This window comes from Myotis yumanensis, unplaced genomic scaffold (genome assembly GCF_028538775.1).
Source record: "Myotis yumanensis isolate MYYU_CA2020_CCGP unplaced genomic scaffold, mMyoYum1.0.hap1 SCAF_2, whole genome shotgun sequence".
NCBI classification, from domain to species: Eukaryota; Metazoa; Chordata; class Mammalia; order Chiroptera; family Vespertilionidae; genus Myotis; species Myotis yumanensis.
Window position 1 is genome coordinate 16,637,427 of NW_027223753.1, and position 124,786 is coordinate 16,762,212.

The 124,786-nt window shown below is 44.5% G+C and overlaps 2 protein-coding genes and 1 non-coding gene across 9 annotated transcripts; 2 read left to right on the plus strand and 1 right to left on the minus strand.

The window, feature by feature from the left end:
- Positions 1 to 15,911: 15,911 nt before the first annotated feature.
- On the plus strand, positions 15,912 to 92,988 carry ARID1A (AT-rich interaction domain 1A). 4 transcript variants are annotated; one of them, XM_070404445.1, is made up of 20 exons: positions 15,912 to 17,102; positions 45,326 to 45,538; positions 47,760 to 48,197; positions 49,203 to 49,319; positions 74,167 to 74,407; positions 74,691 to 74,783; positions 75,813 to 75,980; positions 76,626 to 76,938; positions 78,572 to 78,717; positions 78,808 to 78,917; positions 80,761 to 80,970; positions 83,854 to 84,061; positions 85,187 to 85,319; positions 85,484 to 85,659; positions 86,023 to 86,173; positions 86,255 to 86,392; positions 86,475 to 86,571; positions 87,010 to 87,901; positions 88,254 to 88,384; positions 89,932 to 92,988. In XM_070404445.1, the coding sequence occupies exons 1-20, from the start codon at positions 15,978 to 15,980 to the stop codon at positions 91,660 to 91,662; spliced, it is 6,831 nt and encodes a 2,276-aa protein (XP_070260546.1). In that variant the 5' UTR covers positions 15,912 to 15,977; the 3' UTR covers positions 91,663 to 92,988. The 4 variants fall into 4 exon arrangements, with proteins under 4 accessions (XP_070260546.1, XP_070260547.1, XP_070260548.1 ...); XM_070404446.1 differs by having other exon boundaries at positions 85,487 to 85,659; XM_070404447.1 differs by having other exon boundaries at positions 74,694 to 74,783.
- Positions 63,081 to 63,154, minus strand: TRNAK-CUU (transfer RNA lysine (anticodon CUU)). The gene has a single exon. It is a non-coding gene; the product is annotated as a tRNA-Lys (tRNA).
- A 7,357-nt stretch (positions 92,989 to 100,345) lies between the features above and the next one.
- On the plus strand, positions 100,346 to 114,495 carry PIGV (phosphatidylinositol glycan anchor biosynthesis class V). 4 transcript variants are annotated; one of them, XM_070404452.1, is made up of 6 exons: positions 100,375 to 100,401; positions 101,035 to 101,095; positions 101,342 to 101,426; positions 104,141 to 104,274; positions 109,945 to 111,066; positions 112,616 to 114,495. In XM_070404452.1, the coding sequence occupies exons 4-6, from the start codon at positions 104,197 to 104,199 to the stop codon at positions 112,895 to 112,897; spliced, it is 1,482 nt and encodes a 493-aa protein (XP_070260553.1). In that variant the 5' UTR covers positions 100,375 to 100,401; positions 101,035 to 101,095; positions 101,342 to 101,426; positions 104,141 to 104,196; the 3' UTR covers positions 112,898 to 114,495. The 4 variants fall into 4 exon arrangements, with proteins under 4 accessions (XP_070260551.1, XP_070260553.1, XP_070260554.1 ...); XM_070404453.1 differs by lacking the exon at positions 100,375 to 100,401 and having other exon boundaries at positions 100,416 to 101,095; positions 109,945 to 110,038; positions 110,666 to 111,066; XM_070404451.1 differs by lacking the exon at positions 100,375 to 100,401 and having other exon boundaries at positions 100,416 to 101,095.
- The last annotated feature ends 10,291 nt before the right edge of the window (positions 114,496 to 124,786 follow it).

Here is a 124,786-nt window from a genome sequence, read left to right on the forward strand (position 1 = left end):
CCATCAATGTTATGATTCTCAGCCTTTGTGATACCTCTGCAGCTCTCAGGGCGTCATTCAAGGGCCAAAGGTCAGAGGCAGGAGCATCTGCAATGCTACCAGCCAGGACTGCATGAGTCCATCTGCCTTTTCTTCCTTGCTGTCCAAGACAGCAAAGTCTTTCTTGCCTGCCTCACTCAAGAAGAGCAAGATTCATCAGGACACACTAAGAGAATTAGCCAAGCACAAGACAGGTCTATTAGGGTGGCAGTCTACCCATATATCCTCCCCCACCCTCCGGAACAAAACCTCATGAGAGCTGGAACCTTGTCTGCTTTGTGTACAGCACAGGGCTGGCATGTAATACTATCCAAACATTGCTTGGATGAATATGGCGGAGTAGCAGTGAGAGCTTGAGGTACCTGAAACCTTAATTTGGAAAGCCTTTCCCCAGAATAAGGTCATAACCTTGGGATAAGGGGATATATGGGCTACTCAGGGAGTACAAGGTAGTTTATAATAGTCTGTAATGGAAATATAGGCTCCACAATGAACTCAGACAAGGCCCCAAATCCAGGCATGACCATCTAGGGAAAGTGCTTTTGTTACTATGCTAGTTTTTTTGTTTTAGTTTGTTTTGTTTTTTTAAATTTATGTTTCATAAGAAAAATTTGGCTTTGTATAGCTTCATTTATTGAAGAAGACATCTTTATTTTGGGAGAATGTTTCCTTATTTTGCTGTTCAGTAGCAGAATGTTTAGACCGATTCTCTTTTTCATAGAAGTGACAGCATACTCAAATGTCTAAGTACACAACTGTTGTGCTACTGGAAGTGGCAAGAGCAAACAATCCAGGTAGAAATGAACAGGGAGAGAGATGCTTAGGTTCCCTGTTCTGTGAAGAATAACATAGGGAAATGAAAGTGAACTGAGGAAAGGAAGAGAAATGGGAGCTGAAAAAACAGCCAAGAGACTCAGGGAGAGAGATTACAAAATCATGTCCCCCCCCTTAGCTCCTAGTGCATTTGCACTTGCTTCTTTCTCTGCTTCTTGGTGGTTTAAAAGTGCCAGGCATGCATCCCCACATAGCACACCCCGGACCTCTCCTGGTCACACTTGCATGAGTCACAACCTTGATTCCTGTGGAAACAGCAAAGAGCAGGGCTTTTAGGGAGGAAGACGGAGCCTGACCCAGTGTCCACTACTTCAAGAAATGGGCATAAGGTGGCAGCACTGGTAGTGCCTGCAGGTGTTGTGGAGAGAAACTTGGCCAAGGGCCAGCTGTACTTAAGCTGCTAAATCCCAGGGAGAAGGTGGGAAAAAAAGAACTCTGTTAAAGAAGTCCTTATTAGGGTAGTTAGTAATGAGAGGAGAAAGTCTTCTAGGGGAGTGGTGGTACTCAGGAGCTCTACAGAGAGGAGCGGGTGATGAGGTCACATTGCCTGGCACTCACACATCTGTTGAAAGAATAGCCACTTATAAGGAAGGATCAGGATGAATTGATGAACAATATAGATGAACCTTGAAACATAGTAAGTGAAAGAAGCCAATCACAAAAGACGTTGTACAGTTTCATTTATATGAAATGCTCAGAATAGGCATATCTTTAGAGACAGAAACTAGATTAGTGGTTGCCTAGGGCTTGGGGCAGGGGAGAATGGGGGGTGACTGCTAAAGGGTATGGGGTTTCTTTTGCAGGTGATGAAATGTTCTAAAATTGATTGTGGTGATAGTCTCACAACTCCGAATAAGCTAAAAACCATTGAATGGTGCGCTTTAATGGTGAATTGTAATTATATCTCATTAAAGCTGTTACTAAAAATGGCTGAGATTGTGCATTTCTAAGAAGCTCCTAGGTTATCCTGAAGCGTCCAGTCCTGAAATCACAATTTGACTAGAGAGGCTTTAAGAGGTCCAATGAAATTATATTTTTCTTTGGGATCAGTATTGTGTCAGCTCTATACTGAAGCTAAAATACCAATTACATATAATTACTTATACCTGTCATACTTGCTATATAATGCTTCTAATAATAGTTAATACTGGTATCTTGAAAAAACACATTGCTAACATTGTGGGATTTATTATACATTTTATGGAAAAGCTCAAAATTTGTAAGAGAGCTGAGTTTGAATCCTGGCTCTACCATTTACCAGTGTCATGGCCTTGAATTACTTAATCTATCTGAGCTTCAGTTTCTTTACTTATAGAACGAGCATAATAATACTCAGTGGATTTTTGTGAGTTCTAGCGACTATATGGCACACACATAATAGTTACTCATGAGATAACTACTATTAATGTTGTCAAATTTGTGTGAGATGAAAGAATTTAGCCCACTCCCCTTTTCTTGCATGCATCACTCCATATTTTCTTTTAAATCTCCTAAATCGTGAAATGTTGGTTGTGAAGGAGATGTTTCTCTAAGATCATTTTTCTTCATCCATTTGAAGAAGGCATTGTTGTTGTTTTAAGAAGATCCTTTTAAAAAAATTTATTTGATTTTGAGAGAGAGAAACATTAATTTGTTGTTCCGTTTATTTATGCATTCATTGGTTGGTTCTTGAATGTGCCCTGACTGGGGACCAAACCCAAAACCTTGGCATATCGGATGACGCTCTAACCAACTGAGCTACCTGGTCATTGCCAATGAAGAAGGCATTGTTTAGAGATCTAGTAAAATCCACATGAAACACAACTTTGAATACATAGGTGTGTGCTTGGGCCGGGGGGGGGGGGGGGGGGGGGGCACGGGCGTGTATTCTGGTATTAAGGGATTCAAAGAAAAAGTTCAGGATATTCAATAAGGAATTTTGGTCTCCTTGATTCTTAAGTGCAAATCTGAAATGATTTTCATTTTGTTAAGAATTTTTTTTTAAAACTGAGTTGCTTAATTTTGGTTTAGGGCCTCTGCTGTTTTCCTTTTCCTTTAAAGGTATAGCAGGCAAGTTCTCTTAATGCCTGGCCCTCTGGGAAGCCTACAGAGTAAGGCAATTTGGAACACCCTGTTTTGGAACGGAGCTGCTCCTCAATAGCTCCCCATGGAAGAGGGATTCCTGCTGCAAATTACATGACATCACAGGCACACAGCTTGGGCTGGAGTAAGGACTGCGGCTTCTTCCTTCTGGAGGCGCTTTGACCTGGGGAGGGTCCATGGATTGCAGCAATAGGTGAGTACTGGGTGTCTAGTTCCCTTGTTATACTTATACTTTATACTTGGGCTATTCTCTTAATGTTACAGATATGCAAGAGGCTGCCCAAAGTGTTTGTTTCCTTTTTAAATTTTTAATATGTTTTTATTGATCTTAGAGGGAGAGAGAGAGAAACATCAATTGGCTGCCTCCTTCTCACACCCCGACCAGGGATTGAACCTGCAACCTGGGCATGTGCCCTGACGGGGAATCGAACCAGTGATCTTTAGGTGCACAAGATGATGCTCAACTAAGTAAGCTAGACCACCAGAGCTCCTTTTTAAAATATATTCTTCCCACTTTTAGGCTGACTTTATCTCATTGGTTTTCCTGGTTTCCGGAAGAATATGCAGCAAATACTAATTGTCACTGGAAGCTCCTGGCATGCAGCATTAGTGAAATTTGTTTCTTCCTTTTTGTTAAATCATTCTTTTCTTTTCTTTTGACACTTTTATAAATTTAACCCCTAGCCAACACCTTTCTATCATTGTGTACTCAGCATTACCTATATGAAGGCCTAAGCAGTATAGAGACTTCAACAATTTTTCTTTTTTATTTGGTTTTTAAATTATAGAAGAATTAAATGCTGTCAACTGATACATGTTTAGAGTTTAGGGTAAACATCACTCCAACTTTTATAAGTACTTTAAAAGAAAACTGGTTTTGGAGATGCCATTTTAAAAAAACCTGTTTAATAGAGAATTCTGTTGAACACAAATTTTCAAATTTGAAAAAGAAAATAGGATTCTGCCTATTTACTGCAGCTTTGAATATTTAGGATTTCTTCTATAAACAATTCTGCTTTGTGTCATTGCTGCATGAGTTGCTCAAAAAGACTGAACTGGAGGTACCAGCCCCCTAGAAAGGATAGCCACAGGTTCATGGAGTGAGGAAGTGCTAGTGGCTAATCGGGGACTTCCAAGGTCACTAATTTTGAAACCCCTTAAGCACTGATCTAAAGATCAAATTCTCACCCTGGCTGGGTAGCTCAGTTGGTTAGAACATACACCAAGGTTTTGGGGTTCGATCCCCCATCAGGGCACATACAAGAATCAATGAATGCATAAATAAGTGGAGCTTAGATCTTTCTCGATCTCTGTCTCTCAACTCAATTTTTTAAAAAGATCAAATTTTCATCTTCAATAGCAAGGATCAAAAGGTTGGAAGGCTGTATTCTGTTTCCTCATCTAGTACCATGTTTCTTTGGGAGAGTTGCAATTAAATGGACTCTAAGTCAGGCTTGTTCTTTCCTTTCTCATCTGTCCAATTAAGGACATTATTTGATTCCGTGCATCTTAGCCATTCATTTCGGTGGACATTTGTTTCTCTTGTTACAAAGACTAAAGACCATGCAAACCCCAGAGTCAGACAAATAGGTTGAATAAATATCATAATTCCATGTAGCTGCCTTAGGAGCACTGGGTTCCAATCTATGCAGAAACCTCAGGCATGAGCGCTGTTATGCCTAAGAGCATGAGCTCTGAGAGCAGCTCATACAAATTGAGCAGCTCAATTTCTGTGGCATAAATTATACCTTGTGGACATTTTGTGCCATTTAATCCAAGTACATATTACCCAACGTGAGAGCCTATGTGACACGGACAAAAAAAAGAGGAGCAGGAGGAGAGAAGTTAGCTTGATTCTCTTCTCCTCTAGGGAAAAAATACAACTACAATACAACCTGAATGTAAGAGCATCAGTAATATTAATACTTGGGCCAGTGAAAAAACAAAAATAAAATTTTTAAAAAAAGAGATAATTGGGCCAGTGATCTCAAAGTACTTTTAACATCCATTATTTTCTTTGTACTCACCAAAATCTCTGTAAGGTCCCATAGACTGGGAATTGCCATGTCTTACATTTTTCCTCGTTTTTCTTTTCTCTTTGTTTATCAGCTTTCTTGGAAAATGAGGGATCTTGACCTGAGTGCTAGGAACTTAGAAATTTTGAATGAAAAAGGCCTACACTATTTGGGAGGTACATCTTTCCTCTTAGGTAGACATCAGCCTACAATGTATTTTATGGAAGGTATCAAGGTAGTGTATATACAGTGTTGTACATCACAGAAGGGTAATTGTCAGAGGACCTCCCATTCATGGTAAACTGGATGAGAGGATTAACATCCAAAATTTAAAAAATGGAAACTTCTAGACTGGTTCAAAGTATCATGGTGAAGAGATAATTATTTGACTCATGGAGAACCTCTGCTGTCATGCTTCTGAGGATATGTAGTCCATATAACCAGATTTTGTGAGTCTATTTGAAATCTTGAGTACTACAGTTTATAAATGAATACAGCTATTCAGAAGTTTAACTTAGGATGGAAGTCTGGACATTTGCCTCAAATGTTGAGATAACTTTCAAAGTGTAGGCTCTTATGTATAGCCATATCATCCTGAATACCCCCATCCCCATCTCTGCAAAGTGTAGGATCTTTGCCCGGCCCGTGTTGCTCAGTGGTTGAGTGTCGACCTATGAACCAGGAGGTCACGGTTGGATTCCCAGTTGGGACATATGCCCGGGTTGCAGTTGAGAGCTTGATCCCCAGTGTGGAGCATGCAGGAGGCAGCTGATCAATGATTCTCTGTCATCATTGATGTTTCTATCTCTCCCTCTTCCTTCCTCTCTGAAATCAATAAAAAAATATATATTTTAAAAGTGTAGGATCTTTGCCTTGAATATCAGGTAGGTCATCGTCCTTTAACTCTTTTCTTCTCTTTGGTCATTCCCCTCCCCCACTCACCAGCAAGAACACCTCTAACAGTTTTCATTTTTGTAGTACTCCATTCCTATAAATTCCTCCTCCATGTCTTCATTCTGTTTCATTAATTTGGAAAATGGCAGTGAATAATATGTTTGTATATATGTGTGTGTGTGTGTGTATGTGTATGTGTGTGTGTTGTTCTGGGGTTGAAAGTATAGAAATAAAAATCTCGCCCTTGCTGGTGTGGCTTAGTTGGTTGGGTGGCATCCCATGCACCAAAAGGTTGCTGGTTCCACTCTTGGTCAGGGCACATACCCAGGTTGTGGACTCGATCCCTGATGGGGGCGTGCAGAAGGCAGCCGGTTGACGTTCTGCTCTCACATCGATGTTTCTCCTTCTCCCTCTCCCTAACTCTCTCCCTCTAAAACAAACAAACAAAATAAAAAAAGAAAGTATAGAAGTAAAAATCTTTCTTTTTTTTTTAAAGGATTACTTTTTATTTATTTTTTATATTTTATTGATTTTTTACAGAGAGGAAGGGAGAGGGATAGAGAGTTAGAAACATCGATGAGAGAGAAACATCGAGCAGCTGCCTCCTGCACATCTCCTACTGGGGATGTGCCCGCAACCCAGGTACATGCCCTTGACCGGAATCGAACCCGGGACCTTTCAGTCCGCAGGCCAACGCTCTATCCACTGAGCCAAACCGGTTCTGGCAATCTTTAATAAAATAGAAAACACAGAGGGAAAGAGGGTGGGGGAGGTAGGAGAGGGTAAAGGGGTATGAGTAGAAACCTAACTTGGGGTGGTGAATACACAATACAATGTACAGGTGATGTGTTACAGAATTGTACCCCTGAAGCCTATACGCATAACTTTATTAACCAATGCCACCCTAATAAATTCAATAAAAGTACATAAAAAGACAACAAATGTCCCTTGTTATCCAGGTCCCCTTCGTAATTTCAGTTGTTTAAAAAATGTTTCTCCCACATCTTGGCCAAGTTGCAAGGTGAGGCCCCTTCTGAAACCCTTGTTGAGACAGCCAAGGAAGCCAAGGGGAAGGCCAAGGAGACGGCACTGGCAGCTACAGAGAAGGCCAAGGCCTTGCCAGCAAGGTAGCCACCAGGAAGCAGCAGCAGCAATTTGTGTAGCCAGCCCAGACCCAGGTGCGGCAGCACACCACACCACCTGCTGCACTCCCTCTACCTTCCCCCCTGTAATTTAATATTAAAAGTCAACTTTCAGCCTTATCTACTCTCTGGGTAGTGGGTTGGAGGTGGTATCTGTTTGGCATCTACAGGGCATCAGACATGTTACCCATGTCTGGGCCAGGCCTGCTTCTTCCTGCATTTGATAGCTGAGGAGAGATTTGCCTACGGCAGTGGTCGGCAAACTCATTAGTCAGCAGAGCCAAATATCAACAGTACAACGATTGAAATTTCTTTTGAGAGCCAAATTTTTTAAACTTAAACTATATAGGTAGGTACATTGTTATTAACTTAATTAGGGTACTCCTAAGCTGGCCTTTGCTAAAAACGTCCTCAATCTGATTGAGGTACGTTCGCTGAGGTCCACCCCTTCCAACTCTCCCATCCACACTTGTCTTGTATACTTGTTTCGTCTATCTCCTTTCGTTCATCCTCTCTATATGTCCAAACCATCTCAACATACCTAAAAAAAATGTTTCATTTTATAATAATAAAGCCACCATTACAAAGTAATTACAATTCTATAATTGATGACAAAAACACCTGTAGGATTTGCCGCTAGTTGGAAAAATACAGGTAACTTTATGCTTCGAGTAGGTACTTTTGTCACCCGCGCACGATTTGCGGATGCGACTAGCACTAACCACTGCACATGAGACTGCTGACTGACTGGCTCACTCAACTTGTGCATAAATCGCGAGTGCCTCTCCCCCGCTGCGTATCCCGTGGCCCGCCCGACACCCCCCATTTCTTCTAACACCACTTCTTCAAAATAGACTCGCCCAGGACGGAAAAACGACTTCTGCGCATGGGCCACGAAGTTTCAATCGCACTGTACGTGCGCGCCTGCACATGGTTTTTTGTGGAAGAGCCACACTCAAGGGGCCAAAGAGCTGCATGTGGCTCGCGAGCCGCGGTTTGCCGACCACTGGCCTAGGGTAACGGACAGCATTCAGGCAAAATGGTCATAAACACTAGACTGTAAACTCCATGAGGGCAGTGACCTTCGTTTTGTTCTCTGCTCTGTCCCAAGTATCTGGAACAACATCTAGCTCATCATAGACAATAAATATTTGTTGAATTAAAAAAAATGTTTCTCCTGTTATTCTTGTTAAATGTTTCTCATTTTTGGCATCACACACCAAAGCATGATGTCAGAGGCATATGTATATGCATGTTCGAGTTTGTGGTAGAGGAAAAGGAGAGACTAGGTCAGATAACATAGTGTGTACAACGGTGAAGAATTCACTAAATTAATTAATCTTCAATTAGCAGATCATTGAGGATATGAATCACTCACAGGCAGTCAAAAGGTGATACCAGTGAATGGTTATGGCTCAGTGTGACAGCTCCTGTTTTCCTGTTGCACTTAGTACTAGTACTATCGCTGTTGCAGGGCTCTCCTGTGAGTTTTATTGTTCTGGGACTTCAGAAATATCTACTGCCAAGGATAGCATTAATAACTATTCTGGGAGATAGTTAAAGGAAGGAACAAGGTACTTCATGAAGTTTATAAATATGGCTTGGGAATGATCTTACTATTAGTAATAGTCATACTAGTTGAGAGAATAACATGCTCGTAAGATTTCTGAACCTCAGTAGAAGATCCATTTCAGTGAAAATTGAGTCAGAGCAATGCATGCAACTCAAGGATTGCTGAAGAAGGGCAGGTGCATAGGTATTTTCAGGTAGAGACTGTGTGCCCTTGGTCTGCAGTATTTGGTTAAGTTTATAAAATGGTTTCCATCTAACCTCTCCGTAATCAGTTACAAATTGTGCTAATGATGGATTACTAAAGATCTTCGATGGTCAATCAGGTTGCAACCTTCTTACCTCTAAGGTTCTTCCTAGAGAATACTTTCATTTTTCCGGGCTGGGGTGGTTAAGTGTTGGCTCATGAACTAAGACAGTACCTTCATTTTGAAGGCGGTGTAGTACCTAAATTCTCCTATGATTCCATCTTGAAAACACTGACTGCTAGGTCATACAAAAACAGTAAATATATGGGAATCAACTAGAATCCTTTTCTAGAACAGTCTGGACTTTCAACTATAGCTGGGCTTAAGGGGAAACACATCAGCCCTAAACTTCAGTTTTTGAAGAACAGAGTGTCCATATTTTTAGGTAGCTGTGATTGATTGGAGAAAACATATTTAGATCACCTCTTGGAATTTATTCTGAGCTCAAAAGGAACTTCACATTAAAAAATATATAATCTATGCCCAGGCCGGTGTGCTCAGTGGTTAGAGCACCAGCCCATCATCAGTAGGCAACCAGTCGAAGTGTCTCTCTTACATCGGTTTCTCTTTCTCTCTCCCCTCTCCCTACCTCCCTTCTGCTCTCTTTGAAAAGCAATGGAAAAAAATATCTTCAGGTGAGGATTAACAACAACAACAAAATGTAACCTAGCCCTTGCCCAGTGTGGCTCGCTCAGTTGGTTGCATGGCGTTCCGTGCATCAAAAGGTCACTGGTGTGATTCCCAGTCAGGGCACATGCCCAGGTTTCAAGTTCAGTCCCTGGTACCATGTTCCTCTCTCTCCCTCTCCCTTTCCCTTTCTCTCTAAAAAATCAATTAAAAAACATTTAAAAAAATGTAATCTATATCCTGGTTTTGGTGTTTGGAGCAAAAATAGAGCCTAATGTTTATGGCGCTATGTACTCTTTGGTTTGAGTGTAGTTTGTGGATGGGGTCTATTAATGAAAACACACTATGGAGGAGAGGAATGTATGTGTGTGTTTCAGTGCTGTTTTTAAAAGGCCTGTTGGGCCCTACCCTGTTTGGCTGAATGGTTAGAGCCTCAACTCTTGGACTGAAAAGTCTCAGGTTCAATTCTGATCAAGGGCTTGTACTGGTACTTCGGTTGCAGTGAGTGTCTCTTCCCCTCCCTTCCACTCTCTCTAAAAATTAATGGAAAAAATATCCTCAGGTAAGGATTAACAAAAGAAAAAAAAAGGCCTGTTGGGTAGGCTTGATGAAGTGTGTTGGGTTATTTCTCCTTTGTCTCCTGGTCTTTCATCCACAGCAAGACTGGAAAAAACAACACACTTGTTGATAGGCCTGTAGTAGTCTCTTTGGAGGAGTAGGCCAATGAGAACCCATCTGCTAGTTCCCACCCAACAGCCCCTCTGCTGGCTTCTGAATTCAGTTTCAATGTTGTTAAATTTCAGGGCAGAAAGTGGTAATTTGGAAAAGTGCCAAAACCCACTGTAATTTTTCCTGGCAGTTTTCCCTTGGTGTCATTGGTAAGTTCTACATTTCACTGGAATGCCACATCACTATTACTACAGTATCCCACACTTCACTTATGTTTGGTCCAATTTTCTTTTATCTTGGGAAGAAGTTATTTTCTGTAGGGATAGATAGGTTTAAACTCTATTAAAGCCAGTCAGAATGCTTTCCCTTAAGGGCCATTCACTTCCTGTCCTATGCCTAATAGGTTTCTTTGGATTTTCTTTCTCTTTTTAAAAATATGTTTTTACTGGTTTTTTTAGAGAGGAAGGGAGAGGGAAAGAGAGATAAAAACATCAAAAACATCAATGAATCTGGCTGCCTTCTGCACGCCCCCCACAGGGGATTGAGCAGAAACCCCAGCCTCTTGGTTCCTGGTCCACACTCAACCGCTGAGCAACACAGGCCAGGCTGGGTTTTCTTTGACTCATAAAAAGCCTGGGATGCTGCTGCTGGAGTAACCTCTTGAGTTGGTTGTGTTTGCAGAGAACAGGCAGTACATTTGCTGTTTTAGCCTCCTGTCCGGCTTCACAGGATTGTATGCCTGCCTCCTTCCATTCTGTCAGTGCTCACACAAATTTTCCTTCTCTTTCCAAATCTCTTCTACAGAACTTTGTTGGAGCAAAAGACTCCATTCCAGATCCATTCCAGAGTTGCTATGAGAAACTCACCCCCTCTGATTCTTTTTCCTATCTCAGTAAAATGGCAGTCAAAGCGCTTTATGCAATCAGGGTTAAAATAAATACCCAGTTAGAATATTTGATTTTCCTCTGATTTTCTTCTTTACCCTCAACGTTCAAAAATTTTCCCTACAATGATTTTACATGTGGGAAAATTTTTCTAGATTGGTTAGCCTTCAGTATTAAGATTGATGGCTTTATTTTTCCATAGTAATATTGTTGGCGCTTAGCTCTCCAAATCCAAAAACAGTTTAGTGTGATAAGTACCCAATATAAAATTGTTCTCTTCTGATGGACTACAGAGTGACTTTCAATTAGTTTTATTTACATATTATGTTTGTATCAGTTGGTGAATATAAATAAGCCTTCAATGAGGCTCAGTAGAAATGTTCAAATTTCTGATCTACTCAGTGGTTTTACAAAACTCCAGTCCAGGTTTGTTTGGCTTTAAATTATTATTAGCAGTTTTACGCTGTCAGCAAGCTCACCAACGAGATTGGTAGATAAGGAAAATATACAAATTAGAGTATAAGAGAGTTGGTACTTTTCCCTTCATGTTAAATTGACCCTGTGTGTTATCTTATATTTGAAACTCACCACAAACCAGACCAGACTGAACCTTTATTTATTTTATTTTTGATTTTTAGCTTTTTGGGGAGGTGATGGTGAGGGTAATTCTTATCTTATATTGGTCCAAAAAAGTAAGTTGACTTAAATGTCTAAGGATATTTAGAGCAGAGCTACTCTTATTGTGAAAAAAAAAAAAAAAAAGTATCATTCAGAAATTAACATTTCTCAAAATGTATTCCTCATTATTCTGAAATGTAAATTCCCTCAAATTGTTTAAAACTTTGAGATGAGTGGAAGAAGCATCGAGACAAGCGGTTGTTGAGCGCCCACTAAGCTTGACTCCTCTGGAGTTGCTCCGCTGGGATTCTAGGTGCTGGCCAGGCACACTTTTATCGCGAGGAGCTGCGGAGCTCCATTCAGACTCCGATCCATTTTTCTCCGTGGTAATCCAGTTCGTATTTTACAGCTTCCGTCTGGGAGCCAGTAATATAATGAATTGCCGAGACTCTCGCTTCAATCCACTTTCCTCGCTTAATATGCAGCCCAAAGTTTTGCAGCTCGCTGTCAGATGGCAGTGCTAGACTTTCGCACTGCTCCCAAGCCTCCGCTGGAGCTGTTTCTGAACACGGAGTTGCAAACTTTAAGAAACAGACAGCTCCAGACGGAAATCCACGCCAGGCTTTGAACTCGGCTTCTGGCTTCCGTCAACTGACACAGTTGCCCTTTTGCTCAAACTCGCAGCACCAGTTCGCACTGGAGAAAGCTCCGCTGGGTGTCTGTTGCTTTTGCCGCGGCGGGGACACGTGTGGGGGCCCCAACCCGAAGCTCCACTGATTTCCCGCGCCCTAGTTCAGAATCGAGGCAAATCCTTAGTGGTTCCCTTGGGCTTAAAACTTGTTCCCCCCAGAGGAGTGAGGAAAGGAAGGAGCCAAACCCGATCTTTTGTTTGTTGAGTTTTGTATTTCTAACACTTAGGGGAAACACTGCGAGAGAGGAAGGGTTTGCCTCCCTGTAAATGTTTCCCTCTCTTGGTAAACTCTCCAGGCCTCGGTTCCACATTTTGCAGTTGACTGCGTGGATTTTAATAGGTTGTTCCCTTGCTCTCGGACCCAATCCATGCACACGGTGCAGCCGGATACAATGAGAGCACACCCTCTGCCATTTTCAGTCGGTTTGTCCTGGCAGCCCTGCCCCCCATCTTGGCTGCCGCAGCCGCGGGAGTTAATGCTGCGAGTAGGAAATCCTCCTGATCCTCTAGGTTGGAAATCCAGTCCACGTTTGCCAAGTGCCGTGCGGCCGGGGATGGTGATAAGAACTCTCCTGTGAGGGAGCGAGCGAGACTTTAGTCCGGTTTCCATGTCAACGATTCAGTCCATATTTGCCATCAGGCTGTTGGTGGCAGAGGCGCTTTCGCGAGGGTACGCACTGTCCTAGTCCTAGTTCTCTAATCTGCGCCGGGATTCTGGAGCCGCCTGGTGAGGGGTTAAAAGGCAGCGGCCGCGGGGAGAAAACTCCACCAGGGAAGACCCACGGCCCCAAACGCGGAGCTCGCAGCCCGGCCAGCCACGTGCCCAGCTCCGCCCCTCCCCCTTCCCCGCTGCCATCGCCCCGAGGGAAAGCTGGTGGGCCAGTTTCTAAGAAAGTTCCTTTCAACTCGGCAGCCCCTGGGATGGTGGTGTGGGGCTCTAAAGATAGGGGTGGAAGAGGGCCCTAAAGGTTTTGAGATTAAAAAAAAAAAAAGCGGAAAAGGAGAAATCCCACATGACCTCCTCCAACCTGGGTGGATAGATTTTTGTGCACTTTATCTTATTGCTAGATAAAAAAAAATGGTGGTTGTTTTCTAAACAACTTGACCACTAGTAGAAAAGGGATTTCGGCGTTTACTGAATTTTACAGCCACTGAAGAAAGGGGATGAGGGCTTCCTCTGGAGACAAATCCATTCTGGCTTTCAGATTTCAACTGGGCTCCAGGTTTCCCATGACACTCCAGCTCTGAGGAAAATGGCAGGGTAATTGCATGTAAAAAATTCCTCATTTGTGTGCAGGACTCAGGACTGTTTGCCAGCTCAGAGGCAGTTGATTAAATAGCCAAGCACCATGTATGAGGCAGCTTGTAATTTGGTTTCTAGGACCGAATGCACCAGGAGAATTGTTGTCCCAGAGGACTGTGCGTGGAAAGAGGCCACGGGCCCATTCCCGTCCGTCGGTCAGGTCCTGGAAGGCTGGTTTGGTTCTTGGATTGGGGGGCAGGGGAGGGGGAACACACCACTTCCAGATGAACAGTAAGGTTTGCCTTTTTAGTGTAAGATGCTTTTAAGATTTCTTGAGGGGGTAGGGATGAGTTCAGGGTTTGGGCATTATTCACAGTGACCAGTAAGTGGCACAGCCAGAACTCCAGGGGCTTGCAGAACCTGGAAGTTCTAAGATAATGCTTCTGTGGCCTAGAAGTCTCCATTTATAAAATCCGAGGGGAGAAGAGACTCTGGTGTTTAGTGACTACCAAGGCCTGGGCTTCTTTCTCCCAAGGCAGCCTTGGGCCTGGTGAGGAACTGGAAACCCCTCTGGCTTTTGTAGACTGTCATGTCCGAGCATTCCAAATCCGCCTGCGGAGGAAGAGGCTGCCTATAGATCTGGAGTTTTCTATGTAAGTCTCCAGCTCAGTATACATCTCTTGGGATGTAATAGTAAAACTTTGAATAATCTTTTCAATGGAGGCTAGAAAACAAATTTGAGTGGCATCATTTTCTAAGCGACCTGTTAGACTGTCCCTTTTCTCTTTTTAAGGAGAAAATGGTTTCCTTCTGGCCATCCCTCTTCTGCAGTGGTTCCTCCACCCCAGGAGCTTCTGTGGCCCGTTTATAGTCTTACAGGCACTGTCTTTGGAGACTGGGGCTATTGGTCATTCTGGGCTCAGTCCTTTTAAGCGGCAAAGATGGGGCTTGGGTTATCCTGCTAGAAGGCTATCATATGCCCCTAGAGTAGCTTCAGTGACCATTTTAAGTCAACGTTGAGATGACCAGCTTTGATCTCAAACCTATTCTGGTATATTCTGATCCCATTGTTACATGACACGACTTCTGCCCTCTAACTTTAATGGGACAGTCCCCTCGCCTCTCTTTCAATTCTGTAAAGTGGGGATAACATGATCTCATGCCCCCAAAGCCTTGTGAGGACCAGCTACTGAGGTCAGGGGAGAGGGAGCTCGGGAAGTCCTAACGCTGATCTGCCATTCCATTCGGCTTGAAAAGGGGGTAAAAAGTAAGGCACCCCTTCCCCCCTCCCCAAGCTGGGTCTTTAGAGTGAGTTTGTAAAGGCTTTAAAGGAAAAAAGTGCCGTAGAGGTGCTAAGTAGCAGCCCAGAGACCAGGCCCGCTGCCAGGGGCTCAGGCCGGGGCCGAGGCGGCCGCGGTCTCGGGCTCAGGCCAGTTCTGCAGCCGCGAGTAAGTTCCTGCTGCCCGCTCCTCTCGGCGCGGCCAGGAGGGGACCGGCCCGGATCCGAGCGCCCGAGGGAGGCGGCGTGGGCTCCGGGGAGGCGCCAGCTCCGGGCCGGGTTTTCCCCGAAGCCTTCGGCGCTGGGGCTGCCGAGCGAAAGCGGCAGAGCGCCTGCCGCCGCGGCCGGTTCCCTCCCCTCCTCCTTTGTGAGGGGAAGGGAGCGAGTCCGTTCCACGGCCTGCGCCCGCTCCGCGCTCCGTTCCGGGTTTGCCAGGCGGCCGCGACGGCGCTGGGTAAAATGGCAGTGCTGAGCCTCGTGTCGGAGTGAGGGGGACTCGGAGGAGAGTGGGGCGCTCCAGCCGCTCAGCCCGGCCGCCCGCCCGCCCGCCCGCTCGCCCGCTGCCGCGCAGCAGCCTCGGCCCGCACCGCGGCCGGGGAGGGGAGGCAGGGCGCCGGCTCGCACTCCGACTCTGCCTCCCGGCGCCCGGGCGGCCGCCGCGCGCCCTCCAGCCCGCCCGTCCCGGGTCCCCCTCCCCCCGCTCCCTCCCCGCCCCCTCCCCCTCGCTTCCCTCCTCCCTCCCTCCCTCCTCCTTTCTCCGGCAGCAGAAAGCGGAGAGTCACAGCGGGGCCAGGCCCTGGGGAGCGGAGCCTCCACCGCCCCCCTCATTCCCAGGCAAGGGCTTGGGGGGAATGAGCCGGGAGAGCCGGGTCCCGAGCCGACAGAGCCGGGAGCAGCTGAGCCGCCGGCGCCTCAGCCGCCGCCGCCTCCTCCTCCTCCGCCGCCGCCGCCAGCCCGGAGCCTGAGCCGGCGGGGCGGGGGGGAGAGGAGCGAGCGAGCGAGAGCAGCTCAGCCGCGGAGCCCCGCGAGGCCCGCCCGGCGGGTGGGGAGGGCAGCCCGGGGGACTCGGCCCCGGGGCGGGGTGGGTGGGGGGGAGACGACGAAGACAGGGCCGGTTTCTCCGCGGACGAGACAGCGGGGATCATGGCCGCGCAGGTCGCCCCCGCCGCCGCCAGCAGCCTGGGCAACCCGCCGCCGCCGCCCTCGGAGCTGAAGAAAGCGGAGCAGCAGCAGCGGGAGGAGGCGGGGGGCGAGGCGGCGGCGGCAGCGGCCGAGCGCGGGGAAATGAAGGCAGCCGCCGGCCCGGAGAGCGAAGGCCCCGCCGTGGGGCCGCCGCCGCCGCTGGGAAAGGAGCTGCAGGACGGGGCCGAGAGCAACGGGGGCAGCGGCGGAGCCGGCGGCGGAGGGCCCGGCGCGGAGCCGGACCTGAAGAACTCGAACGGGAACGCGGGCCCGAGGCCCGCCCTGAACAATAACCTCCCGGAGCCGCCCGGCGGCGGCGGCGGCGGCAGCAGCAGCGACGGGGTGGGGGCGCCTCCTCACTCAGCCGCGGCCGCCCTGCCGCCCCCCGCCTACGGCTTCGGGCAGCCCTACGGCCGGAGCCCGTCTGCCGTCGCCGCCGCGGCGGCCGCCGTCTTCCACCAACAACATGGCGGACAACAAAGCCCTGCCCTGGCAGCGCTGCAGAGCGGCGGCGGCGGGGGCCTGGAGCCCTACGCGGGGCCCCAGCAGAACTCGCACGACCACGGCTTCCCCAACCACCAGTACAACTCCTACTACCCCAACCGCAGCTCCTACCCCCCGCCCCCCCAGGCCTACACGCTGAGCTCCCCGAGAGGTGGCACTCCGGGCTCCGGCGCGGCGGCGGCCGCCGGCTCCAAGCCGCCTCCCTCCTCCAGCGCCTCCGCCTCCTCGTCGTCTTCGTCCTTCGCTCAGCAGCGCTTCGGGGCCATGGGGGGAGGCGGCTCCTCCGCGGCCGGCGGGGGAACCCCCCAGCCCACCGCCACCCCCACCCTCAACCAACTGCTCACGTCGCCCAGCTCGGCCCGGGGCTACCAGGGCTACCCCGGGGGCGACTACGGCGGCGGGCCCCCGGACGGCGGCGCCGGCAAGGGCCCGGCGGACATGGCCTCGCAGTGCTGGGGGGCTGCGGCGGCGGCGGCGGCGGCGGCGGCCGCCTCGGGAGGGGCCCAACAAAGGAGCCACCACGCGCCCATGAGCCCTGGCAGCAGCGGCGGCGGGGGTCAGCCCCTCGCCCGGACCCCGCAGGTACACAGCTGAATGGGGAGGGGGCTGGGCGAGGGGGGTCCGGGGGTGGGTGGGTGGGTGGCGGCCGCGGGACCAGGCCTCCGCCGTCGGCTACCCCCAGCCCGGGGCCCCCACTGCTGGGGAGCTGCCATTGTCTGGCTCTTCTCTCTTAAAATGGCTGCCTGTCTGCCTTCCTTTCCTTCCCTCCTTTAGCCTTTGTGTGGGGCTCTCCCTGAGGTGTCTGCTCCCCTTCTCCCCCTCCCCTGGTCCCTTCGAATTCCGGGGGCCTCCAGGGGGGTGCGGGGCAGAATGTGCGGGGAAGGGCCCGGTCAGGGTGAGAGGGTGCTGGGGGCTCAGGTTAGGGTGCAGGCAGTGTTAGGAGCTCTGGAGTTGAGTGAATAGCTCTTTGCTCACCTGCCGCTCCTCTCCGCCACCCCCTGCCTTCCTCCAGGCCGGCCCCGGTCTGTGCTTTCAAGGAGGGGCCCCTCGGGCTGGGGGGACCTCGAGGGAGGGCAGGGGCCTGCTTGGGGGCAGCTAGAGGCCGGCTGCGGCTCCCCCAGAGCAGCCCGGGCCATGTCCTGTCTGAGTCTCTGTCGGCCCAGCGGCCTGGGCTTCTCCCTGGAAGTGCTGGTAAACAGCTGAGTGATTGGAGTAGTAAGTGCAGATTGCTTTGGTTTGGGATTTGAATTATGGAGGTAAAATCCTTCTGTCAAAGCCAGGAGACAGTTGGTCTTAGGTTGACATCCTATCTGTGATCTGATTGGCTCCCCATCTCCTGCTCTTGGCCATTTATAATTGCCTCTGATGTAATGGTACAACAATCCTGATGAGCTCATAAACTTTTACACTCTGCTTTTCTGCCAGTGATAACCCAAACCATCGCTGCCACTATCTGCCTTTTATTCCACAGCTGAAATTGGCTGTGACCTTGAGGAGGGAGGTTTAAGCGGCAATACTGTATCAGCAGGAGCAGAGCCCCAGACAGGCTGCCCTTGTTACATTGTGCCCGAAACAAAAGAGGAGCCAGTGGCATTTTGCTTGTACCTTGGATTTATTTTGCTTGTTATGTTTTATGCAGCCTGAAATAGATTCTGTGTTGTTAGAACAGTAGCTGGGTTTTTTCTCTACAATGGGTTTGCTGTTTGTTTTGGTTTTGTGACTTTCCTGATGTTGCATAAATGACTTCTTTGATAGCTCTGAAGATGCATTTGTCTTGAGTAATTTTGACCCCGTTCACTTCAGAATTGAAATTATTTTATTGGCTTTTTATTACGTGACAAATGTGGGGTCTTATGGGAGGGGGTAAGAGAAAACATTTTTTTATTTTTTGAGAACGACGCTTTCTGAGAGAGAATTTCATATTCAAATGTTTTGCTTTAAGACAGGCTGGCCTCATTCTTTGTTTACATGTTGAATTTTGTTAACATTTTTCTTTTGTTGAACTTTAGGAAAGCAGCTCAATTTAAAGGGAAGCTGACATCTTTTCATCATCTCGAGAGGGACTTTTTCTAAAGGCCTAGCTTGGTGAAATTTATCATTTGTTCTTGGAATATCAAAAAAGCCAGTTTTTATTTTGCCATCAATCATTTTAGAGCTTTAAGTAGAGATTGACCAGTTTTTTTCTTTGCATTATAAGATATGTTCCACTTTTTGTCTGCCTTCTAAGGTAATAAATGTAGCAACCTATAATGATACTTAAGATTTGCTTAGAAATGACAACTACTAGGTACTTTTTAAAGCATTTTATTTTGCCCTTCTCTCTTCATCATGTTCTGTTTTCAATACTTTGGTCAGAAATATTAGGTATTTTATGGAATCAAGTATCTTTTCAAAGAGGAATAAAAGCTCCTTCATATCTCCCCCTCTCCCAGCAGTACCCAGTTATACTTTTGTGGTATGAGATTTTGTTCACTTAAGCGACCTTATTAGCCGTATTCCCCTCCCCATCTAGAACTGCTTTTCTACTCTTCCATTGAGCTGGGAATTTTGAAAATAGTTGTGTTCCACGGCCAGTTTAGAGCTTTGACTCCCTGTCTTCCATGATGTTGTACATCTGGGCAAGAAATAGGGGAATTTTCAATTGGAATTCTAGTGTATGGAGGATAAGTTGTTTTTTGTCTTAGAAAAAAGAACATCCTGTTGTTTCTGGGTCATTCTATAGTCTACACTTCTTCCCCCTCATTCTTTTCTTTTTTTTTTTTGGTAGGGGGTGGTGAGAAATTTACCTTTCTTAAACTATTAGAGGAAGTAATTTGGGGTAAGTCAGGGTCATTTAAAAGCAAAAATTAATTTGAATTCTCTTGGTTTGGCAAACACATGTTTGTTTTTGGATAAAATCAGGTTTTGTGATTTCTGTTTTTCAGTCAAACAGATATTTGGACATTTTCTATGTACTAGGTGCTATACTCTGTGCTGGGTAAAAAGGTAGGAAAATAGATATAGTCTTTGGTTGGAAGCTTGTCTGTGCTGTCTTTACATGAATTTTCTGATTCCCCTTTAATATCACCAGACCTGGCACTTCATACAACACAGATTCCTGTTCGATTTTAGTTCAAGTGTCTACTACACTGAGACCTAAAGAGTGGGCTGGTGACATTCACTTAGTGGGAGATAGTGAAACTTCCAGTTTTGTGGGCTGCTTCAGTTCAGGTGTGTAGTCTAGATGAGGGTTGTAGGTGGATTTTGTTCAGAATTCCTCTTTGATGCTTAAGGATAAACCTCTTGGAGGATCACGATAGGGTCTTGCTCTCTCTTTCTTTCCCTAACTCAGTCTTGGGTTATAAGTATTTTGCAGAGACTTGATTAATACAGCTAAGGTGGTACTGTTCTCATTTGACTCTGCCTTTTTGAAGTAAAGATTAGGTAAGTGTATGTTGTGGCTATGTCTTTTTTAAATATATTTTTATTGATTTCAGAGAAGAAGGTAGGAGAGAGAGGTAGAAACATCAATGATGAAAAACAATCATTGATTGGCCGCCTCCTGCATGCCCCCCACTGGGGATCCAGCCCGCAACCCAGGCATATACCCTTGACCAGAATGGAACCCTGGACCCTTTGGTCTGCAGGCCGATGTTCTATCCACTGAGCCAAACCAGCTAGGGCTGTGGCTATATCTTTTTCACAGGAGCTGGGGAGATCCCAGCAAACTTTTTCTTTATGCCTTTTTGTAAGTACTGTGTCTCAACCTGTTGAGATACTTTTTAGTCATCCATGTGATTGAACCTGATATAAAGCTTTTATTTTTATTCTTTATTGATTTCAGAGAGGAAAGGAGAGGGAGAGAGAGAGAGATAGAAACATCAAAGATGAGAGAGAACCATTGATCAGCTGCCTTCTGCATGGTCCCTATTGGTGATTGAGCCCACAACACTGGGCATGTGCCCTGACTGGGAATGGAACCGTGACCTCCTGATTCATAGGTTGAAGCTCAACCATTGAGCCACACCAGCTGGGCTAAAGCTTTTTACTTGGGATGCTCTTAGCTGTAGTACCTTGAGAATAGTACCAGCTTATCAAACTAAAAAGTGATATAGAATATGTAGTCCAGAATCAAGCTGGATTTGATTGTAGGAGTTTGGCTGTTAGTTCCTGCTACAGAAATACCAAATGATATTTCCGACTACTGGGAAACAAATACAGGAATTCTGGACTTACTATGGGAATGCCTACTGGCAGAAACTCTGGGCTGGCTGAAATACAGGACTCTTGGCCTCTCTCAAGTAGGAGGGACCAGGATAACCACACTGAGATGGCACTTAGTTATGGAGGCTTCATGTTTCTGTACTGTCCACGAGAGAACTGGGGGTGGTGGAGGTTGGAATGGTGGTGAGAGAAAAGAGAAAGCAGCTAGGACCAAGGTTGGTGGCTTTGTATTGGGCCCTGCAAGGACTTTTCTTAGGTTCCTTCATGTATGACACAGAGTAACCATAATAAGTGACATCTGCTGTAACAAGATGTCTTGGATTGCATTAAATATTCATATGTTGGATTGACTCCTGTAAGGTGTGATGCCTACAGTAGGCCTCTAGCAAAGAGGTTAATGAAATTTTTTTAAAATATGAAAATAGGAACAAATAATGTTCAGGGCCCCTTCTCATTCCCACCTCCCAAAAGGTTATATTGGTTGGCTTCACATCCCCAATTCTAGAAGCAACTGAAGCATGCAGATATGGTTAAAATATGGTATTCAAAATAAATTGGCAACTAATATTTTTTTCCTGCCAGTGAGCTGAGATACCTTAGTCTTTGATATGGAATCCTGATTTCCATGGCTTTATCTCTGGGTTTTACCTTGTTTAGATTGGTTATTATCATTGCTGATACACATTGAGTTGTGTGGCACAGCAGTGAGGGATAAAGAGCACAGGACTCAGGAGGAAGAGGAGGCTTTGGTTCCACATACAGTTCTGGCTTAAGCTGTGTGACTTTGGGCAAGTCATTTGCCTTTTCTATTTCATTTTTTCTTTATCAGTAAGGTGAAGTTGGAGAACTGCACGACCTTCTCTCTACACATCTGTCTGTGCCTCTGTATTTGACTCGTTATAAGGTTGTGGCATCTTCCTGTACATTTAGAAGTAGGGGGTCTTGAGACCATCTTTTTTACTCTGGGCTTAAGGAACTCATGGCTGTTTTCTCCTGAGAATTTATAGAAACAAGCTCTGAACAGCTAGCTTGGTGCAATCAATGGTGGTCTGTGGTCCTTTACAGAAAAAACCCTACCAGACTTTGCCTTGACACTTAACCTAATTGTCATTAGTACCTGACTGTTGGTTTTTAAATAGTAATTGAAAAATTAGGCAGACTTCATTAAAGGAAGACTTGAAAAATAGTTGCTTCAAAATCTCCCAAGAGGGGATTTTGGGGGAATGTTAGGGGTGGGGAATGGATATTCATAAATTCAACATTAACACTGCCTACTTTAGGGGGATAGGAAGGTGGGGATAGGTGGTAATTAAGCTCCAGACTTTCTGGTGTTTGGGCAGGTCTAGGTCTGGTTTGGGCAGTTGGTTGTAATCTGAGTGCCTGAACTTGCCCTGTAAATTTTGCTGAGAGAGGAGCAAAAGTTCCTTAGACTGGAACAGGAAAAGCTAAGAGACTCAGGGTCAATTTCATAGGTGTATTGCCTTTTTTCATGCCCCTGGTTTTTGAAATTATGTTGGTAATATTTGCAAGTGGTCCTGGAAATGCTGTTCTTTCTCTTATTTAGCACATCTGAATTTCCTTTTTTTTTTTTTCTCCTCCTCCTGGCTTAGAAGTTTTGAAGTGTAATTTAGGCATATTAGAGGTGAGCTAGAAGGAAGCTTCCCTTTATAAAAGAGGGGAAAAGGTAGCAGGAAAGGTGTTTGATAATTCTCTTCTTGATGCAGCAGCTTCTTCCCCTCTGGAGGAGCCAAATGTTTCAGAGCTTTGTGTAAATACTTGCTGAGCTGTCAATATGTACCCAGGAGGTTTCTATAGTAAGGTGTAAACGACTCTATAGAATGTTTGACAGGCAAATTAATAAACAGTTTTCAAGCAAAGATAATGCTAGTCTCTTCTCGTGTGGTGGAATAAAATAACATTGGAGAGAAAGACAAGAATAGGAAAGAGGGTAGGTGGTGCTGGGGGGCGAGGAGAGAGAGCATGGAGATGAGGAGAGATGATCTAAAAGAGATTTGAAATTAAGCTTAGCTGGCATGGCTCAATGGTTGAGTGTTGACTTAAGAACCAGGAGGTCACCCAGGAGGTCACCGTTCAATTCCCGATCAGGATCAGGGTACACGCCCGGGTTGCTGGTTTGATCTCCTCAGCATGCAGGAGGCAGCTGATCAATGACTCTCTTGTCATTGATGTTTCTATCCACCTTTCCATTCCTCTCTGAAATCAATTAAAATATATATTTTAAAAAATAAAAGAGATTTGAAATTAAAAGATGCTGCCCTGGAAGAGAAGCCTCCATGACCCTGGCTCCATGCCGAGTTTCATGGCATGTGGAGCTCTGCTCAAAAACAATTGCAATTTCAGAGTGAAAACAAATAGAGTTTGGAAGGAAGATCCTAAGTTTCAATAGTGAAGTAAGTGTGTTCCAAAACCCTGGTTTATGAGACTTTGAGTTTTAAAGTCTTGTTCTTTCAGAAAGGTTTTGTAGTTTGGTGAGATGTTTTTAGGGTTGGGTTTGCATTTTTGAAATACCAGAAAATAGAAAAAAGATATTGCAACTTCAGCGTCGTCTTCAGCCTCTGTTCTGCTGTGGCTGTCAGGATTATAAGCCCATTCCAAGGGCTGGGTTTATTTATATAGTTTTTACTGGACTCCTGCTTTTCACTTATATGTATGTTAAAATTAATGCCCCCAGGTTCCTGGGTCAGTGCAAAGTCCAAATGTTTGAAGACTCACTAAGTCCTGCCAGAAGGGTTATGTGGGTAGATTCAGTCTGTTTCTTTGTTTTTGTTTTCAAATTGCCATTTCAGGATTAAAAACATTTCTGGGCCCTAGCCTGTTTGGCTCGGTGGATGGAGCATCAACCTGCGGACTAAAGGGTCCCAGGTTTGATTCTGGTCAAGGGCAGGTTGTGGGCTCGATCCCCATTGGGGAGAGTGCAGGAGGCAGCCAATCAATGACTCTCTCATCATTGAGGTTTCTATTTCTCTCCCCTTCTTCCTTCCTCTCTGAAATTAATGAAATATATTTAAAAATTTTCTGGGTTCCTTCAGTCAAACACTTTTTATGGAGGTATTTTAGAAGTATAGTATCTAAGTTGCCTGCCTGTGGTATACTCAGCTTTGGTAGTCTTTTTTTTTTTTTTTTTAAATATATTTTTATTGATTTCAGAGAGGAAGGAGAGAAAGATAGAAACATCAATGATGAGAGAGAATCATTGATTGGCTGCCTCCTGCACGCCCCCTATTGAGCTTACAACCAGAGCATGTGCCCTTGACCAGAATCAAACTCGGCACCCTTCAGTCCGCAGTTTGACGCTCTGTCCACTGAACCAAAGTGGCTAGGGCTGGTAGTGTTTTTTAAATATATTTTTTATTGATTTCAAGAGAGGAAAGGAGAGGGAGAGAGAGATGGAAACATCAATGATGAGAGAGAATCATTGATTGGCTGCCTCCTGCATGCCCCCTACTGGGGATCAAGCCTGCAACCCCGGCATGTGCCCTGACCTGAAATGGGAAATCAAACCATGACCTCCTGATTCATAGGTCTACACTCAACCACTGAGCCATGCCAGCCAGACAGCTTTGGTAGTCTTGTGAGATGATCAGATATACTTCTCAAAGTTTCTTTTTAAACTAATCCCCTGACTCTTGACACCAGTTTTCTTCACATGAAGTGTTTTCTAACCATGGTCCTGGAAGTACCTTTTTTACCTACTGTAGTAGTAGGGAATACTAGTATGAACGCAATTATGGCCCTGATAATAATTTTTAGGTTCAGCTAATTTACTAAAAGCTATCAGCTTGTTTAAAAACAGCGGTTCTCAACCTGCGGGTCGCGACCCCTTTGGGGGTCGAACAACCCTTTCACAGGGGTCGCCTAAGACCATCAGAAAACACATATATAATTACATATTGTTTTTGTGATTAATCACTATGCTTTAATTATGTTCAATTTGTAACAATGAAATTGGGGGTCACCACAACATGAGGAACTGTATTAAAGGGTCCTGGCATTAGGAAGGTTGAGAACCACTGTTTAAAAACAAAATGCAAAAACTTGGGTTGAGACTGACATTCGTTACCCAGGCCTTTCCCAGTGTGTTGGTGGTGAGGATATTAGAATGTCAGACTTATTGTTAAGAGCATGATTTCTAACTCAGGGAGGTAAGGAGATTCAAATGGGAAATTGCTCTATGAGAACAAACCAATTAGATACTAAGGAAGAACTTAAAAGATAGAAGCAATCTCTGCTTTGGAGGAGTTTAGTTTTCTTGGGGAAGCATGCTTATGTGCACACACCTGGAAAACTTGCAAAGTAAGGCTTTGTAAATGGATATACCTGGTAGAACAAACTAAGTCTGTTGGCTGAAGGAATCCAAAAATAAGGAGCAATCAGAGTTAGACATATTACCTTGGGACAGTTTTCAGAGACAATGATTTGCGAAGCTAAATGTTTAAGATGGGGGAAGTTACATTAATTTGCTTTTTCATAACACTACTCTGAGTTCCAAGGGCTCTATAAAATCCAAATTTCACATCCATCCACAGATGGTAGTTGTCTTATTCCAGTGACTTTGAGAATTTGGACTCTATAAAATTCCATGAAAGAGAGTGGTTCCAGGGTCTTAGTGGTTCCTGTGGTTATGTGCAGCCTTTAGTACAAACTGCCAAGTTCTTGGCCAGTTCAGTAATTTGGCCAGTTCAGTTGTAGTAATTTTGGCTTTGGAAGGTCATGTCACCTTCAGAGTTGTGTGCCCTGGACAAGTCTGCATTGACTAGTTCAATTTTTGTTGGAGAGCCAGAGTTTTTTATTTTTTGGCAGAGTTAATTGACCTTTCTTAAAATGAGCCTTGAAGTACCTGTAAAGACTGCTACTAATTTTGAAGGGCTGGGAGCTGAGCTTGAACTGAGTTGCTTAGGTTAAGCCTTACATTGAGGGTTGATGGGTAGGTAAGCCTGCACAAATGCAGTTTGCCCATCTGTTCACAGAAGTGGCCTTTTAAATGTTTTTTTTATTAGGTTGGCTATGGCCAAGAAGCTCATAAATGCTGCAAATACATGCTTATTCCTTATAGGAGCCTCTGAAATGTAGTGGTTTTGGTTTCTCCTTACTTGCTAATCCATGTATGATTGGACCATACATGGCTTCTGGCACTTTTCAAGGGCTGTAAGTGGATGCTTAACAGCTGAGGATGAATGGAGTGTCCCGTGCCAGCTACAGTGCTTCCACCTGGATGAGAAGGATGGGTTACACTGTTCCAGAAAAGAAATAGGAGGTCGTAAATACAGATTTTAGTTTAGAAATATTTCTTCTAACTTCTGCCTTATCATTCAGGCATTTTGCAGAAACGAGTTTCCAGTAACTCAGAATTGGGCACCATGATTCATCTGCCATAGACAGTAGGTGTGTAGGGGCTTGAGATAAACTTTTTTTTTTAATGTATCTTTATTGATTTCAGAGAGGAAGGGAGAGGGAAAGAGAGATGGAAACATCAATGATGAGAGAGAATCACCGATGGCTGCCTCCTGCATGTCCAGTAATGGGGATCAAGCCAGCAACCCAGGCATGTGCCCTTGACTGGAATTGAACCTGGGACCCTTCAGTCCGCAGGCTGACGCTCTATCCAGCCAGGGCGAGATAAACTTCTTAGTCAGTCCCAGGTTTTAGAGGAATCCAGGTTAGAGTGAATGTTGTCTTAGTGGCCTTGACTATTCTCTGCAGTTGTTCCCCAACCCCCCATTTAAATGGATAGAATTAGTTTTTATTTAATGTGAAGGGACATCTGAGTGAACTTTTATTTGTTTTTGTTAGTCGTTTGTGCATACTAGAAGATGGTCTTGGGACAAATTGAGTCTTTATTTCCCAGTGGCTTCTGCCTTTTCTAAGGGTGTACTGCACTGGGAAGAAGTCTGATGCCAAGAATTCATTCCAACATGCTGCAGAGTAGGAAATTTGATCCCTAAAATGTTGACTTAGTGTTGGTTATGGTACATATTAGAAATCACTCAGTAATCCAGGACAGATTTTTGTCGCCCTCCAGAAAGTTAATGTTGATATGAAATATTAAAGGGCTTTGGGCACTGGGGCTATGTGCTCTGCAGGCCAAGAGTGCTGCTTGAATTGCCACCCATAGGAAGAGGAAATGTGCCATGTGCTTTTTTTCCCCTCTCTTGCTTTTGGGCTTCCTTATAGCTTCATTCCTTCTGGGTCCCCGAGGCTTCAGTGTTAGATACTAGACTTCCTCCTCCCTTGGCACTGGTACATTCATGATTTTCTGTGGCTCATTAACAGCAGCCAAAATTTTTGTATGCTTTTCCCTCTTAAACTTGTTAGCTTTCAGCTTGCTTATTTATAGACATCTCTGTTAGAAGGAACTCCCCCCACAAGATCTGGCCACCAGCATAATGGCGGCAGCAGAATTTAGGGATTGGTGTGATACCGGTTATTTAAAACCCATTTACTGTGTGCTTGGTGTTTTTTATTTTGTCTCTTGTTTTCCTTGAGGTCTTAACTTGCTTGCCAGGCCTGAATGCATCTGGGTCCAGCTGTTTACTCTGAACTGACTTGTGCCTGGTGTACTTTGACTTTTAAGAAAAGTGAATTCAGGTGGAGAATTAAAGGCTACATCATGCTGGGTGTTTCCTTTTAGAGGAAGCAGATATGTCTTTGGGCTCTTCTTGCCCAGTGATTTCCCCTCTCGGGTAGACCTTAGTATGGCTTGCTCTTGTCCATAGAGAGCAAGTCATTTGAGCAGAAATACTGGGATTGTTACTGTTTGTCTTCTCTGGCAAATACGGTAGATGGCTTTCTCTCTTCCCCTTTGGACAATATCCAGTTCTGCTGCTAAGGTGGTAGAGTTCATGAGTTGGTCCAATATTAGCTTAGGAGTGTGAATCTCTCTCTCTTTTAAACACACACACACACACTCTATCTATCTATATTATTATTATTATTATTTTAGAGAGGAAGGGAGAAGGAGGGATAGAAACATCAATGATGAGAGAGAATCATTGATTGGCTGCCTCCTGCAGGCAGGCCCCATTCTGGGGATCTGGCTTGTAACCTGGGCACTCTGACTGGGAATTGAATTGTGAACTCCTGGTTCATAGGTCGATGTTCAACCATTGAGCCACACCAGCCGGACTCTATATCTTTTTTTAAAGATTTTTTTAAAAAATTGATTTTGATGCCCTAGCCAGCTTGGCTCAGTGGATAAAGCGTCAGCCTGCGGACGGAAGGGTCCCGGGTTCGATTCCGGCCGGGGGCACATGCCCGGGTTGCGGGCTCAATCCCCAGTGGGGGGCAAGCAGGAGGCAGCCGATTAATGATTCTCTCTCATCATTGATGTTTCTATCTCTCTCTCCTTCTCCCTTTCCCTCTGAAATCAATAAAGAAATATATTTTTTTAAAAAATTGATTTTGAGAGAGAGAGGGGGAGAATAACATCGATGTGAGAGTGAAATATCAGTCTTCTGCCCCCTACTGGGGATTGAGCCCACAATCCAGGCACGTGCCCTGACCAGGAATCAAACGAGCAACCTTTCAGTGCACAGGATGACACTCAACCAACTGAACCACTCGGCCAGGGCAGGAGTGTGAAACTCTTGATAATTCAGATTTGGATAATCCATCTTTCACTTTCAGACTTCTAACTTTTTACCTTTTAGGAGTCTGGGCTGCCAAAGATAACTATACTGTAAAGGACTTTGTGAACAATTCTTATGGTAGTTCATCCACGACTTTGTCCTAGGTCAGGAATAGATCAAGAAATTTGCTCTGGGGCAATAGTTAGCTAGTAAAAGGTAGAGTTTGGATTTGAATCAGGTTGGTCTGATTTTTTTCAGAACTGTACACTATAGACTACTAAAATTGTTTCTCCAAAATGAAATATTTGAGCACGAAGGCTTATTGGCACATTAGTTTTGCATTTCCCTGGAATTCTTAAATGTGGTGAAAGACTGAAAAGCCCTTAGTTTTACAACTTGACATTAAGCCTAGATTTCTGTCCTGCATGCCCCTTTCATTTAGGATTTTATTTAGGTTTCTGATGAATGGTCATGTGATCCCAATGGTGAGAATTGGGAGGGATGTTGGAGAGTGTGGTTGGGGATGAGATTCAGGTTCAAAATAGAGTCCTTCACTTTGCTCTAAGTGAGAGTAACTTGCATTATGAAAATATTTGCAGGGTGATTTTACTTTCTGTAACTTGGAGCACTCACTGGGGAGGCAGAGATTATTGTCTTAATTTTTCATTTGGGGAAAGTGAATACATAAAGGTTAAGTGCCTGTACATACAAAGTTTCATAGCACAGTCAGCTCTAAAACCAAGGTTTAAAGTTCCCTTAGGTTGTGTGACTTTAGGCAAGTCACTTTTCTGAATCTGTATCCTCAGTTAAATAGTGAGAAACAATTATCTACCTTGTAGGCTGTAGTAAATATCAAACGAGATATGTGAAAGTACTATTATCAAATAAAATTAAAACGGCCCAGCTGGTATGGCTTAATGGTTGAGCATCAATCTGTGAACCAGGAAGTTACAGTTCGGTTCCAGGTTTCGGGCTCAGTCCACAATAGGGAGCATGCAGGAGGCAGTGGATCAGTGATTCTCTCTAATCGTTGATGTTTCTATTTCTCTCTCCCTCTTCCCTTCCTCTCTGACATCAATAAAAAAATATATTTTCAAATATAGTGTAAAAAAAATAACTCTCAAAAAAAAAATCAAACATGACTCATGTTTGGTAGAGGCCCCTGCTTGAGAGTGGGATAGAATTGAGCAGTTAAAGACATTGTTGGTCTTCACTCAATTAAAAACTCTCTATAGTTCATTATATTAATGCTTAAAAAAAACTTTTATTAAGCACCTGTTATAGTTTGAGAGCTAGAGTAGTATAGGGGTTCTCAGTGCAGTCTCTAATCATCAGCATCAGCATTACCTGGGCCCTGTTTAGAAATGCAAATACTCAGTCAGACTTACCAAATCCAGAACTGTAGAAAACTCTGGCCAGTGTTTTATCTATCTATCTATCTATCTATATAAAGGAACATTTATTTTTATTTTTTAAATCCTTCCAAGGACATGCTTAGAGAGAGTAAGGGGGAGAGAGAAACATCGATGTGAGAGAGAAACATCAACTGGTCAGGCAATGTGTACCCTAACTGGGGACTGAATGGGCAACCTTTCAGTGCACAGGATAACACTCAAACAACTGAGCCACTCTGGCTGGGCACTAGTGTGTTTTAACAAGCCACCTAAACAATTGTGATGCATGCTCAAGTTTGTGACTACTAGGTTTATGCATTTGTGTTAATAACTAGGCTACACAGAGTATATCCAAATTACCTCAGGGGCTTCTTTGAAATTATATCATAGGCTAATGTTTCATATGTACCTTCCCCTTCCATGATGTCAAAGTATTATTTAATGGAGGAAAGGTTAAAAGTGCTTGAAGTTGGAGGAGAAAGAAAATACTTTTTTTTTAAAGTGTATTTTTATTGATTTCAGAGAGGAAGGGAGAGAGAGAGAGAGAGAGAGAAACATCAACGATGAGAGAGAATCATTGATCAGCTGCCTCATGCATGCCCCACACTGGGGATCGAGCCTGTAACCTGGGCATGTGCCCTTGACTGGAATTGAGCCCGGGACCCTTCAGTCCGCAGGCTGACACTCTATCCACTGAGCCAAACCAGCAAGGGCAAGAAAATACTTTTGAGATGGATCTTCTACTATGCAATAATGACCAACTAATGACAAAACGTGTCTGTTTATTTATTGGACTTGGGGACTCCCTGCCTTCCATTTTATCTCTTTCTCTTAGCTCTTTGGTGATAGCATGAAGATAATCTGGATCTGTGTTCCTGGTTGTTTGATGAAGATGGAGATCATTTTAGGGTGATTACTTAGGGTATTCTCCAAGTATGATCAGTTGCCCAAGAAAGTGATTCTTGAAAAATGCTATTCAAAATGCTATTCTGCTTATGATAATGGCTAACTGATCTGAGAACAGGGCCTTTGGGGATTTGGGGCTCTCTCAGTAGGCCTCTCTCATCCCTCAGTCTCCAGTGGTCACCCTGAGTTTTGCTGTGATTCCTTTCTTTGAGTCCATTGTGAAAACCTAGCAAATAAATCCTCTAAGTCAGCGGTTCTCAACCTGTGGGTTGTGACCCCTTTGGCGGTTCAACAACCCTTTCACAGGGGTCACCTAAGACCATCCTGCATATCAGATATTTACATTACGATTCCTAATAGTAGCAACATTACAGTTATGAAGTAGCAATGAAAATAATTTTATGGTTGGGTCACAACATGAGGAACTGTATTTAAAGGGCCGGAAGGTTGAGAACCACTGCTCTAAGTAGATTTCTGATAAGTCATCCCATCTCTGAAGTGGATGAGGTGTCTCCGAGGAGTGAACATTTGAGCCATGACCTGTCTCCAATTTGTGACTTAAATAAGGATTGTGCTTGGCACAGAAATGGAAGTTACAGAAATGGTGAGGCAATAAACATTAACAATACAAAGATCAAGAGAACCAGTGTTCCAGTTCACCTGAGTTTTCTGAAAACCCGATGTGGTTTCTGTATCCTTCCCATTAAAAACTTATTTCCTTGTACCAGACCTCTTTTCCCTCCTGCCTGAGAAGTGAAGCTGTGATCACTCTGTCCTAGCTATGAGGAAGACAGAGGCTCTAGGAGACAGTATGCTGACAGTTTGATTGTGATTTGGTACTTGTATGTACAGGCAATTTATACCACTTTTAGATCAACATCATTCAGTGAAGATTCCTTGTTCTGCTGACCTCTCTTGGACTGGCCTGGCTAACTAGAGGCAGAAAGAAGTGCCTTTGTCTAATTCAGTATTAAACAGAAGTTTCCTAATGATCTCTACTTTTCTCTTTTCACACTTTATTGTCTTTGGTCTGAAGACCGTTTCTTAGTCCCCCCTTAATTTGTTTTGAGGGTTCTGTTGGCTCAGGACAGATTTGTAACATTCTTGTTTTTCTAATCTGTGATTTGAATCCTTTGCTTTCCTAGTGTAGCTTTGAATTGACATCTTTAAAACCCTTACATAAAACCTCAAGTGACCAATATGTGGTCTCATTATGGTATTTTGGGTTAAAATAAAATGAGATTGAGATAGCTGGGTTCACCCACCCAGACACATTCACCAAAGAGAAATTCTGTGTGTCTTGCATAGGACAAGCTCAAACGAGTATATGAGCCAAAACAGACGTGGGGGTGGAGTGGGTGGGGGTAGGAGTACATTTTAGCTAGATTTCCATAGGTTAGCATGCCAAGTATCCATCCCAATTTGATTATATTGGCCAGAGATAGCAAATAAAGAGGAGAGACAAAAAAGCTTCAGAAAAGACAGCTGGTAACTTTGGTCTGGTCCCATGTGTTTCTGATATAAATGATGAAGCCAGGGTCTCCTATACACATTTGTGTGGACAGTGGTACAAGGAAGGTTGGTACCAATGTACTTTTGGAGCTTTAAAAAGAACTGGAAAATTTTACAGGACTCTAGCTTTTCAGGGTATTGTTAACCTTAAAAAAGCCTGAGGATATAAGGGTACCTATAATCTTAATAAGGTTGGCTGTGCCCTGGGCCATTCTTTAACTTATGTAACAGTGCCTGTTATAGTTCAGAGTCAACTTAGGGGGATCAGGTGAAAGATTGGCATTTTTGGAAAGTGGTCCAAGGCAGCCCTAGGAATTAATGAAATAAACACAGTGGCAGCATTGCTGCTTCTCAGTGTTTTTATCAAAAGGCAGGACTAATGATTGGATTGATGCAATCAATCAATGCATGATAAATGGAATACCTAACTGCATATAAATCAAGTTCCTACAGCTCAGTGATGTGTCATAGATACTTTTTTAATATAGAAGAAAAACACTGGCATGTGTAGAACTGTGCACTTAAGAGAAATTTAGGACCTTTTATATAACCACTGCAAGACCAGTCCAAGTTTGGAGTTATAGATAAAATAAAAGGAATGGGGAAATGAGAATTTTTTAAAGAGAAAGCAAATGAGGCTTAAAGTTTTGTGGCTTTATGAGCAATGTTTGCCTAGCCTTTTTTTGTTTTTGTGCTGTGTCTACAAAGCAGTTTAATAGGGAAGAGAGAGAAGAATATTTTAGAAACTAGATTAGAAGAATTAGGTATGATTTAGAAGTATTGTCTTTATTGAAAAGTTGGTATTGCACTCTGCTGGGTGAAGCTCTGTAAGGTTACATGGACCCTTGCCTCTACATGTATTCCTTAAGACAGAAAATGTCTTTAAAAATTGTCCTCATTTGGGCTTGTGATCTATTCGCAGTAAGGTCCTCTCCCCAGTTGAAGCACCCAAGGATGGTTTGTAGGAGGAAGTAGCTTTTTCTGGTGTCAACTCATACCACTTCATGTAGTAACAAGGTCTATACATTATTTTTTAATGAGCATGTACTACTAGATGCAGTATACAAACCTTTCTTTCTTGCATACCATCAAGATTTCCTAGACTTAGGTCAATTCTCAATTGCCTAATCCTGTTGCTCAAATGTTGTCTGATTTAAAGTATACCATACTTGGAACATGTTAATGTTAGAAGTCTTACAGCAGAACTTTTTAAAATATATATATATATTATTGATTTTTTTTTACAGAGAGGAAGGGAGAGGGATAGACAGTTAAAAACATCGATGAGAGAGAAGCATCGATAGCTGCCTCCTGCACACCCCCTACTGGGGATGTGCCTGCAACCAAGGTACATGCCCTTGACCTGAATCGAACCTGGGACCCTTCAGTCCCCAGGCCGACGCTCTATCCAGTGAGCCAAACTGGCTAGGGCTACAGCAGAACTCTTTAAAAAAACCTGTGGGTACCTAACTATATGCCAGTTGCTGATAGTAATGCAACAAATACGCATTGAACTTCTATAATGTATCAGGCAGGCACTGTGTTGTGAACACTAGGCTTCATAATTCCTGTCTCCAATAGAGTACTTTCTAGTGGAGAGAAATGTAAGCAAATAAACACAAATAACTATAATTCTAATAAATGCACTGGAGAAGTATCACCTTCAATAAATTATCTTCCACCCTGGATGGGTAGCTCACCCCTGTGCGCCAAGGTTGTGGGTTTGATCCCTGGTCAGGGCACATACATATAAGAAGCAGCTAATGAATGCATCAATAAGTGGAACAACAAGTCAATGTTTTTTTCTCTCTCTCTCTGAAAAAATTCTATAAAAAATAAATTATCTTCCAATTTTTTTTAAGTAAATTTTTATTTATGATTACTTTGGTTAGTGGGTGGCTTTGTACTGCTAGACTCTTAGGCTGGGTACTGGTCATTTATTTCCTTTAACTGCTCCAAGGTAAAATGTTACAGGAAATTCTCCATCTGAGACTGGTCTTGAGTCCATTAAGTTGGGGGAGAGATAAGCTAGATAGCATCCATTGTTTCTTAGCAAGGTTCTTCTTTGTGTGGCAGTGCATTGCAGGACATTTGACATCCTGCTCCCCAGGTAATAAATGCTAGTAACACCACAATGTGTGTATGATAACCAAAAGAGGCACCTTTCTTATTTCCAAACACTTTCTGAGCGGTTAGTATTGCCTTGGTTGAAAACTATTGGGATTTACTGCCAGGATTCTTAGAAGGAACTATCGAACAAATTCCTTTGGGAGAACAGACTGAAAAGTAGGTAGAGCTTGAGAATTGGGTTGGTCAACCCTTTTGGTATCTAACTTGTGTGTTCTTGTTTTTTAAGTAGGCGTTTTGAAACTGCTTTCAAGCCCATTCTGCTTTTTCTCCTATTGAGGGTGGAGCGAGGGATAATGTCTATTATAAATTGATACTGTAAAAGGCATTTTGCATACTTATCATTTGAACTGCCTTATATCTTACTTAGACTATTTTTAAATTCCCATTTTACAGATGTTCTGGTGCCAAGGGATGAAGTGACTTGCTCAGAGTTGTCGAAGCTTGTGCTTTCTCTCTTAAAGAGCATAACTTTAACTTACTTGATTGGTAATCAACCTCTTTTTTTTTTTTTTAAATATATTTTATTGATTTTTTACAGAGAGGAAGGGAGAGAGATAGAGAGTTAGAAATATCGATGAGAGAGAAATATCGATTAGCTGCCTCCTGCACATCTCCTACTGTGGATGTGCCCGCAACCCAGGTACATCCCCTTGACCGGAATCGAACCCGGGACCCTTCAGTCCGCAGGCCGACGCTCTATCCACTGAGCCAAACCGGTTTCGGCGGTAATCAACCTCTTATTGACCCCTCTGAGTTTCTGATTTTGAGTATATGGGACTGGACTTTAACTGTTATGGTTTCTGAGTTTTATTCCTAGAAATTTGGGACTTGTGTAGGATAATAATAGCTAACATTTGGGGTGCTGGAAGATAAAGTAGTCAAACACACACAGACACATACCTACCTCTTGAGGCTTATATATTCTAGACTAGGATATTGACATTAAACAAGATAAATAAGTAAACCATATAGTATGCTAGTGATATATGCTCAGGAGAAAAAGTTTATCAGGGACCAGGTATAAGAAGTGTGCAGGACTGAAATTTTAAATGGGTTCACCAGGGAAGGCCAAATTGAAGTGCTTGATACAAAAGGGTGAGCTGTATTAAAAACTGGGAAAAGAAAGTATTCCAGGTGGAAGGATCAGTGAATACAAAAGTTCTGAAGCCAGAGCATGTCCAGCTGGATTGAGGAAACAGTGTTTTGTTTTGTTTTACTGTATGAAAACATTTCATTCAACTCTGAAGGTACTACAACTATTATCTTTTCTATTGATGTGGAAACTGAGGGACAGAGAAGTTGAAGGCATTGCTAGGGCAGAGCTCTTAACCACTGCCTAGGGACTGGCCATGTAGTCCTGGCCATTTTTTCAGGACTTGTAAGGTCTCTAGAATTACACCATCTCTTCCATAGTCTCTTTTCCTTTTCTACTTTTAAGGTAGGAAAGTTTGTTTTACACACAATTTTCTACTTTCCTGGAGCTTATATTCTAGTCTCGGAGACAGATAGTGAACAAGATAAATAAATACAGCATATAATATGTCAGTGATAATGTTCTCAGGTGAACAAGATTATCAGGTACTAGGTATAGGAATTTGGGAAAGCTTGGATTTGACTGAGAATGCTGTTTATTTGGGAATCTGAGGAGCATTCCTGGTTTTTCTCTTGGCCATGCACTACCCTCTTCAGACATATCATTGTTTGGCTAAGGAAACTGAATGTTCATCTGTGTTCTAGAATCACTCTGTGCTGGAGATGTGAGGAGCGTTGGAGGGAAGGCCATGTAGCCCAAATGTTCTCAGACTGAACATGAGAATTGCCTGAGTAAATTCCTTGCCCCATTCTAGAGTTGTTGATTCAGAATCTGTAGGGCAGGGTTCAATTATATAGCTGGGAAAGTTAAGGTGAAACCTGGTTAGTTCCTCCTGTGGGGGTGGGGGTGGGGGGTGGTCAGAGAACTGGAATTGGAATTCAGGTGTTCTCTCATTCTAGTACTCTTTCCACCACGATGTACTTCTGCCTTATTCTTGGGATTAAAAAGTTGTACAGAAGAAGACGTTTAATTTTATCAAATGGTATTTCAGTTCCTGTTTGATTATCTTTCTTGGGGCCTTACTATTTTTATAACCCTGGATTTAAGAAGTACCTAAAGGACTTTTTTTCTCTAGTTGTGTGATTTCCTTAGAGGCTGTTGTAATTTGTTGGAAATTGGGAGATATTTGTTAGCTAAGTTTGGTCTTTAAAAAAGTTATCTTTATTTTTGAAAGAGCATTTTCACTGTTGAAAGGTGGCTAATGAAAGTGTTCTGGATGAGGAGAAGGACTCTGTCATTTGTTGGGGAATTCATTAGTTTGGTGCTCTAACTGTTTTATTTGAAGGGTTCTCTTTGGAAGGGGGGGGGGGGCGCGGGGCAACTAGCCACCTGGTTGTGGTTTTTCTCACATGCCTCTTTTGGGTGGACAGCTGTGAGGTAGTTATTACAGTTGGCTCTCATAATCTGAGTTTTGCTAGGTGATTCAATTACTCTTCCCCCTTTGGTTTCTCTTTTCTACCCTTGGTGAGTTTTCTCAGATCTTCTGATCTGTAAGGATGGAGCACAGTGACTTAAATATCTCTGAGCCTGGGAGAGAGCCAGGCTTCTTGTCTAGTTCTCTATTACTTTAGAGGCAGAGTCGGGGTTGAAAAGTCCTGAGTCTGATGTCTGGTTACATACAGCCACTCCTAAAGAGTTTGGTCAGTTTGGCTGGTGCTTTGGGTGATGTCTTTGAAATTGGCTCTTACTTAGTCTATAAAGGAAGAATGTGCTCTAACCTTGTAGAATCATTTTTGTAAGCAGAATGGGGTAGCTAGAACTTTTCATTAACTTTGAAGTTTTTAATTATAGTCAACTTGGACACTTATGAAGCTTTATTATTTTTATTTATAAAATATACTTTTATTGATTTCAGAGAGGAAGGGAGAGGGAGAGAGAGATGGAAACATCAATGATGAGAGAGAATCGTGGATCGGCTGCCTCCTGCACGTCCCCTACTGGGGATCAAGCCTGCAACCCGGGCATATGCTCAGTCCACAGGCCGACGCTCTATCCACGGAGCTAAACTGGCTAGGGCAGAAGCTTTTTTATTTTTAAAAATATTTTAAAGAGAGAGGAAGGGAGAGGGAAAGGGAGAGAGAGGGAGAGAAACATCGATGTAGTTGATTGGCTGCCTCCTACAGGACCCCAACTAGGGATCAAGCCTACAACCTGGGCATATGCCAAAATCAAACGGCAACCTTTCGGTGCATGGGACATCACCTAACCAACTGAGCCACACTGGCCAGGGCTGAAAGAATTTCTAAAAAATCTGTCTCTTTGATCTGGTAGTTGCAAACTAGTTGGTGATATCTCCCTCACCATAAGCAGATGCCCAGTTTATTTAGACAGGGAATGTCTGGCCTGCGAGCCCTATAAGGCCCAAGAAATCATTTGGTCTGATCCTGTCAAGGTAACCACAGGCAGGACTCGGAAGTCAATAAATCTAGGAGCTTTTTTCATAGTAACATAAATTTATATTATGTGAATTATATTAAGTGAATGGTGTTATAAATATCCAAATGGTCCTTGGCAGAATAAAGGTTTCCCAACTAGAATGAAATAATTGTTTTTTATCTCTTGTGAAGGAGAAAACTTGCGGTGGGGGGGTGATTCTCCTGTTATGAGTATGAATCATAGTCTGAATGGGTTTGATTTCCTGGGTCTGGTGTTGTATATCTGATGAGAGATTTTTATTTTAATAATCAATTTCAGGAAATCTTTAATGATATCTCTAGTGAGTCCAAAATAGAAGGTTAAGAATCTCTTATTGTTCTAGGTGGGGAAACATGTCAGCTTAAGTGCAAAGCAAAAGGAAGGGAGTCTCCTTATTTTAGGAAGCTGGGTCTGGGGCTAGAACTAAACAAGTGGTTTATCCTCAATTGTGGTAGGAGTCCTAGATCAGTCTTCAGGCCATGAAATACTGGAGGAATGAAAAAAGACGGGATGAGGAGACATTGACTACAGATTTTTGGGGGGTGGGGGGACACAATGAGAATGATTTACACTGGTCAACTCATGTGTATCAGGGTATAAAGAGTGGTTCTTTTATGGAATTCTGTTCTGTCCATCCTAAGATCTTGAGTAGAGCCACGTGGAACTAGCACGTTAGTTGGGTGAGGCCTTAACTTTTATGTTTGTCCCTGCCTGGAATGCACCTCAACATGGGAGGGTCCAAGTAAGGGAACTGAATCAACAGCTGCTGCCTGTCCCTGTAATCACAGGAAGCTGAGGCCGAGTGTCTTTGTATGGGAGCTCCCCGGCCAGACAATAGTTTGTGCTGGCAGGGCCATGTGGCGAGTCACGTGACCCGGGGCTGTTTTCTGCCGGGGTCCTCACCCATCTGTTCTCTCGGCTCTTTCTGGGTTATCAGGCGCCAGTCCAAGTCCTCCCAGGCAGCCAGCTTCATGGCCAGAGATTACGAGCACTAACCTTCCTGGCAGGGGCGGTGTGGCTTCGCGTTTATGCAGATTAGCCATGTGTTTCTCACTTCAAGGCGTTCCACAGGAAAAGCCTTTTCCTGTGTTTGGCTCTCAGTGGGCGGTTCCCAGCTTACTGTACTGGGACTCGGCAAGCTGCAGGCCTGCACGAGAGGGATCACAGTACACTGGCCCCCTCCCATTCCACCTCCAGTGCTACGTCACCACAACACAACCGCTCGTGCTCTCATACTGTTGGTGTCATTCATTCGGTGCCAAGATTGCTTTAAAAAATTCCCTTGGCCCCAGTTCAAACAGGAGTACAGCTGGGATGTGTTAGATTTTAGGCAGTCTGCCCTCAATTTGAGATGAGTTATAAATAGCAATGCCGACTTCCTTAACTACCGCTCTCTGAGGTAAAATGCAGGTTAATTACTGTGGGAATCAATTAGGGGGTTCTTTCGATTAAAGAGCCAGGGATGCTTTTTAAAATTGTTATTATTAAAAGTCATACAACAAATCTAGCCAGGAATAAATTGAAAGCACAAGGAGTAAGAAGTAATATGTAATTGTCCCAAATCCAAGATTAGGGCTCTTGGTTTATACTGGCCCCAACTAATTGGCATTTAGGGAGACAGAACAAATGGTAGTCAAGACTTCTTTCTGATGGACACCTTTTGGCAACCCCGGCCCATTCCTCTCTTCAGTATTCTTGCCAGTCCAAATCTGGCTCCATAGGGTTACTGCTGTTCACTTCCTTTCTGCATCTTTGGATTGGAACTTAGGTCTGGTGCTTTCCTTAGTTGGACGTTTATTTCAAGAAAATTAAGAAGTTTCTCTTTTCCTAATGCACTGCCACTTGGTGTGGTGCATTTCGGTGGTTTCTGCTACTGTCTTCTTGGCTCTCTTCTCAGTCAGTCATGGTCAGAGGTTGGAGAATTTGAAGTCTAGTTTGTTATATCTCACCAACTCCTGTGGGTCATTATGGCTTTCCTTGGGGCAATAAGAAGTAAGGGATTCCATTAGCCCACTGGTCTGGAGGGGTTGTAATTCCATTTGCTTGGAACTGGGGAACTCTCTACGCAAGTGGTTAGTCTGCAAGCTGTTTTGAATATATTCAGAGGGACCAGCCTGCTAAGCATCCTTGCCTTTGATGCCCCTAAACTGCACCTTTTGATGCATTTTATTTGGCAGGCAGTTTGTAACACAGCCAGTGATCTGGAAAGAGATAAGTGGTAGATGGAGATGGGCGGGGGGGTTCTTATGGCTCTTTTCCCCCCTTTTATTTTTTATGAATGCAGTAGGGTATATAGCAGGGGGCCTGACTTCGCTGACCTAGGGGGCAGCATTTTCTTCTCAATTATGTGTCTTTATGGCAGAGCTTTTGCTTTTGAAGTGTAATCACAGTAATCTACTCCTGTGGTTTCCCATTGAAAGGATTTCCTCTCTGTCTTTCCCAGAGAGCAATCTCTTGCTCTTTGCAGCCAGGGTTTGGTGTTTCCCTTCCATTGCCTTTTCCTTGGTGCCTGCGGACTGCTGATACTGGCTTTTCTAGCTTGCATGTAGTAGGGATTTTTCTGGTCTGAAATTGCTACTGTGGGATAAATGATTAGTGAAGATGTAAGCCCCCATCTCTGTTTTGAGAGATTGGAAGATGGCATTTCATCTATAACTACAAATCACAACTCTTTTACAGTGGTTTTAAATATCAGAAGTGTGAGTTAGGTCCCTGCCCACCTCCCCTTCTGATATGAGCAGATGTTTAACTTTGACTTGAGAACAGAGTTATCTGATGGTTAGAGCTGGATATATTTTAGTTTGCTAAGCGGCATATTCTTTTTATTTTATTTTATTTTGATTTGAGAGAGAGAGAGAGAGAGAGAGAGAGATATCAGTTTGTTATTCTACTTATTTATGCATTCATTGGTTGATTCTTGTATGTGCCCTGACTGGGGATCATCCTTGGCTTATCAGGACAATGCGCAAATCAACTGATCTACCCAGCCAGGACACTAAGCTGCATATTCTGTTGATTATAACACTTTGGTGAAGGGAGGGGGTCAGAAATCTGATGTCCAGGAAAGGGAAATGTCTAAACTTTATTTTTAGAATAAGAATTTCTTTTTTTTAAAAAAATATATTTATTTATTTATTTTTAATATATTTTATTGATTTTTTACAGAGAGGAAGGAAGAGAGATAGAGAGTTAGAAACATCGATCAGCAGCCTCCTGCACATCTCCTACTGGGGATGTGCCTGCAACCCAGGTACATGCCCTTGACCGGAATCGAACCTGGGACTGAAAGGCAGGCCAACGCTCTATCCACTGAGCCAAACCGGTTTCGGCAAGAATTTCTTTGATTTGTATTTATTTTTAGTCTGCAAAGATTTCCTAAAAATGATGAAAGAATCCTTAACCTTTTATTAACGAAACCCCGGGTAAGTAGCTGTCCTCTGTGGGGGAGTACAGTGCCCCTGTGAGAGAAGAAAAGGTAACTTGCCTTTAGCCTTTTGTTTTCAAGCAGGATATTGGGGAATGCCTGCATAGTTTGAGACCTTTCTGGTATACGATGGCACATAAGATTCTTCTCAAAAGTGTGCTTGTTCTCTCTTGGCTGTTTATTCCACCCTCACCTATTTCAGTGCTATTCACTTTTTTTCTACCCTCAAAGTCATATCCTGGTTTAGGGAGTGCCCCTGGCCCTATGGATAGATGGTTTGATCTGGGCTTTCTCACCATAGTATCACCTACCCACTTCTTGCAGTGGGGCAGCCTGGCACATTGAAGTTACTGAGCCCTAGCTCTGCAGGTGGGGTCTTTGAAAATAAAATGTCTGATTTCTGGCTTTCTAGAACTTAGTCTTGAGAGATTCAGTCAGTTAGCTGGACAACTAAGAGATAAACCTTAAAATTCTAACTGAATCTACAATAGGAGATTGAGAAATGTGAGAGATCAGAGTGTGTTGAAGAAGTAGGAAGGAACTTCCTGTTGAAGGGTTGGGTTTCTGCTAGTGGAAGCCATCATGGAAAGGAGGGCAGGGCAAGAGGGTACCATTGCATAGAGCTGGGCATGCTCTGTTATGTGGAGGACTTTGGTGTGAGACTAAAAAATGTGTATAATTGGGGCATGCTGTGGTGGGCTTTAGAGTCACACAGAAGTGCACTATTTACCATCATAATTTTTTTAATCTTTACCCGAGGATGTGGCTTCTTTATTTTTTTAAATTGATTTAAGAGAGAAAAACATCGATGTGAAAAACACCAATTGTTTGATCAGTGCCTCCTGTACACACTCTGACCAGGGATTGAACCCGAAACCTAGGTATTTGCCCTGACTGGGAATCGAACCTGCAACCTTTTTGGTGTACCGGACAATACTCCAACTAACTGAGCTACTAGCCAAGATAATTAGATGAAAGACTGATGTGTTCAAGGTCAGACAGTGATAGAGTTAGAATCTGAACTCATGTCTATGGATTTATTACACTCTTTGCTCTTACCATGCGATACTGAACAGGATGTAGATAGGAAGAATGGAGCTGTTGTGAATCAAGGAGAGATGAAGATGATTTGTGAGCATTGCCAGTATGCTAGCCACTAGCTCCATATATGATTATTTGAATGTAATTAAAAGTAAATAAAATAATTTAGTTCCTCAGTCGCACTAGCTATATTTTAAGTACTTAATAGTCACACATCCCAGAAAAATTTATTGAGCAGTGTTTCTCTAATTCACTAGTTCTCAGCTAGTATACAGTCATCCAAGGATCTTTAGAGGTGGGGTGGGGGGAGCCCAAGCCCTTCTAGACCCACTAAATTGGAATCTCTATGGAGAGGCCCAGGCATTTGTAAAAATTCCCATCTGTAGCCCTGGTTAATAGCTACTGCTCTAGAAGCTCCATAGTAACCATGATAATGACTGCCCCTCAAGTGTTGTGGGGAGACCTGGACTGGCAGAGATACCCGGAGTGGGCTTGTCTCTGTTCAGCAAATACAGTCTTCCCTGGGGCCACAAGGACAGCAGCTGCAGTGAGGGACGAGAAGAGGATCTCCTTGGTATGTGTGTATGATGTGGCTGTGTAAGCCCCTGAGCTCTTTACAGGAGAGAATGGTGATGTTTTGGCTCCAGGTGTACCGATGAAGACCACATGCTGTTCATTACTTACTAGTCCAGTTGTAGTTAAGTTTGAACTTCCTAAAGAATCCCCAAAAAACATGTATAGCTCCAAAATTATGATAGGGAATATTATTAGAGCTTCTGATACAGAGGCAGGACTTGGCAAAATTGTTTTAGTTATATTGGAAACAACACTTTAATATTGACATGTAGTAGTGATTTGGGACATGGTTTTACTATGATTGTAGTTTAGATGAGGCTACATCATCACTGTTACCTTTTTAGCTGAGATTTCAGCTGCAGCTTAAGAGAGAACTTCACTTTTTTCCTCTTGGTATTTAGAATAGTCCCTGTGGCTTTTTGTCTTATCTATTTTCCTCATGACAGCTTGACTTAAACACTTGGGTGTACTCTGTCCCCACCCCCAAAGACATGTACAGAGAACCAATTGTTTAAATGCCCCCTTCTTTTTTTATGTGTATGTGTTAATCCCTACCAAGGATAGTCTTTCCATTGATTTTTTGAGATAGTGCAGGGAAGGGAGGAAGAAGGAGAGAGGGAGAAGGAGAGAGAGGAGAGAAACATGGATGTGAGAGGGACACATCAATTGGTTACCTCCCGCACTTACCCCAACAGGGGCCAGGAATCAAACCTGCAATCCAGGTACATGCCCTTGACCTGTAATCGAGCCTGCAATCCTGCATTGCTAGGGCCAACACACTAATCACTGAACAACACCAACCAGAGTTGACCCCCTTATTTTGGAGGGGTTTTCGTTGTTATTTTTAAGGTCTTACCTTAAATTGTAATTTATTAATTATAGAATAACAGAACTAGAAGGGACCCTACATATAATCTAGACCTGTGGTTCTTTTTCTTTTAAAAAAAATTTTTTTTATTGATTATTAGAGAGAAAGAGAGGAAGGGGGAGAGAGAGAAACATGATGTGAGAGCAAAACATTGATTGGCTGTCTCCTGCACACCCCTAACTGGGAATCGAACCCGAAACCTTTATTTGTACGGGACTGACGCCCAACCAACTGAGCCACATCAACCAGGGCTAGACCTGTGGTTAAAGTGTGGTCCCTCAACCAGCAGCATCAGCATCACCTGGGAACTGTTAACAAATGCATATCCTAAGCCTGACACGAAACTACATAATTAGAGGCTCCGGGGATGGGTTCCAGCAGTGTGTGGTTTATTAAGCCGCCCAGGTGATATCTATATTCCTCAGTCCAAATTTAAGATTTAATTTTCTGTTCTTTTTAAATATATTTTTATTGATTTCAGGGAGGAAGGGAGAGGGAGAAAGAAACATCAATGGTGAGAGAAACTATTGATTGGCTGCCTTCTGTACGCCCCACACTGGGGATCAAGCCTGAAACCCGGGTGCCTGGACTGGGACTCGAACCGTGACCTCCTGGTTCATAGGTCAATGCTCAACCACTAAGCCACGTCGGCTGGCCAAGATTTAATTTTCAAGTTTTATGTCAGGCCCAAGCTTACTCTACAACCTGGGTGTATCTGTTTGTAAGGTGCTTAGGGAAACTACAAACTTCCCCCTCCACACCACCAGTAAGTATAGGTAGGCATCTCTGGCAGGGGAAAGTATTCTGGGGCTCTGTCCTCTATAGCTCCAAAAGGATAAAATTACGTCAGTAAGTGAATGAGCTGATTGAACCTGTTGCCCCACAATGGGCTGAGAGAAAACTATGTTTGTAGCCAGACACCTGTGACTTGAACTTTGAGCTTTCATTATTGGTACTTTGCTATACCTTCATGTCTTGTTCTTTGAAGAGAGAAGAAAAGTTCTATCCTCCCTATACCCTCAAACTCTTGAAAATGAAAGGAGATGAACTTTTCAGATAAGATGCACAAGGCTGTAAATTCAAAGTAACAGTTCCCTTAACAACTGTAACTTAACCATGTTACTCATTTGGAAGAAAACATAAATTTAAGTGTGCCATAGTACAAACAGGTTACAGATATGCAAGGAAAAAAGATATCACTGTTTAAAAGAACAAATGTGTAGATGCTTATGTATTCGAATTCCCAACCACAGTGTTGAAGCATCAGTTTTGGTGTTGAACAAGATCATGGCAGAATATAGCAGCACTGTTGGCTCTCAATTGCAGGGCTTTTGTTCTGGTTGTTTCACCATAGAGTACATATATTCATTGCTCCACACTTGGTCTGTCCCTTGGATCTCAAGTAATACCACCTTTACAAAGCAGTAGTATATAGCTTACAAGATGCTGTCACAGACTGGGGTATTTTCATTTCATATATGATAATTCAAGGTTCTGAGAAAGGTTAAATGACTTGCCCAAGGGTTACTGGATCTGTACCATTATTTTTTCATAACTATTTTTTCTATGTGGAATGCAGACCTATTTGTTTGGTTTGTGTTCATATTGGCCAGAGGCCATGAAAGCTTCAGTTAATGAAATGTTCTTTATTTTGTAGCCATCCAGTCCGATGGATCAGATGGGCAAGATGAGACCTCAGCCATATGGTGGAACTAACCCATACTCACAACAACAGGGACCTCCGTCAGGACCGCAGCAAGGACACGGGTACCCAGGGCAGCCATATGGGACCCAAACCCCACAGCGGTACCCGATGACCATGCAGGGCCGGGCACAGAATACCATGGGCGGCCTCTCTTATGCACAGCAGGTAGATGGTGATTCCTATTACCTTAACCCTTAATCTGTCCAGGACCTGGTCTTGAGCTATAGAATCAGAACACGTCTTCGGCCTTCCAGCTGGAACCACCATCTTCCATTAATTAGCCAAAATGAGTAACACAAAGGGAAAGAGGAGAGGCACCTGCTATATGTGTTCTAGGCTTTTTAGGAAACATAGAGTTCTTCCTTTGGCCACATACATGCAAACCTACTAGAAAGGTGATATTGTAGACATCAAGGGAATGCCCCACAAATGTTACCATAGCAAAACTAGAGGAGTCTACAGTGTCACCCAGCATGTAGTGGGCATTGTTGTAACAAACAAATTAAGATTCTTGCCAAGAGAATTAATGTACGTATTGAGCATATTAAACACTGTAAGAACTGAGATAGCTTTTTGAACCGTGTGAAAGAACATGATCAGAAAAAAGAAGGCAGCCAAAGAGAAAGGTATTTGGGTTCAACTGAAACTTCAGCCTGCTCCACTTTATGAGAACCAATGGAAAGGAGCCTGAGCTGCTAAAACCCATTCATTCCCTATGAATTCATGGCATGATAAGTGTAAAAAGACAAACAAAAAACATACAAACCCTATACTGTTTTTAAAAAAGAGTGTCTTTGGCTTCCAAACCCCCCCTTGTAAGCATAGGCCAATTGGCTGTTAGTTACAGTGTGCTACTTACAAGGCCATGGTTTTAAGGCACCATTCCATGTGTGCTGGAGGGAAAACTGCTCCCTAGCCACAGGCTGTACATATCTGTCTTCTTTGACCTTCTGAATGAGGTTTCGGGAAGAAAGAAAGGCAGTAGCTGAGCACCTATCCACTGCTACCAAGAAAAACCACTCGTAATGTGTCCTGTCTGGTTCACAATGATGAATTAGTTTAGAAGGGACTGAAGGTAGAAGAAAAAGGGAAGAGTGAACAATAAGGATGCTAACAGTCCTTTATAAATGTAAAGATTCCCTCATCTTTTGTCTGGTCACCCACATCATTTTTTAAAAATATATTTTTTTATTTCAGAGAGGGGGAGAGAGATAGAAACATCAATGATAAGAATCATTAATCGGCTCCCTCCTGCACGCTCCCTACTGGGGATCAAGGCCGAAACCTGAGCATGTGCCCTTGACCAGAATCGAACTCGGGACCTTTCAGCCCGCAGGCCGATGGATGCTGCTCTGTCCACTGAGCCAAACAAGCTAGGGCTGTATCATTATCTTTTTATAGTCACTTTGTTTTGACAGCTTTTTCTATCATTTACATTTGAGTGATATTCATAATGAAAATGGTGAGGGACAGGATCTAAAACCTAACTTTACTCCTTAAACTTTAAAGCAAAGTAAAAAAATAGGGTACAGTCACTTTTGTTTCAATGAGAAAATGGAGGAGAGATGGGATAGATATCGTTGTTGTGTTTTTTGTGTGTGTTTTTTGGTGGGGGGGTTAGTGCTTGCCCATTTACCAAATGTATTCCCAGTGTATAGAATTAGAGCCTGGTACAAGTAAGCAGGTAGGCTCTCAAATATTTTTTGAATGAAGGTTAAATGAAATAGAGAACCAGAGTAACTTAGTGATTTGCACACTGTCTGGATTATTAAATCCTAGGTTTTCAGTTGGCTGAGCCAGGCTGCTGTTGACTATTCATTGTGGCTAAGATACAGATTCCTAGTGCTTATAAAAAGTCTAGGCCATGATAAAAAGAGTAGGCCCATGGTGAAAACAGCTGCTCTTGAACTCTTGTAAATGGCCCAAATATTAAATAGTGTAAATTTCCTGTGGATGAATGCGGTCCACTTGTAAATAAACCAACTGGTAATCCAGCTTGGCCATCCTTCCTGACTCATTAAACAGGGATGGTGGACAAACTCTGGGCCTTCTAAGCTAAGTGTGAGGCTTGGCTTGCTGCTTTCTATACCCATTCACAGGGCATATCTCACTTCTCCTTTTCTTTTTAATCCTCTCCCGAGGACATTGATTTGAGAGAGAAAACCATTGATGTGAAAGTGAAACATCGATTGGTTGCCTCCTGCATGTGCCTTGACAGTGATTGAACACACAATCTGGATATGTGCCTTGAATAGGGATCAAACCCGCAACCTTTCAATGTACTGAAAAACACTCCAATCAACTAAGCCACACCGGCCAGGGCTACCTTACCTTTCTTCATCCAGAAGAGTCAGTGCTAAAAAATGTGTCCTTTCCTTTCCTACAGATTCCTCCTTATGGACAACAAGGCCCCGGTGGATATGGTCAACAGGGCCAGACTCCATATTATAACCAGCAAAGTCCTCACCCCCAGCAGCAGCAGCAGCCACCCTACTCCCAGCAACCACCATCCCAGACACCTCATGCCCAACCTTCATATCAGCAGCAGCCACAGTCTCAGCCACCACAGCTCCAGTCCGCTCAGCCTCCATATTCCCAGCAGCCATCCCAGCCTCCACATCAGCAATCTCCAACTCCATACCCCTCCCAACAGTCTACAACCCAGCAGCAGCCCCCCTACTCACAGGCACAGTCTCCCTACCAGCAGCAGCAACCTCAGCAGCCAGCATCCTCGACACTCTCCCAGCAGGCTGCATACCCTCAGCCCCAGTCTCAGCAGTCACAGCAAACTGCCTATTCCCAGCAGCGCTTCCCTCCACCACAGGTAAGATGCCCCTTCCTCTTTCTCTTCTTTACATGTAACCACCGATAGCTTGGGGATTGGTATCATGAGAACTTTGCCATACAGATTGGTTCTCTAAAGTGCACTTAAAAGCCAATTAAATTCTGGATAAACATGCTAACTGGATTGATTGAACTAATAAAGGCATAACCTTCTTAACTGCATGAAAACCTTTACCTCTCCTTATTGATGAAAAAATAGGGCAATCGAAAGTTGAAGATAATGGGACTGATTTTTTGGTCTTCTTTTAAAACAATAACTTTGGGATGCTGTACTGTACATTCATTCTAACTGCTATTCCATTCTGCTATTGCTCAAAATATTTTTAGACTCCTTCATATGAAATTTCCATCAAAGCTGACAGCACACTGTAGAATATTCTCAATGGTGGTAAATCCTTTTATTTTTTTGAGGATGGATTTGATTTTGGGAAATAGCTAAAATTTATTTGTAGCCATGTCTGTGAACAAGATAGGTGATGAAGCTGCCTTGGATTTTATTCTTTAAAGAGCAGAAAGAGGAGAAATGATTGAGTGATGATAGGTACGTTAAAAATGTTGTGCATTGGTGGCATTGTTGGAAAACTATCGCATCCCAAGGTGATGACTTTGAAGGAAGTAGTAGTCATTTTAATGCAGTGGTTCATGAGTTTTTTCTTGTCATTTTTAAATTAATTAGTCTCATTCCTTGATAAATATAACATGTAGTTAGCTAGACTTTAGAATTTAACCCCAAGGAACAGCTCTCTCTGTGAGTGGCGATAAATGATGAACAGTGCCATCAAAAAGAGTCTTATATCCACTGTTGACATTTTACCTGAGAGACACATGTTCTATTTTCTGCCTTTGGATGACATTGTGTGCGTTGGGCAGTCTCTCCCACCCAGTTTCCCCTGTATGAGAGTCCCATAGCCCTTTCATCATAAAGCAAGCTTGTTTGGTTTGTCAGTGCCAGGCTATAACACAGCTTTTGTTTTTCTTGTTTTAGGAGTTATCTCAAGATTCATTTGGGTCTCAGGCATCCTCAACCCCCTCAATGACCTCCAGTAAGGGAGGACAAGAAGATATGAACTTGAGTCTTCAGTCAAGACCCTCGAGCTTGCCTGTGAGTTTGCTTACCACCCTCTAAAAGATGATGGGGGGCAGAGAGGAAAGCAATGAAAACTGGTTTCTGGTTGGATGTTTTGGTGGTATTAAGCTAAATGAACAATGAGCTATTTCTTGATTACAGGTTCAAGATTCTGTATAGGAATTTATGGACTGACCTTGTAGATTGTCTTTTTTTACTATCTGCCCAGGGAATAGGTTTATGATCTCTGTTTAGAGTTTTCTGTTTTTAAATCTTGGCCTCTTAGGCATGGACCATATGAGAGACAGAGCCAGATGGAGATGTTGGAAGCACTATCTGCTCTCCATCAAAGTTCAGAGAAGTCTCAGTGGATGTTTTGTGTGTGTGTAGTTTTTTTACCTTACTTTTGAGGTCTTAATTTTTAGGTTTTTGTCTTAGCATTTAGCTAAGAGGTAGGATTTGGGATGCATTCAGCATAAATTGTCATATTGAACATGAGCAGAGTAAAAGCAGTTTTTCTGGTTTGTGTTTTGTGTGAATAGGTGTTTTTGTCTAGTAGGATGCTTGGTTCCCAAATGCTTGATTAGTGTTTATGGAATGGACTGGCTGTATCCTGAGAAAGGCAGTGTAGTCTGCTGATTAAGAGTTTGGGCTTTAGAACCAGAGTTCCTGGGTCTGCATTTTTACTCTGCCACTAACTCTTCACCCTTGGGCAAGTCACTTAACCTGTCCATGCCTTAATTTTCACATCTGTAAAGTGAATCTAAAAATATCCACTTCATAGGGGGTGGTCATTAACATTAAAGAGATTAATAGAGAGAGAGTGTTGGTACATTTTAGGCATCCATAAATGTTATTGTCATCATCCCAGAGGGCATGGTGGGGGGACTGTGCTTTTTACCTGAAAGGCAGTTTGCACCAACCGTTGAATAGTAGGCTGATTCTGGAAACACTTGTGCAAGTTGCTTAGGTTCTGAAAATTAATCTCAGGAATGAAATGGGCTACTCCAAAATCTAGTAAGACGGTAGGTAGCAAACCCTCCATTACAATTCTGTTTTAGTTAGGAAATGGAAATTCAGCCACACATGCCCAGACAAGAATCTTTTGAAATGTTGATTCAACTTGGAATTGAAGCCTATCTCTTCAATTAGTCTGACTTGGGGGGAAAAATGGTTTCTGGATCTTTGAGGAATAGGTAGGAGGCAGGAACTCTCTTTATCATAAAGCCTTCCCTGGTTTCCCCTGAAGATCTCTGAGCCATAACCTTAGTAGGATGAGGTCTGTGGAATCCCTCAGCACCTGTCATTCTAGCTTCTCAGGCTAAGATGAAAAGCCACTGTCAGATGGGACTTCTAAGGCTTTCTCAACTGAGAATTTGGGGGAAGAAGTATCTGAATAAGGCAATCCCTCTTTGTTCCTTTCTCATTAATGTCTGTTGCAATTCTTTTCTGCATCCTGAACTTTATTGGAATATGCTTTTCAGCCTGATTTAGTCAGTCATGTGTAACCACTCCCTCACCATCTATGGTCTGTGGCTAAATCTGGGTGTGAGGTACTATTGTAGCAAGAATCCAAATTGGTGGATTTCTGCCAGTGCTGTAAAGTTGCTCCTTACCCCATCAAAAAGTTTCTGCTTGCTTCTAGTGATCTTTTAACAGAACTGTAGTTGGTACTTTTTTAGTCTTGAGAAGCCTAGCATATAATTATATTGCATGTCTTCTAAGGGTTGAGAACCCTGTACTATTGAGACCAAGAGCTTTTGATGACCTACTGAAGTGAAGGTGCTGGCAGCTTCTTGGGCCCAAGAGAGAGTTGTTCCTGGGCAGCCAATCACAAGGAGCATTCCCAAATCCAGGCGTCTACTATAGATTCTTCCAAATGGGTCATTTGCTCTGTGGTAGAAACTCCATGTGGGAGGTGAGCTGGCTGGGTTATTGGCATCTTGTTTGTTGACTTGCTTTTTATCCCTCTGCTACTTGAAGCAAGAAACAAAAGATGGTTTTTCTTTAAAATTTTGGTTTGATGCCAGATTTGCCTTACCAGGCTGGGAAACAGTCACATCTGAAGAAAGGAGAAATCGGGATTCCCTACAAAGGGCCCTCTACTTTCTTAAGCAGCTGTGTTAAGGGATTCTGAAGGTTTACCCGTTTCAGGCAGCCCCTCCACTTTCCACATCACCCTCTTCATTCACCTTACCACTTAGTCCTAAAGGCAATAAGATTGTGACCCTAGAGCAGTGGTCGGCAAACGCATTAGTCAACAGAGCCAAATATCAACAGTACAACGATTGAAATTTCTTTTGAGAGCCAAATTTTTTAAACTTAAACTATATAGGTAGGTACATTGTTATTAACTTAATTAGGGTACTCCTAAGCTGGCCTTTGCTAAAATCTGATTGAGGTACGTTTGCTGAGGTCGACCCCTTCCAACTCTCTCATCCACACTCGTCTTGTATACTTGTTTCGTCTATCTCCTTTCGTTCATCCTCTCTATATGTCCAAACCATCTCAACATACCTTTCTCAATCCTCGACACTACATCTTCTTTCACTCCACAGCGTTCCCTGTACGTGCACGCCCGCACGTGGTATTTTGTGGAAGAGCCACACTCAAGGGGCCAAAGAGCCACATGTGGCTCACAAGCCGCAGTTTGCCGACCACTGCCCTAGAGTTAAACACTCGGTATAGTTTCTGATCCTGATTATTACAAAAATTAGATTTTGAGTTTTTGCTCAGCTATTGATGCCAAACCATTTAGCCGCTATTCTTCTGATTATGTTATCCCTCTATTTAAAATCTCTCAATTATTTTTTATTAATCATAGAATAAAATCCCAAATCCTTAATATTACCTAGGCTGTTTGTTGTGTGTCCACCCCCCATCCCTCACTCCCCCGGCTGTCCCACTTTTCTATTCAGTAGGCCTGGTGAGTGGCCTGAGAAATTGCATTTCTGACATTCTTCGATGGTGCTAATGCTGCTTGTCCCGGGATGGCACTTTGAGAAGTTTTACTTTGTCTTTTTTTTTTTTTTTTTTTTACCTTGCTCTCAGCTTTCTCTCCATTTTTATAAGGCCCTATGCTTATTTCTGCTTCCAGACCGTTTTTTTGTTTGTTTGGGGGTTTTTTTGCCTAATACACTTCTCCTAACTCCTCCAGTTCATATTTCAGACTACATCTTCAAGATCATTTCCTCAAAAAGCTTCTTCCTGAGCTTAAATAACTCCTATGATGCCCTCACTAAAAAGGCAGTTTTAATTTTTTTTAAACCTGAAATATTTAAGACATAAGAAAGTGTTAAGAGTAATTCTGTGCCTGCGTACTCATCTATAGAAACTAAAACTTGTTGACATAGGTAAAAGCACCTTATATGCCCTCTGTAATCACTTCCACATCCTTGTACACAGAGAAGCACCATCTTGAATATGAAGTTGCTTTGCTCCATGATGCCAAGGGTATTTTGCTGATACATCTACTTACTTGGGTCTTTCTCACTAGATCAACGGTTCTCAACCTGTGGGTCGCGACCCCTTTGGAGGTCGAACGACCCTTTCACAGGGGTCGCCTAAGACCATCGGAAAACACATATTGAATATATAATTACATATTGTTTTTGTGATTAATCACTATGCTTTAATTATGTTCAATTTGTAACAATGAAAATACATCCTGCATATCAGATACTTACATTACGATTCATAACAGCAAAATTACAGTTATGAAGTAGCAACGAAAATGATTTTATGGTTGGGGGTCACCACAACATGAGGAACTGTATTAAAGGGTCGCGGCATTAGGAAGGTTGAGAACCACTGAACTAGATGGTAAGCTCCTGAAAGGCAGGAACTGTATTATTGACCTCTGTGCCCCCAACACCTATCATGTGACTCCCAAGACTGGTGGTTCTCTGTCTTGGCTGCATGTTAGAATTACCTGGGGAGTGAGTGATTTTTAAAATCACTAGCCAGGGTTCACAGAGTTCTGATTTGTTTGATTTGGGCTTGGGCTTGGGCTTGGGCTTTGGTAGGTTAGAAGCTGTATTGGGTGATTCTGATTTGTAGCCCTGATAGCCACTAGTTTAAACTGTCAGGTTTCTTTGCTGTAATATACTCTTAGCACCCATGCTTCTTGTCAGTGCTTATCTCAATATTAATTTCAATAACTTAATGCAAACTCAGTCAGGGCCTGACTTGCTGTGTCTAGCTCATTGTCATCATAGTACCTGATGACAATGGCTCCAACTCATTGAACGAAGGAACCTGAGCAGTATCCATTACGTTGCTCATCCAGAAAATGTATGTCTGACAGGGGACATCTTGACCATATTATCAGATTGTTGTTTTCACTGCTAGGGCAAGGCAGGTATCACAGACTGCTATGTGACGGCCCAAACTCTATTTTAGAGAATTTATTAATTTATTTGTGATTCCTGGCAGTGGCTTAGGAAGAATTTGGGCTTGGGGTTTGTCATTTATCTTGTAAAATAGCTACCACTTCACCTTATGTTAAATGGATGGATGAGCAAATATTCAGGTGTTTCATTAAGTCTTTAATTTTCTTTATTTTGGGGAAAACCTTTAAGGGACTCTGAAAATTGGTAACTGACTTTTGATTATAGTCATTTCTTTAGAATGACTTGCTTCTTTAAAAGCTTCTATTTTAGTGATTCATCCAAGTGTATGTGGCTTCCCTAGAATAATGAGTGCTTCCCAAATTTTTCTTACTGAGGCACATTTGTAAATTTACATTTTAGTCTTGAAAGTTTACTTGGGATAGGGTTTCTATTTAGTGATGGAAAATGGATATAGGATTGAAAGCCATGAAGGTTAAGCTAGATTAGTGCTTCTCCAACTTTGGCATGCAGTAAGAATCACTTGGGGATCAATTAAAACACAGATTACTGACCTCTACCAGAAAGATTCTGACTCAGAAGGTGTGGCGTGGGATTCAGGTATTTGCATTTCTAGCAAGCTCCAGGTGGTGCTGACGTTGCCCATGCCATAGCTGAACCATGAGTTTAGGTAGTCCTTTCAAAGGGGAAGAAAAAAATTACTAGACTAGGAAGCCAGTCTAGAAATAATGGTGACTTACAGTATAGTTTTACTCATGATGATCTAGAGCAGTGGTTCTCAACCTTCCTAATGCTGTGACCCTTTAATACAGTTCCTCATGTTGTGGTGACCCCCAACCATAAAATTACTTTAATTGCTACTTCATAACTGTAATTTTGCTACTGTTATGAATCGTAATGTAAATATCTGATGTGCAGGATATATTTAGGCGACCCCTGTGAAAGGGCTGTTCGAACCCCCACCAAAGGGGTCTCGACCCACAGGTTGAGAACCGCTGATCTAGAGGTAAGACTGTGTCAATAGTGGTAGAAAAGAGACTTGGGAGAGAAAGGCTACCTGCAGCTGTGGCCTCTGTGCAGTTTATCCGTGGGTTAGGACAGCCCTTGCTCTGCTAGACCTCCACTCTAGCCCCCATCACTATATCCCTTCCATAAACTGGTCATCAAATCCTAGTTTACCTCAGAAATGGTTTTTCCCCACTGTCCTTCCCCACTGCCTTTTTTTATCCCTCTCCTGGTATCTTGCCTCCTGATGGTTCATTTTCTTTTCCTTCCAAGTCAGTCCTCAACATAATTACCAGAATGATCACCTTAAAAAATCAAACCTGGCAAGTAACATTACTGCTTTAAAACCTTTGACTACGCGTTGCCTATAGGTTTAAGCCAAAATGTGATATACAAGTTCCTTTGTAATCTGGAGGATGAGGATTTTTTTTTTTTTTTTTTTAATTTTTCAGTAGGTGAGTTTCCTGTCCTTGGAGTAAAACCTGGTGTACTGTTTGCTATGGGTGTTATATTGAAGGCAGGTAGGCAATTGACATGGGTTGAACTTCAATGACTTCTGAGGTAAACAGAACTCTTAAATCTGTACTTGTGAATGTGACATGGTTGCTACCCTTAAGAATCCTCCTGAATATAGTAGGCATTTAATAAATTTTGAATTAGCCTTTTGAAAAAATAAAAAGAATCCTCCTCTATTTCATTAGTGATATAGATGAATATGTGCCTGAATGTTTTAGTGAGTGCTGTCAGAGTTTGGTGAAGTCAGTGATCCATGTATGTCTAAATAGTTGAGGGAAGACATCAATGGCAGAAGTTTAGAATGAGGGAAATTAATGGATGTACTTAGGTGGTTGGAAAGGAAAAGTACAGCCTGACCAGAGGCCTAGTGGGGGTGGGGTGCAGTATAGATGACATTTGGGAGGCTGGTCAGAATCAGGCTTCTTGGGGTGGGGCATTACAGACAGGAAAGCTAGATCACAGGAGTTGGGGCCCTGCTGGGCTAATAAGTAAGGCATTTGGTTCTGATCTTACAGGCCTGGTGATATGTAATTAGGGCAATAACATGATAAAACTAATGTTTTACAAAAATGATCCATTGGTATATAGTTTAAAAGGGGAAGAGTCTGGAAAGGGGATAAATTGAAATATTTCTGGCAAGAAGTGTGGAGTTCTGTGTGTGTCTCTTCCCCCTCCTCTCTCTCTCTTTCTCTCTCTCTCTCTTCCTCTCTCTCTCTCTCTCTCTCTCTCTCTCTCTCTCTCTCTCTCTCTCATTTGCATAGCTGCCTAGTCCCAGTTATGAGATGTAGCAGGAAAGAATCTATAGAACTGAGAATAAGTAGATTCTTGTGGGTGAAAAATGTAATTAGCTTGATTGACTAGGGGAGATGAGGCGGGGAGAAAGAGAAATCTCATTGACAAGAATAGAAAGGTTAATAGGAAAGCTCATTTTTTAGGATAAGTTTTCTATAGTGAGATGTGTTAAAAACAAATGCTTAGTGACTGTTTGGAGATAAGAGACTGAAACTTGATAAAAGCTGAGTCTGAATAGAGTTTGAGAGTTGTCTGTGTAGTGGTTAATAGTTAAACCATGGAATGAAGTAGGCCTTCCAGACCATGATGTCTGAAGAGAGGAGCCAGATAGAGGCCTAGACAATGTCTCTGGTCATTGTGTAGAAACACCCAACATATAGCTGGAGAGATTGGAGGGAGGACCAGAATTGTGTCATATTTCTGGAAGCCAAGGGAGGGAGGAAGATGATTCCTACCAAATTTATATTTCAAGGAGTATAAAGTTGGATTTGTCATAAAGAGGTTATTGGGATCCATTTTAGGTAGGAGAGGACCTGGTTTCTGAGGACTGGAGGAAAGGAAAGGAGCAAGGGAAAGGTGTCAAGGTAAAGAGCACTCTTGAAAGTCATTGAAGGAGAAGTCATTTCAAATGCCTCAGCTTCATCTCAAGACCATGTGTATAAGGCAGGGTGAAGATTGGCAGAATATTAGGAGAGTGTAAATGCGTACATCTTTTGGGAGTCATGAGAGAAAGGAATCAAGGGCACTCACTAAGTGATTGAAAAAATCTTAGAGGCTGCTGTTGAATATCTAAATCGTACTTGTTTCCTGTGGTCGGGCAGGTGTGGAAGTTATTGATGGCAGGAGTGAGGTAGAAAACAGGATTAGGACGTTTAATACCTGTTAAATTTATATTCTTTTATCATTTTGGTTTCCAAGTCCTTCTTTAGATTCCACTTACAACATAACAACTATTACCATTCGTATTTTACTACTGTGATGCTCTCAGGCTCTGAGAGTTTGGGTTACAGAGAAAGAGGAAATGTAGGGAACTATGTTGTTCCTGTAGAATCTGAATCTTAGAGGGCAGGAGTAAGGCCAGGAAAGGAGCTACAGCTTATACCAGTCCTCCTAGAAGAGCAGGAATTGAAATGTACTGAATAATCACTCCTGTTTTACATCATAAGAAACTAAGGGTCAGGCCTAGGGCTTAAATCCAGCTCTCTATATTTCAGATGAAATACTTTCTGTAACATCCTACCCAGCAGAGGAAAGACACGGACAATCGGATTCTCTCTCATTTAGCCAAAAGCTTCAACCTCTTTGCCATTTAACCTTTACTAGACTTGTCCTAACCTAAAATAAAGAGCGTAATTGGATTTCCATCACACTTTTGTTTTCCCAGGCCTTGTGATGGAGGCACAGATGAGTTGTAAAAAGGGCAGCTGAGGGACAGGAAGGGATAAGAAAAGGAAGATGGGTAAATCCATAGGGCAGGCCTGCTGGAGGAACTAGGCAACTAGGGAATCACCTCAAACAGTGGAAAGCTGACTAGAGTTTGGTTCTTTGGCTTCCCTGTGTTGGATGGGGCAAGCCCTGTTCTATGCCTTTCTTCCTAGAACACAGTGTCCTGCTTAATGCTAACTTAATTGGTTATAGTCTCATTACTAAAAACTGTGGTTCATTAGCTAGCAGCATAGACATCACCTGTAAATGCAGATCCTTGGGCCTCGCCCAAGCTTTATAGAACCCCAATACTGTTAACAAAATCCCTAGGCGATTTATTTGTCTAATGGTTTAGAAGCAAGGAGTTATATTCTGAGAGCTGAGAGTAAAGTTTCCAAATATGGGGACTTTAGAATAAAATTTGCTGTGTCTGGTAAAATTTAAAAAGTCTCAGTCTGGTGGGTGAGAGTGGGAGACCACAACTAATGGATTTGTGGGTGCTCTAGGGGCCCTTGCATCCCATGTCTATAGTCCAGACACTTGTTTGACCATTCACAGTTCCCAGCATACCTCTACAGCCTCATCTCTGGCTACTCAGGTATACGTTAAGCTCCTTACAACTCCTGGTCCTTCCATCCTTCCTGCCATTTTCCTTTTGTTTAAGATGTCGTGTGCACCCCCATCCCCACTTCTCTTTTGTTAATGCTCAGCAAACCTAGCTAAAATACCCTTCCTCAGGAATTCTTCCCCATTTTCTTTAAGCATTTTCTTCATGTTCACAAAGATTATGTTGGTACCTCTGCTTGAAGACTTAGGTCTATATCTTACCTCCTGAATCAGGCAGATACTCAGTAATAAACCTTTGTTCTTGTTGTTTTAATATATTTTTATTGATTTCAGAGAGGAAGGGAGAGGGATAGAGAGGTAGAAACATCGATGAGAGAGAAACATCGATCAGCTGCCTCCTGCACACTCCCCACTGGGGATGTGCTCGCAACCAAGGTACATGCCCTTGACCAGAATCGAACCCGGGACCCTTCAGTCCACAGGCCAATGCTCTATCCGCTGAGCCAAATCAGCTAGAGCTGTTGTTGTTTTTTAAAATATATTTTTATTGATTTTAAGAGAGGAAGGGAGAGTGAGAGAGAGATAGAAACATCAATGATGAGAGAGAATCATTAATTGGCTGTCTTCTGCATGCCCCCCCTACTAGGTATGTAACTCACAACCCAGGTTTGTGCCCTGACGGGGAATCAGTCCGTGACCTCCTGGTTCATAGGTTGATGTTCAACCACTGAACCACACCAGCCGGGCAGTCTTTGTTGAATAGCCCCTAGGTTCTTGCTGCCTACCTGAGCTTGAGAGCGAGTTTTTTGTCGTCTGGGTTTATTGAAGGGGGTTGGGGGAGGGGGGTGAAAGAAATCTTCTAAAAGCTTAGAAAATTGGAATGTTTGAAGGATTTTAATTTTATACTGTTTGTGTTCCCTTTTGTCACTTATCATGGTAGAAGAAGGCAGGACCAATGGTTTTTGCCAGCTTATTTTCAAAGGGGTAACAGAAATACCACTAGTAATTTTGGTACCTAGAAGAGCTAGGCTGTTCTGTTTTCTTAATATTTGACCGTGTATCTGTGCTTAGTCCCCTTGAATTATAGCCCAGGTACTCTCACAAAGTCTGAAAAAGGAAATCCCTACCCACCCTGTCATATCTGCCCAGAATGTTCAGAGCAGCATGTACCCTGTGCAAGTAGCCATCCCTTCTCTAGAAAGCTAGTTCTCTGGCAGGGCTAGCCAGTCCGATTCTCTATCTTAATCACACTGCTCCAGCCCCAGTACTGCTTGGGGCCTGCTTGAACCTGTGGTGCTTGCTGCAGATTTCTATATGCTCGTTCCTGGGCCCATTTCCTGTTTCTATTCTAGTCACTGGTGGCTCAGCTCAGCTTCCTGCTTGTGTGTCTCACATAGATTCCTCTTGCTGGAACCTTTTGTTTTCTTTAGAACAACTTCAGTCTGAATACTAACTGCACCTTACCTCTAGTATGATGGCTTCTGGGGTCAGTTACCTACTGAGGACTGGTAGGAAGTTACACACACAACCTATCCCCCACCACGCATACAACTTGGATTTGACTTTGTTTTTTAGTTTGCCCCAGCACTGCTATAGGGAGCTGGTGGTTGCCAAAGTTTATATAAGAAGATAAACTCGGATCTTGTGTAGGCCAACCTTGTCTTTACTCATTAGGGCTCTTAGGAAGGTGTGCCCTGATTCTTTTGCACCTGGAACTAATAAACATATTTCCTGCTGCTGAGGAAGACACTTGGTACCCTTTCTAGCCCAAGCCTCCCTGAAGAGCCCAGAGAATACTTACTTTGGGTTGGGCAGGTAATACCATCCTCAGCAGAGTAAAAGCATTATAGAGAATATAGGGATGAAAAGGAAAGCATGTGCTGACTCAATCTTCATCTTAGGTGAGCAATTCAATCCTCCCAGTGCGTAGACTAGAGGGATAAGGTGCAGGGAGGTTGTGTAAAGAAAGAAGTGAAGGTGAATGTCCTGGACAAACGTATTTTAAAGTTCTAAGACTCCTCCATCTTGCCTATTTTCCCCAAAAGATGCTAGCTTAGCAGAAAATACGTTTGTGGATAATTCTGCTCTCTCTGCAACTTCTCAAATTATCATTTGGTAATTCTGTGTCACATACAGTGGTTTCTACCCTGAACCCTAGGCCAGGGTATGTTTAATAAACATTTAATATTGGGAGTTGGTCTTACAAAATTGTTAGAAAGGAGCAACCTCTAGGCTTGTCCTTCAGGAACAGAACCTAGACCTAGATTTGACCCACCGAGGGATCTCCTGCTTGTGAGCCATTATCAGATTGATTGCTCTAAATCTGCTATCCGGGGATCAGTAAGCTGGAATCAAGAAGTAGCAGCAGTTGCTGCCACCAGAACCAACACCCAGTTACCTGGAAGATGAAATGGAAATGCTCCAGCAGAAACAAGTGAAGGAGACAGAAACATGGTCTCTGCCATACTTTAATTGAATCTTGAATCTGCTTCTAATTAGTAGAGCCTGAATTGTGTCGGAAACTCATCTGCAAGGATTCTGGGATATGTAGTTTTCAGCTTTTTAAACCTCTACAATTATGAAAAGGTTAGAACGAGGGCAGCATGAGTTAGTCCACAGAATATTTACCACACTAATGCAAACACCACCACTCCTCCTTACCCCCACTTTACATATGAGGGAGGGGTAAAGGACTTTGCCCAAGGCCAATTCAGTAAATGAGAATATTGGGTACCCTGACTTTCAGTCCAGTGCTGTCACTATTAGGACCAACTCCCTAAAGGATCAGCAAAAAGCTCCTTTAAGACAAGGAAGAATGCTATATTCAGAAACCAGACTTTGTCTTACATTCTCTCTTCTCTTTGGAGAGAGGGAAAGGAGATATGGAGAGATGTGGGGTTGAGATTTCTTGGCAAAAGTAGTGATACTATAGTTTCTGGATTTGGGTCTACTCTCCAGAAAGATGTAGAAAGCATTTACTCTGGAAGGAAGAAACCCCCAAAACTAGAATTTCCTGAAATTCCTGAGTCAACATATGGATTAACTCAGTTGCCTTGGTGACAGTGGCTTTCTTCCACCCATCCCCCTTTCCTTCCTATTGGTGCTGTCTACAAAGCTGCCATTGTTCTTCTCCAAAAAGACCAACCGAAATCAGAAAGCCAGTCTAACAGATGTGTGAATGCTAAGCTGTTTCTTATCCTGGGGTTGGGTGCGGGAGGGGGGCGGGGGGAGGATCTTGAGCTTTTTGAACAAGATATAAACCAAGACACCCCTCCCCTGCCCCCTATAAATACTATCCTACAGAAACCACTAGGGCTCTCTACACCAGAATAAGAATTTGTTCCTCTAAACTTGGTCGAGATGGGAGGACCCTTAGGCGTGGAACTATGTTAACATACCTGATAAATCAAACATAGAATTAACTCTATTATCTTTTTCCCATGTTTCTAAAATATTTGGCGCTCTGTCTAAAAGCTGTGCTGAAGCTGGTATGTGATCTAGTGTTGTCCCTTTTGGAGGCCAGTGCTTGATCTTTTGCTTTATTCACTTCCGTGGCCTGAACGTATTCCATCCTCCCCACCTGGTGTCGGCATGGAATTGGCTTGTATTATGACATAATCACTGATTGCCATGCGGCAGAACTCACCTCCAAGCTGCTAGTTCACTTCCTTCCCATTTGACCTTTCCCAAGGAAGCTATAAGAAGCCATGCCTTGTTGAAGGTGGGAACTAGGGGTTGAAGGCTCAAGCTGAGAGTCAGCAAAGCTGTCTCTTAAGGCCAGCTTTGATGTGGAAGGAATATTACATATTGTCTACTGAGATAAGTGAAGGCAATTTCCTGACATTTTGGGGAAGGTAAGAGAAACTAAGTTCCAAATAAAAGGGATCAGTGTTCAGATGAACTGTTATCAAGAATATTCATATCCCCTTGCCCCTCCATTTTCTACTTTTAGAACTTGATTGTGTCTCTCCCTATGTTCAGTATTGTTCTCTTTGGTTTAAGGTCATTGGCTATCTTTTCTGATTTAAGATCTATTCCTCACTCTCAGGTCTGTTTGTCCCACTCCTTCCCCCCAAATATTTAGATTTTTATCTAGACCAGTAGGCATATGGTAAAAAAGACCACTGGCAAATATAAATTTAGGGCTTTATTTTTTTATTTTTTTTGTTAATCCTCACCCGAGGATATTTTTCCATTGGTATTTTTAGAGAGAGTGGAAGAGAGGGGGAAAGAGAGAGAGAAACATTGTGAGAGAGTCACATCGATTGGTTGCCTCCCACACGTACCCCGATTGGGGCCAGGGATCAAGTCTGCAACCCAGGTCTGTGGCCTTGACTGGAATTGAACCTGGGACCCTTAAGTCTGCAGGCCAATGCTCTATCCACTGAGCCAAACTGGCTAGGGCTATTTTTTAATTTTTAAGTTTTTATTTATTGATTTTAGAGAGAAACATCAATTTGTTGTTCCACTTATTTATGTATTCATTGGCTGGTTCTTGTATGTACCCTGACTGGGAATCGAGCCCGAAACCTTGGCATATCAGGACAATACTCTAACCCAGTGGTCGGCAAACCGCGGCTCCCGAAATAAAAAAGGGGGAATTTGCCGGAAGCCGGTCCATCCTTGCTGCTTGACACAGTCGCTACAGGAAAGAAACATCTGCACAGCATATGTTTCAAGGGACCTGGCATATATAGCATATTGTTCTTAATATGTTTGCTCTCCTTAGCGCCATGTGTTTTAACCACGGTCACCTCTCCGAGAAAGGTTGTTTCCCCAGGTGGGGATTTTTCCCTGAGGTTAGGGAGGGGATACAACCCCTTAATTAAGTGCCAGGCGGGTAGTTAAGCTACATAATCTTTACTCCCTGGAATGGAGATAAGAAACGCCCTAACCTTTGTAATAGAAATTGACAGGATTAAAATCGACTGGTATAAATACAGATGTAACAAGACAATAAACATCAGTTCCTCATCAGTTCCTAACCAGAACTCCGACCAGACTTTGGCTGGAGATCCTGGCAAGAGGTCCTGACTAGGCTGCTGATCAACTGAAGGCTGTCTTCGTGTCATTTCTTCTTCGCAGACTCCGTCCACACCTTTGGGGATCCCTGGACCCGCTGGGGTTGGACTCCAGCAACTGGCGCCCAACGTGGGGCACGAACCCACGACCCTGAGATTAAGAGTTTCATGCTCTACCGACTGAGCCACATGCGGCTCTTTGGCCCGCTGAGTGTGGCTCTTCCACAAAATACCACGTGCGCGCACGCACGTACAGTGTGATTGAAACTTTGTGGCCCATGCGCAGAAATTGGTTTTCGGCCTGGGCGAGTCTATTTTGAAGAAGTGGCGTTAGAAGTGGGGGGTGTCGGTTGGTCAGGCTGCTGCGGGATACGCAGCGCGGGGGAGGCGCCAAATATCAACAGTACTTAAACTATATAGGTAGGTTAATAACAATGTACCTACCTATATAGTTTAAGTTTAAAAAATTTGGCTCTCTCTCTTGCCGAAACCGGTTTGGCTCAGTGGATAGAGCGTCGGCCTGCGGACTGAAGGGTCCCAGGTTCGATTCCGGTCAAGGGCATGTACCTTGGTTGCGGGCACATCCCCAGTGGGAGATGTGCAGGAGGCAGTTGATCGATGTTTCTCTCTCATCGATGTTTCTAGCTGTCTCTCTCCCTTCCTCTCTGTAAAAAATCAATAAAATATATTTTTAAAAAAAATTTGGCTCTCAAAAGAAATTTCAATCATTGTATTGTTGATATTTGGCTCTGTTGACTAATGAGTTTGCCGACCACTGCTCTAACCAACTGAGCTACTGGGTCAGGGCTAAAAATTAGGGCTTTAAATAACAAACCAAGGAGGCCATGCAGCCCCCTAGACCAGTGATGGCAAACCTTTTGAGCTCAGCGTGTCAGCATTTTGAAAAACCCTAACTTAACTCTGGTGCCGTGTCACATATAGAAATTTTTTGATATTTGCAACCATAGTAAAACAAAGATGTATATTTTTGATATTTATTTTATATATTTAAATGCCATTTAACAAAGAAAAATCAACCAAAAAAATGAGTTCGCGTGTCGCCTCTAACACGTGTGTCATAGGTTCGCCATCACTGCCCTAGACCTTGATCTAAGCTATGTTGAGCACAGTGCCAACTTTGTCTTCCTCAAGTTGTGCACATTTTTACATCTTTGCTTGCTTCTGGTTGCTATAATTTTGAGGGGCAGCTAGGTGAGGTAAAAGCGTAAGGCAATGCCCCCTCCCCGTTATACTTGTCATACCTAGAATTCTGCCTTTTTTTTTTTTTCTTTGTCCATTTTTTTCTCCCCTTTTTCCTGCCCTCCTTGCTCAAGTTCTAGGATTCAAGCTGATGGTGGAACAAGGTTGATGTGGTTGGCCTTCCTAAAGGGAAATGCTTGGTTTGGAGAAAGTAGAAAGTTCTTTACCTTCTCTAGCTTTACCATGCTCATTTCCTGCTGTGATTAGAACAGCCCAATTCCATTAATATGCACTGTTCTTGACTGCTCTAACTCAGGCCAGCTCTGACCCAGTTTTATTTTTTTCATATCTGGAATGAAGAGTCTGTTAGCTAGTGACCCTTGAAACACTACATTTTTGGCCAAATTTCTTGTGCAAATGAGAAGCCTTTGCAAAATGAGAAGTGTGTGTTGGAAGGCTGGTCAGGTTGGTAACATGGTATTATGTAGGCCTGGTGGGGACTGACAAATTGGAAAGCAAGGTTTCAACTGATTAGTGCCCTGTGAAAGTTCCAGGATTTTTTTTTTTTAAGTTGGGAACCTGGATTATTTATTTATTTCTTGATTTTTAGAGAAAGAAACATTGATTTATGGTTTCACTTATTTATGCATTCATTGGTTCACTCTTACACGTGCCTTGATTGGGGGTCGAACCCACAACCTTGTCGTATTGGGATGACACCAACCAACTGAACTACCTGGCTAGGACTTGACTTTTTTAATGCAAAATCTTGGAATTATTAAAAGGGTCTTGTAGGACTGTTGGGCAAGGGGTTAAAGTGTTCTCTGGGGCTTGTGGATCTATCCCTGCAGCTTCTTGCAGACTACCCATGTAGCTTTGGCTCCTTTGGAGCTGGTTCTTAGAATTTCTCCGGTGGGGGCACCAGCTGTGGATAGCACCATCTACCCATGGCCAATTCTCATTGTGTTTGGTGTTTGTTTTATTGGTTTGGGGAGGGGGAAGTGCAGGGGAGATGTTGAGCAGAAAGAAGCACTCAATGTGATTAAACCTGTAGCAGAGCAGATCTGTGGTAGCAGAATATCGACCCCTGGAAAATCAATGGCTGCTGCAGTGGCCAAACTGCTGTTTGCAGGGGCTCCCACCACAGGAATGCAGGCAGCACAACAGTCTTTCTTCTTCCCTTTTTACACCTCAGCAACACCCTCAGCCTCCAAGAGTCAGACCCACCTCTAAGATTTTGCTGGGGTGGATTAGAACAGTAGGTTCTTGTATTTTTGTACTTAGATTGAAATTGTTCCAGTGACACAGCTCTGCCTCCTAACAGCCTCCTTTCCATATGGTTCTTCCCTGCACTGCAATTTTATCAAGAGCGCTTACCCAAGTGGCCAAGGCCCATTCAAGGTTGTACTTTACAGTTTTAGACAGCATTTGGTTCCCTTGATGCCACCCAAGAGGGCCTTCCTAAATATGGAAGTCCACAGTTAAGGTACAGGGTTAAGGTGGGGGAAGGATGACTAAAGGAAAAGAGAGGACTAATTGAAATTGGGTCCAAAAAAGATGCTTTTGAGTAGATTATAAGTTCAGCAACATTTATCAGGCTTTTTGTCTTTTGTGTGCCTGACATTTTTCTGGTCAATAATAGGAGAATAGCCCTGGCTGGTTTGGCTCAGTGGATAGAGCGTCGGCTTGCAGACCAAAGGGTCCCAGGTTCGATTTGGTCAAGGGCACATGCCTGGGTTGTGAGCTCGGTCCAACATGCAGGAGGCAGCCAATCAATGATTCCCTCTCATTATTGATGTTTATATCTCTCTCTTCCTCTCTCTTCCTCTCTGAAATCACTAAAAATATATTTTGAAAAATAATAATAACAGGAGAATATAGCCTGGTCCTGCTTTGGTGCCACAGGCTAGTGGGAGAAAGGGCAAATTCAGCACAGTACTGTTAGTCCTGTTACATGAGGTCTACAGGAACCTTGAAGGGACTCTGGGTCCTGCCTGTGGGGTTAGGGGCAAGGGAAATTGTACTATGACTATGGAGGCTTTGTCCCCCACAAAGCTATTCTCGTCTTTGAAGTTTCCAAGGCAAAAAACGATTTTATTTTTTATTATATTTTATTTTTATTGTTGAAAGTATTACAGATGCCCCCTTTTTGCTCCCATTAACTCCCCTCCACCCCGCCCCCACCCACCACAAAAAAACGACGATTTAGTCTATATTGCTGTCCTAATGTGCGAGTTCAAGCAATTGTTTTTCCCACTAATTTCTCCTCTGGGTGGGTAATGGGTCACCCTACCGTGTTAGAGGAGAGTTCTGTTGCCCATTGTTGGAGCATGGCTATGGGCAGGGGATTAAAGCGTGTTTGGCTTTTGCCCCCACAGAGGAGCTTTCCCATCTTGTAGTTTGGGGAATAGGGTCCCTAAAAAAGCCCAGTTGTCCTCCAGTTTGGAAGGGTGGCTACAGGGCTGGGTGAGGAGGAAAGGGTGAGGTTTTGAAATTGCCTGAGATGAGGCCACCCGGAGGCCAAATATGTTTGACTTTTCTCTTTGGGTCACACCCTTGTGCTTGACAATTTTCAGTATGAAAACCAGTAGATACCTACCTTCATGGGACTTAATTTCGTGCTTGTCTCCTTAGATTCTAAGTCATTCTCTCCTCTCTTCCCCCTGGTACATTAAGTACCCTTCTAAAGACCCAGAGGTGAAAAAAAGTATTATACCCTTTAGGTAAAAAAGGTAGGTTTAACTTAAGAGAATTAAGGTGAAACAGCTGATTTGAAGTAAACCATGAAAGAAGGTTTAGAAAGCAAGAGTGGTTTATAGGAAGAGTGGCTAAGAAAGAGGGGAACATCGTAGCATTGTTTTAGTCTTTCTTTCTACAGAAGATCTAAGTGAGGCGGGCTAATCATTCAGCATGTTGGAGAAGAGTTGTTGCCTGACCTTGTTTGGAACATGGAGGCTTTGATAGTGGCCAGCTTCCACCTTACGATGGAAAGAGTGCAGGCTTTGGAATCTGGAATATGGGTTTGAACCTCAGTTCTTATGTTTAATAGTTCTCTGTTCTTGGGCAAGTCATTTAACTTCTGAGCTTCCTGCTTCTTTGTTAAAATAGATTTGATACCTATATCAGAAGATGATTGTGAGAACAAAATGTGAGTTCATCACATATACCTTAGGGTTGAACACACGATAGTCACAGATTTATGTCAGTTCTCTCTCCCTTTGAGAGGGAAACACAAAGGGACTTCGCTTTATTCCTCTTTTCAATATTCTTTGAATTCCGGGATTTGGTCTCCCAGAGCTTTATTTATGCATTCTGATGTGTATATAAAGGGGATTTTCTCCTAGAAGTGGGCCCCTAAAAAAAAACATTCTGAAGACAAGAAGAGTCTGACCCCTTTATCTATTGTGCCATCCTCACCAGGCAGCTGGAAGGTACCAGGAAGAAATGATCCATCATCCCCAGAACAATAACCAATTGTAGAAAAAGAGAAGAGGGAGTTTGGTGAGGGGTTTTGGAAACTTGGGGTAAGGGGTTAGGAAAGAGAGTTCTCTGAGCCTTTCCTGGAGCAATTTCTATTCCAAACACTGAATGTAGTTGAGGCAGGAGATGGTGCTTGATCTTAAGCTAAAAGGGATGGTGTCAGCCTGTCACCCTTTGCATCTTTTCTTCCCCCTTCCTTACCACCTGCTTAGCCCTGATGTGGAAGTACTGCCACTAGCAAGAGGCAGCCTTTTCTGTGTCTTGATTTGTTCTTAGCATTTCAGCCAGCACCAGCCAATCTGCTTTCTAGGCAGGGATGGCAGTTAATCTGTTGGACTGAGACCACTCATTGGAACAACAGGGCAGCAGTTCTATACTCTGGAACCCCTACCAGTCTAGGGTGAGTCAGATATCCCTTCCTTCCATTTAGCAAAGACTGAGGGGGAAAAACAACAGAAAGGTAGCATCTTCTCCTCCTTACCCTTGACAATATGTTGCTTAAGGAAGGCTTTATGGAAAAACCAGTCTTCCAAAAACTTATGTGCCTTAAGTAATTCCTATGTAGTTAAGTGTGTTTTGTTTTAAAGTTTGTCGAAGCTGTTGCCTCCTTTTCTACCACCTGCCTTTCTTCAAGGGTTAAATTTCCCAGCCTTTTTTATGTTCTTTAGGATTTCCTCCCATTCTCCAGCATGGGAGCAGCCTCCTGTCAGTCTAGGAAAATAATTGACAAATTACTAGTACAGATTTGCTCACTTCAAGCTATGTATTTGAATTTTTTTCATTCAAGGATTGTCATTTACATGAGTATGGTTGAGTTGCAAGGTTCCCATCACACAAACCCGCACAAACTTACTATAAGTATGTGTGTAGGATTTACCTGGCTCTCTTGGTGGATGGTTTCCCTGCCAGTAGTTAGCACAACTTGGCAAAAGCTCTTCACAACTGAAAGAATACAAGAACCTCATGTAGCGGTTAAAAGCTCCATTTCTCAAAGATTCAGCCACATTTATGATAGAAACCTGAATCTGATTATTGTCACGACCCTGTTAGATTTGCCTATTGACATTATTTAATTTGCCCAGCAAAGAACTGATATCCTCATGAGACTCTGTTAAACCCCCCTCATCTAACCCTGAGATGGTATCTTCCTGCTTGATAATATTCTTCATCGGGCAGCCAATTCATGTTAGAACTTGCAGCCCTGCCTATGAGAGTACTAGCAATCTCCCCCCCCCCCCCCCCCCCCCCCCACACACACACACACACTGAGGTATGGACTGTGTAATTTTGGGCATGGTTTTGTTGTGGTGTGAAGAGAAGGTGTTAGCTGCTGAGTTCTGTTTGTCAGCAGAGCCTAACAAACCCATGCTGGCACTCACTGGGACTGGGCAACCAATCACAGCTGGAACAGTTATCGTCATGGAGTCCCTATGGGCTTTCTCTATCAGGTCACATCCCAAAATAACATTGGGCAGTGTTTCAAGTGAAGAAACGAAGGCTTTCAGGGCTGTAGCCAGCCTGGAGTGTGAGATTCTGTGTGAAATAGTTGGACCTGCTCCAGTGTTTTTGATCTGCATGGTAGATGAGCAATAAAATTCATGAAACACTTTGGAAACACATGAGAAAATTCTCCCTGGCCCTGCTGCTTCCTTGGAACTGGCAGGGCACTGAGTGGGCTGATCTCACCTCCCATCTCTTAGCAGGATTGTTCTTGGAGGAGACAAAATCCAGGAAAACCTCTTTCCATTTAAGAGGCAGTGCTGTAATTCTTACAGCGGTCCTCCTAGAAGGTACTTGTTAGGTGAGCCCTTTTGGGAAGACTAAGAACCTGAGTCCTGAAATTCTAAAGGCAGCCCCCACTATGGAGAATTGGGGCTGGGATTGATTGAACTTTGTCTGTGATAAGTATGTTGTGGAAAGCTAGACTAGTTAAGCACATTGAGGTCTGACTCAACAGCCATATATCCGGCTTTTTGTGGAACAAAAGACTTGAAAAACTGGCTTTTTGTAGAGTAGAAAGCAGAGGTGTGTCCTGTGTGGTAAAAGGACATGGAGTTCAGAGCAATATCTGTTCATGTAAATAAAGGGGGGGAGACTTCTCCTTTTTTTTTTCTTTAATTGTTTTATTGCTTAAAGTATTACAAAGAGTATTACATATGTCTCCTTTTTTCCCCTGCCCTTGACAATCCCCTGGCCTCCCCTACCCCCCAGTGTCTTATGTCCATTGGTTATGCTTATATGCATGCATACAAGTCCTTTGGTTGATCTCTAACGCCCCCTCCCGCCTCCCGAGGGGGGAGACTTTTTTTGGAGTCTTCCCTTACAACTCCCTCTCATTTCCCAATAAAAACATTTACTTGTGATTAGCCACCAGGACTGAAGGGTATGTCTTATAACTTACTAGCGGCCCGGTGCACAAAATTTGTGCACCTGGTTGGAGGAGGCGGTCCCCTCAGCCCAACCTGCACTCTCTTGTAGTCCAGGAGCCCTCAGGGGATATCCGACTGATAGCTTAGGCCCGCTCCCCCCAGGGACATCCTTAGCGCTGCCGTGGAGGTGGGAGAGGCTCCCACCACCGCTGCTGCACTCACCAGCCATGAGCCCGGCTTCTGGCTGAGTGGTGCTCCCCTGTGGGAGTGCACTGACCACCAGGGGGCAGCTCCTGTGTTGAGCATCTGCCCCCTGGTAGTCAGTGCGCATCATAGCGACCAGTCATTCTGCTGTTCGGTTGATTTGCATATTAGCCTTTTATTATATAGGATACTTGCTTGTGTGTTGTCATATCTCTCATTCCAAGGTATTGCATATTTCATACGATCCTGACCATATTGTGCCAGTGGTGTTTCATGCATAAGCCCCATGGGTGTCACAAACTCAGATTTATCCAGTCCCCTCATTATATAATTGAGGGAAACCAAAGCCTGGTTTTGTTGCCAGCTTACCCAAGGTCACAACTGATAAGTACCAAGAGTTGGGCCTTAGTCTCCTAACTCAAGTGTGTGGTACTTTTTCCTCAGTCCATATAATACCAGCTTAATGGAGAGCTCTGGGATTCAGCAGACCTGGAATCAAAACCTAATTTCTGCCGTTTACTTGCTGGATGACTTGGGCATGTAACCCAATCTCTCTGAGCATCAGCTTGCTCATCTTCATCATGTTAGGGGTAGAAGTATCTATTTCTAAGAATTAACTCCATAAGGTGCCTGGCATATTGTAGATGCTCAAATGGTACTTATTATTTATATTAATGTAAAATGGTCTGCCCTTCCTGTGCTGTATTTTGGTTCTTAATTTATTTTTTTAATCACCTACTCTCATGCTGACCAGTTGCCATCTGATGAAAATGACAGTTTGAGAGACTGGCTTCAAATCAACCAAATCTGAGAAACAGGAATATTAATGCTGCTGCTTTCCACACTATTGTTTATGCCTAGGTACCCCAGACCACGTGGGGCTGCTGTTGACAGTGGTTTATTTAGCACTTTTTCTCCAAGGATCTCAGAGCACTTTACCAAAACTGACAGCTCTCCTCAAAGTGCCTTTGTGAAGGAAGCCGCCACCTTGTCACCACAGATGTCTCTAGGGTCTTGAGAACCCAGCCTCAGGGGCTGCAGTATTTCCTTCAGGCGACTGGGATTCCCTCAGCTGGACTGGTACATTCACTTGTGGAGAGCCTGGGTTTGCACAGAAGTGTGGCTGAAGGAGCATCCGCAAGCCCTGCCCTGACTCTGTAGTAGTGGTTGGTGGGTTGTGGTTGGGTTTTTTCTTTCCCCTCCTCTGATCCTCAGAAGGTCTCCAAGAATACACACCAAATTGAACAGGGTTCCTCTGTAGAAGGCAGCAGAAAGAGAGCAAAGGGGGACTTTGGCTTTACCTATACTCTCTGAACTACTTTTAGCATGAGAATGTTCATGTTTTACTTAAAAGACAGAAATGTTCAAGACACTTAATTTTTCAAAGCCATTTGAACAGAGCCAAGTTCTTGTCTTATGGATGGACCTTTGATTCCTTGTCTTATGGAGGGACCTTTGATTCCTATTGTGTTCCAAAATATACTGATTTCTTTTTCATGTTAGCAAGTAACTTTTATTAGCAAAAGCTGGTTGTTTGATAAGGAATAGAGACAGTAGGAAGGAATACTGAAGGAACTTACTGGTCCCTAAAACAGAGCATTGGGCTGTGGTTTCTGTTACAGACCAGAAATTAACAAGTGGCTTTTGAGGCCTTTTCTGGCATACATGGTTGGCTTCTCTCATCATCTTGCTGTCTCTCTGAGTTTACTCTCCTTAGCTCAGATAGCTTAGCCCTCAACATGGAAATGGAATCCTCCTCTCTTGGGGTGAACCCAGGGCTCTTCATAGTCCAGGTACTTTAGTCCTTTGAGGGGAAGAGGCTCTTTGATGTTACCTGGAAGAAGGGCTGCTTTTTTTTAAACATTGATTTCAGAGAGGAAGGGAGAGGGAAAGAGAGATAGGAACATCAATGATGAGAGAGAATCATTGATTGGCTACCTTCTGCATGCCCCCTACTGGGGATCGAGCCCACAACCTGGGCCTGTGCCCTTGACAGGAATCGAACCTGGGACCCTTGAGTCCACAGGCCAGCGATCTATCCACTGAGCCAACAGGCTAGGGCTGGAGAAGGACTTCTTGAATTCCTTTCCATGCTGGGACAAATTCTAATTGCATTTTTAAAGAATGCTATGGTGTACTAGTTCTACTTCTTTTTTTTAAAACATATTTTATTGATTTTTTACAGAGAGGAAGGGAGAGGGATAGAGAGTTAGAAACATCGATGAGAGAGAAACATCCATCAGCTGCCTCCTGCACACCCCCTATTGGGAATGTGCCCGCAACCAAGGTGTACATGCCCTTGACCGGAATCAAACCTGGGATCCTTCAGTCCGCAGGCCGACGCTCTATCCACTGAACCAAACAAGTTAGGGCTAGTTCTACTTCTTATAGGAAAGTTAGCATTTTCTGACTTCTCAGCTAACACTGAAAGCTGGACATAGACACAACTACACACCCACCTACCTACCTGCCTTGCCTTCTGGGCAAGCTTTGTTTCCATAGAACTCAACAGAAATGCTTCCAGCCTAGTAAAGTAATCAATCTGGATACTTGGAAGAGAGCCTAAAGGTGCCCTCTGACCTCCAATATTATTCTGACAGTCACCTTGAACTGATATTTCCATGGTGAGCTTGTGGGAATAGGAATAAACTCAAATCAGGCCTTTTCAGGTGTGTCTCTTTAAGATAACTCTTTGTTTAACTCAGACCTGACCCCTTATCCAAAGCTCTCATCCTTTCTTCAAGGTACAATTAGTTTCTAGTCTGAAGTTAATGTGTGGTGTTGAGCTAGAGAATGAATATGGGGCAGGGAGTAGAGTTGAGGGTGCATTTTGTGGGGTGAATTTTTTTCATATTGAGCTCCTGATTGCTAATTTTGGAGTTTATCTAACCAAAGTTGAACTCTACTAATTATTTCAAGACAAGCAAAGCCCCCAAGTAAATACCAACTCTTCATTTTACAACTTAAAACTAGGGAGAAAACTGAATTTGTTCAGTTGATAAACATTTGTTAGGAATATAGGCCCAGACCTTTTTGTTCCTGTGCAGTATATCCTTTTTTCACCCCCTACCCCTTATACTAGTGTATTAAAATATGGTAACTTGGAGAAAGTGAGTCCTTAGTAAATTCTATATAATAAAAGGCTAATATGGGAGCGACCTGCTGCTATGATGCACGCAGACCACCAGGGGGCAGGCGCTCAATGCAGGAGCTGCCCCCTGGTGGTCAGTGCGCTCCCACAGGGGGAGCGCTGCTCAGCCAGAAGCTGGGCTTATGGCTGGTGAGCGCAGCTGCGTGGCAGGAGAGGACTGCGAGAGGGTGCAGGCTGGCTGAGGGAACATCCCCCCCCCCCCCCCCCCCCCCCGCAGAAATTTCGTGCACCAGGCCTCTAGTACAGGTTATAATAATCTGAGGGGTGAGGGATCTGTGATTACTGCCCAAACTTGTTAAAATTCTCTTGTGGCTCCTGGTACTCTCCTGGCAGTGTTTTATAAAGCTTCCTCAGTGGAAAAGAATTAAAGGCTCACTGAAATTGCTGCACTCTTAAAACTGTGGAAGTTGAGGCTGGAAAAGAAGAGAAAAGTACTAGATCTGCTTCGGATGGATAGGCCAGAGGTCAGCAAACTACAGATTGTAGGCCATTTACTTGTTTTTATAAATAATCAAATGGATGTGGCTGTTTCAATAAAACTTTATTATCTGTGACTGCTCTTTTGCACTACGATGGCAGAGTTGAGTAATTATACTTGAAGAAGACTATCTGGTTCACAGTCTAAAATATTTTTCTATCTGGCCCTTAATAGTTTGCCATACGTAAGCTATAGTATCACAACAACATAATGTGTGGTGTGCTTGTCCTTGGTTGTTTAAGGGAAATGTTAATCATGAAGTAGAATTGTTGAAAGAAGAGTCTTTCTGCCTAATATTGCTAATTGAAAATTGTGGTATGTTTTAGGATCTGTCTGGTTCAATAGATGATCTCCCCATGGGGACAGAAGGAGCTCTGAGCCCTGGAGTGAGCACATCAGGGATTTCCAGCAGCCAAGGAGAGCAGAGTAATCCAGCTCAGTCTCCTTTTTCTCCTCATACTTCCCCTCACCTGCCTGGCATCCGAGGCCCATCCCCGTCCCCTGTTGGCTCTCCCGCCAGTGTTGCTCAATCTCGCTCAGGACCACTCTCGCCTGCTGCAGTGCCAGGTACCCTCAAGTGCTGGGTTTGAGGGAGAGGGGGACAGGGACTGGCTTACAACAATATCAGGGAGCCCCAGCCTTCACTGGCAGAGAAAGAATCTCTGGTCATGTCTGCAAAGTTTCTCTTCAGCATTTGAAGAAGGGAGATGGGAGCCCCTTTGTTGTAGCTCTCTGTGTATGTGATACTGGGAGGTGCTCGATCTTCCCAGGAGCCATTTCCAGCTCTGAATTGATCTCCTAGCTAGAATTCCAGGCTTAGCCATGATTGGCTTACTTTCTCTATCTGGAGCAGGCAACCAGATGCCACCTCGGCCACCCAGTGGCCAGTCGGACAGCATCATGCATCCTTCCATGAACCAATCAAGCATTGCCCAAGATCGAGGTAATGGGCTTGGGAGTGGAGGGGTGGGCGTGGGGGAGAGGCTAAGGCTGAAACTTTTTTTTTTATAATATATTTTTATTGATTTCAGAGAGGAAGGGAGAGGGAGAGAGAGATAGAAACATCAATGATGAGAATCATTGATTGGCTGCCTCTTGCACACTCCCTACTGGAGATGGAGCCCGCAACCCGGGCATGTGCCCTTGACCGGAAACGAACCTGGGACCCTTCAGTCCACAGGCCAACGCTCTATCCACTGAGCCAAACTGGCTAGGGCATAAGGCTGAAACTTAACACATTGCAGACCAGTAGTTTTATTGCTAGCTTTACCCAGTGGCCAGATAGGTTTCTATTGAACAAGTACAAAAAACGTTTTACATAAATGTTAAAGGCACGCTTTAAAATTAAATACCCATTGCATTTTGAAGTTATTACATGTTCTTACAAGATAATATCTTTTTAAAGTATGATACTTTGTAAAACACTGTGTAATATGAAACGAGAATTCTTGTGATCCGTCCACAATGTGTTAATTATCCTGTGCAAAATAGCTTTTGGAGAACTGTATGGCCATGAAGTGTAGGACACTTGCAACAATAATTGTGAAGTTAAGAGTGGGCTAGCCATGTAGTTACTCCAGAACTGTGTTCTCCCACCACCATTTTTTGTTTCTCAGTGTTTGTGTTTTGATGTATTCCCCCTTACATACATTGTGCCCAATTTGGTCAGCAAATGCTAAAACTCAGCATCGAATCTTTACTCTTTAAATCCTGCACCATTTTCGTTTTTCTGTAATTGCTATTTGTCTTTTCAACCCCCCATTTAGTAGAAAGAGTTGGTGTAATCTGGTTAATGGCTGTCATTTTGGAGGACACCTAAAATGGCACACAGTTATATAGCAAATAAGGTAGAGACGTCATTCAATTAGTTGCTAAATAAAATGGGGATGGTGAAGTCCTAGGATAAGGGAAAGCATTTGTTCCCATTATACCGAGGTAATAACTAATATATATGGGCACTACCCACAAATAGGTTACATGCAGAGGAACCCCCAGATGCCCCAGTACAGTTCACCCCAGCCCGGCTCGGCCTTATCTCCGCGTCAGCCTTCTGGAGGACAGATGCACACAGGCATGGGCTCCTACCAGCAGAACTCCATGGGGAGCTATGGTCCCCAGGGGAGTCAGTATGGCCCACAAGGTGAGTATACTACCCAGTTAGGAGTACATAGAGATGAGATGAGAAAACAGTTCCTTGTCTGATATGCTGCTATCTGGGGTGTAAAGAGTAGAACTGTTGTTGGCCTTAATTCACCAAAGCCAGGCCCTAAAGTAGGGCAGGACTGTCATCATGGGAAAATCCTTAAATGGGGATAAGGTGTTTAGCTCAAGACTGAGTACAGACACTCAATAAATGGTAATTATCCGTTATTATACTTGTTTTTAGTATATTAGTCCTAATAGAATGGATCTTTCTTCAAAATTAGCCCTAGATAGACTAAAGATGAATGTCTTTCGTATAGCATGGGAAAGAAGGTAAGAATGTAGAAAGGAAACAATTCCTGGAGTTGTTGAACCTAGATAGCAGCAAAGCCAGCCTTGCCTGCCAGTCCATCTTGCTCTGTGCTATCTTTAAGATGAGGGGACAACTGAGGCCCATCTTTATATGCTTCTACCCTCCCCTTAATCTTTTTTTTTAATGGGGTAAAATTGGGCTCTTTGTAGACCAAATCTCAAATGATTCCTATTGTTTTTCATCTTTGGAATTTTAGAGTTTGAGCATTAGTGAGTTGCTAATGAGTCACTAATCAAGTCTCTGTGTCTTCTTTCCTTCTTCTTCTCCCAGGAGGCTACCCCAGGCAACCAAACTATAATGCCTTGCCCAATGCTAACTACCCCAGTGCAGGCATGGCTGGAAACATGAACCCTATGGGTGCTGGAGGCCAGATGCATGGGCAGCCTGGTATCCCGCCTTATGGCACCCTCCCTCCAGGGAGAATGAGTCATGCCTCCATGGGCAACCGGCCTTATGGCCCTAACATGGCCAATATGCCACCTCAGGTTGGGTCAGGGATGTGTCCCCCACCAGGGGGCATGAACCGGAAAACTCAAGAAACTGCTGTCGCCATGCATGTTGCTGCCAACTCTATCCAAAACAGGTAAGGCCCGGGAAGTGAAGAGGGCGTTAGTGTAAGGATATAAATTGTAGAATCATTCAGGTCATTGAGATACTTCTGGATCTAAATCATGTCATTATGGTAAATATGCACTTTATTAAGAGCTCTTTAAAAACTAGCCTTTCTTATAGTAAAAACACAACAAAAGTTCTGATTGTTAAATATCATAAATTGGTATCAAATTTCACATGACCAGATATCATATGTAAAGAACTTTATAAAGCACAGATTATTTTGATTCATAAAAAATAAGTCTTCAGAGTTTCTTCATTTCTTCTGTCAATGTAGTTTCTTAGTTTCCAAAATAATACATATGACTTGAATCTGTGGTATAAGAAATAAAGGATGGTAGGGTTGTGATTTGTCATTTTTCCTACTGTTCTGTGTGGTCCTGTGCAGTTGACTCTAGTGCTAAAGTGCAGAAGGCTCATGTGATTTGGTTTAATGACTTGAAGATTCATCTCTTCTTCCTTGGCCATGGGCTTCAGTGAATATGATTCCTCTTTGTTTATTGTTGTTGTTTTTAACATATTTTTATTGGTTTCAGGGAGAGGAAGATAGAAACATCAATGATGAGAGAGAATCATTGATCAGCTGCCTCCTGCACACCCCCTATTGAGGATTGAGCCCGCAACCTGGGCATGTGCCCTGACCAGGAACCAAACCACAACCTCCTGGTTCATAGGTCAACACTCAACCACTGAGCCACACCGGCCTGGCTAATTCCTCTATTTTTGAAGGCACTGTCCTTATACTCCATTATTGGTGCCTATAGTTCTTTTTTTTTTTATTGATTTTTTACAGAGAAGAAGGGAGAGGGATAGAAAGTTAGAAACATCGATGAGAGAGAAACTGCCTCCTACACACCTCCCACTGGAGATGTGCCTGCAACCAAGGTACATGCCCTTGACCAGAATCGAACCCGGGACCCTTCAGTCCGCAGGCCGACGCTCTATCCACTGAGCCAAACCAGTTAGGGCAAATGCCTATAGTTCTTAAAGTGATTAGTCTTATTAGGATGTTAATGAGCCAAGGTAGAATAGTGTGATTGACTGTAACTGTAAAGAGGTGGGTTTAGTTAGTACTTGAGAATGATGAAAGCACAAAGTGTGTAGTGGGCCCATCAAGAAAGAATGCCACACCTTCCCCGCTTCCGCCAAGTGCTTCTGCTGAGGGCTCCAGTTTGGTTGAGGTTGAATGTGACAAAGAGGGTAAAATTGAGCAATACAGGCCTTTTGGCATAGAGAGGGCTCTTTAAATGGAAACACGCTTGACTCTGAAGGTGCCTTAGAGGCTGGTAGTACTTAAGAGACAGGGTAGGACTTCATCCTTCAAGGAGTGTTTCCTTTAAATTGAGCTATGGTTTCCCATTTGGGGCTTGAGCCCTCTTAGAAGCTTTTGTGGGAAGTAGAAGATAAAAATATCTAGGTCAGGTAGTGCGTGATTGTGGTTTGGGGGACCAATACACTTTTTCTTTGTTAGCCTAACTAGATGATCTTGACTCACACAACCCTATGTAGTGCAAGTCCAAATCTGAAAGATTAGTGTCCCTAACTCTGGTCTTTCTCGTGCTCTCTCTCGCTCTTTCTCTCTCTCTTCTCATCTTCTTTCTCAGGCCACCAGGCTACCCCAATATGAATCAAGGGGGTATAATGGGAACTGGACCTCCCTATGGACAAGGGATTAATAGTATGGCTGGCATGATCAACCCTCAGGGACCTCCATATCCAATGGGTGGAACCATGGCCAACAATTCAGCAGGTAAGTCCTAGTCATTGTTCAGCCCAGGGATTTCTTCCAGAGTGATCTTCATGTCACAAACCTATTGAAGAATATTTTTCTTTTTTATAGGGATGGCAGCCAGCCCAGAGATGATGGGCCTTGGAGATGTCAAGTTAACTCCAGCCACCAAAATGAACAACAAGGCTGATGGGACACCCAAGACAGAATCCAAGTCTAAAGTAATGATTTATATCTTGACTCTTCTCAACTTTCTGTCCATCCTTTCCAGTGATAGGAAGAGGGTGATTAGACTTTAGCCTATTATGACACCAAATAGATAGTCTCAGATAAGGTTGTTTCCCCTTCTTATGAAGGGTCCCAGGATAATAGCTCAGTAAATTAGGTTTGAGTTAGTCTATAATGATCTCACAGCTGTCTGTTATAGAGGAAATGCCAGATCTGCAGTGTAGAATTCTCTGTGAAACTGTGCCCCCTGTCCTTGTGCATTGTTAGATGGTATATAACGTGGGCAACAAGTTGCTCTTCTCTTCCTGTACAGTACTAAGAGCAGCAGGAATGGTTGGTGTCCTATATTCTATAAAATGGGAAATGAAGCAGGTGAGGTTTGGTCCTTGGCCTCCCTGTAGGCTGGTACTGAGTGTGCTGGCTGTTGGGTCATGTGGCAACCTGGGGACCTGTTCAGTGTTTGAATCGGTTTGTTTTTTTTAATTCTTTATTAGTTAAGGTATTACAAATGTGTCCTCATCCCCCCGCCCCCCCCCCCCCCCCCCCATGCTCTCATCCCCCTGTTGTCCATGTCCATTGGTTTGGCTTATATGCATGCATACAAGTCCTTTGGTTGATCTCTTCCCCTTGCTCCCTCCCTCCCCTACTTTTCCTCTGGGGATTAATAGTCTGATCGCTGTTTCTCTGTCAGTGTTTGAGTCATTTAAAACATTTCTGCCCTTTGTCATACCTAATTTTCCCTATTTTATAAAGTAGGGGAAATTAAATATCATAGCAGACACTTTCTATGGACTTTCACCTCTGGCTCCCAGACCCTATTAGCCATCCTGTCTTAAGGTGCCATCCAAAGCCTTTCAAGCAGTTGAGAGTCCCTTTCTTGAGAGTAGGTAAAGTTTATTTTTCATTCTAGTCCATCCCATCGTCTCAAGATCATTATTTGAGTTTCTTGAGTTCTCTGAAACAGTCTATAAAAGTGTGTCTAGCCCCTGCCAGGAGCTCAGTTAGTTGGATCGTCATCCTGTACACCAAAATGGTTGTGGGTTCGATCCCCAGTCGGGGTGCATACAGGAGGCAGCTGATCAATGTCTCTCTCTCTCTCTCTCTCTCTCTCTCTCTATTCCTCCCCGCCTCCCCCCCCCCCCCCCCCCCCTTTCTCCTCTCCCTTCCTCTCTCTCTGTGAAAATCAATAAAAACATCCTTGGGTGAGGATTTATTTAAAAAGAGTGTGTACTGGGTAGTGGTAGTGATATTGATGTCAGCTGGACAAGGATTTGACACTCAGCCCTTCTACTTAAAAGCTATGAGATCGTAGACATGGCCTCCTTGTGCCTGCTTTTTTATCTTTTAAGAGGAAGATAATTTATAATGCCTAATATGTAAAGGCATCTAGCACAGCACCTAAAGCAGTGGTTCTCAACCTTCTGGCCCTTTAAATACAGTTCCTCATGTTGTGACCCAACCATAAAATTATTTTCATTGCTACTTCATAACTGTAATGTTGCTACTGTTATGAATCGTAATGTCAATATCTGATATGCAGGATGGTCTTAGGCGACCCCTGTGAAAGGGTCGTTTGACCGCCAAAGGGGTCGCGACCCACAGGTTGAGAACCGCTGACCTAAAGGGTAATATATATAGTCAGTATTTTCCTTCCTTTACAGGAAGAGGTCTACCTGTCTATCTTTTGGCCTTTCAGCCTTACAAAAGCAGGGCAGGTGATAGTAACCATCCCAGAATAAGAAGCTTTATCACTGCCCTAATTAAGGAACTTCTAAGACCCTTAGCATAGTCTTTGAATGTAACCAGTTCCTAAGAATCTTGACCTGCCCCTTCCAGAAATCCAGTTCTTCTACTACAACCAATGAGAAGATCACCAAGTTGTATGAGCTGGGTGGTGAGCCTGAGAGGAAGATGTGGGTGGACCGTTATCTGGCCTTCACGGAGGAGAAGGCCATGGGCATGACAAATCTGCCTGCTGTGGGTAGGAAACCTCTGGACCTCTATCGCCTGTATGTGTCTGTGAAGGAGATTGGTGGATTGACTCAGGTGAGTGCCTAGGACTTGGCTTCCCCTGTGTTTTCAACAAGCCTCTCTCAAGATACTAAGTGGCTTTACCTGGCTTTACCCTCTCCTGCTCTCTGAGTCACATACTGACAGACCTGGGAGCAAGGGCTTCTAGAAAATAAGGCTTCCAAAAGGCTGAGACTTCCCTGGGTAGGATGAAGTATTAGCATTACATTTACTATATGTCTGGGGTCCCACTGGGTTACAAAGATGGGAAAAGTCTGTGGGCAATTCTGATTCCCTGGGAGGCAGTCTGGCATAGTAGACAATAGCAAGATTCAGAGAGATAGGCCTGGTTTTTAAACCTGACTTAGCCACTTATATGTGACCTCAATAAAGGTTCATAACCACTCAGCCCTAACATTTCTTATTTTTAAAATAGTGACAGTGTATCCTGCTAGACTGTCTAAAGCTAGAAGTAATAAAGCTTTCAGCAAGATTTCTGCCACATAAATTGGTCTGCAAGATGGTACAGGGGCAGCCAGAGTAGTTGCTGACCCTTTCCAGGAAACTTTGCAGTAAAGATGAGATTTCAGGAGCTATTTAATAGAAACTGTTTGTGAAGGGGGAAGTAGGTGGGAAATTGTGTTTAATTAGTTACTCTGCATGGGTGACTGAAGAGAATGAATTCATCTCTGCTACAAACATCTGAACTGAATACCACCCTGAGCCTTGCCTCTACCCTGATACCTTACAGCTTTGTTTTACTCTCAGCCCAAGAGGCAAACAGGTGAGGCAATGCTGACAGCACACTGTGGCTTGCAAACTTTTCCTCCAGTGTGTGTTCTGTAGTCATCAGACCAGGAGCCTGCTGTTGGTCCTGAGTTTGTGGCTGAGCTCAGGGGAGTTGTGGCTGGGAGGGATGTATTCCAAACCTTCTAAATCAGAAGAGGAAAACAGCTGTCACCAGCAGAAAAGAAAGTGATTGGAATGAAGCCAACCAACAGTCAGTTATGAATTCCTTCTCCCTTCAGGCTTAATTTCCCTCCCCCACAAAGGAAAACAAAACAAAACAAGACACGTGTGCACCACCACATAAGTGGCGTGGGAAGCAAAGCCACAGAGGCTTCTGAAGTGACCCTGAGCTTATTCCTGCTGTTCTCCTTGGTGCTAGTTCTCACACACAGTCCTCTCCTGCCTATAAAGAAAGGAGGGAGTATTGGGTTAGGTTTGGCATACTTTTAATTGTGTGAGCGTCTGAATTTAAGATGAGTTAGTACAGAGAGAATCCCAAAGCTTAGGCCTGTCTTAGTTTACAAAAGGATGCCAACCTTTTAGATGCTATGTTGTAATTGAACTCTAAAGACAGTGCAGAGAAGAAACAGTGCTGTTAGAAGTTAGTTTGTGAAGGCTCCAGAAAGGCAAAAGTTCTGAGCTTTTCTGCAACATTTGTAAGTAGGGTTTAGGTAGAGGGAGGAGCCATTCCAGTTGACTGGCCCAGGTGGCCTGAAGATGGAAGTCTGGGATGTACGCTACCAACACCATCTCCAACCTTCAAAGTTCAGCTCAGCTCAGTTGTTACCTTCTCTAGGAAGTTTTCCTGGTCACCTTCCCTCCATCTAGATCAGTGATGGCGAACCTTTTGAGCTCAGCGTGTCAGCATTTTGAAAAACCCTAACTTAACTTTGGTGCCGTGTCACATACAGAACTTTTTTGATATTTGCAACCATAGTAAAACAAAGATTTATATTTTTGATATTTATTTTATATATTTAAATGCCATTTAACAAAGAAAAGTCAACCAAAAAAATGAGTTCGCATGTCACTTCTGACACGCGTGTCATAGGTTCGCCATCACTGATCTCGATGGTTCTTCTCTTCCTTATCACTCTTCTCTCTGGTATCATTAGTACCAGGTCAACAGGTATCACAACATACTGAATTTCCTTTGTGGATTGGGACTGGAAAGCCAATGTTCCCCGCCCTTGAGAGGCAAATAAGCATCTATGATAATAAAAGCGGAATATGCTAATTAGACTGGAAGTCCTTCTGGACAAAGCCGGGGCTGTGAGGGAAGCCTGGGTCCCGGGTGCCTGGGTGCCTGGGTGCCTGCCTGCGGCCGGAGGGAAGCCCTGGTGCCGGGTGCTTGAGGGAATCCACTGCCGGCAGCCGGGGGAAGGAAGGCCTACTCTTGCAGGAATTGCGTGCATCGGGTCTCTAGTAGAATACATGAAGAAGGAGACCTGCCTGACTAGAGCAGAAAGGGTAACTAAAGGGATTGGAAATGGTGTGTCCTAAAGCTGAGGCAAGGAGGCAGGACTAAGCTGGCTTCTGAGAAGGCACAAAAGAAGTTACAGGGTCCCGAGCATTTGGGTAATCAGGACAGTGACTAGTGAGGGAAAGGGGCTTGTAGTTACACGTCACTGAGATGCAGGGGAGTAGAGAGGCATAGGAATGTCAAATTTACAAGGAGCCTCACACTGAAGGAAAAAAAAAATCAAATGTGAAAAGCCCCAGTTTGACAAAGTAAGTCAAGCAGGGTGATGTTGATTACTACACAGCTCCATTTTATAAAATGTTCATTTTTATTGGTACATTTAAAATAGGATTCGGATTTGATGGTGATTGCACATACTTTTTCAGCAGTACACATGTACAGACCATACCTTCTTAATTCTGTTCTCTAATAGGTATGTGAAATCTGCCCTGATAGTTGCAGTGACCTGTGGGATAGAGCCTACTGAGAGTAGAGGATAGCCAGCACAAATTTAATGTTTATTGTGGATTGTCCACCAAGTGGAGTTAATAACTTTTGTGGTTAACTGAGAATTGTGATTCTACAAGAGATGGGTACCTAGTAATCTGATGGGGGTTGGGACTTGTGGGCAGGAAGATGTACCCTGGCTTTTCTGGTTGCTTGTGCAGGTCAACAAGAACAAAAAATGGCGGGAACTTGCGACCAACCTCAATGTCGGCACCTCAAGCAGTGCTGCCAGCTCCTTGAAAAAGCAGTACATCCAGTGTCTCTATGCCTTTGAGTGTAAGATTGAACGTGGAGAAGATCCTCCCCCAGACATCTTTGCAGCTGCTGATTCCAAGAAGTCCCAGCCCAAGATCCAGCCTCCCTCTCCAGGTAGGGGTTGGGTGAGCTCCACCAAGGCTCACCCTTCAAAGGTAGTATTCAAGTGTCCAGTCCCCTTGTTCACCAGCACCTGCCACCAGGATGTATGCTCTGCTCTGCCCTGCCCTATCACACGGGATGTAATAGGTTGGCAGACTAAAGAACAGGCTGTGGCGACTCCCTTGGGAAGTAGTCTGCAGCAACCCTTAAGTTTTAATTTTCATTGTGTACCTGGCATCTTGCCAAGTGTTTGTAAACTAGAGAGTGGGAGGGATATTAGAGGAGTGGCAAAATTGACAATAGCAGTGAGGCAAGACCATCTGGGAGCTTTGGCCCATTGATGTCAGTGCCTTAGAATGCAGCTCAGACTAGAGCCCTGAATTCCCCGAAGAGCTGAGATGGTAATGAATGGGAAGGAAATGGTGGGGAGAGGATATGAATGGAACTCTGATGGGAGTGCCTCTGCCAGTGCTCCTTTCTGAGAGGAGTCTGGGCCCTGGGCAAGCATGGGAAAGCCAGGACTCCTAGAAGATTGCTGTAAACACATGTGCTCTGGTGTTGACCTCCGAGCGTGTAATGAGTGCCTGAGATGACTCATCAGCTGGAGAGGCTCAAGCAGTGGGATATCTGCTTCTGGGAATGGTAACTAATAGAAACATTAATTACTGGTGATTCTGTGCTCTTCAGCTTAGAGGAACATTTGAACCTGAGTGGTGACACTGCTAGATGCTTCAGAATAGGAGCTCCTAGGCTCCTAATGTGCACTGCTAGTTTGGGTCTCCCCTACCCACGATTCCAGGGGCTTTGACTGGGAGCTTATCCGCCAGCATTACATGGTGAGACCCGGTCCTTGGAGGGAAGTAAAGTAGTCAGGGAAGCTGGCAGAGACTCAAGGAGTCAACAGCATGGTGATGGCTTCATCACACCACTCCTATTCTCCAAATGTGAAACAGCAAGTACCATGATAGAGCCCTCAAATTCCCTGACCTGGCCTTGAGATTCCCTGTGGAGAAAGGTGATTAAGGCTTTAAAGATGCTAACTTTACCCTTATAGCAATGTTTTCTGAAGAGATCCCCGGGTGTATATTTCTGTGAGAGAGAAACACTTTCCTGCTCACCCTTCATCTTTGTTCACAGCTGGATCAGGGTCTATGCAGGGACCACAGACACCTCAGTCAACCAGCAGTTCCATGGCAGAAGGGGGAGACCTGAAGCCACCAACTCCAGCATCTACACCACATAGTCAGATCCCTCCCTTGCCAGGCATGAGGTAAGGCCACAAGCAGGGCAGGTGGTTTGGGGAACCCTAGGCAGAAGTCCATGAGCTCCTATGCAGCCTGGTGACTCTGCTGTCCAGCCAGTGACTCTCATGTGTCCTGTGTTATCAGAGGAATTGCTTTATTTGGGATTTAATTGACTTTTCTTATTCTGGAGCAGGAGCAATTCAGTCGGGATTCAGGATGCTTTTCCTGATGGAAGTGACCCCACATTCCAGAAACGGAATTCCATGACTCCAAACCCTGGGTACCAGCCCAGTATGAATACCTCTGACATGATGGGTCGCATGTCCTATGAGCCAAATAAGGATCCTTATGGCAGCATGAGGAAAGGTGACCAGTTGTTGTTGGCCTTGTACTTTTGAGGACAGAGCCAGGGAAGTGGGATGATAGCTTGAGAGTAGTTCAGGGTTCTGGTTGAGCCATCCTCTGAGATAAGGCATTTTTAAACCTAACTATCCCTCTTTATCCCTGCCTCCTTATCTTCCTCTCCCTGGTCTCATCTTCTTACCCCTTAACAAGTGCGTGTTCTTTGCTGAATAAGGCCTCTTTAGATCTCTGTTTTAAACCTGTCAGGAAAACAAAAGAAACAACCTTGAGCTCTGAAGAGGCCATGGGTCTTTGGGGCAAGCAAAGTGTAGATTGCTAGGCTTGCTCACCTACCAGTTTGCTCACTGCCTGCCTTTCTACACCCAGCTCCAGGGAGCGATCCCTTCATGTCCTCAGGGCAGGGCCCCAACGGCGGGATGGGGGACCCTTACAGCCGAGCTGCCGGCCCTGGGCTAGCAAATGTGGCAATGGGACCACGACAGCACTATCCTTATGGAGGTCCTTATGACAGAGTGAGGTAAGCATGACCCCCACTCCTGTCTCACCCCAGAACCCCACGGCTATAGTGGATTCCACATGCTTCTTTGCTTTTGTTTAGGACGGAGCCTGGAATAGGACCTGATGGAAACATGGGGAGCACTGGAGCCCCACAGCCGAATCTCATGCCTTCCAACCCAGACTCGGGGATGTATTCTCCTAGCCGCTACCCCCAACAGCAGCAGCAACAGCAGCAACGGTGAGTGAAGCCTGGTGTCAGTGCTCCTGTGCCTCTGGCTTTGTCATTTCCTACACTGATCCTGTTTTTCTCTCTCCTGCAGACATGATTCCTATGGCAATCAGTTCTCCACGCAAGCCACCCCTTCCGGCAGCCCCTTCCCCAGCCAGCAGACCACAATGTATCAGCAGCAGCAGCAGGTGAGGAGGGTGGACTGACACACAGAGATCCAGTTAGAAAACTGAGGTGGAAAGTCTAAGCAGCTCCCTAGATACTTTGGTGGTCTCCCACCCAAATAGCCAGCTCTGCCTAAAGAGCCAAGTCCACAATCTCTTCTCTATTTGGAGTCCAGTCCAATTTCTGGTTCTCCAACGGGGCTAGAAACAGGCCTTATTTTGATTTTTGAACTTTTCTTTGTTTTTCTGCTTACAGCAAGGGAGAGCCGGAAGGGAATAGAAAATGACTCTTGCTTTCAGAGATAATTTGTAAACATTATTCCTTTGTTCTCTTGGCGTCTGCGTCTTCTCGAGGGGCAGAAGCAAGTCCAGTGTCTAGTATCGCCAGCCATCTTGGCAGCTGTGGTTCTTGAGTCCCTGAGTGCAAAGTATTAACTTCCCCTCTGATTGTTCCTGTTTTAGAATTACAAGCGGCCGATGGATAGCACATACGGCCCTACTGCCAAGCGGCACGAAGGGGAGATGTACAGTGTGCCATACAGCACTGGGCAGGGGCAGCCCCAGCAGCAGCAGTTGCCGCCAGCCCAGCCCCAGCCCGCCAGCCAACAACAAGCTGCCCAGCCTTCCCCTCAGCAAGATGTGTACAACCAGTATGGCAATGCATATCCTACCACTGCCACCGCTGCTACTGAGCGCCGGCCAGCAAGTGGCCCCCAGAACCAGTTTCCATTCCAGTTTGGCCGAGACCGTGTCTCGGCACCCCCTGGCTCCAGTGCCCAGCAGAACATGCCACCACAAATGATGGGTGGCCCCATACAGGCATCTGCTGAGGTTGCTCAGCAAAGCACCATGTGGCAAGGGCGTAATGACATGACCTACAATTACGCCAACAGGCAGAGCACGGGCTCTGCCCCCCAGGGCCCTGCCTATCATGGTGTGAACCGAACAGATGAAATGCTGCATACAGATCAGAGGGCCAACCATGAAGGCTCATGGCCTTCCCATGGCACACGCCAGCCTCCATATGGTCCCTCTGCTCCCGTGCCCGCCATGACAAGGCCCCCTCCTTCCAACTACCAGCCCCCACCAAGCATGCAGAATCACATTCCTCAGGTATCCAGCCCTGCTCCCCTGCCCCGGCCAATGGAGAACCGCACCTCTCCTAGCAAGTCTCCATTCCTGCACTCTGGGATGAAGATGCAAAAGGCAGGCCCCCCCGTACCTGCCTCTCACATAGCACCTGCCCCTGTGCAGCCCCCCATGATTCGGCGGGACATCACCTTCCCACCTGGCTCTGTTGAAGCCACACAGCCTGTTTTGAAGCAGAGGAGGCGACTCACCATGAAAGACATCGGTAAGGAAACCTCTCTGGGTTGTGTAATCTGCCCCTTTCCATGTTATCCATTGTTCTCTCTCCTGATATTCTGGATGAGGTTAAATCTGGTTGTGTTGACTAAAACAGAACCAAAGAAATTTGAGTAAGGAAGAAATGAGCTGATTTCGGGCTTTTACTTGAAGGAATTGCTATCCAGTGATGTCCTAAGAGGGCCTAGAAGCCATGAGGAGCAGATGTGTGTCATCTTTCAGATAGAAACTGCCTACATTTGCTACCTTCATAGTAGCCTGACTGATGGGCCAGCACTGGGATTGACCACCTCCAGCCAACCTAGGCTTGGTGGATGGATGACATAGTGGTTTTGTTTCAGGAACTCCAGAGGCATGGCGGGTAATGATGTCCCTCAAGTCTGGGCTGCTGGCAGAGAGCACATGGGCATTAGACACCATTAACATCCTGCTGTATGATGACAACAGCATCATGACCTTCAACCTCAGTCAGGTGAGTACAGGTGCCTGGGGAAGGTTGGAGGTTTGGGAGGGCCTAGGCCAGTGATGGCGAACCTATGACACGCGTGTCAGAGGTGACACACGAACTTATTTTTTTGGTTGATTTTTCTTTGTTAAATGGCATTTAAATATGTAAAATAAATAGCAAAAATATAAGTCTTTGTTTTACTATGGTTGCAAATATCAAAACATTTCTATATGTGACATGGCACCAGAGTTAAGTTAGGGTTTTTCAAAATGCTGACACGCCCAGCTCAAAAGGTTCGCTGGCCTAGGCCCTAGGATCTTATTTAAGCTGATGATGCTAAGTGACACAGGGAATTAAGCTATCCCCAGCCAATATGGTCACCTCTATCTTGCTCCCTCTTTGATGTCTTCCATGCCAATACGTTGCCACTGGCCATTGGCTCAGAATACTGAGAACAATAATAATTTGTATGAGGTATCAGGATTGAAAGAGAATTTGAGAGAAACTCTTTGGTATCGGTAAGAAATGCAGATTCTGTTGTCAGCGAGGACACCCATGTTTTCTAGACTACCAAGAAGAACCTGTGGTCTTCATCAATGAGCAGAAGAGTTTCTTTTCCCTTTTTTAATTTCATCCACTCTGAATAGAAGAGATCTTTGTTGACCCCGTTTTCCTAAGGTGTAGAATGGGAAGTGCTGGGGGCCAGGGAGCAGTGAAGGTTAATGATGTTCTTGCAGAGGTGATTCTCCAGGCCCTCTCTCCACAGGACATGAATCTTGAGTTTTCCCAGTAACTCTTTCTTTTGATCATTCTTAGTACCTACCAACCAACCCATCTATCAAGGAGCTGACTAAGGGGGAATTGTTATTAATAGTTACTGTTTCTTGTGCCACCACTTTGTGCCAAGTTCTTCATATTTTCTTTCACGTCATACAACAGTCTTCTGAGGCAGATGTCGCCACTTAGAGATGAGTACATAGGCTCAAAGTCTTATCTTTGCCTAAGTTCACACAGCTGTTAACCGAGTCTTTCTGATTCTAAAACCTGACTTTATGTCTTGCATAATTTTGCCTCCCATGAGAAAGTAAAAGAATATTGATTGAGCAATTTCCATATTCCAGGCATTTGATATATTCCATTTAGACCTCAGAACAATCCTGTAAAGTTTAGAAATTTCTGGAAAGATGAAAAAACTACAGTTTAGAAAGTTAAGTCACCAAGCTAGTTCCTGGAAAAGCCAGAATTCAGACCTAGATCTTTCTAATTCTAAAGTCCTTATTTTTTCCATTCTGTTATACCATTCGACCAGAAATTGATCTGAGTGGAAATTAGTGTTTTCTTGTAGAGATAAATGGCCTGCCGATACAGGATCCGAGCTGGAATTTGGGTCCCCCTAGTACCAGCTTGGAGCAATGTTTGGTGAACCAAAGCCTCATCCTACTCATTATGTTGCCTGAGCTATGTAGTACTGCATTCCCTCTCTCTGCTCATGTTGTGAGGGTCATCCCACCATGCCTAGATTTGGGCTCCACTCTTCTCCCTTAATTTATTTCCTGCTCTTTCTCTTTTAGCTCCCAGGGTTGCTAGAGCTCCTTGTGGAATATTTCCGGCGTTGCCTGATTGAGATCTTTGGCATTTTAAAGGAATATGAGGTGGGTGACCCAGGGCAGAGAACACTACTGGACCCTGGGAGATGCAGCAAGGTGTCTAGTCCAGTCCCTGTGGAGGGGGAGGATGAGGAAGACCTTCTAGGTCCTAAACTAGAAGAGAAAGAAGAAGAGGAAGTAGTTGAAAATGATGAGGAGATGGCCTTTTCAAGCAAAGACAAGGCAGCCTCAGAGAATAGTGAGGAGAAACTTATTAGTAAGTTTGACAAGCTTCCAGTAAAGATCGTGCAGAAGAATGACCCGTTTGTGGTGGACTGCTCAGATAAGCTTGGGCGTGTGCAGGAGTTTGACAGTGGCCTGCTGCACTGGCGGATTGGTGGGGGGGACACCACTGAGCATATCCAGACCCACTTTGAGAGCAAGACAGAGCTGCTGCCGACCCGGCCTCATGTGCCCTGCCTACCAGTCACCCGGAAGCATGTCACAGCAGCAGAGGGTACTTCAGGGACAACAGAACAGAAGGGCCCCCCACCTGATGGCCCTCCAGAAAAACGGATCACAGCCACTATGGATGATATGTTGTCCACCCGATCTAGCACGTTGACTGAGGAGGGAGCTAAAAGTGCAGAGGCTCCCAAGGAGAGCAGCAAGTTTCCATTTGGCATCAGCCCAGCACAGAGCCACCGGAACATCAAGATCCTAGAGGATGAACCCCACAGTAAAGATGAGACCCCACTGTGTACCCTTCTGGACTGGCAGGATTCCCTTGCCAAGCGCTGCGTCTGTGTCTCCAATACCATCCGAAGCCTGTCATTTGTGCCAGGTAACGACTTTGAGATGTCCAAACACCCAGGGCTGCTGCTGATCCTGGGCAAGCTGATCCTTCTACACCATAAGCATCCAGAACGGAAGCAGGCACCACTAACTTATGAGAAGGAGGAGGAGCAGGACCAAGGGGTGAGCTGCAACAAAGTGGAGTGGTGGTGGGACTGCTTGGAGATGCTCCGGGAAAACACCTTGGTCACACTAGCCAACATCTCGGGGCAGTTGGACCTCTCCCCGTACCCTGAGAGCATTTGTCTGCCTGTCCTGGATGGACTCCTACACTGGGCAGTCTGCCCCTCAGCTGAAGCCCAGGACCCCTTCTCCACCCTGGGCCCCAATGCCGTCCTCTCTCCCCAGAGACTGGTCTTGGAAACCCTCAGCAAACTCAGCATCCAGGACAACAATGTGGACCTGATCCTGGCCACACCCCCCTTCAGCCGCCTGGAGAAGTTGTATAGCACCATGGTGCGCTTCCTCAGTGACCGAAAGAACCCAGTGTGCCGGGAGATGGCCGTGGTACTGCTGGCCAACCTGGCGCAGGGAGACAGCCTGGCAGCCCGTGCCATCGCCGTGCAGAAGGGCAGCATCGGCAACCTCCTGGGCTTCCTGGAGGACAGCCTTGCTGCCACGCAGTTCCAGCAGAGCCAGGCGAGCCTGCTCCACATGCAGAACCCCCCCTTTGAGCCAACTAGTGTGGACATGATGCGGCGGGCTGCCCGTGCGCTGCTGGCCCTGGCCAAGGTGGACGAGAACCACTCAGAGTTCACGCTGTATGAGTCACGGCTGTTGGACATCTCGGTCTCACCATTGATGAACTCATTGGTTTCACAAGTCATTTGTGATGTACTGTTTTTGATTGGCCAGTCATGACAGCCGTGGGACACCTCCCTCCCTGTGTGCGTGTGCGTGTGTGGAGAACTTAGAAACTGACTGTTGCCCTTTATTTATGCAAAACACCTCAGAATCCAGTTTACCCTGTGCTGTCCAGCTTCTCCCTTGGGAAAAAAGTCTCCTATTTCTCTTTCTTCCCAGTTCCCCTCACCTTTCTACCTTTCTGTTCCTTGTCCTCACTCCCTCAGGACCCTACCCTATTTGAAAAGACAAAGCTCTGCCTACATAGAAGACTTTTTTATTTTAACCAAAGTTACTGTTGTTTACAGTGAGTTTGGGGAAAAAAAATAAAATAAAAATGGCTTTCCCGGTCCTTGCATCAACGGGATGCCACATTTCATAACTGTTTTTAATGGTTAAAAAAAAAAGGAAAAAAATACAAAAAAAACCCTCTGAAGGACAAAAAGGTGACTGCTGAACTGTGTGTGGTTTATTGTTGTACATTCACAATCTTGCAGAAGCCGAGAAGTTCGAAGTTGTGGACAGACCCTGTTCACTGGAGAGGCCTGTGCAGTAGAGTGTAGACCCTTTCATGTACTGTACTGTACACCTGATACTGTAAACATACTGTAATAATAATGTCTCACATGGAAACAAGAGAAAAAACCGCTGGGTCAGCAGCAAGCTGTAGTTTTTAAAAATGTTTTTAGTTAAACGTTGAGGAGAAAAAAAAAAGGCTTTTCCCCCAAAGTATCATGTGTGAACCTACAACACCCTGACCTCTTTCTCTCCTCCTTGATTGTATGAATAACCCTGAGATCACCTCTTAGAACTGGTTTTAACCTTTAGCTGCAGCCACTGTGCTGCCACGTGTGTATATATATGACGTTGTACATTGCACATACCCTTGGGTCCCCACAGTTTGGTCCCCCTCCCCGCTACCCCTTTATAGTATGACGAGTTAACAAGTTGGTGACCTGCACAAAGCGAGACACAGCTATTTAATCTCTTGCCAGACATCGCCCCTCCTGGCGCGATGCTGTACAGGTCTCTGTAAAAAGTCCTTGCTGTCTCAGCAGCCAATCAACTTATAGTTTATTTTTTTCTGGGTTTTTGTTCTGTTTTGTTTTCTTTCTAATCGAGGTGTGAAAAAGTTCTAGGTTCAGTCAAAGTTCCTGATGAAGAAACACAATTGAGATTTTTTCAGTGATAAAATCTGCATATTTGTATTTCAAACAATGTAGCTAAAACTTGATGTAAATTCCTCCTTTTTTCCTTTTTTGGCTTAATGAATATCATTTATTCAGTATGAAATCTTTATACTATATGTTCCACGTGTTAAGAATAAATGTACATTAAATCTTGGTAAGACGTTTGTGAGGCTTTTTGTTGTTTTCAAACTATTTAAAAGTTTAACCCTTTGGGGGTGTGGTTCCTGATCTTGCAATTCTCCCTTGTTATGCACTCTCTAAAAGGTAGCATCCTGGACCCTGTCATTTCTGCATCATATTTTACTTTACTTTCCATGGTGTAAGTTTAAATTTAAGAAAGCTGAGATTTCACCTGCAAGAGGAAGTTTTAGGCATTAAAAGCATGTTAGCTTCTTGAAATAAAGTGAGTTTAAATAGCCAAAGAAACTGGTGGCCTGGCCGGTGCGGCTCAGTGCTTGAGTATTGACCCAGGAACCAAGAGGTCACGGGTTCGATTCCCAGTCAGGGCACTTTAAAAAGAAAAAATGAGTCCTCCAAAGAAATTGATGATACTCTAGAACAGCGATTTTCAACCTTTCTCATCTCATGACACAAACTAATACTAAAATTCTGCAGCACACCAAAAAACATACATTTTATGCTGATCAAAAATAGGTATACTTCTTTTGTGTGTTAATCCTTACCTGTGGATATTTTTTCCATTGACTTTTAGAGGGAGAGAGAGAGAGACATCAATGTGAGAGGGACACATCAATTGGTTGCCTTCCACACATGGACCTGAACTGGGAATGAACCTGCAACCCAGATACGTGCTCTTGACCGGGAATCAAACCCTCAACCCTTTGGTCCCCAGGCCAATGCTCTGCCACTGAGCCATATTGGCCAGGGCAAAAAATAGGTATACTTTTGATTCACACCTAGTGACTATTGTGTTGGCTGTTGTCATTTTTTATTTAACAATCTAAGGGAAAAGGAAGTCAGTACCCGGTATTGTGTGTTTTAAAAATTCTTGGCACACCGCCCTAACCGGTTTGGCTCAGTGGATAGAGCGTCAGCCTGCGGACTCAAAGGTCCCAGGTTCGATTCCGGTCGAGGGCATGTACCTTGGTTGCGGGCACATCCCCAGTAGGGAGTGTGCAGGAGGCAGCTGATCGATGTTTCTCTCATCGATGTTTCTGGCTCTCTATCCCTCTCCCTTCCTCTGTAGAAAACCAATAAAATATATTTAAAAAAAAAAATTCTTGGCACACCAGTGTTCCATGGCACACCAGTTGAAAATCTGCTCTAGAAAGAAACTTTTGGAAATAGTTGGCAAAGGGAATGATCTCTATTTTTCTTAGAAATTGTTAACAATAAGATAACCATTTATCTGGAAGCAGCCTCCATCTTAACCATTAATTTCTCCAGACTGGCTGTCTCCCCTGATTCCAGATGAGAACATTCAGCTGCTTTCTTGCTGTCTCTGAAAGTTTAGTTTGAACATACCCGAACTAAAATGCCACCTTCCCCTAGAAATCTGCCTTTCCCATAGTTTCTTCAGTAAATGGCAACTCCATCACTTGGCCAAAAAAATAATTTCCACTGCCAGTCTATTAGCACTCTTCAAAAAATAATCCTCAGTCCAGTCACTAACGCTGTAGTTTAAGACATTATCATACTTCTTCAAGATGCTTGAAATACCCTCCAGCCCTGGCTAGTTTGGCTCAGTGGATAGAGCATCGGCCTGTGGACTAAAGGGTCCCATGTTCGATTCCGGTCAAGGGCACATGCCCGGGCTGTGGGCTTGGTCCCCAGTATAGGGGGCATGCAGGAGGCAGCCGATCAGTGATTCTCATCATTGATGTTTCTATCTCCCTCTCCCTCTCCAAAATCAATAAAAATATATTTTTAAAAAAGAAAGAAATATCCTCCAAACTGTCCTTTCTGCTTCTGCTTGGCCTGGTAGAACCTATTCTCAATATATCAACCAGAATGCTCCTTTTAAAGCCAAGTCAGACCAAAATCCTTTAATGCTTCTCACTCTAAGTAAAAGTCCAGATCATTATAATGACCTACCAGGCCCTCAGTTGTCTAGCATGCTGTTACCTCTCTGGTTTCCTCTCTTCCCCATTGCTCACTGTACTATACCAGGCTGTTTCCACCTTGGGGCCTTTGCACTTAACTGTTCCCTCTGTCCAGAATACTGGCACCAGATAACTGCATGGTTCAAGTCCTCATCTCCTTCACGTCTCTGTTCAAATATATCAGTGAATCTTTCCCTGGCCACCTTGTTTAAAACAGCCATCTGCTCCCCTGTCTTATTTTCCTTCTCTGCCTAAATTTTCTTTGTAGTACTTGTAGTTACCATCTGGCCTATTGTACATTGTACTTACCTGTAGCCTTACACTAGAACATCAGCTCTCTGAGGACAGGGGGGTTTCTTTTATTCACTGCTATATCCCTGTCCTATATCCCTAGCACAGTCTGGCACAAAGTTAATGAAATGTAGATGTTGGCCAGATGCAGTTTCTTTTACAGGCTAATGTTACAATATATAGCTTCTCTGTTCATCTACTTCCTTAGGGAAACTGGAAAAACCAAAAGCAACTACAGAGAAATGCTATTATTGTGGACACTTAGAAGTGGAATTTGAAACAACAGGTTTCTATTACCTACTACCAGGCATAGTACATCAAATAATCCTACAACAGTCCCATGCCTGTGAGGTCAGGATTCTGGCTCACATTTCATAGTTGAGGAAAGTGGCTTGTATGAGCTCCCACCAACCAAGGTCTCTCTGACTCTAAGGTCCATAGTCTTCCTAATTCACCAGACTCTACCTTCTTCCTGGGTCAAAGGACAACCAGAGCTCTCGGCAGGTAAGATTTCCTTTTTGTTTTAGCATGAGGTAAAATGGTCCCAAGAATTTCAAACAAGTGTTTATCAAACTAAATATGGTTGTTAATATTTGGGTCAGGGACAAGAATGAACAATTATTTCTCTATTGAGAAAAAATAGAGATAATTAGCGAACCTTCATCAACCAAGATACCTTCCTAGGACTCTTCTGGAAAAAACTAAATGGGGAGCTTTTCATATCTATATTTTGATGAACAATATTGCTAATGGCTATTTTTGCTCTGGGCCTCTTGAACTCCACTTTCTAGTGTAGAAAGTGCATTTCTGGGCTGTGTGTGGAGCATTGCCTAGGAGTTTGGTTTCCTGGGTTCCTTTCATCTGCTCTCCTGCAATGCAGGGGGAGCCGAGCCTAGTCTCCAGTTTCTGACTGGAGTTAGCACAGGCCAAGAGCTGCTAGCCACTGAGCTGTGAGTAATTTGCTTTTGAGAAGTAAATAGAACCTTGCCTGTAGAGAGCCCAGGGGTGTGGCCAGTTCTTTTCCCAGGCTCCTCCCTCCCCACCCCCCAAATGACCTTAACCTTCTTTCATAGCTGGAGAGCATCCAAGTCTGGCCTAAACAATACTCTGAACCTCATTGGCTCTTTTGCTTTGCAGCCAGTGCCACCCCTAAGTGGCTAAGGCCCTTCCCACTAGGCCTCTCAGCGGGGTCAAGGTTTTCTACAGAAAGGCAAACACCAAAGAAAGAGTGAAAAAATAACCTAGTGTCCATGGCCTTTAAAGGATCAGTGTTTGGGTTCTGCAATTGGGAGGAGGGCAGGGCCTTTGTCCTGGAGTGGATGGGCATCTTCAAGAGATACAGCAGAAACCCAAAATGCATGCTTTTGGCCACCCCAGGTTTCAGGATGGATGTAAATGTCACCTAGCATTCTTGGAAACTGCCAATTAATGCCTTTTAATCCATAGTGAAAGGAAGTAGCTAAAGTTCTGGTAAGGTACAGCTGCTTGTCATCAGTCATTAGCACTGCCTACTAACAGCTGGCAATGACAGGTATCAGAGGCCAAGGTCCCAGAACAAAGCTTCTCCAATATTCAAATAGGACTGGGGTCATGGAAAGTTTAGTGTCTGGAAACTGAGCTAATACACAGCACTGTTTCTCTGCCCAGCTGAGGCCAAGGTGATCTCCAGATGTGGCCAGAGGAAGGCAGAGAAATGAGGTTGCTTCAGAGAGGGGAGTGCTCCAGAGAACTTCCTCCACACTTTCAGCAGAAAAATCACTTCTTTCATTCAGGAGGGTCTAACAGCCCATCCTTCCTGAGCACTTTATGCCACGCATATGAAATCCACGAGGTAGATATTATTTCTATGAGGACAAGAACTGTCTGCTTACTCAGTGTTCACCCTCATCCCCTCTCAGAGTAGGCACTCCCATTTTGTTGAATAAATCAAACAGGTAAGAGAGGAATTTAGTGGAGGAAAGAGTAGTTAGGAGTTGGTGTGCCCTATGTAGTATTCTTGGTATATCCCATACAGACTTAGTGGAGCGGAAAAAAAGAAGAGAGGGAAAGAGGTAAACCTGAGAAAAATGTAAATAGTATAGAATGTTAGAAAAACAACAACAACCTGGGAAGCTAGAGACCGAAATTTAAGTCTCACCTCTGCCACTAGCTGTGTAACCAGGCTAGCCACTTCCCCTGAGTCTTTGTTCCTGCATCCATAAACTATAGGTATCAGGTTAAATTGATTTGTCCACCATATCTTTATTGAGTACATACAATGTGCAAAGAAAGTACTGTTCTAAGTACTGGTAATACTTTGAACAAGGCCCCCGACTCTCACAAAGCTTACTTTCCATAACAGGAAAACAGATGATGAGTAAAATTCATGGACAGGACCATCAGGTGGTGATAAGTACTATGAAGAATACAGAACACATCCTAGCTGGTTTTGCTCAGTGGTTAGAGTGCCAGCCTGCAGACTAAAGGGTTGTGGGTTTGATTCCCAGCAAGAGCACATACCTCGGTTGCGGGCTCTGGGGTGCATGTGGGAGGCAATTAATTGATGTGTCTCTCTCACATCTCTCTCCCTCCCTTCCACTCTCTCTAAAAATCAATGGGAAAAAAATATCCTCAGATGAGGATTAACAAACAAAACAAGAAAACAGAACAGGGTGATGGGCTAGTACTGGGTGGTGATTGTGGCTGGATCGTCAGGGAAGGCCTCTGTGAGGAGGTGACATTCAGCTGACATCTGAATGCAGTGGGTTTGCCAAAGGGTAGTCTGGCAGGGAAGGGTTTCAGGCAGGGGAAACGGCATGAGCAGAGCCAGGCAAGTTAAAAAAAACAGAAATGTCACTTCCATCCTAGGATTCTAGAAGCAGTGATGTATTGTTTAGGTCAGGGGTGTGTATTATGAAGTTGTTTCTTGGTGGTGTAGGATCTCTGCTTCATGAAAGTGGCTGGGTGGTGTAGTCATTCTGGAGCCCTGGGATCCATCTCTGGCTCCCTGGCTCCCACAGTGCCGCTCGCTCAGCTGGTTCAGTGCAGATGCAGGCTCCATTTTAGCTGCTGACTCTGAAAGCAGACTATATAGAGTTGCCTCTTCCACTATGTACTCACAGCCTTGGAGGCTGAGAATCGCCTCCCATCCCACCTAGTCTTCTATTCTGACAAGCCAGGGCTTTGAAAGCACGAGATTCCGCTTCCACGTTTTCCTGTCGGAGCAGGAGCCAGAAAATGAAACAGGAAACAGAGCGGAAGAGGAGGGGGGTGGGTAGCAGAGAAGGAAAAGGAGGAGAAATTGCAGGGAAGTAGAAGATCTGGACAAAGTTCTACCTCTAAAGGGTGACAGATAAGTTTTTAGAAAACATTCCGACTTGTCACAAGAGACTCCTGCCCTTTTTTAAAAAAAACAACAACATATTTTTATTGATTTCAGAGAAGGGCGAGGGAGAGAGAGACAGAAACATCAATGATGGGAGAGAATGCTAAGGGCTGCCTCCTGCACACCCCCTCCTGGGATAGGGCCTGCAACCCGGACATGTGCCCTGACAGGGAATCAAACCTTGACCATCTGGTTCATAGGTTGACCATCAGCCACTGAGCCACACTGGTCAGGCCAAAGATTTTATTTTTATTTTTTTTACTTCTCTTCTTGCTCTTATGAACATCACTTGAATCATTCATAGCCCCAGGGAGGGGATACAGAGAGGTTGCATGACAGGCCTGGGGTCCCACAGCCACTTCAAAACAGCGCTGGGGCTGGGCTTCTTGACTTGGGAACCTGTCTTCCACCCAAGACTCTGCGACCTCCAGCTCTTCCCGTCCTCTTCTCTGTTGGGAGGAGGTGGACACCCTGAAGTGCCCTGACCGAACCCCACTGTGACCTCCTGGTTCATAGGTCGATGCTCACCACGGAGCCACCCAGGCCAGGGCAACCACGCTCCTTTTTACACGTAGATTTTTGAGGGAATCTGGTGTGGGCAGAGGGAAACTTGGAATGCATTTCCTTTCCCCACGTGAATTCACAGAGCAAGGACAGTTCGCTTCTGTTTTGTCTTTGCAAGCAGAGTGCTGCTTGGAGGCCCACAGATTTGTAGAGTCTCCAGCTGCCCATTCACCTCCGGGTGGGGAAGTCTTCTCAACTCCATCTCCCCCTGTCCTCTAACGAACAACTAAAACGGGTTTTATGTTTCATCCACCTTACACACAGCGAATACCTAAGGGTAGTGTAGGTCTCCGGGCCTGAAGTGACCTATAAAGAATCGGAAGATGCCGGCCCGGGCTAGTCGGCCTGGGACGCAGCCCTCGCCTTTGTTCCGCCCGCAGGAGCGGCTGTTGCTGCAGATAAACCTCCCGCGGCTCCGAGGGCCGATAACTGAAACCGCAGGGGCCTGGGCTCCTGAGAAACGGGGAGGCGACCCGCGGAGAAGGATTTATTATCGCTTCCTTTAAGCGGGGTGCAAAGTTGCTCTAACAGTTTCCGTTACAGGGACCAACCGGCCGCTCCTCCCCAACAGACGGTTGTGTCGAGTCGGCTTTTTTTCCTTCTCCTTTTTCGGCCCCACTTCCTACGAGGGAAGCGGCTCGAAGGAGGAAGAAGGGCGGCCCGGGGGGTTCTCGGAAGCGCCCTTCTCCGTCCTCACTGGCCGCCCGAGGTGGGGCTGAGGGCTGGCCGAACAGAAGGCCCCCGGGAGCTGGACGAGTTGAAAGTCAGGGGATCCCCCACTCTTCACACCCAAGACGCAGGGTGCCGCTCAGGCCACAGACACCCCAAGAAGGCGTGCCTTCCTATTCGGAGAACATCTCCTGTGCGCCGGGCCCCGTGCTGAGCTGTCGCCCCAGACAGCAGGCAAAGTACGGCTCGGGCTTCTGTGAAGAGAGGCCGCGGCAGCCCGACTCCGAGAGCCTGCGCACACCGGGGACTCTGATGTCTGCGGGATGGAACCGGGGCAAGAACCCCGACTCTGAGACAGCTGCCCGGGACCAAGTGAAGGCGAGGGAGGGGGCCGAGGACAGGGTAGTGCGGGAGGGCGAGTCTCCAGGGGTCACCAGGGCGGGAAGGTGCCAGGCGGAGGGCGCAGAGCGGAGGGGCTCGGCCGTCCCCGCCCGCAGGCCCGGAGTCATCATGGCCGCCGCGGAGGGGGCGGAGCAGCTCCGAGCCGGGCGGGGCCGCGGCCGGCGGAGCCAGTGCGCAGGCGCGGCCGCTCCGGTTCCCGGATGGAGGAGCTGAGGTTCGGACCCCGTCTGGGAGGTCGAGTCGGGCAGATGCTGGGGACTCGGCGCCAGCGTGGGAGCCCAAACGTTCTTGGGGGAGGGAAGTTGTCAAACGGAGGCGGAGGGAAATGAGCGGAGGCCGCCGAGAAGCGGAAGCCCCGCCCCCCCGCCATCGCGGCCTCGGGGTGCCGCCTCTTCCTCTGCCGTCTCCCGCCCTCCCCTGCCTTCCGGCCCTGCGGCCGGGCCTGGCCCCGCCGGCCCCCTCGGAACTATCCCCGGGCCCTTTGGGGAGAGGAGATGCCCGGTGCCAGCTTGGGGCTGTGTCTGAAAGAAGCGGGCTAGACGCGGCTCGCGACGGCCAGCGGGGCCTCTGGCCTTGAGGACCCTTGTTTCAGCGATTTCCCCACCCACAGGGGATGACAGTCTCCCCCAGAGCCCAGGGCTCCCGTTCAGGCTTCCCTGCATTCTCAGGCCCTCCCTGCCCTCAGCACACCCGGCGTCGGACAAGACCGGGCTGGGGAAGGGAGACCTGGGTTGTAATCCTGTGTTAGAGCGCATCCGCTTTGGCCGGTGTGAGGCCTGCTAGGAAGAGCATGAGGTTTCAGAATTTAAAAATGAAAGAGAGAAAATGACGTTCTCTTCAAATACAGACTTGAGTGTGCCGCTTGACCCCAGTGAGCCTCAGTTTCCACATCTATAAAAATGGCGACGGTAATTATACTGGCCCCAAAGGGTTTAATGAGATCTCTGATGCAAAAACTAGGGAGATTTTTTATTACTCACCTCGGGGGCCTATTTATCTCATGGGAAAATGGAGTAAAACTAGTAGCTTTGTGTCCTGACAGTTCAGAGAGAGTGATTTGGCAAAGGGGTTGTTGGGAAGTGAGGGTGGCAATTAGCTGAGAGGGAGGACTCACTGGCTTTATTTTGTTTTTACTTGGTTTACCTGTAAATTAGGGCTACAAGTCTCCTGTGGTCGTTGGGGCTAGAGCTTGACTCTGGAGAGAGGAAGGAAGAATGGCAGCCTGGTGAAGAGGCAGAGGTGGGTTAAGTGCTTTTCTGTTCCTAACTTCTCTTCTGCATGTGGATGGGAACTGAAGAAGGGCAGAAAGCGAAGGGTAGAGAACCAGTGACCGTGTGAGGTTTGGTGGTGCCTGTTTCTATGATTCCTCTTGATTCAGCGAGTCAAACGTTGGAAATGTTGGATAGATGCACAAACTGCCTCTTTGGGGTTTTCCGAAGCTTGCCTTTGAACTGAATTTTGATGAGCAAACCGGTGTGCTGTTGGTGGCCCCTCCCTTCCTCTTGGCTTCCTGGTGATGGAGTAAGCAGCAGGCGCCCCCTTGTGCTGAGGATAGGTACTGTTGCTATTGGCCAATCTTGCTTCCTTTATGGAGAAATTTTATTTTTCTACTAGAGGCCCAGTGCACGAAATTTGTGCACCGGAGGGAGGGTCCCCTCAGTCCGGGAGCCCTCGGGGGATGTTTGACTGACGGGGAACAGGCCTAAGCCGGCAGTCGGATGTCCTTAGTGTTGCAGTGGAGGCGGGAGAGGCTCGCTCACCAGCCGTGAGCCCAGCTCAGGGCTTCTGGCTAAGCAGTGCTCTCCCTGTGGGAGCACACTGACCACCAGGGTGCAGCTCCTGCATTGAATGTCTTCCCCCTGGTGGTTACTGAGCATCATAGCAGCCATTCGTTCTGCCGTTCGGTCGATTTGCATATTACCCTTTTATTATATAGGACTAGAGACCTGGTGCACAGATTCGTGCACTGCTGGGGTCCCTCTGTCTGGCCTGCACCCTCTCACAATCTGGGACCCCTCAGGTGATGTCGGACTGCCAGTTTTGGCCCAATCCCCACAGGCCAGGCCGAGGGACCCCACCAGTGCACGAATCTGTGCACCGGGCTTCTTGTATGCATATGAGATCTTTGGTTAATCTCTTCACACCCTCTCCCCTACCCCCTTTCCTCTGAGATTCATCAGTCTGTTCCATGTTTACATGCCTATGCATTGAGTGTCTGCCCCCTTGTGGTCAGTGTTTATCATAGCTACTGGTCCAACAGTCACTTAGGCTTTTAGATATATAGATGGCTTCTTGTGACTTTGTAGTCTTGCTCTTAACAGGAGTATGGTGAGAGGAATACTTTGAGCAGTGATTTTATACCCAGAGCCAATGAACTGGTAATGACACATCCTGTTCTTACCACTTACACTCAATCAGAATACAGGCTTAAAATAGTTTGTTTGTATGCTAGGCCCTGGGGATATAGTTGTGAACCCTTAAGGAAGACAAAGCCCCTGCCCTCCCAAGCAACTTACTTAAGCAATAGCACTAAGACCACATGTCAGAGTACAATGAGAACACATAGTCTAGTGAAGGTCAGACAAGAATTTCAGACAAGTGATACCTAAAGGCTTGGTAGGTATTAGCCAGATCAGAGAAGAAAGAAAAATATTCCAGCCCTCCCTGTTAATTTCTCAAATTTTTTTTTTTCTTTAGGGATAGAACCATGACATACATCAGGAATTCAGTGGATGTTTGTGGGGTGGAACTGGGGCAAGAACACCAAATCAGGGAGTTGTATCTGATGTTCTTGCCCTTCTTTCTGATTTCCCAGACTGGTTTTGTAAGAGCCATTGCTACTTCTTTTAGCCCAAGAGACTGTGTGGTGTTTTGTTTTTTGTTTTGTTTTGTTTTTAATAATAAAAAGCCTTGAAGTGCATTCCTTGCCTCAAAATGGCTTTGCAGTTGTTTATATGTTGCTGCCATTCCAACAAAGAAATGCGAAATACATTTTCTCTGTCTCTAGTAGTCAACTCTGCCTTCCCCCTAAGTTTGTTTTAGCAATGTAAGCTGGTTTAAGTCCTGCCGAGTGGTGGTTTTCTTTTCCTTCTCCACTTAATTTAACAGACCAGCTGAACACACATCAGAGAGCTAAGCTGAAGTGTGTAGTCATTATGGTCTTTCCAGTTCAGTTCTATGCCCCATTTTTGGGACTCTGGTTTGGGACCTAGTTTATTATTCTGGGCAAGAGGAAAAGGGCACACACCAAATAACACCAACCACAATATAGATGTAGTAGTACTTCTTCACACTTTAGTCCAGTTCACCATCATGACAGTTTTGTGAGATGGGCAAAATAATCTGATCTCATTGTATACATAAAGAACTGAGGTTCAGAAGGACTAAATGAGAACTTGTGAGTGACAGAGCCAGGGCCTGAACTTAGGTCTTTAGTTCCTGCATACTGAGGGGCGGGTGGGGGCACCCAACAAGCTTTTTAAAGATTTGCTGCGAGCCCTAGCCTGTTTGGCTCACTGGTTAAAGTGTCGGCCCCAGGGACCGCAGGATCCCTGATTTGATTCCCATCAAAGGCTGGGAATGAGTGCGAGGCAACCAATCGATGTGTCTCTTTCACATCTATGTTTCTCTGTCTCTTCCCCTCCTCCATTCTCTCTAAAAAAAAACACAATGGAAAACATATCCTTGGGTGAGGATTAACAAAAAAAAAGATTTGCCTGTGAATTTAGCTTTCCGATTTCATGCCTATATGTGTGGAATTTTCCCAACAAGAATATAGTGCTTCAGAATGACACCAAATGACATCTGCCTTCAAGATGCTTTTCCCTCATTTGGGAAGTTAAGTGGTTAAATTTGCCTAGTAATGCTGAAGGGGGAGTCTCCTGTGGAGAATGCTTTCAGGAATTTACTTTCAGCCCATGTGTGACATTTCCTTCTTGGGTTTTGGAGTTTAGAAACCTGAGGGAGCTCAGTCCTGGCAGCAACACCCCTGAATTCCTGTGGTGAGAGGATGTGGCCCCTGGACCCATCCCGGAAAGAGGTGCTGAGGTTTGCGGTCAGCTGCCGGGCCCTGACTCTGGTGCTACAGGTCAGTCTCTGATCTTTTGTGCTGAACATGCCGTTGCCACATGACTGGGCTAGACACTAAGAATAGTCCTCATCTTCTTTCCACCTCCGAGGTGTGCCCCCCCAGGTGGTTGGAACCATAGACACTTAGGCTTCATAGCTGGAAAATGGGCAAGACTCTTAGGAATGGTCTTTAATCCCTTGTTTTACACATGAACAGCAGAGGCCCAGAATGTTTAAAGAGCTTCCCTAAAGTCACTACGCTGCTGTAAAAAAAGAAGGAATTCTTTTTTTTTTAAATAGTTGTGTTCGCCGAAACCGGTTTGGCTCAGTGGATAGAGCGTCGGCCTGCGGACTGAAAGGTCCCAGGTTCGATTCCGGTCAAGGGCATGTACCTGGGTTGTGGGCACATCCCCAGTAGGAGATATGCAGGAGGCAGCTGATCGATGTTTCTCTCTCATCGATGTTTCTAACTCTCTATCCCTCTCTCTTCCTCTCTGTAAAAAAACAATAAAATATATATATAAATAAATAAATAGAACACGAATATTTATTTATTTATTTTTATTTATTTATTTTTTTAAATATATTTTATTGATTTTTTACAGAGAGGAAGGGAGAGAGATAGAGAGTTAGAAACATCGATGAGAGAGAAACATCGATCAGCTGCCTCCTGCACACTCCCCACTGGGGGTGTGCCTGCAACTAAGGTACATGCCCTTGACCAGAATCAAACCCGGGACCCTTCAGTCTGCAGGCCAATGCTCTATCCACTGAGCCAAACCAGTTAGGGCAAGAAGGAATTCTTACCATTTGCAACAGCATGGATGGAACTGGAGAGCATTATGCTAAGTGAAATAAGCTAGTCAGTGAAAGAAAAATACCACATGATTTCACTCATTTGTGGAATATAAAGAACATTATAAACTGATGAACAAAAATAGATACAGAGGCAAAGAAGCATCGAACAGACTGTCAAACTACAGCGAGAAGGCTGGGGAGGGTTGGGGGTTGGGGGTAAGAGATCAACCGAAGGACTTGTATGCATGCATATAAGCATAACCAATGGACGCAAGACACTGTGGGGGTGGGCGGGAAGGGCATGTGCTGGGGGGTAGGGGAGGCTGGGGAAAGGTCAATGGGGAAAAAAGGAGACATATGTACTACTATTTGTAATACTTTAAACAATAAGATTTTTATAAAGAAAAGAGAAGGGCCAGAATCAGAACCCAGGTTTCCTAACTCCTGAGCTAGCGGTCTTTCCAACAGGTCATGATGTTCTGTAACCAGAGATGACATTAGGGCAGGGGTGGGCAAACTTTTTGACTCGAGGGCCACAATGGCTTCTTAAACTGGACCGGAGGGCCGGAACAAAAGCGTGGATGGAGTGTTTGTGTGAACTAATATAAATTCAAAGTAAACATCATCACATAAAAGGTTATGGTCTTTTTTTTTTTTTTTTTTAGTTTTATTCATTTCAAACGGGCCGGATCCGGCCCGCGGGCTGTAGTTTGCCCACGGCTGCATTAGGGTGTGACAACTCAAAGCATTAGCCTGGATCCCCTACCAGGAGACTGAGCACTATGTCAATCAGTTGAATGGGAAAGAGGTGGCAATGTCCTGAGACCATCTGTGTATATTTGTTTAGTCAGTAGTGCAGAGGTTCTCAACCTTGGCTGCACATTAGAATCACCTGGGAATCTTTTTAAAATCCTGATTTCTGGGCCTCATCCTCCGGAAATTCTGTTTCTTTGTATGGGGTGTGACCACAACATTAGTAACAAACAGAATTTCCGGAGGATGAGGCCCAGAAATCAGGATTTTAAAAAGATTCCCAGGTGATTCTAATGTGCAGCCAAGGTTGAGAACCACTGCAGTAGTGTCTCCCCTTGCTGCCTCACCCACACACAGCCCTCAGAATGCATTCACTATTGCAAAACTCCCTTTCTCCTCCAAGGCTGTCCTTATACATATTTTAATTAAACTTCATATATGTATGAGTTAAATGCAGTGCCTAGCACAATGCCCAATGTTTAGTAGGTTCTTAGTACGTGTTGGTAAATGTAGTCAACATTCTAGGTATGTTGTTTTATTAGCATAATTATGTGTATCTTTTATCATAAGCTTCATTCTCTCTGAGGCTCATAGCTGGTTCCTTTGTGGAAATCCCCTTTTCTCTTTTCTCCCTTACTATAGGAGGCATAGCAGGCTCTGCTGGCTCCCAAGTTTAGTTAAAAGTGTCTTCAACATGGAGACTAAGGTTGTTTTCACTATTTGAAGTGGCCTGATTACCAAAGAAACTGACCAAAAAGAGAAAGAGCCTTAAAAATGGGGTTGTACTCTGGTGCCAGGCTGGAGAAACTGACTCAGTGATAGCTTGGAACCAGTATCAGCTGAGTGATTGGCAGAGCCAATGGAGCAGTACTGTGAATCGGCATCTGGGATAGGAAACCAGTACAGCTGGGTTCTAATTCAGTTGATTTGGAAACATGATGTTTTGTAGACTGTTCACTCAATCACTAAAAGTTTATTAAGTACCTACTCTGTTCCACGAACTGTGCTAGGTGGTAAATATAAAAGTAATGGTGTCTTGCCTAACCGGTTTGGCTCAGCGGATAGAGCGTCGGCCTGCGGACTCAAGGGTCCCAGGTTCGATTCCGGTCAAGGACATGTACCTTGGTTTCGGGCACATCCCCAGTGGGGAGTGTGCAGGAGGCAGCTGATCAATGTTTCTAACTCTCTATCCCTCTCCCTTCCTCTCTGTAAAAAATCAACAAAATATATTTTTTAAAAAAGTAATGGTATCTTTTCCCTTAAGTAACTGACAATCTAATCTGACAAAAGGATATTTAACAATATGCTATTTTGTTATTTCTCCCACTGCCAACCCTTCTAGTTTTAAAGGTAATGCCATCAGAATATATTGCCAGTTACTCTTCATTGTTGCTGTCACTGTGGTGTTTTTTTTTAAAAAATATATTTTTATTGATTTCAGAGAGGAAGGGAGAGGGAGAGATAGAAACATCAATAATGAGAGAGAATCATTGATCGGCTCCCTCCTGCACACCCCCCGCTGGGGATTGAGCCCACAACCCGGGCATGTGCCATTGACCGAATCGAAACTGGGACCCTTCAGTTTGCAGGCCATGGCTCTATCCACTGAGCCAAACCAGCTATGGCTGTCATCTGTGTTAATGACAGCTCATTCCTCCTCATTCCTTGAAAGTTTTAGCTTCTGATTCAGTTACTCTTTCCAGCACAACTATTGATTTCTTGATGGTTTGAATATTAATAAGGCTGATACACCTGACCATTATCTCCTATCATTTCAGTTCACTTTCTCTAGTATCCCAGCTCTAATGATTCTTTTAACCCCTCAGGATTTATAATCCATTGATCCTACCACTTTTCGCTGACTCTCACCAACCTCAAGCCTTCAGCTCCACTTTTTACCGAGCTTGGATTCCATGCTCCATCATGCATACACACACAGCTCATTTACTTCCTTCTCCCTATGTCCAACCTTGGTTAAATTTAGTTCTCTGTCATTCCATGCTTGCATCTGCCCAGAGTAAAACACACAACTGTAGTAACTAGTTTCCTTTTATTCAATATCATTAATCCAATTGAGTCTTTAATGCTACCTGGCAATGTTAGTGTATTTCTCTCGTCCATGCACCCCACCCCACCTCCATTTTCTGCACATTCAAATCACTGGGGAGAGTTTTAAAAAAACTCAATGCCCAGGCTGTAACCCATACCAGTTAAATCATTAACTCTGGAGAAGGAACCCAGGCATTGGTATTTCTAAAACTACCTGGGTGATTCCCTGTTTTGAGAGCTGAGATTATAGATGACATATTTTACATGTGTTAGTCTTTAATCAAGTCTCTAATGTCTTTTCCCCAAATTACTTTCCTGAGTAAAAAATAGAAGCAACCAGAAGCGACTTTCTTTTTTTTTTTTTTTTAATATATTTTTATTGATTTCAGAGAGGAAGGGAGAGGAAGAGAAAGATAGAAACACCAATGATGAGAGAGAATCATGGATCGGCTGCCTCCTGCATGCCCCCTACTGGGGATCGAGCTTGCAACCCTGGCATGTGCCCTTGACTAGAATCGAACCCAGGACCCTTCAGTCCACAGGCTGATGCTCTATCCACTGAGCCAAACCAGCTAGGGCCAGAAGCGACTTTCTGCATGCTCACACCGCATCCATCAGCATACCTACATCTTCACCTCTGTGCCTTCACTGTGGAAGGTTGGGTGAGCTGTCTGTCCTCCTCTCCAAGGCTGGCTCCTCCACCTGTGCAGCAGATTCCATCCCCTGTCGCCTGCTCCAGCGGTTCTCCATTCTCTTTCTTGTGTACTCGTTTCCTTTCCACGGGTTTATTCCCATTGGGAAACACTTATCTCCCACCTTAAATACATATATTTTTTATTGATTTCAGAGAGGAAGGGAGAGGGAGAGAGAAATAGAAACATCAATGATGAGAATCATTGATCAGCTGCCTCCTGCATGCCCCCTGCTGGGAATTGAACCCACAACCTGGACATGTGACCTGACTGGGAATTGAACTGTGACCTCAGCCACAGAGCCACACCAGCCAGGCTATCTCCCACCTTAAAAAAAAAAAAAAGATTTATCTTTACCCACATTGTTATTCTCCTACTACCCCATTTCTCTGCTTGCCTTTACAGCAAACCTCCTCCAAATCATTGTCTTATGCACTATCTCCCTTCTTCCCTTCGCTGTTGAACCCAGTCTAGGCAATCTTCTCTCTCCTCCACCCCACTGAAATAGCTCTTGTCAAAGTCACCAGTGACCTTCACATTGCTAAATCTAGTGATCAGTTTTCAGTCCCCATCTTACTTGACTTATTGGCAGCACTTAACAGAACTGATCACTCCCTTGCTTCACTTGGATCTAAGACACCATACTCTCCTATTTTTCCCCTACCTCACTGACTGTTTCTTCTTTTTTTGTGTGTGATTTTGAAAGCACATTTATTAAAGCTGGGGACAGTTAAACAAGGGCTTAGAATAGAAGAAGCAACTTTTCTATCCTAGGCAGGGCTGCTTAGCTCTCTAGACATGTTATGGAAAAGAAATGAGTCTAGCGGAACTGCTTTGGCTCACTGAGAAATCAGAGAAAAGGGGACACTGGAAGCAATGAGGGTTAGCCCAGGACGAGCTGCCCGCTGCCCATTGCTCCCTTGGTTGCAAGTCTCCTGGGGTCCCTTAGAGTTTAGGAGATCCATGCCTGAAAGGGAAGAAGAAGGGAAAGGAAAAGCTGCAGGGGTGCTCTCGGGAGGAGGAGTGTGCCTAACTGTTTTTTATCTTCACTGCTGGATCCTCACCCCCTTTCAAGTCACTAAATGTTGATGGGAACAGGGCCCAGTCTGCGGAGCTCTATCTGTATGTCCTAGCGCTCGCCTTCAGTCCCATACCTTTAAATACTGCCCGTTACTTATGGCTCCCAAATTTATATCTCTAGCCCTGATCATTCTTCTGACCTTCAGACTCATATATCTCACTGCCTCATTGACCTCTGCACTGGAATGTCCAACTCAAATTTAACCAGTCCAAAACTGACTGATTCCCCCCAAACAAATCTGTTCTTAATTTTATTAAATAGTAATTATTTTCTTCTAGTTGTTAAACCAAACTCCTGGTTCTTCTTCATCCCACAGGCTCTCTTCAATGCCTTCATCCCAGATCACCATGCAGAAGCCTTCTCTCCTCCTCGCCTTGCCCCCTCGGGCTCTGTGGACCAACTCGTGGAAGGTCTTCTGGGTGGCCTGTCTCACTGGGATGCTGAACACTTTCTGTTCATTGCTGAGCATGGCTACCTGTATGAGCACAACTTTGCCTTCTTCCCTGGTTTCCCCCTGGCCCTGTTGGTGGGGACTGAATTGCTGAGACCCCTGCGGGGGTTACTGAGCCTACGGAGTTGCCTATTAATCTCAGTAGCATTGCTCAATTCCTTGTTCTCTATCCTGGCTGCAGTTGCACTTCACGACCTGGGCTGTCTGGTTTTGCACTGTCCCCGCCAGGCCTTTTACGGAGCACTGCTTTTCTGCCTCAGCCCTGCCAATGTCTTCCTGGCTGCTGGTTACTCAGAAGCTTTGTTTGCCCTCCTGACATTCACCGCCATGGGGCAGCTGGAAAGGGGCCGAAGCTGGACTAGTGGACTCCTCTTTGCCCTTGCTACTGGTGTACGCTCCAACGGGCTGGTCAGCGTTGGCTTCCTTGTACATTCTCAGTGCCAAGGCTTTTTCTCTTCTCTCCTGGTGCTGAATCCTCTGAGGCAGCTCTTGAAGCTGATGGGCTCTGTGTTCCTGTCTGTGCTCACACTTGGTCTTCCCTTTGGCCTCTTTCAGTATTATGCCTACACCCAGTTCTGTCTGCCAGGCTCAGCCCGCTCCATCCCTAAGCCCTTGCTGCAGTTAGCTGTGGACAAGGGCTACCGGATTGCAGAGGGAAATGAACCACCTTGGTGCTCCTGGGAACTTCCCCTAATATACAGCTATATCCAGGATGTCTACTGGAATGTTGGCTTTTTGAGATACTATGAGCTTAAGCAGGTGCCCAATTTTCTGCTGGCTGCACCAGTGGCTATCCTGGTTACCTGGGGAACGTGGACATATGTGACCACCCACCCGTGGCTCTGCCTTACGCTTGGGATGCGAAGAAACAAGAGCGATGAGACTCTAGAGAAGCCCGATCCTGGATTCCTCAGCCCTCGGGTGTTTGTGTACCTGGTTCACGCTGCGGCGCTGCTGCTGTTTGGCAGTTTGTGCATGCACGTTCAGGTGAGGTGGACTCCTGGCTGGGAAAAGGATGTGAATACAGACGGAATCCCTGGGCCAGGAATGGGGAAGACAGCTAACCTCCCATTTGAGTGAACTGTGCCTAGTTTGTTTATTCAACAACTATGTGAGGGCTTTATTTGTGATAGACCCTGGGTCAGACCACAGAAGATGGAACATGAGTAAGATAAGATTGCTGCCCTAATGCGTCTCATGGTAGAAATGGGAGACAGACATTGAACAGGTAAAATTATAGGACAGTGGGATGGGAGAGAATTTGCTGTTTTGAGATAAAGTATTGTGGGAAGCACAGAGGAACAAAATAGCTGACTGAAGGAGGGTGTCATATTTAGGCCAGGTCATAAAGAATACGAAGAAATTCCATTTAAGAAGCAAAGGAAGGGTGTGTGCAAATATATAAGAATTGTAAGAGGACCTGATTTGACTGAGATAGAGGAATGAGCACAGAGAATACCTCTGGGACCTTCCCCTAATGCACAGTTATACCCAGAATGTCAACTTGATAGTTGGCTCTCTGAGGTACTCAGCGGGTGCTCAATTTTCAGAGGAGACATCTTGTGCAGTGTTTGGGGTGGTGGTGTAATATAAAGAGATGGGAAAGGTTTGATCATTAATTCCATCTTTTGTTGTTAATCCTCACTCAAGGATATTTTTCCATTGATTTTTAGAGTGGGAGAGGGAGAGACAGAGAGAAACATCGATGTGAGAGAGACACATCGTTTGGTTGTCTCCGGCATGTACCCCCACCAGGGCCGGGGAACCTGCAACCAACGTATGTGCCCTTGACTGGAATCGAACCCGGGACGCTTCAGTCTGTGGGCTGATACTCCATCTACTGAGCCAAAATGGCTAAGGCAATTTCATCTTCTTTGTTTCTGGCTGTGGCTCCAGTTTCATCTTAACTCTGAGGAAGTCTTTTTGTCTCCATACTGTCTCTCCTTAGCAGTTTCAGGCACACATGTGGTGTTTGTAAAGTTCTCTGAGCTGTGTGAATAAGAGGCATAGGGGAAACAGAAAATAGCATTCTGTGTTTGTAGCTGGATTTGCTAGTAGAGGGAATGCCAGCAAAGGTTAGCATTTCCAGGTAGGTGAGGGAGGCCATTTGGCTCTGAACGCCCCTAGAAGGGAGAATGTTAAACCATAGTATCCTCTGCTGCCTTTCCCTCTGCTTTGTATCCCCCTGGGATGAGGGAACCACCTTACATTCCCAAAGCCCCACATCACAACCTAGAGTTAGAGTCCAAGCCCTAGGGTATGATTGGACCCTGCAAAGCGTTTTTTTTTTATTGATTAACTCATTATTATGGTAATTAGTCTAGCTATTTTTGTTTGTAACATTGAGGTCACTGGCTGATATCATGCACAGCTTTATAAGGCATATCCTAAGCTATATTAAATTTTATGTCCAGCGTAATACATTTCCAGTCATGGGGTTATAGTTCACCCAGCAGCAGGCAAGCCCCAGGCTGGTCCAATCTGAGGCAGTGACATTCCAATAAATGTGTGGGTTTCCCCCTATTATGATTTCCAGGTTCTCACCAGGTTTTTGGGTTCCTCCACTCCTGTTGTGTACTGGTTTCCAGCTTACTTGCTTCAGCATCAAGAGCCACTGCTGAGATCTCTAGAGACTGTGCCTTGGAAGCCTCTTGCAGAAGACTCCCCACCAGGACAAAGGGTCCCCAGAAACTCCATCATGGGACTTCTGTACAACTGGAAAACCTGTTCTCGAGTCACACGGTGCATTCTGGGCTACTTCCTGACTTACTGGCTCCTGGGACTGCTCCTGCATTGCAACTTCCTGCCTTGGACATGACCTGGAGTCTCTGGGGACAGACTTGAAGCCAACTTAACCAGGAATCTGAAAGTACAAATATATAAAAACACTGCCTGCACTGCCTTGGGATCCTTGCTCTGTCCATTAGAACCTCTCTCTCTATTTGAAGGTTGGTTAGGAGTGGGAACGGTATGAGCCACTGGAGATCCCCTATGGTCCTGGCTATGGAAAATTTTAGAATAGTAACTATTTTTACAGAAAGTGGAAAAATCATATTCCAGTTCTGAAGTATACCTGGATCTGTCTCTTCAACCAAGCACAGCAGAGATCGTTTTAAACTTACCACTGACCCACATGTAATTTTGTTGTTGTTAATCCTCACCCGAGGATATTTTCCATATATATATATATATATATATATATATATATATATATATAATTGATTTCAGAGAGGAAGGGAGAGGGAGAAAGAGATAGAAAGCCGAAACCGGTTTGGCTCAGTGGATAGAGCGTCAGCCTGCGGACTGAGAGGTCCCGGGTTCGATTCTGGTCAAGGGCATGTACCTGGGTTGCGGGCGCATCCCCTGTGGGGATGTGCAAGAGGCAGCTGATCGATGTTTCTCTCTCATCGATGTTTCTAACTCTCTCTATCTCTCTCCCTTCCTCTCTGTGAAAAATCAATAAAATATATTTTTAAAAAAAGAAAGAGATAGAAACATCAATGATGAGAGAGAACCATTGATTGGCTGCCTCCTGCACACCCTCTACTGGGGATGGAGCCCAGAACCCTTCAGTCTCCAGGCTGATGTTCTGTCCACTGAACCAAACTGGCTAGAGTTCCATTGATTTTTATAGAGTGGAAGGCAGGGGAAGAGAGAGAGAAGGATCCATGTGAGAGAAACACATTGATCAGTTTCCTGCATACGCCCCAACTGGGACCAGGGATCAAACCTGCAACCCAGGTGATCGAACCTGCTACCCTTTGGTGTCAAGGGGCAGGGGGGCGGGTGGGAGCAATGCTATAACCATTTAGCAAACTGGCCAGGACCCACATGTAAATTTAAATGTAAATTTCATCAGCCCTGGCTGGGTAGCTCAGTTAGGAACATCACCCCAATGCACCAAGGTTACAGATTCGATCCCCAGTCAGAGCACATGCAAGAATCAATGAGCCCTAACTGGTTTGGCTCCGTGGATAGAGCGTTGGCCCGTGTACTGAAGGGTCCCAGGTTCAGTTCTGGTCAAGGGCATGTACCTTGGTTGCAGGCTCAATCCCCAGTAGGGGGTGTGCAGGAGGCAGCTGCTTGATGTTTCTCTCTCATCCATGTTTCTATCTCTTCCTCTGTAAAAATCAATAAAAATTTTTAAAAAAATCAACGAGTGCATAGATAGGTGGAATAACAAATCAGTGCTTCTCTTTCTCAAAATAAATAAATGTAAATTTCATCAAAGGCTCTAGCTAATAGGCTGATAATAGTCCACACATGATGGCAGAGGCCTGAACAGTGTCATGGCAATAGTAAGTAAAGTAGAACCTTCTTTTCTAATTGGGGCATTGTTTCTCATGATTTTTTTTTTCATTTGTTTATATGAAAAGTCTTACAAAGATAATGCAAATTAAACAACTTTTGGTTAAAGGAGTAATCAGTTACCTTGGGAAAAAAATACACATTTTTTGGGGGAAAAGTCATAGTAAGAAGAGCATTGCACAAGGAAGCAGCAGACCTCTCAATAAAACCCACTTATCAGCTATGTGACCTTGGGAGAGTTTTCAGAGCCTTAGCATCTCTTGAAACTAGAGGAAATGATATTATCCCATAGGGGAAGTTGGGGGTGGGAGGGCGGTATATAATCTCTTGTAGGTCCCTTTCTCTAAGATCTTAAGAGCTGCCTTAAACAATGGAATCATCCCAGTCTAAACACTTACATAGAGGCTCAAAAATGATTTTAGGAGAAAATAGCTCTGCTTTCAGCACTTAGAAGAAACTCCCTCTCCTTGGGTACAACTCTGAGGAGTAACTTAAGTGACCTTTTCTTTGAATGAGGGAAAGCAGTGGTACCTGGCAAATAGGCTCCTTGTCCTGCAGAGGTAAACCAGTGCCAGGCAATAAGTGGTCAAAGTGGTGACTGGTTTGCCTGCCGTGCCCAAGTGCCTGTGCTTGCTTGATTGGTAGACATGGGTCAGAGGAGCCAACAAGGCAGCATGAACTGATAATTTGTAGGTGAGTCCAAGGTTGAATGAAATGGCATCTGGCTGGTCCCATTTGATTATGAGCCCGTCACTTTAATGAAAGTAAGACCATTGACCCATGTGAAGCTACTTTTGCCCGTTCTTTGAGTTAAATAAGAGGCTCTGCATCATCACCATTCATTCCCCATTTGAGTGAAAAATTCCAACAAGCAGAAACTTCAAAATAAATGGTTAATCATAAGCAGCTCTGGAGAGCCCTGAGAATTGGAATTTTGACACGCTCCCTTTGACCATGACAGAAAGCTAAACTTGCCAGCTGAAGGGAAGCTCCTGGCTGAGCCCCAGCACCCTCTGTTGGAGCTTCTAGTCAGCCTGGCCAATAAGCATTTCCCATCCATTACCCCAGCTTTAGCACAGCTGAGAGAATTTGGTCCAGAGTCAAATGCTTCTGAAAACGTACACACAGAATGGGGCAGCCCTCTGCCTTCTGCCAAGACACGCGAGTGCCCTTCTTGGCAAAATATCATCCCTGCCTGCGTGTCCTTCCAGTTGGCAGAAATTGTTCCCTCCATCAACAGCTGCAAATCCAGGGACTTCCACTCTGTGCAGGAAGAACTGAGGTCCTGTTTCACTTCTTCATTGCAGAGGCAGGAGCACTAGACTGCTCTCATGCATTCTCCTCTTTGCCTCTTCTTGGGGGATAATCAAGACTGATTGGTCCCCTACTGGGAGAGGTGACTCAGACTCCACAGGGTGGGGAGTGATTTCACTGCTCTGGCAGTCTCAGCTTAACCTTTACACTAGATCTCATCACCCCCAGAACCAAGTGATTCCAAGGATCAGAGACCTTATAAATGGGAATCCCATCTTCTCAATTAAACCACTCTGGTATTCAGCAAAGACCAATATGGTTACAGTTGATCATCAAGGAGCTAACGAAGGACTCCCGCCAGTGGACAAACCTGTGTGACTTGGAGACAACAGTGTTCTCTTTGACCTTGGAAGGATGGAGTTGCTCTTCTCTAAGGATCTAAGGAATGGGCTGATTTTATGGCCAGCAGCTGTCCTTTTACCATCCTAATAACAGTCTTTTAATAGTCTGGGAGAGGGACATGAAGGGCCCAGGGCAGGAAGCTTCCTGTTTACCCTGAGGTCTAACAATGCTGCAGCTGGGTTGGGCGTCTACGGTTTCAGAGAAAAGTAATTTCCTTCTGAGACCTAGCTAAAACAGAAGCCAGAGCTTCTTGTACCTAGAAATCGGTGCTTTTTTGTTCTTTAATGAAGGTGGGAGGAGAGGGAATGTTTGACATGTCTTCACCAGTCCCCCAAGGTGGGTGGGGTGGAGGGAAGAGACTACTTTTCTTGAACAGACTCTCTCATCTTCATCTAAAAATGTAATGTGTGCAGGCTCAAGGGATTGGAAGTTGATCAATTCTTTCAGCAATTGTTTATTTATTCCAATTTTAGGGGAATAAAGATGACTTGCTATACCTCCCATTCTCATATTACTGTCTCATAGAGTTGCTAGCAGATACATAGAAACATTAATCAAGATAGAAACTGATCGCCCTAGCTGGTTTGGCTCAGTGGATAGAGCATGGGCCTGCGGACTGAAAGATCCTGGGGTTCGTTCCAGTCAAGGGCACTTGCCTGAGTTGTGGGCTCCATCCCCAGTGGGGGGGGCGTGCAGGAGGCAGCCAATCAGTGATTCTCTCATCATTGATGTTTCTATCTCTCTCTCCCTCTCCCTTCCTCTCTGAAGTCAATAAAAATATGTGTTTTTTTTAAAAAAGAAACTGATCAATTCTGGAGAATGAAGGGATACTTAAACGTCTCTGTATCTCTATACTTGAACTTTTTAAAAAATATATATTTTATTGATTTTTTTTACAGAGAGGAAGGGAGAGGGATAGAGAGTTAGAAACATCGATCAGCTGCCTCCTGCACACTCCCCACTGGGGATGTGCCCGCAACCAAGGTACATGCCCTTGACCGGAATCAAACCTGGGACCCTTGAGTCCGCAGGCTGACGCTCTATCCACTGAGCCAAACCGGTTAGGGCTATACTTGAACTTTTTGTGATGAGGATGAATTAAAGCTTTGCTCCCATGCTTAGGAAGAGGTAAGTGAGGTACAAAGTAAGTACTTTGTAAATTCACATAAGGAGGAGATCCCTTCCAGCTTGGAATACCTGAAAAGGCTTCCTAGAGAAATGGCCTTCGAGCTGGACTTTGAAAGTTAAGGGCAGAGAGTAAGCATATGTGGAATCTAATCAACAAAATAAATTGATGAATAGAAAAAAAAGGGTTAGCAGAGAGTGAGTATAGGAAGCAGGAAATGGAATAATACAGGAAGAGCTTACCAGTTTGAGTGGAACTGAGGTCTTGTCATTTTTGAGATCTAGGCCTTTAAATCAGCCCCAAGCCCAGCTCTACTATGTACTAGTAGTGTAAACAGAAGCCAAATACTGAGTCTCTAACACTCAGTTTGTTCATCTGTAAAATGTGGGTAACACTTTAGCTCATAGATGTGAATGACATCTATCTCATAGGCTTGTTGTGGGAATTAAGTAAAAAGTGTTTAGAACAGTAATAACAAGGGAATAGCTGCATTTGGATGTGTTAAGTTTACAATGTCACCAGCACGTTCATACTAGTATGCCAGGAAATGTGGAACTGGAGACAAGGAGAGGGGTCAGGGAGCCATCCAACCAGACACGATCATTACAGCAGCCCTGAGATTGGATTTGATTGTCAAAAGGAAAAATGTAGATGCCCAGCCAATGTGGCTCAGTGGTTGAGCATCAACCTATGAATCAGGAGGTCGCAGTTTGATTCCCGGTCAGGGCACATGCCCAGGTTGTGGGCTCGATCCCCGGTGGTGGTGTGCGCAGGAGGCAGCCAACCAATGATTCTCTCTCATCAATGATGTTTCTATCTCTCCCTCTCCCTCTATAAGACCTTGGACAAATGATTCAACTTCTCTAACCCTATTTTCTCATTTCTAAAATAGGGCAGATAGCATCTATCACACACAGTAGTTATGAGGATTAAATGAGACACTAGATAAAGCACTAGCATGGTGCCTGACACATAGAACTTCATGAAAATAAAAAACTTCATGAATGGTAGCTGACATTACTATCATTATCGTCATAAAAGACTAGAAACAAATAGTTTCAGAGGAAGAGAGAGTTTCAAGAAGAAAGAAATGATTACCAGGTTCCTGTACTGTTAAGATTAAGGAAAGGATGAGAAAAGTAGGCTAACTGCTGTAACTAACAACTCCCAAAACTCGGTGTTTTTTTAAAATGTATTTTTATTGATTTCAGAGAGGGAGAGATAGAAGCACCAATGATGAGAGAGAATCATCGATCAGCTGCCTCCTGCATGCCCCCTACTAGGAATCAAGCCCGCAACCCGGGCATGTGCCCTTGACCAGAATCAAACTCGGGACCCCTCAGTCCACAGGCTGACGCTCTATCCACTGAACCAAACCAGCTAGGATGCTGTCTTAAATATAAAAGTTTCTTTCTTATTTTATCCTCACTGGAGGGTATGTTTTTAGTGATTTTCAAGAGAGAGGGAAGGAGGGAGAGAGAAACATCAACCAGTTGCTTCCTGCACTGGCCCCAACTAGGGATCCAACCCATAACCTAGGTATGTGTCCTGACTGGGAATTAAATCTGTAATCTTTTGGTGTGTGGGATGACGCTCCAACAGAGCCATCAGCCAGAGCAAAAGTTTCTTTCTTTGTGTGTGTGTGTGTTTAATTTAAAAGTTTCTTTCTTGTTTACACTATAGCAGTGGCCGGCAAACTCATTAGTCAACAGAGCCAAATATCAACAGTACAACGATTGAAATTTCTTTTGAGAGCCAAATTTTTTAAACTTAAACTATATAGGTAGGTACATTGTTATTAACTTAATTAGGGTACTCCTAAGCTGGCCTTTGCTAAAAACGTCCTCAATCTGATGGAGGTACGTTCGCTGAGGTCGACCCCTTCCAACTCTCTCATCCACACTCGTCTTGTATACTTGTTTCGTCTATCTCCTTTCTGAAAACTGACTTCTGCGCATGGTCCACGAAGTTTCAATCGCACTGTACGTGCGCGCCCACACGTGGTATTTTGTGGAAGAGCCACACTCAAGGGGCCAAGGAGCCACATGTGGCTCGAGAGCCACGGTTTGCCAACCACTGCACTATAGTATAATGCAGGTTTGGGGAGGGAGGCCTGTTCTACTCAGTCACTTGGGACTCAGGCTTCTTCCATTTTGTGACTCTGCCCTCTGAGAGAGAAAGAGATTTTAAAGAATTGGTTCATGATTGTGGAGCCTGACAAGTCTAAAATCTGCAAGGTAGGCCAGCAACTAGAGACCCATGAAAGAGTTGATGTTAGGAAAAAGAAAAGAAAAAAAAGAGTTGATGTGGCAATTTGAGTCCAAAAGCAATTTGCTGGTAGAATTTCCTCTCTCTCAGGGGAAGTCTGTCTTTTTTCTATTAAACTATTCAACTGATTGATTGAGGCCCACCCACTGTATGGAAGACAATCTGCTTTACTCAAAGTCTACTGATGTAAATGTCAATCTCATCTAAAAAAAAATCCCTTCACAAAAACATCCTATATAATAAAAAGCTAATATAGAAATCGACCGAACAGCAGAATGACCAGTTGCTATGATGTGCACTGACCACCAGGGGGAAGAAGCTCAATGCAGGAGCTTCCCCCTGGTGGTCAGTGCGCTCCCACAGGGGGAGCACTGCTCAGCCAGAAGCTGGGCTCACAGCTGGTGAGTGCAGCCTTGGTGGCAGGACCTTCTCCCGCCTCCGCGGCAGCGCTAAGGATGTCAATCGGACATCCCCCAAGGGCTCCTGGACTGTGAGAGGGCGCAGGCCAGGTTGAGGGGACCCCCCCGCCAGAGTGCACAAATTTCATGCATCAGGCCTCTAGTCTAGAATAATATTTGACCAAATACTGCAGCTAGCCAAGTTGACATACAAAATTAACACAACAGGTTTCTGCTCTATTTGCTTGTAGTCATATTCATGTGAGACTAACCACACTCAAGTTCTTTCCTAGATATAATTCTCAACCTAATATATTTATTTGCTTCTTCACCCCCTTGCCTGACTCCCAATGTAATGATGGCTACATTAAAGCTATGTGAAATAAGCGGGAAGGCCATGCTCTTCACCAGGTAATTGCCTTAGAGGTGATCACATCTTTCAATTTCTGTGGTTCAAGACATTTTTTATTTTTTTAAAAAGAATTTTTTATTGATTTTTTAGAGAGAGAAGAAGGGATGGGGAGAGAGAGAGAAACATCAATGTGAGAGGGAAACATTGATTGTCTGCATGCCCCCTACCAGGAATTGAGCCTGCAACCCGGGTATGTACCCTGATTGGGAACCGAACAGGTAACCTTTTGGTGCATGGGACGACACCCAACCAACTGAGCCACATCAGCCAAGGCTAAGACCTTTTTTCAATCTTATATTATTTGTTATCCAGAATCAGTCAGCTTTTCCCACCCTGAAAGGCCCATCACCTCTAGACTTTCTCTACAGGGTGGAGAAAAGTAGGTTTACAGTTATTCATATGGAAAATAATACAATAATTAATAAACAATAATAATACAAGGATAAACTCTGTGGATCCACGTACTTACAACTGTAAACCTACTTTTGCCCCACACTGTATTTCCCTTCCATGTTTGCTTGAATTCCAGCTAATTATCACCTAAGTCCACCTCTTCTTTCATATTCTTCATAAAGGAACCTGTGCTAGTTATTCAGCTATTGTCTTTCAGCTCCAAACCCACCGTCCTACTTTCTGCTATGAGTTACAGGAGCTGGGATTCTGCAAAGCACATTTCTGCTTTGTCAGCTAGCTCTATGTCTGGTTCTGCCAATGATGGCCACGAGAGGGAGATAGTGAGGCGGGAGGCGGAAGCAAGGACTCCTGTTTGCTTCCTGTCCTGTGAAGTAACCCTAGCAATGCTCCTTCACCCTGGCCGTGGCAGTTCCTTCCTGTAGCGGGCGCTGATTCCACTCTGCAGATTTCCTCCCAGCAATTGCAGAACCAGCTTCACAGTGTCCCACTCAGAGACACCTGATAGCATCAGACTTGGAAGTCTGACTTTCAGCTCCGTAGAGCCCCTTTTCTAAGTGTCTAAGTTTTAGTAATTCCAAACTCTTTCCTTTGCTCTCCTAGTTCTAGGAATTAGAGATGCTCCCAGAGTTTTCTTTTTACCCTTTCAGTTATCTAGTTAACAACTCTATATTTAGTTAACCATTCTAACCACTCTTTATAGTAAATTCTCTCTGTCCAGTGAATGGTGTGATTACTGTCTCATTGGCTGGACCCTGACTGCTATAAAAATTGGGCTCACCCTAACTGGTTTGGCTCAATGGATAGAGCATCGGCCTGGGGACTCTAGGGTCCCAGGTTCGATTCCGGTCAATGGCATGTACCTTGGTTGCAGGCACATACCCAATAGGGAGTGTGCAGGAGGCAGCTGATCGATGTTTCTCTCTCATCGATGTTTCTAACTCTCTATCCCTCTCCCTTCCTCTCTGTAAGAAATCAATAAAATATATTTAAAAAAAAAATTGGGCTCTTGCCCTGGCCGATTTGGCTCTGTGGATAGAGTATCGGCCTTCGGACTGAAGGGTCCCAGGTTCAATTCCGGTCAAGAGCACATGCCTGGGTTTCAGGGTCGAGCCCCAGTAGGGGGCGTGCAGGAGGCAGCTGATCAATGATCCTCATCATTGATGTTTCTATCTCTCTCCCTCTCCCTTCCTCTCTGAAATCAATAAAAATATATTTTCAAAAACACACACAGCATTTAAAAAAAAGAAATTGGTACTAGCAGTGGTCCCAGGAAATAGACTTCGAAAGATAGGGTTAGGGAACTGGCTTGGTTGTGTCATTGAGTTTGAATGTGCTAAGTAAGCTCCTTGCCAATGAGAAATGTGATGCTACTAATCCATGGCATGCTGTGGCATCATGATTAATCAAATTATCACCTGGGGTTATTTGTGATGAAGTGTTAACTAACGCAAATGCCTTGGGGGCCCAAATGGTTGTTGCAGTTGCCTGTTGTGGCAGTGATGATGACTACCAGGACTTGATATGGGAGGAATTCTGAATGCATGAGTCCTTGCAGAAAATGACAAATTTGGGTCTTTAAACTCCCCCCTCAAATCATGGTAAGAGAATCAAAAAGCTTCCATGATAGCCATAAAATAATCTCTTATTTCTTGTAGCCACAAGACTTATTTGCTACAAATAAAACAAACAAAAATTATGCATGGTGCAGTTATATCCGTTTAATTCAGTCTTAATAAGACTGAAAAAGAGTCTTCTGTGACTGAGAAGGAGTGGGACCCTGAAACTTGGAATGGGAGCATCTGGTTGACTTTCTTTAGGTCCTTAGAGTCTCCTCTATTCTGCTAGCAGATGGGAGGGAGAGCAAGGATGAGCACTCGGGAGTTTTATGGGCCAGCCCGTCACTTCCACTCATATTCTATTAGCCAGAATTCAGTCCCTTGGCCATACCTATTTATAAGAGAGTCTGGGAACTCTCTTACTGGTATAAATAGGTAAGAATGCCATACAAAATGCATCCCTAGTGCCCTAGGCAGTTTGGCTCAGTGGATAGAGCATCAGCCTGCGGACTGAAGGGTCCCAGGTTCGATTCCGGCCAAGGGCACATGCCTGGGTTGCACGCTTGATCCCCAGTAGGGGGCATGCAGGAGGCAGCCGATCAGTGATTCTCATCATTGTTTCTATCTCTCTATCCCTCACCCTTCCTCTCTGAAATCAGTAAAAGTGTAAAAAATAATAATAATAAATGCATCACTAGGGACATTTAAGGTGGAAGTTTTAGGAGAGTGATGTAGACAGGCCAAATTATAAGAAGTTAAGGAATGAATAGGTGACCAGGAAGTGGTAGTTGCTCTTTAATGTGACTCTAATGAGAGAGAGAAAGATAAACCTGAAGCTAGAGTAAGGAGGTAGCCAAACATGGGAAGCTGTTTCTGTCATTGTTTTTAAAATATGTTATTATTGATTTTATTGAGAGAGGAAGGGAGAGGGAGAAAGAGATAGAAACATCGATGCATTAACATCGATTGGCTGTCTCCTGCATGTCTTCTGCTGGGAATCCAGCCCTGGAGCATGTGCCCTGACCAGAAATCAAACTGGTGACCTCTTGGTGCATGGGTTGACGCTCAACCACTGAGACACACCGGCCGAGCTGTTGTTGGTTTTTTAGTTTTGCTTTTTAATTGATAGAGGAGAATTGAGTATGTGTTTGCAGTCTCAATGAACAGGAAGAGATAAGACATGAGTGGAGGGTTGGCCACAGGCAGAGAGAGGTCCACATATTTAAGATAAGAGGAAAGGGTAGATTCAAATAGAAATGATGAGGTAGAGAGGAGGGAAGCTGAAAATCAAGTTGGTTTGTACAAAGTGACAAGGAACAAGAAAAGATTTAGAGTTTAAAGAGGACCCACTTGAGGTGGGACAGCAGGAATGTATACTGGAACCAGTATGTCCAGTTTTGTAACTTAGTTCCGTAGCCAACAAGTGAGAGGGGAGGAAGCCCACAATTTGGTTCACTCCAAGATAGGGTTCATCAAATTGAGAATCTTTGGCACCAAGGGCATCCCTCGGTGGCCTTGGGCATGTGTACCAATTAGTGTTCCTTGAGGTTATTGTTGTTGCCTTTCTACCCCTTCCCATTGTGTAATTTGACTTCCTTTCTTACTCTTTCCTACCCTAGTTCCAGCCCTCTTCCTATACTTTTCCTATACTTTTCCTTGGGGTTGCAATAACCCCAGTCTGGTGGACAGACCCTAAGATGACCCCCAGTGATCCCTGCCTCCTCATATTCACACCTCTGTGTAATCCTCTCCTTGTGTGTTAAAGTGAGACCTGTGACTTTCTTCTAACCTAAAGAATATGGCAAAAGTGATGGGATGTTGCTTTCATTACATATGTAGTTGAATCTTGAACAATGCAGGGGTTGAGGGTACTGACCCCCATGCAGCCAAAAATCCATGTTTAACTTTTAACTCTCTCGGTTCCATGGGGAAATGGTTCCAGGACCCAGGCAGATACCAAAATTCGAAGATGCTCAAGTCCCCTATAGAAACAGTGCATATCAATGCATATAGTCAGCTCTCCCATTGTGGACTCCCAATTGTAGAAGAAAAAAAATACAGGTACTTATTGAAAAAAAAAATCTGTGTATAAACAGACCAAGGTAGTTCAAACCCATGGTGTTCAAGGGTCAACTGTATAATAGAATAAGCTGCATTATATAAAACTGTCTTGGCACCTCGAGCTAAGACTTTCCTTGTGGGCTTGATGAAGTAAGTGCCATGCTGGAGAGGCCCACATGGCAAGGAGCTGTGTAACCTCCAGGAACTGCAGATGGCTGAGGGGCGCCTCCAATTGACAGCCAGCAAAAATCACAGGCCCTCAGTCATACATTCGCAAGGAAATCAGTTTTGCCAACAACCTGAATGGGCTTGCGAGTGGATTCTTCCCCAATTGAGTCTCCAGGGGAGAATGCAGCCTGGCTGACACCTTACCTCGATTGTAACCTTCTGGGGCTCTAAGGACTCAGCTAAGCTGTGTGGAAGCTCCTGACCTAGGACCTGTGAGATGTGTTGTTGTAAGCTGCTAAATTTGTGGTCATTTGTTACACACCAATAGAAAATGAATATA

What these genes read in the sequence shown, in the direction of transcription:
- PIGV (XM_070404450.1), top strand. An exon ending in AGCCTGGTGAAGAGGCAGAG is followed by an intron (nt 101,427 to 109,944) that starts GTGGGTTAAGTG and finishes TTCATCCCACAG; the next exon opens with GCTCTCTTCAATGCCTTCAT. An exon ending in GTTTGTGCATGCACGTTCAG is followed by an intron (nt 111,067 to 112,615) that starts GTGAGGTGGACT and finishes TATGATTTCCAG; the next exon opens with GTTCTCACCAGGTTTTTGGG.
- ARID1A (XM_070404445.1), top strand. Translation starts at nt 15,978, where the DNA reads ATGGCCGCGCAGGTCGCCCCCGCCGCCGCCAGCAGCCTGGGCAACCCG. An exon ending in AGCGCTTCCCTCCACCACAG is followed by an intron (nt 48,198 to 49,202) that starts GTAAGATGCCCC and finishes TTCTTGTTTTAG; the next exon opens with GAGTTATCTCAAGATTCATT. An exon ending in AAGCATTGCCCAAGATCGAG is followed by an intron (nt 74,784 to 75,812) that starts GTAATGGGCTTG and finishes ACCCACAAATAG; the next exon opens with GTTACATGCAGAGGAACCCC.